The following is a 144,179-nucleotide window of genomic DNA, read 5'->3' on the forward strand; positions in this document are numbered from 1 at the left end:
ACAAAGCAATCCATACTTCATATTTGAACATTAAAAATCATCCTACTAGTGCTTTACAGCTGTTTTTTCCAGATCTAGGACCGAAATGAAGTTTGTGTGCACTCTTTAGTTGTCACATTTTTCTAGTCTCCTTTAATTTGGATTGATTTTCAACTTTCCTTTCTTTTATGACCTTAAAATTTTGAAGCATAAAATCCATTTATTTTGTAGGATGTCTCTCAGTTTGGGATTTTTCTGATGTTTCCTCATAATTAGATTTATGGTTAGGTAATTTTGGTAAGAATACTGCAGATGTGATGTTGTCTCCTTCCCATTACATCATATCCAGAGACACATGCCATGGGTTTGTTTGAATATTGATAAGGCTCTACTAACAAAGTTAAGTAATTTCTCTCTCCAGTGAACATTTTTTGTAGACCCATATCTAGTTTGAGTAACATGCATATCTATGCATGTTCCTGTTTTCAAAATTTCACCTAATCAGATTTCAGTTGAGATTACAAATAATCGGAAAAAAGAAAAGACTTTTAAGGAGTTTCATGTATCAGTACAAAGAGAAACACTTAAAGCAAAAAAAAATTTGAATAGAATTCAATAATTATTTTAAGCCTATATTCTTAAAGGTTTCCTAATGGCTCTTTCAGAAGAATTTTCTTCCTATTCTGCCCATCCATAGCAGCATAATGTCAAAGAGAGACTGCATGATTTGATGTCTGAAGTTCTGAATTCTAATCTATGCCCTCTAATCTGTAAGCAATGATGGCTTAAATACAATGCATTCACTCCTGTCATATCTGTTAAATGAGGATGATAATTGTATCCTTACTAAATAGGTCCTTATTTATAGAGAACATATTTGTGAAAACACTTGGAAATCTGTAAATACTACACTGACATAAGATGGTATTATATATTTTGGTAAATATAATGCAGAAGTTTCAGTGGTCAAACAATACAGACAGTGGTACTAAATTCTCTGTAGGATGGTGATAAATATCAACTATATATTTGTGAAAGTGTGCTTAAATTGATAACTTACACATATAGACATCTTTATGATAATTTCATTGCCTTGTCAGTATTGTTAGTTTTGAGAAGAAACTGTCATTTTTTTGTATGTCCTTCAGAGTGCCTTTCAGTGTATTATACTGAGTGATTTTGTTCATATTATTGATTACATGTTCAGAAAACTATGAGCTACAATAGCTGCATGCATGAAATCTCATGTTAGCAAAATACATTTTAAATGTTTCTAGACTTCAACTTATGATATACTTCAATATTCCTCTTACTGTATTTGGACACAAAATGCATGTAGGTAGAGGATCAGTGAGTGGGTGGAGGACCTGCCTTCCTACCCACTGTGTGGTCTTATAGAAGTCACTTCTCCTCTTTGGACTTAAGTTTTCCATGGGTATCTTTCCAAGTGGCACAGTGGTAAAGAATCTGCCTGCCAATGCAAGAGATGCAAATGAAGTGGGTTCAGTCCCTGGGTCAGGAAAATCCTCTGGAGGAGGAAATGGCTCCAGTAGTCCTGCCTGAATAATGTTATGGAGGGAGAAGTCTGGTAGGCTACTGTCTACAGGGTTGCAAAACATGGCTGAGCATGTACACATGGTTTCTCTCTGTACATCATGTTATATGTTCTTTTAAAATATCTCAAATGCTTACTCTTGTCTCAGTGTTTGCCTCTGACTTAAATGAATTCAAGGAAAACAGTATCTTGAAAATATGTTTAAAATATATGTTATTAACTTAAAAACTTAATAAGAAAACAAATGAAAGCAAGTACTCTGGCACGTAACTGTTTCCGTTGTTTTACAAATTCATAAGCACAAATAAGGATGAAAAAGTTACATTCTCTAGGATGTTTGCCTTAGTCATCTTTTCATCTTTTCCCACTTATTCCTTTTAGGTCTCTCAAAACAATAGTTACCCATGTGTCACTGAAAAGATCTGAAATGTTCATAAATGATAGTAAATAGTCTTTACTAACTGCGACCACATCCAATTTAGCTTTGAGTAAGAGCATTTTAACCTTGGCAAACACTGAACACTATTTCCTGTTAGCTTCAAAAACCATATTTAAACCCAGTTCCTTAGATGGTTTCCTCAGCTTTCTTGGCTTCTGAAGAGAGTACAATTTATTGATGACTCTACCCATGACTACACATCCAGTGTCTGTGTTCTCAAAGACAACATTTTAGCTGCCCGAGTCTTTGGTAATCACACATAACAAGCTTTTTTGAGTAATTTCTCAACAGCATGAGAGCACAGTCTATCTGATCTGTAGCATTTTATTAAGACCAATTTCTCCAGTCAGTCCTCTCTAGACCAGTAGTACATGGTAAGTATTATTAAATCAACATTATCATGACAATAAGACAATTTAAGAAAGTGGTCAACAGGATAAAAAGCCAAATATCTCACGCCCGGGGAGTACTGAAGGGTCCTGAGTGATATCTTATCCAGCTCTAAAGGAATGTATAACTCAAGATCAATTTGCCTTATTGAGTAAAAACTATCCTTAACACTAAAGAACATGCAAGCATATAGTTATTTTTTATATTTGATTGGACAGGAAGATAGCCATTGTGCTATGTATTAAATATACCAAGAGGTCCGTCCATGGGATTTTCCAGGCAAGAATACTGGGTGGCCATTTCCTTCTCCACTTAAATGAGTTCAGTTCAGTTCAGTCGCTCAGTCGTGTCTGACTCTTTGTGACCCCATGAATCACAGCATCCCAGGCCCCCCTGTCCATCACCAACTCCTGGAGTTCACTCAGATTCACATCCATCGAGTCAGTGATGCCATCCAGCCATCTCATCCTTGGTCGTCCCCTTCTCTTCCTGCCCCCAATCCCTCCCAGCATCAAAGTCTTTTCCAATGAGCCAACTCTTCACATGAGGTGGCCAAAGTACTGGAGTTTCAGCTTTAGCATCATTCCATCCAAAGAAATCCCAGGACTAATCTCCTTCAGAATGGACTGGTTGGATCTCCTTGCAGTCCAAGGGACTCTCAAGAGTCTTCTCCAACACCACAGTTCAAAAGCATCAATTCTTCTGCACTCAGCCTTCTTCACAGTCCAACTCTCACATCCATACATGACTACTGGAAAAACCATAGCCTTGACTAGATGGACCTTAGTCGGCAAGGTAATGTCTCTGCTTTTGAATATACTGTCTAGGTTGGTCATAACTTTTCTTCCAAGGAGTAAGAGTCTTTTAATTTCATGGCTGCAATCACCATCTGCAGTGATTTTGGAGCCCCCAAAAATAAAGTCTGGCACTGTTTCCACTGTTTCCCCATCTATTTCCCATGGAGTGATGGGACCACATGCCATGATCTTTGTTTTCTGAATGTTGAGCTTCAAGCCAACTTTTTCACTCTCCTGTTTCACTTTCATCAAGAGGTTTTTAAGTTCCTCTTCACTTTCTGCCATAAGGGTGGTGTCATCTGCATATCTGAGGTTATTGATATTTCTCTCAGCAATCTTGATTCCAGCTTGTGTTTCTTCCAGCCCAGTGTTTCTCATGATGTACTCTGCATAGAAGCTAAATAAGCAGGGTGACAATATACAGCCTTGACGTACTCCTTTTCCTATTTGGAACCAGTCTGTTGTTCCATGTCCAGTTCTAACTGAGTAATACCCTCTAAAGTCAAGAAGTATCTAATTCTGAAGAGGTAATTAGCCAATCACACACACACACAAACATACACAGCCGGTAATAAAGCTTATAATCAGAATTGGGATTATTTAGTTGAAATAAGTGTAGAGAGGTGATGCCTACATAAAAGGGTAAAAATGGCTTTATGGATTGGGTGGCAAATGAGATGTGTCTGAAAGGACAGTGTTATTGAGTCTATTTATTGAGGAACACTCAATACATTTAACATATACTAGGTCTATGGCGTCGCACAGAGTCAGACACAACTGAAGTGACTTAGCAGCAGCAGCAGGTCATGCATATATTTTCTATCTAATAATTGTAATTCTATTGATAAGAAGTGTTATTATTTCTACTTTATAGGTGTGTATGTATGCTTAGTCATGTCTAACTCTTTTCATTCCCATGGACTGTAGCCCACCAGGTTCCTCTGTCTGTGGGATTTCCCAGGCAAAAATACCGGAATGAGTTGTCATTTCCTTCTCCAGAGGATTTTCCCAACTCAGGGATGAAACCCATGTCTCTTGTGTCTTTGACACTGGCAGGCAGATTCTTTACCACTAGTGCCACCTCGGAAGCCCTATTTTATAAGTGAAAAAACCTATTCAAATAGTACAGTTTAGTGCTTCTCAAACGTGAGCATGCATCAGACTTACATCCATCATGTGATTGTTGAAGCACAGATTTCTGGGCTCCACACCCAAAGACTGTTTACTTGATAGGTCTGAGGTGCCTCTGGAGACTTTGCATTTCTACCATGTTCTCTGGCGATGCTGATGTTGGTAGTCTGGGACTACACTTTGGGAATCACTGGTTTAATCACTGGTTTGACCCAGGTCTCACATGGCTTATATGCCGCAGAGTTAGGACTTGAATCACAGATCTGTCTGCCTGCATCAAAAGGCTGCACTTATTCTTGTCATTGAACCTATGCATCCTCTTAGTGAATGAATGAATTTATTTGGTTAGTTCACTTTGTTCATTACTCTTCTTCTTTTGCCTCTTGATCCACATTTTTTTTTCTGTGACTTAGGCAAATCATTTACTTGCTTGCAGTTATATATGTTATACAACAGATCAAGAAAGAAACACCAGAGGAATGCACCATATTAGAGTGACATCTAAGATATTACTTCCAATGAGAATGAATGATTACCATCTAAACTATAAATTAATCTTTGGAAATATCTGCATTCAGTATCAATAAGAACATCCATTTTAATTCTACTGTTTACCCTACATTTGTCCAGTGCTTTTTTAAAGTTTGAAAGCTCCTTATATACACTAATGTACAATTAGTGTATATTAGCACTAATTTCTGTGATCCTCATAGAAACTCTGTTAGGGCAAGTTTATATCATTGTAACATAGGGAGGTCAGGATCAGAGAGCTTCTTCCAGTCCATGGGCTGGTCAGCCCTCTGAATCTCCACATAGTACTTAACTCTGACAAGCATAAAAGGACTCAAATGCATTTAAAAGACAAATTTAAAGAAATAAGATTTTGTGATAGCAGATTGGTGTCTGTTTAAAGTATCAGTTCAGTTCAGTTCAGTCTCTCAGTCGTGTCTGACTCTTTGTAACCCCGTGAATCACAGGACGCCAGGCCTCCCTATCCATCACCAACTCCTGGAGTTCACTCAGACTCACGTCCATCGAGTCAGTGATGCCATCCAGCCATCTCATCCTCAGTCGTCCCCTTCTCCTGCCCCCAATCCCTCCCCAGCATCAGGGTCTTTCCCAGTGAGTCAACTCTTCGCATGAGGTGTCCAAATTACTGGAGTTTCAGCTTCAGCATCATTCCCTCCAAAGAAATCCCAGGGCTGATCTCTTTCAGAATGGACTAGTTGGATCTCCTTAAAGTATGCTAAGTCACTTCAGTCATGTCCGACTCTGTGAGACCCCATAGACGGCAGCTCACCAGGCTCCCCCGTCCCTGGGATTCTCCAGGCAAGAACACTGGAGTGGGTTGCCATTTCCTTCTCCAATGCACGAAAGTGAAAAGTGAAAGTGAAGTTGTTCAGTCGTGTCCGAATCTTTGCGACCCCATGGACTGTAGCCCACCAGGCTCCTCTTTCCATGGAATTTTGCAGGCAAGAATAGTGGAGTGGTTTGCCATTTCCTTCTCTAGGGAATCTTTCCAACCCAGGGATCAAACCCACCTCTCTTGTGTCTCCTGCATTTGCGAATCCTGCATTTGCAGGCAGATTCTTTACCAATGTGCCACTGAAATAATGATTTTCTACTCAAGGATAGAGAAGGAGAGTTTTCAGTGGTGGAAGAAGAGGAAATACAATTTTCAGTCCTAATTGTATTGCTAACATTAATAGAGAGTGTTAAATATGATTATACACTACATAAAGGTAAAGAAAGACAAAGGAAATCCAGTACTAATCCACTTTCTCAGTATACATATATCTCTGATAATTACACCTATATAACTAGAGATTCACTAGGTCTTTTGCCCAGAATGATAACGATTATTACCCTTTCATAAAAGGTTTAAAACACAAGTATTCTGAAAGATGGTTCTTTTCACTTATATTTGGCGGGGAAAAAAATTACTACGTGCAGAGCTTCAGCAGTATGAGGAATTGAGTTGGTAAAGTGATACTCCATCTATCTTATAGTAATTGAAGAAATCTCTGATGTAGAGACTTCCTAGACTTGACTAAATTACCCTAGAGCACTTAGGGAAAGAAGTCCCTAATGGAGCAGAGATCTTAAAAGTAGAACAAAAATTTCACAGTCTTTTACATCAAGAGGGACCTCTGTTTTGTGCCCGAGGTCCATTCAAATTGAAATCCACACGGCCTTCCTTTTACACTTATAAAAGCCAAGCTTTTTGAATATACTTTACTTTTCATATTTGCCTCTGAGGAACTATCACAAAATGAACCAAATGTTTAACATGGCAAATTATGTTACTTATATAATAGGATTCCTGAAAACCTGCAGCACTGCCTATTGAAGGAAATCACAGAGAAGGGGAACACTGTGGTCGAGTGTGTCCCTGAAGGTTTTCTAGCCAGAGCTTTAGGGAAGCAACAACAGTGGCATATCAAGTTCTTACTGCTTTGCAGCAAAGGCAGGTTAACTCAGTGTAGGAAAAGAGGTCAAACTTTTTTATGACAAACAAAGTTGAAAGCAATAAAGGCCTTGTAAGTGGTGGTCGCAAGCACTAGCCAAAGAACAAGCTTCTGTGTACTCTGTGGAGAGGTCTGGGGTCACACGTTGGCTCTTTCAGCAACCTCCTGCATAGAGGAAAGAGCATGGGCACAGACTTCATCTTCAAATGCGGGGCTGATGACATACGTCTCCCAGGTCCTGCTTCTCACACTTGAACAGATGACAGGATTTGCCTTTCTTTTTTCACCACGTTGTTGATCTCTATGAGTGGTGCAGTGAGAGGCATCCTTTTTTGTTCTATACTAGGGGAAAATACATGACAATTGCTGAGCTTAGAGCATCCTAAAGATAAAAGTACATCCCAAAGCTAAATTGAAACTCACCTTGTATCTGAAATTTAGGTGTTTAAATAACAGACACACAACATACAAAAATTCATTTTTCTGAAGTTCAATGAGACACTAATGACAACAGTTGCACATCTTAATAACTGCAGTTGCACAACACAGAAGCTTAGTATTTCATTTACCCTTATTAGCCTTCCCAAAAGATGCTGAATATTCAGCATAATTATTTTAGGGCCAAAAAATTTGCCTTTAGTGCTAATGGTAATGGCACCCTCTGACTAATCACTTTTGATGATAAGTCCTGAAAAAGTCTGGTGTTATTGTTCTGAATTTTTCTTTTACTGTACACTTAGGAACCTAGCATTAATAAACTGCATATAACATAGTTTAAGGAAAGTGTCAGAAGTTCAAGTTTCTGTAGTTTTTATTTTAAAAATGCAATTGTCCTAATGAAGCAATGGTTTACTTTGGCTTTATTCTTAAAAATGTTTGCTGCATATTGCCTATCCTAGACTCTGTTGGAAAACTAAAACTCTGTGATCCCTGATGTGAAGGAGCTTACCATCTAGTTAAAAATACTAATAGTAAACTTCCTGGTACAGAGACTTTGCCCAGATAATTGCGTGACACACTGTAAGGTATCAACAAATCTGTGATGAGTGAATGGATTAATGAATAAGTAGATATTTTAAATAAACTTAAAGACACAAAGGGGTAGATAGAACCACTGGCAAATAAAATGGTTGTGCCAATAAACATTAAGGACATAATGCCATCAATGTTAGAGAGATAGAGAGCAACCTGAATTCAAGTGGTTAAGGCAGACGTCTTGAGCCTCAAATTCCCTATCTGAAAAATGCCTGTTTATATCAGCTCAATTAAAATGAATTAGTTGAGATTGTGCATATTTGTTCCGAATAAAATAATATTGTATTTATAAGGAAAAGTAGAATTTAGCCTCAACTGATGGCTATGGTTTGCCTGGTCAGGAACGCAGCAAGTATACATTATTTCTATGACTGTAGAAAAGAGGAAGGAACATCAATGAGACAGCAAAAAACCAGGATAGCTAACTAGATTTATATATGGAATATAAATTGGAGTTGGAGGGGCAGAATTTGGGGACTTCTGTCTTATTGATGATGGAGACTTGGTGAAGAGTTTCAAATTAGCAGCTAGCATGATGAACATTTGGAAAAGACCCTGATGTTGGGAAAGACTGAGGACAGGAGAAGAGGGAAACAGAGAATAAGATGGCTGAATGGCATCACTGACTGAATGGACATGAGTTTGAAAAACTTCTAGGAGATAGTGAAGGAAAGGAAATTCTGGAATGCTGCAGTCCTTGGTCTCAGAGTAGACATGACTTAGCAACTGAAAAATGAACAAAAGAAAAAAAAATGTTGAACATGGTGTTTTAACAGGGTAATTTGAAGGATGGTAAATAGGCAGAAAAAACTGTGGAAAATTCTGAAAGAGATGGGAATACCAGACCACCTAACCTGCCTCTTGAGAAATCTGTATGCAGGTCAGGAAGCCACAGTTAGAACTGGACATGGAACAACAGACTGGTTCCAAATAGGAAAAGGAGTACGTCAAGGCTGTATACTGTCTCCCTGCTTATTTAATTTATATGCAGAGTACATCATGAGAAATGCTGGACTGGAAGAAGCACAAGCTGGAATCAAGATTGCTCGGAGAAATATCAATAACCTCAGATATGCAGATGACACCACCCTTATGACAGAAAGTGAAGAGGAACTAAAAGCCTCTGGATGAAAGTGAAAGAGGAGAGTGAAAAAGTTGGCTTAAAGCTCAACATTCAGAAAACAAAGATCATGCATCCAGTCCTATCACTTCATGGGAAATAGATGGAGAAACAGTGGAAACAGTGTCAGACTTTATTTTGGGGGGCTCCAAAATCACTGCAGATGGTGACTGCAGCCATGAAACTAAAAGACGCTTACTCCTTGGAAGAAAAGTTATGACCAACCTAGATAGTATATTCAAAAGCAGAGACATTACTTTGCTGACTAAGGTCCATCTAGTCAAGGCTATGGTTTTTCCTGTGGTCATGTACAGATGTGAGTGTTGGACTGTGAAGAAGGCTGAGCACAGAAGAATTGATGCTTTTGAACTGTGGTGTTGGAGAAGACTCTTGGGAGTCCCTTGGACTGCAAGGAGATCCAACCAGTCCATTCTGAAGGAGATCGACCCTGGAATTTCTTTGGAAGGAATGATGCTAAAGCTGAAGCTCCAGTACTTTGGCCACCTCATGCGAAGAGTTGACTCATTGGAAAAGAGTCTGATGCTGGGAGGGATTGGGGGCAGGAGGAGAAGGGGACGACCTAGGATGAGATGGCTGGATGGCATCACGGACTCGGTGGACATGAGTCTGGGTGAACTCCAGGAGATGGTGATGGGCAGGAGGGCCTGGCATGCTGCGATTCATGGGGTCACAAAGAGTCGGACACGACTGAGTGACTGAACTGAACTGAAATAGGCAGAATTACAAATAAGAAGTGCTTAAAATCTCGGAAGCCAGTGATAGTATATAACTTTCAGTTCAGTTCAGTCACTCAGTTGTGTCTGACTCTTTGTGATGCCATGGACTGCAGCACACCAGGCTTCCCTGTCCATCGCCAACACCTGGAGCCTGCTCAAACTCATGTATGTCGACTTGGTGATGCCATCCAACCATATCATCCTCTGTTGTTCCCTTCTTCTCCTGCCTTCAGTCTTCCCCAGCATCAGGGTCTTTTCCAAGGAGTCAGTTGTTCACATAAGTGAAGAAAGTATTGGAGTTTCAGCTTCAGCATCACTCCTTCCAATGAATATTCAAGACTGATTTCCTTTATGATGGACTGGTTGGATGTCCTTGCTGTCCAAGAGACTCTCAAGAGTCTTCTCCAACACCACAGTTCAAAAGCATCAATTCTTTAGTGCTCAGCTTTCTTTATGGTCCAACTCTCACATCCATACATGACTACTGGAAAAAACTATAGCTTTGGCTATACAAACGTTTGTCAGCAAAGTAATGTCTCTACTTTTTAATATGCTGGCTAGGTTAGTCATAGATTATCTTCCAAGGAGAAAGTTTCTTTTAATTTCATGGCTGCAGTGATTTTGAGCCAAAGAAAATAAAGTTTGTCACTGTTTCCATTGTTTCTCCATCTATTTGTCATGAAGTGATGGGACTGGATGCCATGATCTTCATTTTTTGAATGTTGAGTTTTAAGCCAGTTTTTTCACTCTCCTCCTTTACTTTCATCAAGAAGCTGTTTAGTTCCTCTTTGCTTTCTGCCCTAAGGGCAGTGTCATCTGCATATCTGAGGTTATTTATATTTCTCCTGTCAATATTGATTGCAGCTTGTGCTTCATCCAGCCTGACATTTCAAATGATGTACTCTGCATATAAGTTAAATAAGCAAGGTGACAATATAAAACTTTGACAAACTCCTTTCCCAATTTGGAACCAGTCTGTTTTTCCATGTCCTGTTCTAACTATTGTTCTTGAACTGCATACAGATTTTAAAGGAAGCAGGTAGGTGGTCTGATATTTCCATCTCTTTTAGAATTTTCTACAGTTTGTTGTGATCCACACAGTCAAAGTCTTTAGTGTAGTCAATGAAGCAGAAATAGATGTTTTTCTGGAATTCTTTTGCTTTTTCAGTAATCCAACAGATGCTGGCAATTTGATCCCTGGTTCTTCTGCCTTTTCTAAATCCAATTGAGCATTTGGAATGTCTTAGTTCATGTACTGTTGAAGCCTTGCTTGGATAATTTTGAGCATTATTTTGCTAGCGTGTGAGATGAGTGCAATCGTGCAGTAGTTTGAACATTCTTTGGCATTGTCTTTCTTTGGGATTGGAATGAAAACTGAACTTTTCCAGCCCTGTGGCCACTGCTGACTTTTCCAAATTTGCTAGCATATTGAGTGCAGCACTTTCACAGCATCATCTTTTAGAATTTGAAATAGCTCAACTGGAATTCTGTCACCTCTACTAGCTTTCTTTGCAGTGTTGCTTCCTAAGGCCCACTTGACTTCGCATTCCAGGATGTCTGGTTTTAGGTGAGTGATCACACCATTGTGGTTATCTGGGTCATTTGGATCTTTTTTGTATAGTTCTTCTGTGTATTCTTGCCACCTTCTTTTAATTACTTCTGCTTCTGTTAGGTCCATACCATTTCTGTCCTTTATTGTGCCTATCTTTGCATGGAATTTCCCTTGGTATCTCTAACACCAAAAAAAGATGTTCTTTTCATCATAGGGGACTGGAATGCAAAAGTCAGAAGTCAAGAGATACATGGAGTAACAGGCAATTTTGGCCTTTGAGTACAAAATGAATCAGGACAAACGCTGATAGAGTTTTGCCAAGAGAATGCACTAGTCATAGCAAACACCTTCTTCCCATGAGATGACTCTATACATGACATCATCAGATGGTCAGTTCCTTAATCAGATTGATCATATTCTTTGCAGCCGAAGATGGAGGAGCTCTATTAAGTCAGCAAAAACAAGACTGGCAGCTTACTGTGGCTCAGATCATTAATTCCTTATTGCAAAATTCAGACTGAAATTGAAGAAAATAGGGAAAACCACTAGACCATTTATGTATGACCTAAATCAAATCCCTTACGATCATACAGTGGAAGTGAGAAATAGATTCAAAGGATTAGATCTGATATACAGAGTGCCTGAAGAATTATGGATGGAGGTTCTTAATATTGTATAGGAGGCAGTGATCAAAACCATCCCCAAGAAAAAAAAATGCAAAAAGGCAAAATGGTTGTCTGAGGAGGCCTTACAAATAGCTGAGAAAAGAAGAGAAGCAAAAGGAGAAAGAGAAAAGGGAAGAGATATCCATCTGAATGAGGAGTTTCAAAGAATAGCAAGGAGAGAGAACACAGCTTTCCTCAGGGATCAGTGCAAAGAACTAGAAGAAAACAATAGAATGGGAAAGACTAGATATCTCTTCAAGAAAATTAGAGATACCAAGGATACATTTCATGCAAAGATGGGCACAATACAGGACAGAAATGGTATGGACCTGACAGATATTACTTTAGTCTAGATGATATTAACCTGGACCATGGTGGATGGACCATGAAACAATGAAGAGATTAACGCCTGATGGTGATCAGTAACTTCATTGTGATAAGATGTAATATGGAGAAGGTATAGAAGCTCATCTGTCAATATTACTTAATATTTCAATTATATTTTTTGGTAAATATTATTTCAAGACTCCATTCTACTCCATACAGATAGGCACTCCTGGTGGACTATTTATTTATTCTCTCCCCATTGCAGCCAGTTGAATCATTGTAGTGTTGGAGAAGGCTCTTGAGAGTCCCTTGGACTGCAAGGAGATTCAACCAGTCCATCCTAAAGGAGATCAGTCCTGGGTATTCATTGGAAGGACTGATGCTAAAGCTGAAACTCCAATACTTTGGCCACCTCATGCGAAGAGTTGACTCACTGGAAAAGACCCTGATGCTGGGAGGGATTGGGAAAAGGAGGAGAAGGGGACGACAGAGGATGAGATGGCTGGATGGCATCATCGACTTGATGGACATGAGTTTGAGTGAACTCCGGGAGTTGGTGATGGACAAGGAGGCCTGGCGTGCTGTGATTCATGGGGTCGCAAAGAGTCGGACACAACTGAGCGACTTAACTGAACTGAACTGAATTCAACATTATTATCAAATACTTGCAGGAGATGTTTAATATTGATTGATTCAAAACTTTCAGATCAGCTTGTGTTCAGGCATAATTTTAAAAAGTAGTGGACAAAAGTCCTCACCAGGTTGTCTCTGATAATAGTCTGACGTTCTCTATAAAATGTAAGATATGGAAAATAAAATGAATTTACCTTGTTTCTTAGCATGCAAATGTCACTAGGCGATAGATGAAATATCTGTAATTAGCAATAGGAAGCAATTTTTTGTAGTAATTTAAGACTATTTTTTCTATTTTTTATTCAGGAAGATTAATCACATGCAAATCCAGTTATCAACACTTTTTATGTGAGAAAAAAAATCCTTGAGAATGTGACCTTTATCAGACCTTTGTCATATTTTTGTTTCTGAAAACCTAGAGGAATAATGTAGAATGATATATATGTATATGAAAATTTTATCAAGTTGATTGGCTGAACTTGATTAAGAAAAGTGTGTGATTTGAAATACATTTTGTATCTTTGAGCTAATGTGCTATAGGGCTTCCTTAAAAAATAAGATAAAGTGCAGTTTCTTAAAAGTGACTCTCTAAAATGAATCCACAAACCAGAGTGTAAATACATTTGAAAAAAAAAAACACTAAAATAATAGCATAGAGAAACTGCTAGTAATATTATGAGTTTATAGTACAGATCATCTCTAATATGAATATGGATGACTCTCTTCTAATAGTGATTATAAAACTGGAAACGTATAAATACATAAAAATTATGAGGAACAAGGGAAGAGTAGAATTTAAATTTAGACATCTATTTGGAAGTCTTTTTAAAGTTCTCTTATAAAGAGAAGAGGCAGTATTCAGCAATTGTCTTCTGACATTTTTCTTTTTCAGAATTTTAGTCAGCAAATATGGAGAACCTATACTTATTTCAAAAGAAGAGATTTTATTAATACATAAAACTATTAGAAATATTAAAAGAAATTGAACATCATTTTAGAGTTTAGTGAGCCAAGGAAGGAATATTGGGTAGGTGTAATTGTTTAGTTGTCTGCTACTAACTACTGGAAAGTGCTATTTGTTTGACAGCAAATTTTCTACTTAGCTGGTGGACACAACCTAAGAGATGTTATCTTACCTATGGAGATGATAATAGTAGTCACCGTATAAAATCTGCCCTGGATCTGAGCCCCTGTATGTTGGAGTGTCTTCCGTGAAGTTTTCTAGTTCTCCTTTGGTGCCTGGGACCAGCCAGCAGCGCCACACAAAGAAATGGCCTGACTCAATCACCTGTGTGTCGAGGTCACTGGAAGTGTCATCTTCAACATTTTTGAGTTATTCTTTGGTACCTGGGATTAGCCAGGGTGGGTAATACCTTTATGACAGGGTGTCCTGGACCTGCTTTAGTCCCTCTCTCACCCCTCTTCTCTTTTACCACCCACCTGCCTCAACAAAATACCACACACGGTGTGGCCTTTAAACAGCAGATATTTACTGCCGCCAGTTCTGCTGACTGGAAATTTGAGGTCAGGATGCTTCCAAGCTGCAGACTTCTCATTGTATCTTCACATGACAGAGAAGGCTAGAACACACTCTGGAACCTCTTTTATAAAATAACCAGTCTCATTTATGAGGGCTGTAACCTCATGACCTAATCGTCTCCCAAAGTCCCCATCTACTAATGCTCCCATACTAGGGAGTTAGGATTTCAACATATGCATTATTGGGGAAAGCGGGCATTCCATACACCACCAGATATCCTAAGAATTTCCAGGACTCACAGCTCTGGGGTCATTTTGAGCCCTATACTTGGGCCCTAGTTCTCAGACATCATCCTTGGAAACAGATTGCTTTTTCATAGTATTATTGAAACTGGGTTGTTAGAATGCTGCATACACACCAATTTGGGTTACTCAAATTATTTATACAGGCATACCTCATCTTATTTGTGACTTGTATTACTGCACTTTCCAGATCCTGCACTTTTTTACAAACTGAAGGTTTGTGGCAACCCTCTGTTGAGCAAGTCTGTCAGCGCCATTTTTCCAGCAGCAGTTGCTCACTTCATGTCTCTGTTACATTTTGATCACTTTCACAGTATTTCAAATTTTTTTCATCGTTATTATATTTGTTGTGGTGATCTGTATCAGTGATCTTTGATGTTACTATGTTAATTGTTTTAGAGGCACAACAAACTGTGCCCTGCTAACAGGGCTATCTCTCTGCCTTTCCTTTGTCGTGCCTGTTCCCTGAGACAGAAGAATATTGAAATTAGATGTATTAATAATCTTACACAATGGCTTCTAAGTGTTCGACAGGAAGAGTCACATGTCTCTCATTTTAAATCAAAACAAGTCACATGTCTCTCACTTTAAATCAAAACAAGAAATGATTAAGCTTGGTGAGGAAAGCATGTCAAAAGTGAAAGGCTGAAAGCAAGTCCTCTTCATTAGTCAAGTTGTGAATGCAAAGGAAGAGCTCTTCAAAGACATTAAAAGTGCTACTCAAGTGAACACAGAAATGATAGAATAATAAGAAAGTGAAACAGTCTTATTGCTGTTATGGAGAATTTTGGTGGTCTGGATTGAATAGATCAGCCACATCATTCCCTTAAGCCAAAGCCTACTTCAGAGCAAGACTCCAACTCTCTCCCATTCTATAAATGTTAAGAGAGATGAGGAAGCTGCCAAAGGAAAGTCTGAAGCTAGCAGAGGTTGATGCATGAGGTCTATGGAGAGAAGCCATCTCCGTAATATAGAAGTGCAAGGTATAGCAGCAAGTGCTGATGTCTAGGCCATAGCAAGTTTAGTAGAGTATCCAGCTAAGATAATTAATAAAGGTGGCTACATTAAACAACAGATTTTCAATGTAGATGAAATAGCCTCATACTAGAAGAAGATGCCATCTAGTACTTTTGTAGCTAGAGAGGAGAAGTCAATGCTTGACTCCAAACATCAAAACATGGTCTGACTTTCTGTTTAGGAGCTGGTGACTCCAGTTGAAATCAGTACTCATTACCATTTTGGAAATCTTAGGGCCCATTAGAATTATAATCAGTCTATTCTGCCTGTGCTCTATAAATGGAACAACAAAGCCTGGATGACAGCACATCTGTTTATATCATGGTTTACTGAATATTTCAAACCCACCATTAAGACCCACTCTTCAGAAAAAAAAAAAAAGAGGAGACTTATTTCAAAATATTGCTTCTCCTTGACAATGCACCTGGTCACCCAAGAGTTCTAATGGAGATGTAGAACAATATTAATATGCTTTCATGCCTACTAACACAACATCTGTTTTACAGCTCCTGAATCAAAGAATAATTTTGACTTTCAGGTCTAATTATTTAAGAAAAACATTTTGTAAGGCTATAGCCTCATAGTGACTCTTCTGATGGATCAGGGCAAACTATTAGTCACCTGGTCGTCTGACTCTTTGCGACCTATGAACTATAGCCTTCCTCCTGCCCCCAGGCTCCTCTGTGCATGGGATTTCCCAGACAAGAATACTGCAGTCTGTTGCCATATCAAGGCAAAGTCAATTACAGATCTCCTGGACAGGATTTTCCATTCTAGGTGTTAAGAACATTTGTGATTTGGGAAAGAGGTCAAAATACCAACATTAACAAGAATTTAAAAGAAGTTGGTTTCAGCCCTCATGGATAACATCCGTGCATATGTGGTAAAATAGCAAGAGAAATAGAAGTGGAGCCTGAAGGTATAACTGAATTGATGCAATCTCATGATAAACTTGAACAAATGAGGAGTTGCTTCATATGGCTAAGCAAAGAAAGTGGTTTTTTGATATGAAAACTATTCCTGGTGAAGATGCTATGAAGATTGTTGAAATGATAACAAAAGTTTTAAAATAGTACAAAAAATTAGTTGATAAAGCAACATGAGGGTTTAAGAGTATTGACTCCAATTTTGAAAGAAGGTCTACTGTGGGTAAAAAGCTATCAAGCAACAGTGCACACCACAGAGAAATCATTCATGAAAGGAAGAGTCAATTGATGCAGCACTATGCAATGTTGTTTTATTTTAGGAAATTGCCACAGCCACCTCAACCTTCAGCAATTACCACCACCCTGATCCACCAGCAGCCTTCACAGATGAAGATAAGACCCTTCACCAGCAAAAAAAAAGCACAAAAAACCTGACTCACTGAAGGCCCTTATGATGGTTAGCATATTGTTAACAATGAAATATTAAAAAATGAGATATAAACATTGTATATGCTTCTGAACACTTAATAAATATAGTTTAAATGTAATTTTGATACACATTAGAAAACCAAAAGATTCACATGACTTCATTTACTACAGTATTCACTTATCGCAGTAGTCTAGAACCAAACTCAAAATATGCACCAGGTATGATTATATAGCCAGAAGTTCTGTTTGAAATATTTACATAAAATTGTCACAAAGCTGTTATCCACTTTATTATTATTATTCAGTGATAGAATATTAGGATCATCTAGAATAATGGTTGAATAAGTTTTGGTAATGATTTTGTTGTTGTTCACTCGCTAAGTAATGTCCTACTTTTTGCAACTGCAGCACACCAGGCTTCCCTGTCTTTCACTATCTCTGAGTTTGCTCAAACTCATGTCTGTTGAGTTGGTAATGCCGTCCAACCATCTCATCCTCTGTCACCCCCTTCTCCTCCTGCCTCAGTGTTTTCCAGCCTCTGGGTCTTTTCCAGTGAATCCGCTCTGTGCATCAGGTGGTCAAACTATTGGAGATTCAACTTCAGCATCGTTTCTTCCAATGAATATTCAGGATTTATTTTCTTTAGAATTGACTGGTTTGCTCTCCTTGTAGTCTAAGGGACTCTCAAGAGTCTGCTCCAGTACCACAATTTGAAAGCATCAATTCTTCAGCCTTCAGCCTTCTTTATAGCCCAACTCTCACATCCATACATGAGTACTGGAGAAACCATAGCTTTGACTATACAGACCTTTGTGGGCAAAGTGATGTCTTTGCTTTTTAATACACAGTCTTTATTTGTTATAATAGTCATCCGTGAAATTTAATACTCTTGGGATTGACATTAGGCAACCAACTATAATTTCTTTGAAAGATATTTGAAAGTGACATTTTAGTGCAATTAGGAGGTAAAGGTGATGTCTCAAATCACCTTCCTTTCAATTAAATATAGTTTGCTTCATGAAAAATTTACTATTTTGCTTCTTTTTTTTCCCATGATTTGCCATCAACCAGCAAAATCTGTCATGGCTTAATTATACCTGTTCTTGGTAAAGCCCGATCTAAAGAATGTGTCTAGATTCATAGGGAAAATTCATGCTCAAAGAGGACAGAAACACAGAGCTTGCATCTGTAGAGAAGCCACAGCGCCCACATACCTTAGCCCTTGAATATGAGGTAGAATTTGCACTTTTTACTCTGCACCAAGCCACCCCAGTACACCTGCCCCTCTTTTGCTTCCTTCCCACTTGCTACCCTCTTTGAGCAACAAGGAAGCATATTTACACTTTCAGAAGTCATAAGAAGAGAACACAGCTTTGTGTAATTGTGAGAACCTGGGGATTCCAGGTGCATATATAGCGTGCTCAGTCACTTCAGTCGTGTCTGACTCTGCAACCCTATGGACTGAACCCCGCCAGGCTCCTCTGTCCATGGGATTCTCCAGGCAAGAATACTGGAGTAAGTTGCCATGGCCTCCTCCAGGGAGTCTTTCCGACTCAGGGATCAAACCTGTGTCTCCTGCGTCTCCAGAATTGCAGGCAGATTCTTTACCGCTGAGCCTCCCAGGAAGCCCTTGTCCATACAATATATCAGGGCTATTCTGTTTGGTGACTGGGGTCAAAAAATAAGAACTGATTTTAGTAGAGGAGATAATTTCCTCCCCTGAATAACAAATATACTGAAAATGAGTTATATTTGAAAAGGAAAGAATGATTGGAAATGATTATACCAATTCATTATTAACTTAAATTAGTTATAAAACAGGAAGGAGAATTTGTTTTCCTGAAAAAATAAAACATGAATCAAAGCTAGGTTATATTATTACTAAATCTAAAATGACTCAATTTTCTATCTTATTATATGGGCCTGGTTAATGGGTTTTTAGAAACATGTTTCATTTTTTTTGTTTTTCACATGAGATATCAATCTTGAAGTATGTTGAAAGGAAAAACTACTTAAAGACATATGAAATCGGCAGATTGGAGTTAGCAGATGTTGATCAGCTTCTCCAGTGCTATCAATGAAGAGAAAATTGCATACAAGATTAACGAAACTATGAATATCTTTATATTCACTAGAAAGTTTAGAGAAAAGGGATGGAAGATCTGTATTTAAAATAGCATCAGTTTAGAACTCTGGCGACTACAAAAAAATGACCAGAAATGTGATATTGAATAACATGAGTCCATCTGTGCACCAATCTCATCATTTATAGGATAAAGTGATTAAAGTAAATTATCTCTTGGATCTTTTCCAGTTGTAACACTTTACGCTTTAAGATCTCAATTTATGTCACTCTATCAGGTAAGATATGACGTTTTGGAAAGAAGTAATAAATTAGGGAGATAAATTGTATCATTACATTAATGTGCCAAGTATAGCAACATTTTTCCACTGTATTTTTAAACTAAACTTATAATAATAACTAAGAGAGTACATTTTCAAAGAAAGAATATAGAAATCAGTTTTGAGATATAAGGGTTTCCTTCCACACAGATTTTAATTTCTTTGTTAAAAGCCTGCATATATGTATGTGTCTCATTCAGTTTGTTAGAATTTGGAATAGTGTGTCTACTGTTGCTTTAAAATTACAAAATACAGGGAAGACTCATCAGTTCAAATAATATGCATTGTTCTTAAAATAACAGTATACCTAGCAGAACTGAATAAACCTTGGAAAGAATAATGTTATGGGAATTAAATAAAAATTGAGTGAAAAATCAATGAAATAGATACTCGGCTTACTGATGCTATATCAAAAGGAGCTAAGTTAGGGACAATGTAATTTAAAATTTGACAGAGTTTTTTGGATGCTTTCCAAATTGCACAGGTGTGATCTTTTGGACTCAGAGAGATAGTATGTTGGCAATGCAGAGAAACAGGTGGAAAAAATAACCCATCTTATGATAATGTGTGAAGACTAGAAAATATTGATGGCACATTGATATGATTAATAGGATGTAGGATTATTAGAAAAGAAACAAAACTGGCAGCGTTAGTACTTGAAATGGGAACAGCTGAAAGAAGTATTGAAGGAGCAGTTGGTGAGAAGAGAGAATAGACACTGTCTTAGAAACCTGAGTTGGAAAGAATCTGTCAGAAAATTTGGAAATTTACTATTTCAGTGGCTTCTAAGAAAAAAATTAAATTTACATTCCTGTAGCCAACAAGTTATGTTTTCCAATCATTAATCTTTTATTTCTCAAGTATTAATTTTAAGGTGAGGAAAAAGTATAAAAAATAGCTAAGTGGCTTTCTGAATTGCTACATGCTAAGTCACTTCAGTTGTGTCCAACTCTGTGTGACCCCATAGACGGCAGCCCACCAGGCTCCCCCGTCCCTGGGGTTCTCCAGGCAAGAACACTGGAGTGGGTTGCCATTTCCTTCTCCAATGCATGAAAGTGAAAAGTGAAAGTGAAGTCGCTCAGTTGTGTCCGACTCAGCGACCCCATGGACTGCAGCCCACCAGGCTCCTCCGCCCATGAGATTTTCCAGGCAAGAGTACTGGAGTGGGGTGCCATTGCCTTCTCCGTCTAAATTGCTATAGGTTATTGTAAAACTGAGATGCGGAAGCATCTATTCTTGTTTCATAGTGGGTTCACTGTACTGCTATATTTAGAAGTCAGTCATTGGAAATCTTTGTAACTATAAAGATGTAAGATGGACTTAGGAAGTTATTTTTATTTAATAGTTTTAAAACTCCCAGGAGTACACTCTTTGGCATCTGAGCCCTTTGTGATCTGTCTTTATTGTATTCAGTAGCCTTTCTCCTGATGTTTTTCAGAAACCTAAATTACCTTCTAATTCTGGATTCAAAATGTTTTGTGAAACCTGGATTCTTCTTCTGAAAACAATATCACAGACAAATCTCATTTATTTATTCTGTTATCACTTCTTGTATACCATCTCCTAGAAGTAATTTCTTCATTCTCTGATCTTCTGTAACATGTGTTTAGATCTTCAACAAACCATCCATTTTAATTTACTGAAATTTAGTGCATAGTGAATTTTACATTGCTTTTCTAACCCAGAAGCAGTGAGAGACTCCTTTTATTTTTAATTTTGTGTTTTAGTGTCTACATCAAGCAGTGTATTATGATTAGTACGGAATATGTATTGTGGAATAAATAAATAACTTCTTGGTTCTTGAATGAATCACACTATTCCTTGTGTTACAACATGTTTTACATTAAAGCACTTATTTTACAACATATTTGAAACACTTGAAGAAAGAAAAAAATCTTTATGATTAAATTCTAAAAAAGAAAAAGATATTAAGGAAAAAAAAAGACAGTTGTTTGTATGAGTGTCCTCTCTCTTTTTTACACAGTTTTCCTTGTCAAACTAAACAACAGGACTGGTGGTGAAAGGTAAAGTAAACAAAAGAGTTCTCCATCAGTTCAGTTCAGTTCAGTTCAGTTCAGTCACACAGTGATGTCCAACTCTGCGAACTCATGAATCGCAGCACGCCAGGCCTCCCTGTCCATCACCAACTCCTAGAGTTCACTCAAACTCACATCCGTCAAGTAAATGATGACATCCAGCCATCTCATCCTCGGTCGTCCCCTTCTCCTCCTGCCCCTAATCCCGCCCAGCATCAGAGTCTTTTCCCATAAGTCAACTCTTCATGAGGTGGCCACAGTATTGGAGTTTCTGCTTTGGCATCATTCCTTCCAAAGAATACCCCGGACTGATCTCCTATAGAATGGACTGCTTGGATCTCCTTGCAGTCCAAGGGGCTCTCAAGAGTCTTCTCCAACACCACAGTTCAAAAACATCAATTCTTCGGCACTCAGCTTTCTTCACAGTCCAACTCTCACATCCATACATGACCACTGGAAAAACCATAGCCTTGACTAGATGGACCTCTGTTGAAAAGTAATGTCTCTGCTTTTGAATATGGTATATCGGTTGGTCATGACTTAGATGTTGGATAAAGAAAAGGTGATGGATTTTATTCTGCTAGATACTATGTAAGAGATGGTATAAGTAGCTTAGTGAATAGGCATACTTGTTATTGAGTTTTAATATAAAATAAAAGCATTCACACGCTAGGAAAGTAATGCTCAAAATTCTCCAAGCCAGGCTTCAGCAATACGTGAACGGTGAACTTCCTGATGTTCAATCTGGTTTTAGAAAAGGCAGAGGAACCAGAGATCAAATTGCCAACATCTGCTGGATCATGGAAAAAGCAAGAGAGTTCCAGAAAAACATCTATTTTTGCTTTATTGACTATGCCAAAGCCTTTGACTGTGTGGATCACAATCAACTGTGGAAAATTCTGAAAGAGATGGGAATACCAGACCATCTGACCTGCCTCTTGAGAAATCTGTATGCAGGCCAGAAGCAACAGTTAGAACTGGACGTGGAACAACAGACTGGTTCCAAATAGGAAAAGGAGTACGTCAAGGCTGTATATTGTCACCCTGCTTATTTAACCTATATGCAGAGTACATCATGAGAAATGCTGGACTGGAAGAAATACAAGCTAGAATCAAGATTGCTGGGAGAAACATCAATAACCTCAGATATGCAGATGACACCACCCTTATGGCAGAAAGTGAAGAGGAACTAAAAAGCCTCTTGAGGAAAGTAAAAGTGGAGAGTGAAAAAGTTGACCTAAAGCTCAACATTCAGAAAACAAAGATCATGCATCTGGTCCCATCACTTCATGGGAAATAGATGGGGAAACAGTGGAAACAGTGCCAGACTTTATTTTTGGGGGCTCCCAAATCACTGCAGATGGTGACTGCAGCCATGAAATTAAAAGATGCTTACTCCTTGGAAGAAAAGTTATGACCAACCTAGATAGTATATTCAAAAGCAGAGACATTACTTTGCCGACTAAGGTCCGTCTAGTCAAGGCTATGGTTTTTCCAGTAGTCATGTATGGATGTTGAGAGTTGGACTGTGAAGAAGGCTGAGCGCCGAAGAACTGATGCTTTTGCACTGTGGTGTTGAAGACTCTTGAGAGTCCCTTGGACTGCAACGAGATCCAACCAGTCCATTCTGAAGGAGATCAACCCTGGAATTTCTTTGGAAGGAATGATGCTAAAGCTGAAGCTCCAGTACTTTGGCCACCTCATGCGAAGAGTTGACTCACTGGAAAAGAGTCTGATGCTGGGAGGGATTGGGGGCAGGAGGAGAAGGAGACGACAGAGGATGAGATGGCTGAATGTCATCATTTACTCGATGGACATGAGTCTGAGTGAACTCCGGGAGATAGTGATGGACAGGGAGGCCTGGCGTGCTGCGATTTGTGGGGTGGCAAAGAGTCGGATACAACTGAGCGACTGAACTGAACTGCACTGAAAAGCATGTGGGTTACATTATAACTCCTGATAATGAAGTTGGGAATGCAAAGAAAATAAAAAGGATTCTTTGATGTATCCAAGAAATAAGAATTAGATGAAGAGGAAATAAGTATAAACTTACATAGTGATTAAATATAAGATGAGAAAAATAAAAACAAGTATATAAGACATCAGAGTAATTGCCAAAGAATTGAATTCCTCTGCAGAAAAACAGGACAATGTTAGTAAGTATAAAAAATAGAAATCCAGCTATGATTTATTTACAAGAAGAATATCTAAAATAAAAGGACAATGGAAACTTTAAAGGGGAAGAAAAGCTGTCTGGTGTATATCAAAGGAAGAGAAGTGACAATATTAATATTAAGTATAGCTCAATAACAGAGAATTAAGGGGAGTAAAAGTAAATTTATTTCAATAAGAAGCTATCTGAAGATACACTTAATACCAAAAGTATATAGAGATCAAGTTAAAGGTGGTATATATTAACAACTTCAAAAAAATATATTTTGAGCACTACCAATATGCAGAGCACTACCATTATACGTTTCTTGTGGGAAATAGCAGTATATAACAAAAATAACAACAAAAAAAACAGACAGAAAATTGAAACTCTCCAAGAGAAAATATATATTACTCTCATGGCTAATAAATTCAAAACAAAAATTGATCTTGTAATGAGTCAAAATTAGCAGGGTGACAATATACAGCCATGACATACTCCTTTTCCTGTTTGGAACCAGTCTGTATTCCATGTCTAGTTCTAACTGTTGCTTCTGGCCTGCATACAGATTTCTCAAGAGGCAGGTCAAGTGGTCTGGTATGCCCATCTCTTTCAGAATTTTCCACAGTTTGTTGTGATCCACACAGTCAAAGGCTTTGGCATAGTCAATAAAGCAAAATAGATGTTTTTCTGGAATTCTCTTGCTTTTCAATGATCCAGTGGATGTTGGCAATTTGATTTCTGGTTCCTCTGCCTTTTCTAAAACCAGCTTGAACATCTGGAAGTTCACTGTTCACGTATTGCTGAAGCCTGGCTTGGAGAATTTTGAGCATTACTTTACTTGCCTGGAGTGAGTGAGATTGTGTGGTAGTTTGAGCCTTCTTTGGCACTTCCTTTCTTTGGGATTGGAATGAAAACTGACCTTTTCCAGTCCTGTGGCCACTGCTGAGTTTTCCAAATTTGCTGGCATATTGAGTGCAGCACTTTCACAGCGTCATCTTTCAGGATTTGAAATAGCTCCACTGGAATTCCATCACCTCCACTAGCTTTGTTCATAGTGATGCTTCCTAAGGCCCACTTGACTTCACATTCCTGGATGTCTGGCTCTAGGTGAGTGATCACAGCATCGTGATTATCTTGGCTGGAATTATGCTGGGCTAGAGGAAGCACAAGCTGGAATCAAGATTGCCGCCAGAAATATCAATAACCTCAGATATGCAGATGACACCACCCTACGGCAAAAAGTGAAGAGGAACTAAAATGCCTCTTGATGAAAATGAAAGAGGAGAGTGAAAAAGTTGGCTTAAAGCTCAACATTCAGAAAACTAAGATCATGGCACCTGGTCCCATCACTTCATGGGAAATAGATGGGGAAACAGTGGAAAGTGTCAGACTTTATTTTTTTGGGCTCCAAAATCACTGCAGATGCTGATTGCAGCCGTGAAATTAAAATACGCTTAATCCTTGGAAGAAAAGTTATGAAAAACCTAGACAGCATATTAAAAAGCAGAGACATTACTTTGCCAACAAAGGTCTGTCTAGTCAAGGCTATGGTTTTTCCAGTGGTCATGTATGGATGTGAGAGTTGGACTGTAAGAAAGCTGAGCACCAAAGAATTGATGCTTTTGCACTGTGGTGTTGGAGAAGACTCTTGAGAATCCCTTGGACTGCAAGGAGATCCAACCAGTCCATCCTAAAGGAGATCAGCCCTGGGTGTTCATTGGAAGGACTGATGTTGAACCTGAAACTCCAGTACTTTGGCTACCTGATGCTAAGTGCTGACTCATTTGAAAAGACTCTGATGCTGAGAAAAATTGAGTGCAGGAGGAAAAGGGGACGACAGAGGATGAGATGGTTGAATGGCATCTCTGACTCTACGGACTTGGGTTTGGGTGGACTCCAGGAGTTGGTAATGGACAGGGCTGTCTGGTGTGCTGTGGTTCATGGGGTCGCAAAGAGTTGGAACGACCTAGTGACTGAACTCAACTGAACTGAATGAGTCAAAAGGAAAAGGTTGCTAACATGTAATTAGTAGCATTGCATAATTGTTACTGTTAATTTCTATTGTTGATAGTATTATTGAATAAAGTATTAGCGAAAGTGTTAGTTGCTTAGTCCTGTACGACTCTTTGCAACTCCATGTAGTGTAGCCTACCAGGCTCCTATGTCCATGGAATTCTTCAGGCAAGAATACTGGATTGGGTAGCCATTCCCTTCTCTAGGGGATCATCCCTAACTAGGGATAAAACCCAGAGCTCTTGATTACACACAGATTGTTTATCATCTGAGCCATCAAGGAAGACGCTATTACTGAATGTATGAACAAATAATTCAATGATCATTTGGTTCTTCATGACAAAGAACAGAAAAACTAGTGCTTATAAAAAATAAAGCATAAATAAACTCTGGCCAAAAAAAATAAGTTTATAAATTGTGAAAATTAGTTAGATTTAATGAAGAGAAATTCAGTTCAGTACTGTTCAGTCACTTAGTCATGTCTGACTCTGTGACACCATGGACTGCAACAAGCCAGGCCTCCCAGTCCATCACCAACTCCAGGAGATTAGTCAAACTCATGTCTATTGAGTTGGTGATAAAATCCAACCATCTCATCCTTTGTTGTCCCCTTCTCCTCATGCCTTCAATCTTTTCCAGCATCAGGGTCTTTTCCAGCGAGTCGGTTCTTTGTGTCAAGTGCCCAAAGTATTGGAATGTCAGCATCAGTCCTTCCAATGAATCTTCAGGACTGATTTCCTTTAGGATGGACTGGTTGAATTTCCTTGCAGTCCAAGGGACTCTCAAGAGTCTTCTCCAACAACACAGTTCAAAAGCATCAATTCTTAGGTGCTCCACTTTCTTTATAGTCCAACTCTCACATCCATACATGACTACTGGAAAAACCACAGCTTTGACTAGATGGACTTTTGATGGCAAAGTAATGTCTCTGCTTTTTAATATGCTGTCTAGGTTGGTCATAACTTCTGAAGAGCAAGCATCCTTTAATTTCATGGCTGCTATCATCATCTGCAGTGATTTTGGAGGCCCCCCAAATAAAGTTTCCATTTTTTCCACATCTATTTGCCATGAAGTGATAAGACCAGATGCTATGATCTTAGTTTTCTGAATATTGAGCTTTAAGCTAACTTTTTCACTCTCCTCTTTCACTTTCATCAAGAGGTTCTTTAGCTCTCTTTGCTTTCTGCCATAATGGTCGTGTCATCTGCATATCTGAGGTTATTGATATTTCTCCTGGCAATCTTGATTCCAGCTTGTGCTTCCTCCAGCCCAGCATTTCTCATTATGTACCCTGCATATAAGTTAAATAAGCAGGATGACAATATACAGCCTTGATGTACTCCTTTCCTGATTTGGGACCAATCTGTTGTTCCATGTCCAGTTCAAACTGTTATTCCTTAACCTGCATACAGATTTCCCAGGAGGCACATCAGGTGTCTTGATGTTCCTATCTCTTTAAGAATTTTCCACAGTTTGTGGTGATCCACACAGTCAAAGGCTTTGGAATAGTCAATAAAGTAGAAATAGATGTTTTTCTGAACCCTCTTGCTTTTTTGATGATTCAGTGGATGTTGGCAATTGGATCTCTGGTTTCTCTGGCTTTTCTAAAACCACCTTGAACACCTGGAAATTCATGGTTCATGTACGCTGAAGCCTGGCTTGGAGAATTTTGAGCATTACTTTGCTAGTGAGTGAGAGGAGTGCAATTGTGCAGTAGCTTGAAAATTCTTTGGCATTGTCAAAGGTTGACAATTAGGTATTGTCTTTCTTTGGGATTGGAATGAAAACTAACATTTTCTGGTCCTGTGGCCACTATTGAATTTTCCAAATTTGCTGGCATAGTGAGTGCAGCACTTTCACAGCATCATATTTTAGGATTTGAAATAGCTCCACTGGAATTCCATCACCTCCATTAGCTTTGTTTGTGTGATGCTTCCTAAGGCCCACTTGACTTTGCACTCTAGGATGCCTGTCTCTAGGTGAGTGATCACACTATCGTGATTACCTGGGTTGTGAAGATCTTTTCTGTATAGTTCTTCTGTGTATTCTTGCTACCTCTTAATATCTTCTGCTTCTGTTAGGTCCATACCATTTCTGTCCTTTATTGTGCCCATTTGCATGAAATGTTCCCTTGGTATCTCTAATTTTCTTGAAGAGATCTCTAGTCTTTCCCATTCTATTGTTTTCCTCTATTTCTTTGTATTGATCACTGAGGAAGGCTTTGCTATCTCTCCTTGTTATTCTTTGGGACTCTGCATTCAAATGGGTACATATTTCCTTTTCTCTTTTGCCCTTCACTTTTTTCAAAGCTATTAGTAAGGCTTCCTCAGACAACCATTTTGCATTTCAAAATTTCTTTTTCTTGGGCTTAGTCTTGATCGCTGCCTCCTGTACAATGTCACAAACCTCCATCCATAGTTTTTCAGGCACTCTTTACATACTGTCATGGGGTTCTCAAGGCAAGAATACTGAAGTGGCTTGCCATTCCCTTCTCCAGTGGGCCACATTTTGTCAGAACTCTCCACCCGTCTGTCTTGGGTGGCCCTACATGGCATGGCTCATAGTTTCATTGAATTAGACTGGACTTGGTCCATGTGATCAGATTGGTTAATTTTCTGTTATTGTAGTTTTCAGTCTGTCTGCCCTCTGATGGATAAGGATAAGAGGCTTATGGAAACTTCTTGATGGGAGAGACTGAAGGGGAGACTGGGTCTTGTTCTGATGGGGGAGGCCATGCTTAGTAAATCTTTAATCCAATTTCTGTTGATGGGTGGGGCTGTGTTCCCTTCCTGTTATTATTACTTGGAACCAAACTATGTGGAGATAATGAAGATAATGACAAGCTCATTCAAAGGGTCCCATGCATGTAATGCTACACTCAGTGTCCACAGCCCTGCAGCAGGCCACTGCTGACCTACCCCTCTGCCAGAGACTCCTGGACACACATGGGCAAGTCTGGGTCACTCTCTGTGGGGTCATTGATCCTTTCTCCTGGGTCCTGGTGTGCACAAGGTTCTGTTTGTGCCCTCCAAGAATCTGTTTACTGGAACACAATTATAGCTGTAATTTTGAGGACAATACTAGGACTTCAGTACTCTTAAAACTTACAGGGAAGAATAATACTATATAAAATTATAATTAAAATCTAGAAGAAAATGTAAAAATAGAATAAAACAAATAAGGCAGAGGAAGAAATTCATTAAGATAAAACTGAAAATGTAAAACAAAATAATAGGCAAGAAGTATAAATTAAAAGTTGATTCTATGGATAGATTTCTAAAATGGAAAATTTTTGGTAAGTCTGATTTGAAATAAATGAGATGAATATAATAAAAAATGTTAGAACTCTTACAGATGACAGAAAGCATGTAAGCATTATTGTTATTTTTCAGTTGCTGTCATGTCCCACTCTTTGCAACTCTGTGGACTGCAGCATGCCAGGCCTCCCTGTCCTCCAGTATTTCCTGGAGTTTGTTCAAGTTCATGTCCATTGAGAAGGTGATGCCATTTATAGCAACCATAAATAAACATTTGATTAAAATTTATATGCATTTTTCCAATATTAATTTTAATACCTAATATGAATAAATAGTTTTTGGAAATATATAAACTAATAAAATTGACTCAAAGAGCCAAATAACTATAGAGAATTTGGAAAACTAAAGACCTACAATTAAAAATCTGTCATGTTTAAATGGTTTTATTATAATATTTTATTTAACTTCTAAAGTGCAGATAATCTCTTTACATAAGCTATCCCAGATAATATGAAATTTTAAAAGATGCATCAGTTTGTTTTATGAAGCTGTCATGCTCTGACATGAAAATCTGGGAAAATAATAAGAAAAGGCATTATATAATTAAGTAATGTTAGTAATATATGACTGAATTTTAATTAGACTAATAAAATGAATATAGCAATATGCTGAAAAAGTAACATGCCAACACTAAGTAGAATTTTCTTGAAAATGGAATGACATTGAAAATCATAAAATCCATCAATATAATTCATAATACTAATGATAAAAGCTTTAAAAATTTAATAATACTTGGCAAAAAAATTCAAGTAAAGCTTCTGAAAATTCCAAGTAAAATAGGCAAGATGGACACTAATGTTTTAAAGAGTGTTTCAGCTAGGAAACTGCATTAAAGGGTGAAATAATAAGTCTAATTGTAGTATATTTAAAAGTATGTTATAACTGGTATCATTGAACACCATTTTCGAAGCACTAACTAATGAGACAAGACAGGAAAATGAAGTAATACATATAGATATTGAAAATAAAGAAGTAAAAATTTGTGCGTTTTGAAGGATAGGCTTGCTTAGCTATGAAGCATGCAAGAGGAGTGAAAACAAGATAGTATTGGCCGCTCAGTCATATCCGACTGCCAGGCTCTCCAGTCCATGGGATTTCCCAGGCAAGAATATTGGAGTGGGTTGCCATTTCTTTCTCCAGGGGATCTTCATGACCCAGGGATTGATCCCCGGTCTCCTGCATTGTAGGCAGATTCTTTAGGGATTGAGCCACCAGAGAGCCCCAAAACAAGAGAGGATTACTTAAATAATTGATCAGTTGATAATGTATAAGGTAAAAGTTAGAAGTCAACATTCAGAAAACTAAGATCATGGCATCTAGTTCCATCACTTCATGCAAATAGATGGGGAAACAATGGAAACAGTGACAGACTTTATTTTTTGGGGCTCCAGAATCACTGCAGATGCTGACTGCAGCCATGAAATTGAAAGACGATTGCTCCTTGGAAGAAAAGTTATGACCAACCTAGACAGCATATTAAAAAGCAGAGACATTACTTTGCCATCAAAAGTCCATCTAGTCAAAGCTGTGGTTTTCCCAGCAGTCAGGTAAAGATGTGAGAGTTGTACTGCAAAGATAGTTGAACACCAAAGAATTGATGCTTTTGAACTGTGTTGTTGGAGAAGACTCTTGAGAGTCCCTTGGATTGCAAGGAGACCCAACCAGTCCATTCTATAGGAAATTAGTCCTGAATATTCATTGGAAATACTGATGCTGAAGCTGAAACTCCAATACTTTTGCCACCTGCTGCAAAGAACTGACTCTTTGGAAAAGAACCTGATGCTGGGAAGACTGAAGGTGGGAGCAGAAGGAGAGGACAGAGGCTGAGATGTTTGGATGGCATCACTGACTCAATGAATTTGTGTAAACTCCGGGAGTTGATGTTGGACAGGGAAACCTGGCGTCCTGCAGTCCATGGTGTCACAGAGTCAGACACGATTGAGTGACTGAACTGAACTGAACTGAAAAGTTACAAACAACTTGTTCAAAATAAACAAAAATATTAGTATAAAAGTAAAATCATTGCAAAGTGGCAAGAAATAATTTAAAAATAGATATTCATAAGAAAATCTCTAAAGTTTTACTGAAGCACAAAAAAGGTAGAAAATGGGAGAGCCCATGACAAAATTCAAAGTTGTATCTAAAATATAAAAACTATACATTTACTATTTTCATTAAAATCAAAATGGAAAGAATTAAAATTATTCTACACATTGGGAAGAAAAATATTTCAGAAGAAAAATATTTCAGAAGAAAGTCTGAAAATGGCAACGTGTTAGGAGTGGTTGCATTATTATTATATATGAAGTTTTAAATATCATAGTTACTAAAAAGGAATTGACATTATATTATTTTAGAAAGATTACTTTTAATAAAGTACTTTTTAAAGTGGCTGTTTATTCATAAGAAAATACCTATTGAGTTCTAATTTCAGGCAGATTCTTTACTGACTGAGCTATGAGGGAAGCCTTACATAATGAATGAAAATAAATTCTATATGGATAAATATCTAGAGGGAAAAATATAATGAAACCATAACATATAAAGACAAATAAAACTAGTAATACCAATTATGTGAGAAACTTTATAAATTATATTTTAAATAGAAAGACAGCCCCAATATTCAGTTTCTTATAGATAAATGAGCACACTCAAGTAATTCAAGTAAATCAAAATGGTCAGTTAACAAAGATTATAGTTTATGGAAAAGGAACCAAAATAGTAATACAAGAAAATAATGATGTCGCTTTCACCTGCTCATTAAACTGGCAGTATTTAAATAAATATATATATATATATATATATATATATAGCGACCTAAAAGGTATTGTCACTAATGTTCTTTTAATACATTACATTTGCTTAAAAGAACTGTTATGTAACTACTTTGATTTTTTTGATATCTTTATTTTACAATTCTCAAATAATGCCCTAAAAATTTAATGTGTATTTATATGTTGATACCTTTGAGATATAATTCTCTTGTGTCTACTAATAATTTGTACAAGCAGATATGTCCTTCCTACATGACTCACTACTTTCAAATAAATGAAACAGAATGGAAGAAATTACTAATTTTTATGGCAAACTTGAGAGCTATTTTCATGAAACAGGTGTTTGGTCTGTAGATGGTTTATGAGGAAAACATTATTGAAGATAAACTGCTCATTCTTTCCCTTCAATAATGACTATGATCTGAAATAGAAATGAACAATTTTGTTGCACTTAAAAATTTATTTATGAACACAACATGATTTCTTACTTTTCTCTGGTCATATTGTGCTTTTCCCCATTTTAAATACCAATTACATTCTGATTATTGTATTGTCTGTATTGCCAGTCTGGGCCTTGCATGGCATCTCCAGGCTAATATCCAGCTGCACACAGCACATCTCTAACATCTCGCAGCCTCTCGATTTCCACATAGTAACTAAAGCTGAACTTATGGGAGAGGGAGTCCTGTGAAGGATTTAACAATGGGCTTATAACTTCTTATTTGATATTTGTCTGCTATGTGATCTTGGGCAGTTTTTTAAATGTCTTTATTTGTTAGTTTTTCTTAACTTATGAAATGTGTTATTTATGCATAAGGAAATCTCTAAATAAACTTGCCTCAAGAAGAGGAGAAATTCTTGGCCCTTTGCCATATAATAATGCTTCCTTCTGTGACTAGGTAGGCTTGAGAAGCTTTACTGGGAAATATTTTTCTGTATAATATATTTATTCCATTTCCATAAGACAATGCACATATTAATCAAAAGTACAGATAATAAAGGCAATAGATCTCATATGGCCTTTATAGGGTTTATGATATTATGAGAATTTTTGTGTGCTTGATACCTTATATTACTTCTCTAAGGGAAGACAGAATGATCGAACTAAAGCACTATAATTGAATAAGTACAAATTATAATTGGATATGAGCAGTTGTTAGTCTTCTCAGGCCTTATCAAAGAAGGTGGCACACCATCAGGGAACAGGATCAACATGAGCGAATGAACTTCTTCCCTCTCCCCTAAGATGTGTGAATGGTGGAGCTGGGGACTGTGGGCATGGTGGTCCTCATTCTGTCTGAGCCTTTAAAACAATTAAAAAATTTATCATTATTTAACATTATCTTACTTAAAAGTAAAGGAATTTTGTTGAAAGGCATTTCTGATATCTCTTTTCTGGCATTTTAATTATTAATTTTGCAGGGCCTCCTAGGGAAAAGAGACTCTCCACTCTGATCTGTGCTTAAATTTTGCCCTAACATAAATCATTTTTATGGTGCTAAGTGCAAACTAAATTCTCAGCAAACAATTGCTATCATTGTATTCAGGGATTCTTTTGCCTCTCCTGACACATATACCATTGTTTGTACCTCAGTGGAAAATAATTACCGTGTATTCCTTCCCATGTAGGAAACCTGAAAAATGATGTTACATTATAGTTTTCTCTTTTACGATCATCATCTCATCGTGTTCTGTCAATTTTACCTCCAGGTTGACACTTACTTTGTCTCCTCCTCTACTTTTTCATCATTAATGCCATAATTGGCATCTTCACTACTTTCCTCCTAAACTTTACAATAAGCCACCTACTTCCAGTTTTGTACCATTCTATTCTCTATACTATTAGCAAAATTCATCTTCAGTTCAGTTCAGTCGCTCAGTCGTGTCCAACTCTTTGCAACCCCATGAATCACAGCATGCCAGGCCTCCCTGTCCATCACCAACTCCCGGAGTTCACTCAGACTCACATCCATTGAGTCCGTGATGCCATCCAGCCATCTCATCCTCTGTCGTCTCCTTCTCCACCTGCCCCCAATCCCTCCTAGCATCAGAGTCTTTTCCAATGAGTCAACTCTTTGCATGAGGTGGCCAAAGTACTGGAGTTTCAGCTTTAGCATCATTACTTCCAAAGAAATCCCAGGGCTGATCTCCTTCAGAATGGACTGGTTGGATCTCCTTGCAGTCCAAGGGACTCTCAAGACTCTTCTCCAACATCACAGTTCAAAAACATCAATTCTTCTGCGCTCAGCCTTCTTCTCAGTCCAACTCTCACATCCATACATGACCACAGGAAAAACCATAGCCTTAAAGAGACTTAAATCTGGTAAAATGCCAGTCTTGCAAGCATCTTTCCCAGATTGAAGTTATTCATTGAATCTCAAATGTTTTCAAAGATATTATTTCTCCAGTAACATTTTCAGGATTCACTGTGCTCAGAATTTAATTTACCTCACCAGCTCTTCTATTATTACTCAGCAATATTGGCTACTTATGCTTTAAATAAATATTATTTCATGTTTCTGTACTTTCTTATATATGGTTCATACTGCCTGAAACAACAGTAAACATTATTCCTATCTTGCTTAGTTTAGCATGAATTCATTCGGAGTTGAGTACCTTTTGTCCTGAGAGGCGAGATGAAGGAGGACCAGATATTATCCTCATGTAAATCATGGTTTATTCAGACTGATAGGGTAAAAAGACTTGGATAATTAATTCAGCTCTGATATAGTGATTGGAATATCAGGTTTTGGTTTTATGGTCTTCCCTTAAGTCATGATTTTTAAAGTACCAAAACACAGGCATTTCTGTGGTTATGACAGTGTTATTAAAGACACTCTTCATCACCTTGCCCATATGCAGTACCATTCTTGGATCTCTGATGGCCTCAAGCCTCCAAACCCCTTTTTTTAATTCTTAGAACTCATCCTATCTCCTGTTAACTTTCTGTTCATGTAGCCTGACTCACACTTACCACAACAGAGGCAAGAAGAATCCTCTGATACCTACTTTTGTCTTTAGTGGGGAAGAGGATTCATTTCATCATGGGCAGGACCATTCCTCCTGGATCAGTAAGGAGGAAAAATTCAAAATTGCAGTTTTCAGATGTGGTATCTTAGAAGCTTCATTTAAGAACACTGAACAGAACAGAAAGTTACCAAAACAAGGGAGATCAAAGAAGCACCAGGATCAGGACCAAAAAGTAGTTTATTTTATACTTGTAAAGAATTTTTATCTATTCTTATGAACTTTTATTTTTCTTGATTTTTACATGTATAGTTTTATCTAAAATATAATATTTAACAGGACTACTTAATATGTATTCTAAATAATAAAAAAATAAAGCCCAAGTATTATTACCAGAAAGAAATCCTGAAAGAAGAACGCTGTAATTTTGCACTGAATTTACAACCATTAATTTGATCTGCAAAGTAATAGGATATCAGGCTTGAAAGTCAGATCATCAGGGCTAAATCAGGACAATGGAAATGAATGTATTGGTAGTACTCAGAAGATTTGGTATGTCAAGCTCAATAGAAGATAGGTTGGTTTTGTTTTTGTTTTTTTTTTCTCATTCAGAGATACATTGCCAAGGATTCAACCAAGAAATTTAGTAGTGAGAAAGAAAATAAGCCTCTCTGAATAATTTTATGTTGGAAAGGATGATGTGACTAAGGAAGCAAACAAATCAGAACTTGACCTTGGGTTTTGTTTTAGGGAAAAGAGGAGATCTTAGTATTGCTTCTGATAAAAATAATATCTGGCAGCTGTAGAGATTTTTTGGAACAAGACCTAGATTTTTGTGTTTGTCCTACTGAATTTCTTGTGTATTTAGAACCTACAAATACTTAAGTTGGTGAGAAAGTGCAAAATTTTAGAGGCAAGAAAAAGAGTAATAACATTAAGCAGGATCTGAAATCATTCTATACTAGATAATAAGAGAAATGATGAAAGAGACAAAAGTAGCTGCCAGTCTTATGTAAATGGAAGTACATCAGGATTATATTTCTTTTTCTTTTTTTTTTTTCTTTTTGGAGGAGGGGAGTATCAATCACATAAAGCCCACATAAGGAAGAGACCCAGAGGTACTCATTTGAAATATAAGCTCTTTGTTATTAAATGTCAGCCCACCCAAAGTAGGACCTTGTGGGCCCTGAAGGGTTAACACTCCTCCCAGAGCATCTTACATCCAGAGCCTGGTACAAGAGGGAATAGATTCAATTTCTAATATGATTCAGTCTAAAAATAATTAGCAGGCTTAGTTCAGTCCCTAAAACCCTTCCAGAGTTCACATGAGTTTGCTGGAGTGCTAATGGACTTGCCTCATCATGAATTCCAGCATGAACTTGCTTATTCTGAATTATTTCAGTATTCACCAAAGAGAAGTTACTGTAAAATGTTACTGCTTGGATTTCTTCTGTCTCCGGAACAGAGTGAATGATTGATCTCGTTAGTGATTCCACCCCCAGTTAGCCACATTGGGGTCAGCCCCATAGATTTCCCTGAAGAGCAGCAAAATACTAATGAAAATAAGGTTTGAAAATAGGGCAAGAGAGAACAGAAAAAGAAACCCACTCAAATATTGATAGTTTAATTACTTTTTTAGAGAAACCTGAGGGACAAATAACCAACAGTCAAAAAGTTATTCTTAGTGTTACAAATGTTGGCATAAGAGAAACTCTTAATTTAACTGACTCCCCTCTCTCCTTTTATAGAAAAGGGGAGATTATACAAAGTTCAGTGCCAACCACAGAAACAGCAAAAGGTATACACTGTATTTTCTTTTTGTCCAGAACATATTGTTGAGGGCAATATTCAGCTCCATTTAGCCATCTCAATTTAACTAGATGCATAGATGCATTGTTCTTCGGGCAGCTGTTTTTCCTCACAGAGCCTCAGTTTTCTTATAACTAAAACTCTGACATAAGAACATTGCCTGCTTTACTTTTTGGCCAAGATTATTATGAAATTTAAACACAAATATATGTATATATTTGTGCATGTGTATATGTACTTCCCAGTTGGTGCTAGTGATAAAGAACCCACCTGCCAATGCAGGAGATACAGGAGACATGGGTTCTATCCCTGGGTCAGGAAGTGACCCTGGAGGAGGGCACGGCAGCCCCCTCCAATATTCTTACCTGGAGAATCCCATGGACAATATATCTGAAACTGGCCTATATTAGAATTGTAATCTTCAAGTTTTTACAAGATCATTTTTAAGATTGAGGGTACAGATAAAATGTTATGATTTAATTTATTTTCCCATCATTGTGATGTACTTGCACTGAAGAGAAAGGGAGATGGGTTATGTTCTTTCATGTTGGAAATGTGGACTGGCTTGGGAGCAGCAGTGACTTTGGGCAGAGATTCTCAGTGTGGCTTTGTAAGACACTTTCAGAAGTTCATGAGATCAAAATAATTTCATAATAATGGTAAGACATTATTTGTTTTTAAGTTTTATTTTTTCGTGCACATATAGTGTAGCTTTCTAGAGACTACATGTCATGTGATATTACAACAATCAGTACAGAAGGAGATTTGAAAACCCAGCTGTCTTCCAGTAAGCCAGGCATTAGACATTAAACATGTAAAGTGATGCCATTCTTCTCAAATTGTTATTGGTTATTGGAAGATACTTATTCTTTATAAAAATATGACATTTAAGTTAACATGTAACATGTTTATTTAATAAACTAACTCAATACATAATTTAGATTTTTCTATTTTAAATTAAAATATAGAAAATTTTGATATATATAGCCAATGCAGACAAAAACTCCTAGGGGTTTTCACTAACTCTGAGTGTAAAATATTCCTGAAGTCCAAAACTTTTAAGAACCACTGACTTAGAAGTTAGCAGAGGATGGTCAATGGATTGTTAAATGCACTGATAATGAATTATGTTAATAAATAAAATGTTTATAATATTTTAGTAATAACAGCACTTTTCACCTCTTTGGATGACTTGAATCCATGCTGTTTTACATTATAGAATAGTAACCTTTTCTATCATTTCTCTAATCCTTCCATGCCCCCAGTTCTCAACTGTGTGTCGTATTGAAGTCATTGGTAAGGACCCTTTCCTCTGCCAAGTTCTTAGTATTAAATTGGTGTAATAGTGAAGTCCAGGTCTAAGAACGACAGTCAAGAGAAATGCAAAGAGTAGGTCTTTACTTCAGGCTCAGTTCCCTTTTGTGAGCCAAAGCAGCCTTCTTTAGGTGAAATCTGGATGCTTTCACTCTTCCAGTCAGCTTAGAGTCAGCTTCTGCACTTGCTTCCTCAGAGGCACTGAAGGTTTTACTTTCCTGACTTTATTCATGGAGTTCTTCTGCCAGACCCTCCAAGATTAAATAACTCTGATGAGTCAATTTCTTTTCTTTTATTCCATTATGTCTAGCTTTATTAAATCAGTTGTTTCAAGCTGTATCCTCATTTCCTGTCTATCCTGTTGAGTTGTCAATATTTCTGTTTAATCCCCTGGGCTTCCCCAGTGGCTCAGCAATAAAGAATCTGCTTGCAATGCAGGAAAGGCAGATGTGGGTTGGATCCCTGGGTCAGGAAGATCCTCTGGATGAGGGCATGGCAATCCACTCCATTAATCTTACTTGGAGAATCCCATGGACAGAGGAGCCTGGTGGGCTCCAGTCCATAGGATCACAAAGAGGCGGACAACTGAAGCAGCTGAGCAAACACACACACTGTTTACTCCCCTATTCTAAATTCTATTATATTTCATTTTGTTTCCTTTTTTTTTTCTTATTTAACACCTGGAGAATTTTACATTTATGTGAAGGAAGGACAGAATATGACGGGAAGAAGAAAATTTCTTGTGCTGTTGTATGTATGTACATATGTATATGTACATGTATGTACATACTCAGACCATATAGGAGAGAAATGAATCTGTGTCGGGTGTAAGGGGAAAGAAAAAAATGCCACCCAGAGAAAACAAGTTCAGATGGAAAGACCTGGTGGAAATTTAGATATGCTTTTTCTCTGTTACCCAGCTAAACTAAAAATCTAAACTCAGATGAAAAGTTACTATATTTGAATTGACATCTCTTAGAATGCTCAAAAGTTTGTGGAAATCATTATATGAAAGGTTTTGGCTGATATGTTGACAGGATGGCTTATTGCTTACACAGGACTTAACTCTAGGACATTCTAAGTGATGGTAGATAGAGAAGGATACTGAAGACTGAAAAGATTGAGAAAGAAAGAAAAAATATGGAAAAGGAGGAGGGAGGGAGAATTAAGGAGTATGGGATTAACAGATATGAGCTACTATATGTAAAATAGATAACCAACAAGGATATTCTTTATAGCTCAGGGCATTATATTCAATATCTTGAATGGAGCATGATCTGTAAAAAAATCACTTTGCTGTACAATATTATAAATCTACTATATTTCAATGATAATATTTTTTAAAAAGATGTAAAGTAAAACAAAACTAAAGCGAAGCAGACATTTGTGAGGATCATTGTAAGTTGTTGAAAATAGGGAATAAATTAAAAAATCCAAATACTTTTGCATGGGGAAAAGGCTCTAGAGAAATAGAGGGAAATAATTTTTCTAGTAACTTGGTAAAATATTATTTACTCTTTTCTTCTTTCAACATTCCCATTGACTTTTAGTTGTTACATTGTCTCTTAAATAGCATTTTGCAATCAAGTCCTAGAGAACTAATGATTTAATAAATGATTAATTTGCCGGCTCTTAAACATGGTTTAAAAAATACTATCAACCTTGAGGAAAAAAATAACTAGCAGTTAAATAAACAATTATGTTGCAAATTGATGTGTCAACATAGACACTAATTAGTCTGCTGAGGTCACTTTTCATGAACTTTTGAAACAGATGTCATTTAGAGTGTTCATTTATATTCTAAAGAAAAATGTATAATTTCTTTTTCATCAGCTCAAAAACATTTCTCCTGAGGATTTGCCAGTCCAGCCAACCTAACCCGTCAGAGTCTTTGGGAAATATTATCAATTACTTTTAGGTTTGTGATCAAACAAAACAAATCAGAATAAACAACTTTTCTGAGATTACTTGAAAAATCCTCAGTTCCGACAGAGACAAATGGTTTCAAGTTTTATTTTGTGTTTACAAAAATTTTGGTTCTATTGAATTGTTATTCTGAACACTTTAAGATGAAGGAAGAATAATATGGGCTTCAGAAAAATAATGGACTTTGATAAGAAAATATGTAGTTTTCAATTTGAAGAGGTGGGGGACAGGATAGCCATATATTCTGAGAATTTCTGGAAGAATCTGGAACAGAAGTGGTAAACCCCTGTAATGAGTCACCTACCGGTGATGCCTGGAAAGAAATAAACTAAAATAAATGAAGCCTTCCTTAATTTTGGCCTATTCATTTCTTTGGTCTTCTAACATTCAGAAAACAATGTCACCTTTTTAGGTTTTCAAAATTTAGGATTAATATTTAGATTTTGGATTAGAATGTGATACAGTCAGAAGAATCTTCCTGAAGTCTCATTGATCTGTGTCTGCATTTCTTTTAAGATACTGAGGCACACTGTATGTGACTATTTGTTCATACACATGCGTTGTCTTCATCAGCACATAATAAATTATTTGAAGTAGTTTCAGGATCTATCCACCATGTTTCCTTTGTGATTATAGATGTATATTTCTAAAAGCAGGTAGTTAAGTTTTCTTGGGGAATGAATTAAAGGTACTGTCACTGGTTCTCATTTGTACTTGTATTTTCATTATTGTTAAACAAAAAATTATTTGATAAATGTTTTCAGTCACCTCTTTTTATTGAGTATCTGTTGTATGCCAAAGCAAACATTGTCTCAAGCCCTGAAGATATGCAAATGAACAAAAGATATTTCCTATTAAATACATTTATACTCTTATTGCATGTTCCCTATAAAAGCACCAAAATCCATACAGCCTCTGGGTGATGACATAGATTTGTGTTTATGAAGCACAAAGGCTTTAAGGTGACACTTAAGTGTTTGATTTTGTAAGTTAATGTGTCAGAATATATTTTGTTAAATAGAGGATGAGAATTAGCATTCACTTAAAGCAAAATATTTATGTTCTATCATTTATAATTTTATAGTGCCTAGCAGAGTGACTGCCACATAGTAGGGACTTGGTAAATATAAGTTGACTTGCTTGAGTAAGTAATAAAAAGTTGTTTTAAAAGAAAACTTAGAAGTAAAGTTAGAGGTCACTGTATCTTTATTTTACTCAGAAAGAAGTTTAAGCCCAGAAATCTGAGCACTCCTGAACATACACATAACTAATTTGTGATGAATGGAATCTAGAAGTCTGTTACTTTGACTTCTAGGGCAATGTTGAGTCCTTAGAACATGCTGCAGTGCCACTTCTTAAGTCATCTGAGTAAATTGAAAGTTAGACGGGATAATGGTACTTTTTAATGTTTATGATCAGATTCAATGCTTCCCCTAAATAATAGGGTAAGGATTAGGAAAGAACAACATGGAGGAGAAGCAGGTGGATGTGAAGTACATCTCTCTCCATGGATACATCAGGAATATACCTTCAGACAAAGAAGTGCATGCAGAACAGCACCTGAGAGCAGACAGGAGTACCTGGCAAGCAGAAAATAATATATAAACCCACACAAAACTTGGTAGGATGAAGGAACTAGGAGGAACAACGGGAGTGTTAGTGGGACTGAACCTGCCCTCAGTGGGTGGGGGAACTGAAGCAGGGGTTTGATCCCCATATCAGGGCAGCTGTCTGAGTCAGAGGAGAAACATTTAAGGCTGGGAGTGAAACAGCTGATCTTTGGCAGCCTAAACGGAATGAGAATCAGACAGTCCTGGCTGTAGCCATACATGCCCTGGACAGGGATGTAGATCCCCAGGAAGGTGCAGCAGCTGGGAGTTTGAGTTTAGGGATTGTGGAGCAATCCCAGGACACGGGCTACTGTTGACTGCAGATGACAGATTGAGGGGGTATGAGGGAGGAGACTTTGGTGGGAAATGCCTGTGGAGGAAAGCTGGACAGCCATGGAAGCAAGGCATACTGCTGAGTCACACATAGCGGGTGTATGCGTGACTCTGCCACACACACACGCCATAATTGGCAGCTGAACAATAGAGAGGCGGGCCCATCAATCGCCTGATGCACTGAACTACAGAGTAGGACCCCACCCAGGGTAACCCTTTAAGTGCCTGACACACCGATCTACAGAGTAGGACACCCTCTACGTGCCTGAACTGGCAGAGGTACGGAGAAAGACTGGCCAAAGAGGCCTGCTGATTGCCAGCTACAAGAGGCTTGAGAAAAGACTCTGATAGAGCCATAACTCCTGCAGCCAAGGCAGTCCGTGGCCCTGCACACTTGGCACCGCCAGGGTCCCCACAAGCCAAGCAGCTGCACCACCTTCACTCTCAACTCTCACTGGGGCAGAGCTGCCAAAGGCAAAAAAGGTCTTGTGTCTATGCACAGAGGGTCACATCAGTTGTGTCCGAAACTTTGCAACCCTGTAGACTATGGGTTCACTTCCACTTTTCACTTTCATGCGTTGGAGAAGGAAATGGCAACCCACTCCAGTGTTCTTGCCTGGAGAATCCCAGGGACAGCAGAGCCTGGTGGGCTGCCGTCTATGGGATCGCACAGAGTCGGAAACGACTGAAGCGACTTAGCAGCAGCAGCAGCAGCAGCAGCAGGCTGTGCCAGGCTTCTCTGTCAGGGAGGGGAGTTATCCAAACAAGAATATTGGAGTGTATTGCCCAGTACTGGTTGCCATACCCTTCTAGAGCACTAAATTTCCTGCTGCCCTAGCCGCAACTTCCCTGAGTACCTGGTGCTGTCAGAACCCCTGTGACCCAAGCACCTGCACCACCTCCACACCTGGCCTTCACAGGGACAAATCCAAGTCCTCCAGGGTAGCCTCAGGAGCAAACCGCAGTGGACAACCCCCATGCTTAGGTGGAAATAAAACCACAATTGAAACCCAGGTGCAGTGTGACTAAGGAAGAAGACCCCAAACCTTCCCACCAGCTGTACAAGCTGCAGATTAAATCCACATGATCAACTAGGCAGACTCTGTCTTTATGGAATATATAAAAGGTCATTGAATGCTCCCACAAAAGAAAATGCACTAGTTCCAACAGCTGTGGACATTGGAGGCAAGAACACAGAGGACCAGGGCCAGATTAGGATCTGAACTGCCTCCATAGCAGGTCCAGAGATCAGCAGAGTGTTGGAGAGCATCCTAAAGAGGTGAGTTGGACTGTGACTCCCAGCGAGGGAAAGAACTCTGACAGCTGTGACTCAAGAAAAATATTTATTATTCTTATGTTTTGACTTGTTCTGTAGATTCTTTTGAATTGTTTTTCTTTTTCCTTTTTATCCGCCTCTGTGGTAGTTGTCAATTTTATTGGTCATGGCATCTGGTCCCATCAGTTCATGGGAAATAGATGGGGAAACAGTGGAAACAGTGTCAGACTCTATTTTTCTGGGCTCCAAAATCACTGCAGATGGTGATTGCAGCCATGAAATTAAAAGATGCTTACTCCTTGGAAGAAAAGTTATGACCAACCCAGATAGCATATTCAGAAGCAGAGACATTACTTTGCCGACTAAGGTCGGTCTAGCCAAGGCTATGGTTTCTCCTGTGGTCATGTATGGATGTGAGAGTTGGACTGTGAAGAAGGCTGAACGCCGAAGAATTGATGCTTTTGAACTGTGGTGTTGGAGAAGACTCTTGAGAGTCCCTTGGACTGCAAGGAGATCCAACCAGTCCATTCTGAAGGAGATCAGCCCTGGGATTTCTTTTGGAAGGAATGATGCTAAAGCTGAAGCTCCAGTACTTTGGCCACCTCATGAGAAGAGTTGACTCATTGGAAAAGACTCTGATGCTGGGAGGAATTGGGGGCAGGAGGAGAAGGGGACAACGGAGGATGAGATGGCTGGATGGCATCACCGACTCGATGGACATGAGTCTGAGTGAACTCCGGAGCTGGTGATGGACAGGGAGGCCTGGCGTGCTGCGATTCATGGGGTCGCAAAGAGTTGGACATGACTGAGCGACTGAACTGAACTGAACTGAAGAAATCCAATTAAGCTTTTGACCTTTTTTTTTTTTTTTTGCCTCAGTTACATTTTATATTGTTGTTATAAATGTCTGCCTCTACGTTGGTGTTTTGCATTTCTATGGAGTTTTCCTCTTTTTTTTTCCATTTTTAATTTTTTAAACCTATTATTATTTTTTCTACATATATTCCTTTGCTTGCTTTTCCTACTGCTCTTTTCCCCTTGCAGTTAATCTTTAATGTATATAAATCTTCTTCACGTACCTCTATTTAACTTTGCATATCTATTCTTTCTTTCTTTTCTTTCTCTCCTTTCCTCTCAACATATTTGTTAGTTTTGTTTGCATGGCTTTATTCCCCAATTGGCACCTTGCTTTAGTTTTGTTTTCCAGTTTGTCCTTTAGTTGGTTTTGTTCTGGTAGACATAATTTTTGGTTTCCTTTGTTTGCCAGGTCAGTCTATTGTACTCTATTTTTGTTGAACTGTTTTGATTTTGCTTATGGGTGTATATGTATATGTGTATGACTTATCCGGTGGCTGAGATGGTAAAGCATCTGCCTATAATGCATGAGACCCAGGTTTGATCCCTGGGTTGGGAAGATCTCCTGGAGAAGGAAATAGCAACCCACTCCAGTATCCTTGCCTGGAAAATCCCATGGACAGAGAAACCTGGTAGGCTATAGTCCATGGGGTCGCAAAGAGTCAGACGTGACTGAGCGACTTCACTTTTCACATGTTCAGTCACACTTTTTATGGTTGTTTATAAGCCTCCGTCTCTGTGGTGGGCTTTTGCATTTCTGTGGAGTTTTCCACCTTTTTACTTTCTTCTTCTTTACTTTCTTACTTTTTTCTCTCTTTTTTATAATTTTAACTTTTTAAACCTATTGTATTTTTTCTACATTTATTCCTTTGTTTATCTTTCCTACTGTTCTTTTCCCCCTGTGGTTAAATCTCTAATGTATATAAATCTTCTTCATCTATCTCTATTTAACCTTGCATCTGTATTTTTTCTTTCTTTTCTTTCTTTCCTTTCCTCTCAACATATTTGTTAGTTTTGTTTTCACTGCCTTATTCCCTACTTGGCACCTTCCTTTAGTTTTGCTTTTCACTTTGTGCTTTAGTTAGTTTTGTTCTTAACTGGTAAATATAATTTTTTATTTCCTTTGTTCGCCAGGTCAATCTACTGTACTTTATTTTTGTTGAACTGTCCTGCCTTTGCATGGGTGTATATGTATGTGTGTACATTCCATTATTTTAATTTTTATTTGTCTGATTTTGTAACTGCCATTTGTCAGGGGTTCATCTTTAGTTTATCATTTTGGGATATTTGTTTTAATCTCACTTAATGCCATAACAAACCACTTGTGGAATCTTCATTCCTGACCAGAGATCAAACCCTGAGCCTTTGGAGTGGGAGCACTAACTCCAAGACCCTAGATTACCAGATAACTAATCCTAGGGTGTATCAAATAGTGACAACTCACAAAAAGGAAACCACTTGAATACAAGACCTGGCATCACCCAATCACCAGTATCACCCTGTGTGGAACGCCTCATCTAAACAACAAACAAAACAAAAACACAACTCAGTCATCAGCAGACAGGATTACCACTTCCTTAAGCCTTGCCCATAAAAGGAAAAACAAACAAAAACGAAGCACAAATCTCACCCTATAGGAAGCTTACACAAACCCCTGGACCAACCATAGGAAGGCAGAAACCAGAAGGAAGAAAGAATTCAACCTTGATGTCTGGGAAAAGGAAACCTCAAAAACAGTATGTTAAAAAAAAAAAAAAAGAAAAAGAAAGGTAGAGGAAATACTGCACAAATGAAGCAACATACTAGAAAACAGAAGTCCAAATAGATGAAGAAGAAAAAGCAAGCTGCCTGAAAAAGAATTCAGAATAATGCTAGGAAACATGATCCAGAATCTTGAAAACAAAATGGAGAAAATGCAAGAATCAATTAACAAAGACCTAGAAGAATTAAAAAGAACAAACATACAGAGACAAACAACACAATTAATGAAATTAAAAATACTCTTGAAGAAATCAGTAGCAGAATATCTGAAGCAGAAGAACGAATCAGTGAGCTGGAAGATAAAATGGTGGAAATAACTCCTGAAAAGCAGAAGAAAGTAAAAAAAATGAAAAGAACTGAGCACAGTCTAAGAGACCTCTGGGGTAATATCAAACACACCAACATTTGAAATATAGGGGTCCCAGAAGAGGAAAAAAAGAAAGGACATGAGAAAGTTTTTGAAGAGATTATAGTTGAAAATTTCCCCAACATGGAAAAGGAAACAGTCAATCAAGTCCAAGACTCAAGTCCAAAGAGTCCTATACAGGATAAAACCAAGAAGAAACACACCAAGAAACATACTAATCAAACTAACAAAGACTAAGCACAAAGAAAGCATCAAGGGAGAAGCAACAAGTAACATACAAGGGAAACCCCATATGCTTAACATATGATCTTTCAGCAGAAACTCTGCAGGCCAGAAGGGAATGGCAGGATATAGTTAAAGTAATGAAAGGCAAAAATCTACAGCCAAGATTACTGGACCTGGCAAGGATCTCATTCATAATTGAAGGAGGAATAAAAAGCTTTTCAGACAAGCAAAAGTAAGAGACTTCAGTACCACCAAATCAGCTTTAACAAAAGTTAAAGGGGCTTATACAGTTAAGAAATAATACAGAAGAAAAAAGATCTACAAAATAATGCCAAACAATTAAGAAAATGGCCATAGGAGCACATATATCAATAATTGCTTTACATTTACATGTAAATGCATTAAATGCTCCAACCAAAAGACACAGACTAGCTGAATGGATACAAAAACAAGACCCATATATATGTTGTCTACAAGAAACCCACTTCAGACCTAAAGACACATATAGACTGAAAGCAAGAGGATGGAAAAATATATTCCATGGAAATGGGAAGCCAAAGAAAGCTGGAGTAGCAATCCTTATTTCAGACAAAAAAGACCTTACAATAAAGAAGATTACAAGAGATAAGGAAGGACAATACATAATGATCTAGTGATCAGTCCATGAGGAAGACATAACAATTGTAAATATCTGTGCACGCAACATAGGAGCACCTCAATACATAAGACAAACACTAGCAGACATAAAAGGAGAAATTTACAGTAACACAATAATAGCAGGAGACTTTAACACCCCACTAACACCAATGGACAGATCATCAAGACAGAAAATTAATAAGAAACATAAGCCTTAAATGATACATTAGGTAAGATGTATTTCATTGATATCTTCAGGACATTCCATCTGAATACAGAAGAATACACATTCTCAAGTGCAAATGGAACATTCTCCAAGATAGACCATATCTTGGGTCACAAATCAAACCTCAGTAAATTTAAGAAAATTGAAATTGTATTAAGCATCTTCTCTGACCACAACGCTGTGAGACTAAATATTAATTACAAGAAAAATACTGTAAGACACAAACACATGGAGATTAAACAACATGTTTCTAAATAACCAACAGATTGCTGAAGAAATGAAAAGGGAAATAAAAAAAAATTTCTAGAAACAAATGACAATGAAAGCATGACAACTCAAAAACTATGGGATGCAACAAAAGCAGTCCTGAGAGGGAAGTTTATAGCAATACAATCCTACCTCAAGAAACAAGAAAAACATCAAATAGACAACCTAACTTTACACCTAGAACAACTGGAAAAAGAAGAACAAAATAACCCCAAAAATCACAGCAGGAAAGAAATCATACAGATCTGAGCAGAAATAAATGAAACGAAATGAGAGAAGCAGTAGTAAAGATTAATAAAATCAAAAGCTGGTTCTAGAAGGAGATGAACAAAATTAAGAAACATTTAGCCAGACTCATCAAGAAAAAAAGAGAGAAGAATCAAATCAACAACATTAGAAATGAAAAAGGAGAAGTTACAACAGACAATGCAGAAATATCCGCTGTCCCTGGAATTCTCCAGGCAAGAACACTGGAGTGGGTTGCCATTTCCTTCTCCAATACATGAAAGTGAAAAGTGAAAGTGAAATCGCTCAGTTCAGTTCAGTCACTCAGTAGTGTTCGACTCTTTGTGACCCCATGAATCACAGCACGCCAGGCCTCCCTGTCCATCACCAACTCCCGGAGTTCACTCAGACTCACGTCCATCGAGTCAGTAATGCCATCCAGCCATCTCATCCTCTATCATCCCCTTCTCCTACTGCCCCCAATCCCAGCATCAGAGTCTTTTCCAATGAGTCAACTCTTCGCCTGAGGTGGCCAAAGTACTGGAGTTTCAGCTTTAGCATCATTCCTTCCAAAGAAATCCCAGGGCTGATCTCCTTCAGAGTGGACTGGTTGGATCTCCTTGCAGTCCAAGGGACTCTCAAGAGTTTTCTCCAACACCACAGTTCAAAAGCATCAATTCTTCAGGGCTCAGCCCTCTTCAAAGTCCAACTCTCACATGCATACATGACCACAGGAAAAACCACAGCCTTGACTAGACGGACCTTTGTTGGCAAAGTAATGTCTCTGCTTTTTAATATGCTATCTAAGTTGGTCGTAACTTTTCTTCCAAGGAGTAAGCATCTTTTAATTTCATGGCTGCAGTCACCATCTGCAGTGATTCTGGAGCCCAAAAAGATAAAGTCTGACACTGTTTCCACTGTTTCCCCATCTATCTGCCATGAAGTGATAGGACCGGATGCCATGATCTTCGTTTTCGAATGTTGAGCTTTAGGTCAACTTTTTCACTCTCCTCTTTCACTTTCCTCAAGAGGCTTTTAAGTTCCTCTTCACTTTCTGCCATAAGGGTGGTGTCATCTGCATATCTGAGGTTATTGATATTTCTGGCGGCAATCTTGATTCCAGCTTGTGTTTCTTCCAGTCCAGCATTTCTCATGATGTACACTGCATATAGGTTAAATAAGCAGGGTGACAATATACAGCCTTGACGTACTCCTTTTCCTATTTGGAACCAGTCTGTTGTTCCATGTCCAGTTCTAACTGTTGCTTCCTGATCTGCATACCGATTTCTCAAGAGGCAGGTCAGGTGGTCTGGTATTCCCATCTCTTTCAGAATTTTCCACAGTTTCTTGTGATCCACACAGTCAAAGGCTTTGGCATAGTCAATAAAGCAGAAATAGATGTTTTTCTGGAGCTCTCTTGCTTTTCCATGATCCAGCGGATGTTGGCAATTTTATCTCTGGTTCCTCTGCCTTTTCTAAAATCAGCTTGAACATCAGGGAGTACACGGTTCACATATTGCTGAAGCCTGGCTTGGAGAATTTTGAGCATTACTTTACTAGCACATGAGATGAGTGCAATTGTGCAGTAGTTTGAGCATTCTTTGGCATTGCCTTTCTTTATTGGAATGAAAACTGACCTTTTCCAGTCCTGTGGCTACCGCTGAGTTTTCCAAATGTGCTGGCATATTGAGTGCAGCACTTTCACAGCATCATCTTTCAGGATTTGAAACAGCTCCACTGGAATTCCATCACCTCCACTAGCTTTGTTCGTAGCGATGTTTTCCAAGGCCCATTTGACTTCACATTCCAAGATGTCTGGCTCTAGATTAGTGATCACACCATCATGATTACCTCAGTCGTGAAGATCTTTTTTGTACAGTTCTTCCGTGTATTCTTGCCACCTCTTCTTAATATCTTCTGCTTCTGTTAGGTCCATACCATTTCTGTCCTTTATCGAGCCCATCTTTGCATGAAATGTTCCCTTGGTATCTCTAATTTTCTTGAAGAGATCTCTAGTCTTTCCCATTCTGTTCTTTTCCTCTATTTCTTTGCATTGATTGCTAAAGTCGCTCAGTCGTGTCCAACTCTTAGCGACCCCATGGACTGCAGCACACCAACCTCCTCTGTCCATGAGATTTTCCAGGCAGGAGTACTGGAGTGGGCATAAAAGATTATAAGAGACTATTATAAACAAGTATCTGACAATAAAATGGATAACCTGGAAGAAATGGACAGATTCTTATAAATGTTCTATCTTCCAAGACTGAACCAGGAAGAAATAGAAATTATGAACAACCCAATTACAAGCACTGAAATTGAAGCTGTGAGCAAAAATCTCCCAAAAAACAAAAGTGCAGGACCAGATGGCTTCACAGGAGAATTCTATCAAACATTTAGAGAGAGCTAATGCCTATCCTTCTAAAATTCTTTCAAAAATTGCAGAGGGAGGAACAGTTTCAAACTTATTCTATGAGGCCACCATTACCCTGATATCAAAACCAGACAAACACAACCCAAAGAAAGAAAACTACAGGCCAATTTCACTGATGAACATAGATGCAAAAATCCTCAACAAAATTTTAGCAAGTGGAATTCAGCAACACATAAAAAGCTCATATACCATGATCAAATTGGGTTTTTCCCGGGAAAAGCAAAGATTCTTCAATATACCCAAATCAACCAACGTGATGCACCATATTAACAAATTGAAAGGTAATCTCAATAGAAGCAGAAAAAGCCTTTGACAAAATTCAGCAGCCATCTGTGATTAAAACTCTTTAAGAAATGGGCATTGAAGGAAACTACCTCAACATAGTAAAGGCCATATATGATGTTTACAGCAAACATCATTCTCAATGGTGAAAAACTGAAAGCATTTCCCCCAAGATTAGGAACAAGATAAAGGTGTTCACTTTCACCACTTCTATTCAACATAGCTTTGGAAGTCCTAGCTGCAGAAATAAGAGAAGAAAAAGAAATAAAAGGAATCTAGATTGGAAAAGAACTAAAGCTCTCACTGTTTGAGGATGTCATGATCCTGTACATAGAAAGCCCTAAAGATAGTATCAGAAAATTACTAAAGCTAATCAGTGAATTTAGCAAAGTTGCAGGATACAAAATCGATACATAGAAATCAGTTGCATTTCTATATACTAACAATGAAAAATCAGAAAAAGAAATTAAGGAATCAATCCCATTCACCATTGTAACAAAAAGAATTAAATATCTAGGAATAATCTTAACTAAGCAGAAAAGAAGTATACACAGAAAATTATAAGACAATGATGAGAGAAATCAAAGATGATATAAACAGATGGAAAAATATTCTATTTTCCTGGGTAGGAAGAATCAAATTTATGAAAATGACTATATTACCAAATGCAATCTACAGATTCAGTGTGATCCCTATCAAATTACCAATGGCATTTTTCACAGAACTAAAAAAATAAAAAAATTTCACAATTCATGTGGAAATACAAAAGACCCTGAATAGCCAAAGCAGTCTTGAGAAAGAAAAATGGAGCTGGAGGAATCAACCTTCCTGACTTCAGATTATACTACAAAAAGCTACAGTCATCATGACAGTGTGATCCTGGCACAAAAACAGAAATATACACCAGTGGAACAAGATAGCAAGCCCAGAAATAAGCCCATGCACCTATGGGTACCTTATTTTTGACAAAGGAGGCAAGAATATACAATGAGGTAAAGATAGCCTGTTCAATAAATGATACTGGGAAAATTGGACAGCTACATGTAAAGAATGAAATTAGAACACTTCCTAACACCATACAGAAAAATAAACTCAAAATGGATTAAAGACCTAAACTTAAGACCAGAATCTGTAAAACTTAGGTGAAAAAATAGGCAGAACACTCGATGACATAAATCAAAGCAAGATCCTCTATGACCTGCCTCCTAGAGTAATAGAAATTATAAACAAAAAGTAAACACGTGGGACCTGATTAAACCTAAAAGCTTTTGCACAGTAAAGGAAACAGTAAGGTGAAAAGACAAATGTTAGAATGGAAGAAAATAATAGCAAATGAAACAACTGGCAAAGGATTAATTTCCAAAATATACAAGCAGCTCATACAACTCAATGCCAGAAAAACAAACAACTCAATCAAAAAGAGGGAAAAAGACCTAAACAGACATTTTTCCAAAGAAGACATACAGATGGCTAACAAATACATGAAAAGATGTACAACATCGCTCATTATTAGAGAAATACTAGTCAAAACCACAATGAGATATTACCCTACACCTGTCAGAATGATTATCATAAAAAAATCTATCAACAATAAATGCTTGAGAGGGTGTGGAGAAAAGGAAACACTCTTGCACTGTTGATGTGAATGTAAATTGATACAGCCACTATGGAAGATGGTATGAAGATTCCTTAAAAACCTAGGAATAAAGCCACCATATGACCCAGCAATCTCACTCCTAGGCAAATACCCTGAGGAGACCAAAATTGAAAAAGACACTTGTGTCCCATTGTTCATTGCAGCACTGTTTACAATAACTAGAACATGGAAGCAACCTAGATGTCCATTGACAGATGAAAGAATACAGAAGTTGTGGTACACATACAAAATAAATATTACTCAGCCATGAAATGGAACATATTTGAGTCAGTTCTGATGAGGTGATGAACCTAGAACCTATTATACAGAGTGAAGTGAGTCAGAAAGAGAAAGATAAGGCACATAGATCATATTCTAATGCACATATACAGAATCTAGAAAAATGGTACTGAAGGATTTATTTAGAGGGCAGGAATGGACAAACAGGCAAAAAAATAGACTTAGGGACATGGGGAGAGGGGAGGAGAGGGTGTGATGTATGGAAAGAGTAATGTGGAAACTTACATTACCATATGTAAAATAAATAGCCAACAGGAATTTGCTCTATGGCTCAGGAAACTCAAACAGGGGCTCTGTATCAATCTAGAGGGGTGGGGTGGGGAGGGAGATGGGGGCAGGTTCAAAAGGGAGGGAATATATGTATACCAATGGCTGATTCATGCTGAGATTTGACAGAAAACAACAAAATTCTTAAAGTAATTATCCTTCAATAAAAAAATAAAAGAAAAAAATAAGGTAAGGATTAGCTAAGACTTATTAAGTCTTTTTATGGAACTGTATATTCTATAAAATGATTATTTCCTTCACAAAATTAAATTGTTTAGCTTAATCAAAATCAGCTAGTACTCTATTATTTAATTAGCAACCAGCTTTGAAACTAAATAGGTACTCCTATGAAGTTTTAATGGAGAAGGCAATGGCACCCCACTCCAGTACTCTTGCCTGGAAAATTCCATGGATGGAGGAGGCTGGTGGGCTGCAGTCCATGGGGTTGCTAAGAATCGGACATGACTGAAGCTACTTAGTTAGCAGCAGCAGCAACAGCATGAAGTTTTAAATGTAATCTGAGGTCATCATGTTTGTTTAGTATTAACATATGTTAAGAACTCACACTTCTATTTATGATCTAGTTTCTACTTTAATCATTTATTAATATACAACATTTTGTTCTTGTCTTGAAGTAAATGTCTTTTATGGTAGAGAGTATTAATATAATTGTAATAATCAGGGTGTACTAATGATTGTTGGCTATATAATTTGTATTATAGAAAATTGTTCAATATTAGGACATTATTACTTTATTTATATACCTCTTTCCATAACCAATGTCCATTAATAATTTGTACTTGATTGAGTTACACATTGTTTATGAAAACATCTGAAGTAATTGCTTTTCATGATTAGAGTGAGGATAATGTTGATTGATAAAGTTCCAGAAAAGATCAGAATCCTTTCCTTGAGATGATCTACTACAAAATAATTGGTTCTGAATTATTTTAAGACTGTCATCTGGTTTCTCTCAAATCTGAAGGTCAATTGAAACCCTTTTCAAAAAGTCCTCGAAATATTTATTGGTTATGAGTCTCCTGTCCCTGTTGAAAATTCATATTTTAATAAGATAAAGCTTCAAGTACAAGGATTTTTACTGTAGCATCAATTGTAAAAGAGGAAACTTGGAGATAGCTTAAATATTTCAATAGGAGAATGGGAAAATGTAGCAGTTAAAAAACTTTAATAAAGTGAGGCAAGTCTCACTTTAGATCTAATGTAAAAAGAAAAATTATCAAATTACAGAAATAATTAGTTACAATATACAGATGGTAGAAAATATGCAAAGTAATAGTGAATATTTATGGAATTTTTGATCATATACATTAAAAAAAATTTAAGAGCAGTTTTAAGATCACAGGGAAATTGAGAGGAAAATGCAGAGATTTTCTATATACACACATGTATCCTTGCCCTAATCAACATCACTCATCAGAGTGGTGCATTTTTTACAGCTGGTCACAGTGGACATTAATGAACCTATATTGACACGTAATCCCCCAAAGTACATGGTTTATATTTTCATTCACGCTTGGTTTGTTCATATTGTGGCTTAGGTGAATATATTAATATAATGACATATGTTAATCATTATGATATCTTGCAGGTTATTTCTGCTGCCCTAAAAATCCTCTGTGCTTTGCCTATTCACCACTTCCAACCACCTGACAACCAGTGATCCTTCCATTGTCTCCATGTTATTGTTAGTTGCTAAATTGTGTCCAGCTCTTTTGTGATTGCATGGACCCCTCTGTCCAGGGGATTTTCCAGGCAAGAATACTGGAGTGGGTTGCCGTCTCCTTCTCCAAAGTATCTTCCCAACCCAGGGACGGAACCCACAGCTCCTGCATTGGCAGGTGGATTCTTTACAGCTGAGCCTCTAGGGAAGCCCTTATTGTCTCCATTAGAAAGTGTTAGCCATTCAGTCATGTCAGACTCTTTTGCAACCCCATGGACTATAGCCCACCAGGCTCCTCTGTCCATGGAATTCTCCAGGCAAGAATATTGGAGTGGGCAACCATTCCCTTCTCCAGATCTTCCTGTCCCAGGGGTCAAACCTGTGTCTTCTACATTGCAGGCAGATTCTTCACCTTCTGAGCCACCAAGGAAGCCTATAATTTTGCTTTTTGCAGAATGTAGTATAGTTGTAATTATACAGTATGTAACTTTTTCAGATTAGCTTATTTCATTTAGTACTATGTATTTGAGGTTCCTTTGTGTCTGGGGCATTTTTCCATATATTTTGTGTGCTTAATCAATCATGTCCAAGTCTTGCAACCCCATGACTTTAGCCCCCACAGGCTCCTCTGTCCATTGGGATTGTCCCAGAAAGAATACTGGATTGGCTTGCCATTTCCTCTTCCAGGGGATCTTCTTGACCCAGATACCGAACCCATGTCTCCTGTATTGGCAGATGAAGTCTTTACTGCTGAGCTACCAGGGAAGTCTCTTTACATATTTAAATGTATGGAAAAAGTGTCTAAAGAGACTTACATCAAATTAGTCATAGTGGTACTTTCTGGGAAGAGAGTAGAGCAATATACTTGGTAATTTTTCTTATTGGTAATATTTTATTTACTTATAATGAGAGTGTATCCCTGTGCTGCATGTGTATATATCAGTTCAGTTCAATCACTCTGTGTGTGTGTGTATAATTTCAAAGTATTTTAAATGTAAATAAAGCGAAGTATTCTAATTTCTGCTTTGATATGTAAATGGGTTGGAAGTAATCACTCCAGTCATCACAAGGAAAAGCTGAAAAATTGCAAATCAAAAATTCTTCTCAGACCCATCAGAGAAATGAGATAAAAAGCTGCAAAAATGGTAAATACTAATTCAACTATACCAATAATCTCTGTAAATGTGAATAATTTTAATACACCAATAAAAATACAGTGGCTGTCAGAATGGATAAAAAAGCAAGACCCAGTGATAATTTGTCTACAAGAAATTTGCTTTAAAGTTAAGACTCAGATAGGTTACAATCAAAAGACTGGAGAAAGATACATTAACACTAAACAAAAGAAAGCTGAAGAACCTATATTAATTTCAAGCAATGTGCAGTTCAGAACAAAAGAAAATTAAAAGATAAAGAACACATTACATAACTCCACAGTGTTTATCCCCTTCTCTAAGATATCAGAGAAACCTTAAATTTAGCATGTATTTACTGTATTTAGCACTGGAGTATAAAAGTACATGAGGTACAATGTATAGAACCACAAGGACAAATAAATCTATCATTATAGTTGGATATGCCAACATCCTTCTTTCAGTAATTGATACAGTCGGAAGATCTGTGTGGATATAGATGACCTGAATAGCACTGTCAATCAGCTCGATCTAATTGACATTTATAGACTACTCCATCCAGTGACAACAGAATACACATTCCTCTCAAATTCATGTGGGACAGTAATGAAAGTAAACCACATTTGGAGCCATAAAACACACCTAAACAAATTTAAAATAATAGGCATCATACAAAGTATGCTTTTATATCCCAGTGAGATTAAACTAGAAATTAATAACATAATGAGAGCTGGAAAATTCCCAAATATTTGGAAATTACATGAAACACTTCCAAATAACATACTGATTAAAGAAGTCTTGAGACAAATTTCAAAATATTTGAACTAAATGAAAAAGAAAATACAATTTAGCAAGTTTGGGGGTGGAAATAATGTTTAAAGGAAAATTTATAGCATTAAAAGCCTACATTAGAAAGTCAGAAAGCCTAAAATCAATAGCCTAAGCTTTCACCTTAATAGGAACAATAAATTGTCAAAATGGAAACTGTAAACAGTAGAGAAAATCAGCCAAATCTAAAGCTATTTCTTTGTGAAGATCGGTAAAACTGATAGATCTCTGGTCATTTTAACCAAAAATAAAAATAAAAAGAAGAGTCACATTACAAATATCAGAACTAGAGAAACAGTAATTACTACTGATCTTCTGTGCATGAAAAAGAAAATAAGGAAATATTATGAATTATTTTATGCCTACAGATTTGATAACTTAGATAAAATGGACCGATTATTTGAGGAACAAACCCCCCAAAACTCATACAAGGAGGAAGAAATGGCTTGAATAGTTCTAATACTATTAAAAACTTGAATTAATAATAAATAGCTTTTTTATAAAGCACCAGATTAAAATGTTTTTATTTATGAAATTTGCCAAACATTTAATTAAGAAATGATACCAATTTTCCACAAACTAGTCCAAAAATAAAAGTAGAGAAAACATTTCCTAATTAATTCTATAAGGTTAGGATTATTTTAATCCTAAAATAAGATTAAGAGATTACAGGAAAGAAAATCTATAGACTGATCTCATTAATGAACAGGCATGCAAAATTTCTCAACAAAATACAAGCAAATCAAACCTAATGTGTAAAAAGAAAAGTGCACCTTAGGCAAGGATAATATATTCTAGCTATAATAGGCTATTTCAAAAATGAAAATGATGTAATCTGAGAAAGAAAAATACCTAAATAGCATTTACAGAAATAAATCTGTATTAGTGGTTACTTTCTCGTTGGTGGAAGAAATACAAATTATTTTCTTCATAATTTAAAAAAAATCAGTTTAACTGGGATAACTATTAATTGCTGCTCTAAAAAAATTGAAAACACAAGTTAAACTTGTTGCTATTCAAGTTATTTGTATTGTCTTATTCAATAATGATGGTCTTCCTATGACTAGATATAGTATTATTATATATATATATTTATTATATATATATATTGTTAACAAAGTGTTTCTGAATGATTTCCAGTTCTGTCCAACATGTCCATAAGATATTTGGTCCATAGGAGATTTGGTTCACTCCCAAAGGTCCTTGAAATTTGGTCCTATCGAAAAATGTCTGTGAGCATGTTTGTTCCATGCCAAATGGTTGGACAGTACCAAATATCAAGGACCTTTTGGTGTGGACTAACTGTCTAATGGACATTTGGACAGGATAAATGTCCTACAAGGAAAGCTATAAATAAGTATATATGGCTCTGATTTTATCTAAAATGAAGTCGCTTAGTTGTGTCTGACTCTTTGTGACCCCATGGACTGCAGCCTCCCAGGCTCCTCCGTCCATGGGATTTTCCAGGCAAGAGTACTGAAGTGGGTTGCTATTTCCTTTTCCAGGGTATCTTCCCAACTCAGAGATTGAACCTGGGTCTCCCGCATTGCAGGAGGACGCTTTACCCTCTAAGCCACCAGGGAAGCCCTGATTTTTATCTAAGGACTCTTACTTTAATTTTCTTTAATTTAGTAATCTACCTCACATAGATTTGGACATAATATAAATCTTGAATAAAAAAATTTATGAGCAAATAAGTGCTCAAAATTGGGCAGTCTTTTGTATTACTTATTTATCATAACGTCTCTTTTGTTTATAAATTGAAATGAGAACTGTAATTCTGTTTATTGAAAATCTGTCAATTATAATTATGTCTTAATTAAATGTCTGTGTGAAAGTTTCAAAGTTTCAGCACTATTTGATTTATTCATGTTTGAAAACTAAGAGATTGCATATTCTAACCTTTGAAAAAGATGCCTGAAAAACTATAATTTTGAAAGCAACAAATATACAAAAAGTATGATGGAAATTATGAAAAACAAAATAACTTCCATCATACTTTTTGGGCAAGGAGGCCTGGTGTGCTGTGATTTATGGGGTTGCAAAGAGTCGGACACGACTGAGCGACTGAACTGAACTGATGAAAAACAAAAAGTATTTTGTTAATCTGCAGCAAGAAAAAATATTTGGCAAATATGCACAGGGATTCCTATGTTAGAATTTCTTGGATATGTAATTGCATGAACAAGAATTTAAAAAAAAACAAAACTATTTTTGGAATGACCTGATGTCCAAATGTTCATTTTGGAATTCAAGAGTAAAAAAGTAAACAGCTCATTGACATCCTTTTTACTCCTAAAGTCTTCAGTTTTATCTTTGTTTCATATTTCTTGTTTCCTTTCTCTTCAAACTTTTTGGTTCTTTTTTGCCTACTATTTGTTTTTAATCCCTTAGTTTTCTATCATTTTGTATGTTTTCTGTTTTATATTGCTCATAGTCTGTTTTCACATTTAATTTGTTTTTTAAATTTCAAACTGAGAGTCAAGTAAGCATTTTTAACCAGTTCATTTAACCTGTTTATATTTATTGTACTTTATAATATTTTTGTTTTTTATTTCTAACAGTTTATTTTTATTTTCCATGATCTTTACTTTTCTTTCAGATTATTGTTTTCACTAGATTTTTTAACATTTTTATTTCATAAGATTGTATTTTATTCTTTCAGTTCTATGTTTTAAATATAATTGGTATCTACTGTTATAAAGTTCATTGATTTAGTCGATTTCCTAGATAACCATTTTTTCTGATGTTTTTAAGATGATCTTTCTTTAGTACAGATAATATAACAAAGTACTGCAGTGCATCTATAATGCATTTACTTCATTTATCCATTTCAAGAATTGCATCAGTTTACTACAAATATTCAGTCTTTCATCGGTTTTGATTTTTAGTTTCTTTTCATTTCTGACACTGGGGATATTTTTTAATGTGCTCAACAATGTATGTAAAAGAGTTTTGTTATATTTTTGCTGTCATTTCTAGGTGTTTATATGCCTTTGGAAGTTTGTCATTAACAGCTTATGTCATTCAATGGAATAAATTGGAAGACTCTGTAACTAAGCTCTTGCCTTATTCATTTGTATGTGAATAATCCCAATTTGTACTCATTCAGTCATCACAGGAAGGCACAGAATTTCCATATGGCATAGTGAGCTGCTTTCTGTCCTTGTCACGAGGAGATGTATTTGTTCTATATCTATATAATAGATAATCTCCGGGATATGTCAGAATTCACTAAATTTGCCTTCAATGTCTGGCTTTTTCATCTCCACACCATGCCCAATGCCCCAGTTTCATTTGTTGTTAACTTGCTTCCTTTGTTGTCTTATTCTGCTCCACAGGTTTTTTTTCTGACTTCAAAATGGGCCTCAATCCTGCATACCTTTTTCTGATACATGTTATAACACAAGTGAACCTCAAAACATTAGGATCAGTGAATGAAATGAAACAGAATAAATGCAGTATTGTATAATTTCATGTATTTAAAATGTTCAGAAAAGGCAAATGTATAGATATAGAAAATATCACATTAGTGGGTGCTTGGGGTCTGGGAATGACAAGGAGGATTGTTTGAAAAAGCATAAAGGATCTTTCTGGAATTAAGTAAATGTTTTAAATGATTGTAGTGATGATTGAACAGTATTCCTTAGAGATACTGAATTCTACAATTACAGTGGTTAAGTTTTAAGGCATGTGTTATAAATTATAATTCAAAATATCTATCTAAGAAAAAAAAGGAAAGAGTTCCCAAATATTCTCTTTTCTCTGACCTGAAATGTGGAGTTGAAACTTGGAACTGCAGCATCTAAGGGCTTCCCTGATGGCTTAGTGATAAAGAATCTGCCTGCAATGTGGAAGTGCAGCATTTTTATAGCATCTATGAAAAGAAAAACTGCATGCTAACTGGGATCAAAGAGAAGAGAAGGACTCTTGTTAATATTGGCATCGTTCCCATCAGGACTTTATGTGTAAAAACAAGTGTATATTTTTCATTTCATTTTCAAATATATATTGTTTGTGTATCCCTATTTCTTTTTAAATATCTGAGTAGTATTCCATTGCTTGCGTATCTCACAGTGTATCATTCACCAGTTGAAGAACAAGCTGTTTCCTCTTTTGGCAATTATGAACAAAGCCACTAGAAACATTTGCAAACAGATTTTCTGTGAATATAAATTTTAATTTCTCTTGAAGTGGGATTCCTACTAAATGTATTTTTAACTTTGCAAGAAACTGCTATTTTTTTTTTTTTTGGAAGTACTTGTTCAGTTTACCATTTCCCCAGCAGTGTATGAACATTCCAATTATCCTATATCTTTTCCATAACTTGGTATTTTTTCCAAGGCCATTTTATTAAATATGTGGTGGTATTTTAATAGAGTTTATTTCTAATTTTCTAGTAATAAACGATGTTGAGTGTCATTTCCAGTCTTTTGCAACTCTAAATGATGCTACAGTGCTGAGATAATATTCAAAATAGTTAACAAATACCAAAATACCAATATGACTTGAGCACCAACCAATAAGGACAGACACAAGGCAGACCAATCATTTTAGTTATCTGTAAACAATAGTTTGGGGATAATTGGCTCTAGTAGTCAGCACCAGCCCAGCATATATCATTTCATAGGGTTGTGAACATAATTATGGAATAATTTCTAGATATAGAATTGAGAGGGAAATGACAATTGCATTTATTATTTGGCTACTCTGTTTTGCTAAATTTCATTTTATGGTTAAATTAAATTAAATTAAATTATCAGTTAAACTCAGATTTCACAGAAGAGACTGTCTGTTCCCTCACATGCATGGCATCACAGTGAGATCAAACTTTTGATTCTTTTACAATCTGTCAGGTGAAGACTAATCAGAGAAATTTTAATTTGTATTTTTCTTATTATGATTAAGATTTCCTTCACATACAATTAGGATCAATTAAATTATCTTTTTTGCAAGTTATCAGTTCATTTTTTGTCTGTTTTTTGTCTAATGAATTCATAGTAATTATGTTAGGGATTGTAACAAGTCTATAATACATGTATAAAAATGTCATAGTGATGTGATTTATAAGCTGTCGTTTATTGTGAATTTTCCATGAAAACTTTAAAAAATGCAGTCAAATTAGTCACTTTTTTTCTTTTGTATCTTCTGGAGTTATATTAATTAGAAAAATTTTCCACAATCTGAGATTAAAATTTTAATCACCCTAAATTTTCATTAAATGCTGTTATGGTTTCTTTTATTATCCTTTTTGATATTTAAATACCTAATTCATATAAAATTTATCCTTATGTAAGTGTGAAGTGTGGATTAAACTATTTTGCCCATAGAGATATTATGAAACACTCTTCTCTCACTACATTGAGGTATCATCTTTATCATAATAAGAAACATAATCATCATATGTATTTAAGTCAGTTGGACTATTGATTTTGTTTCATTACTCTTTTATCTACAAATGTGTTGATAATGCATAATTAACTATTGTAGCTTTAAATATATATTTGACTGATAGGAACATTTCCTCTCATTTCTTTCTGTCTCTTTCTCTCTCTCTCAAACACACACACACACACACACACACACACACACACACACACATTTTTCTGGCTATTCTTATATGCCTTCATAATCAGCTTTTCCAGTTCTGAAACCAATCATCATTGATTTTCATTAGGATACCATTAAATTTGTTGTTTAAATTATGGTGAATTGGCATCTTTATAAGATTGAGGTTTTCTGCCGAGAAAATGATGTAACTTTCAATTTGTTCAAAGCTTCTTTTGTCTCTTAGACACTGTCTATTTTTTATTTATGTGAATTTCTACCAGTTTGTTCCTAAGAATTTTATGTTTTTCTATATTATAAATTAGCTCATTGCTTATTGTATTACTTCTTCAGGGTTGATGGTTTTTCTGTTCATGAAGTTTATTATTTTCTGTGTTCTGGCATTATATTGTCACCTCATTGAATAAATTTTTATTTATGATGCTTTTGAAGTTGGTTTTATTGGGTATCCAAAGTAGCTGGAATTTTATCTGTAAGTAATTGATTTTCCTCTTCCTTTTCAACTAATTTTCTGTGTTGTTTCTTTTACTAATTTAATTGTATTAGTTAGATCACTCACAGCAACTTTAAACAGTGGCCATTTTAATGGAGGTTCTTGTACAAATGAGTATACAGCTTAGTCAGTTCAGTCACTCAGTTGTGTCTGACTCTTTGCGACCCCATGAATCGCAGCACACCAGGCCTCCCTGTCCATCACATCTCCCAGTGTTCACTCAGACTCATGTCCATTGAGTCGGTGATGCCATCCAGCCATCTCATCCTCTGTCGTCCCCTTCTCCTCCTGCCCCCGATCCCTCCCAGCATCAGAGTCTTTTCCAATGAATCACCTCTTCGCATGAGGTGGCCAAAGTACTGGAGTTTCAGCTTTAGCATCATTCCTTCCAAAGAAATCCCAGGGTTGATCTCCTTCAGAATGGACTGGTTGGATCTCCTTGCAGTCCAAGGGACTCTCAAGACTCTTCTCCAACACCACAGTTCAAAGCATCAATTCTTTGGCACTCAGCCTTCTTCACAGTCCAACTCTCACATCCATACATGACCCACTGGAAAAACCATAGCCTTGACTAGATGGACCTTAGTTGGCAAAGTAATGTCTCTGCTTTTGAATATGCTATCTAGGTTGGTCATAACTTTTCTTCCAAGGAGTAAGCGTCTTTTAATTTCATGGCTGCAATCACCATCTGCAGTGATTTTGAAGTATACAGCTAGTGTTTTCCTGTTTAAGAATGATGATGTCTTTGGAATTTTATTCACTGTTAAATAATATGTATATTTCTATTTATTAATAAATTATTATTTGTAAAAATGTGGACTTTTATCAAGTGGTTATTTAACATTAATGGACATGAATAAACAGTTATTTTTTTCTTTAGATGTAGTCATATTGTAATTTATATTAATAGGTATTCTATTATAATATTGAATCATGTTTGATTTATGGAATAAGTTTCTATTGATCATAGCAGATTACTATTATTTTAATGTGCTCTGTGTTTCTTTGTCAATGTTTATTTAGTTTACATTTTCATTGATATTCATGTGCGGCATCAGTTTTGCATTTTCATGTTTTTTGCCAGGCTTTGGTAACAATATTATATTTTACTTATAATAATCCTTTAGAAAAAATTATTGTCTGTGGTATTAAGCATTTAAAATGAGGTTAACTCTTATTTTATGATTTAGTAGAATTCTGTTGTGAATCTTCTTTGACCTGATGTTTTCTATGATTTGTTTTCTGAAAACCTTATTTGTTTCTGTTCACCCCTACTCCCATGCTCAATGTTAATTGGATTGTTTAGATCTTCCATTACTCTAGAGTCTGTTTTGATGCATTTTGAATTATTTTTCATATTAATTTTCATCCAAGTTTTTTAATTAATTTGCATAGATTAATCATTTATTCTATGGCTCTTTTAATTTCCTCAGTTTCTTTAGTTATTTTCTGTTTGGTGTTTTTTATTCTTTCACTTGCCTCTATATTCTCTAATAATTTGCATATTAAAATTCAACTATAATTTAAATAATTTTTACCTTTAAAATAACTAGCTTTATGATTTAAGGTTTTTAACTTTTTATGCTTTTTGCTGAGTAGTTTTGTTTTTATTACATTTTGTATGTTTTGTTTCATTTTTATGTTAAATAGCTGCATAACTTACTTTCGTTATTTAATAACATGAATATTTAGCACTATGAATTTTCCTCTGAGCATAGCTTCATGTATAGTAGTGACAGGTTTCTTTTTTTTTTTTTTACAATACTTGTTTAAAGACATATGTGGACAATTTGCAAGTGACAGAGATTTAAGCTTCTAGTGTCTAAATTTTCTATCTTGTAATTGTCAGCACATAATGTCATTTGTACTCTTTTATATTTATTTCATGACCCAATGTAAGTCAGTTTTATGAATGTTTCATGAGTCCTTGTATAATATATCTACAACATATCTATATCTCAATAAAATACACTTCACTGATTATATTGTAGTTTTAATGCCATTTACAAAATTTTCTGAGTTGCCCTGTGTCTGGACACATTGTAGAATTGCATTTCTCTGCCCCCACCTTGTGGTTGACTGGGTGATGAAATGAATTGTAAGCAAAAGTGACATGTGTCATGAAATTGCTGCCAAGATATTCCAGATTGTTCTTTTCTCTTCAAACACAGTAATTGGCAATGTTAGAGACCATTGCTAATCTGCTGTCCTGTGTCCCTTAGGGAGTACTCTGAGCGGAGACCTATTCTAATCCTTGAACACATGTGATGAAAGCAAAAAATAACTTTATTGTTTTAAGATATTGAGACTGGGGTACTGCTTGCTAAATCAAGCCAATATTGGTTGATTCATCTTGCATAATGGTACTTGTTTTTTAAAAAAATTATTGCATATAGATGGCATCTAGAAAATGGTATTTCATAATAAACCTATTTGCAGAGAAAGAATAGAAACTCATATATATATAGAGAATGGGCTTGTGGTCACCGTGGGGGAAGGATAAGTAGCATTGACATATATATACTATCATGGATGGCACTTACTTTTTTTCACTTGTTTGATCATTGTTAGAATTGCAGTCTTTGTCTACTGATGTGTTTCTGTCAGTTTTCACTTGAATCTTGAATCGCCTATAGTTTTTGTTTTATTAAGATTGATGCCAAAGTAACTAGCATCTAAGTCTTAATAATTGCTATATTGTCATAATTAATTGCACTATTTAGCATTATGAAATCACCTCTTTTGTTTCACTTAATGTCTCTTTGCATGATTTTAAACTTCATTAAGATAGAAACACATAATTTATATTTGTTTTTATTTGTTAGATTTTTGGCCCTCTTTGTTTTCATCATTACTAGGTCACAAATACCTTAGGTATTTTTTTGTGTGTGTGTAATGCAAAGGATATTGGGAATTTAGAGCATTTTTTTGTATACACATCCAAAAGAGCAATATTACTTTTAGTTCAGTCTTATGATATTTTGAGATTTCCATGTTTTAAACTGATTTTAAAGTATTGTTCAATGTACGGCCATTCTGTTTTTTTTCTGATCGTTAAGAAAGTTTTTTAAGAAAGTTTTTATATTCTTTTAGTTGCTAACTTTATATTATATTCTTAAGAATATACACACACATACACAAAATACAAGATGTGTGTGTATATATATATATAGTTTTTGTTTTACTTTTCCATGAGAAGGTTATTGAATTTGCATTTTTTCCTTCTCACCTTCTTTTTCTCCTCCACCATCTATTTCTTGTTTGTTATATTTTCTTTCACAGTAATTTAGTGTTTAACTTTATAATTACATAAAAACATAATTCTATTAATTACTTTGTAGGTTTGCAAATTTTGTTTTGACTTTTAGTAGCATACTATCACTATGTCCATACCTTGACTCCCAGTTTTTCTCAGTGTACTATTTCTTAGCATAACTTCTCTTTTTATTAGTGTTAAACTTAAACAGATGTTCACTAACATTGACTTGAAAATGTTTTGAGTTCTTTCATAGTGGGCTCTATTCTGTCCCTTAAGAAGAGTTCATGAGAACATTGCTCCCTCAGTTCTTGCATGTGTGTATTTAAGACTGTTGATTTGTGTTAGAATGAAAATTAGCCAAGAGGAAATTCTCCTTTTTTTTAAAATTGTAGATATTGCCTCAGTGACTTCTGGCTTTTAATGTTGCTGTCTTTAATTCATAGGACAGACTGATATTTGTCTTATGAATGCCTTTATTGTTATTATATTTAGAATCCTTAAAATATAAAATATTGCTTCATTGAATGTGACAAATTTATTAGGCTAGGGGAAAAATCCATTAATTTTGATCATTCTGGATTAATTTTCTCAGTGTCATGGTGACCTCTGCAATATATAATCAGTTCTTCTTTTGAAGATTATTTTCTTTTCCATTTTGTGTGTTTGTTTGTTTGTTTCCGGCCAAGCTACATAGCTTGCTGAAGCATAGTTACCTGACTAGGGATTGAACCTGGGCCCATGGTAGTGAAGTGCTAAATCCTAACCACTAGTGCTGTGCTTAGTCACTCAGTCATATCCAACTCTTTGGGACCCCATGGATTGTAGCGCCAGGCTCCTCTGTCCATGGGATTCTCCAGGCAAGAATATTGGAGTGGGTTGCCATTTCCTTCTCCAGGGGATCTTCCAGACCTGGGATAGAACCTACATTGCAGGCAGAGTCTTTGTCATCAGAGCCATCAGGGAAGCCCCCTAACCACTGGACCACCAAGGAATTCACAGATCATTTTCTTGAATTACATCTTTAAACATTTGGTTATTATTCCCATTTTTTGTGTGTGTGAATTCTAATTATCCACTTGAAGATTCTACTTTGGTATCTTTCATGCCTATCATTTTATCTCATTTTTAGATTCTTTATTTTTGTTTCATTTTCAAAACCCATTTTCTTTGTTATGCATCATTATACTGTTAAAACTATTCTTTTGCTTTTACTAATTTAATCTTAAAATCTGACATTTCATTTTTCCATTATTTCTCAAAGTCTACTAGTTATAATTTTATCATTATGTTGTATTCTATATCTTCCTTGAGTTCTTTTAACTCTGATTTCTGCTTTCTGTTCTTGTTCCATAGTGACTATCATTATTACAAATTATTTGTTTTCTCCGTTAATGGCAAAAGCCTTCTCTGAAAATTCTTCACTAGGTGAAGAATTTGATTTTACTCTTTTCTTTTTTTACGAAGAAAATCTTTTCTGAAGGCATTAAGTTGTTTCACACCAGCCATTTTTAAAGGTATTTGTGTAGAAAGAGACTAGGGGCAAATGAAATTTTCTTTGAGATCTGGATTGCTGTGTTGGTTCTTTCAGTCTTTCCTTTCCCGCTAATTCTGAGGGTGAGTAGCTAGTGGATTTTATGCACTTAAAAAAAAATCAATAAGCTATTTTTAAGTTAACAGCAAAATGGAACAGAAACTACAAGGAGTTCCCAGATATTCCCTGTCTCCACACCTGCACAGCCTCTCCCACCATTATCAGCAACCTCACTAGAACATTTGTTACCACTGATGAACCCACATTCAGTTCATTATCATCAAAAGTCTATAGTTTATAATAGGGTTCACTCTTGGTGTTGTACATTTTGTGAGTTTTGAATGGATAATGACATATATCTATCATCTTAGTATGATACAGAATAGTTTCAGCACCCTAAAATCCTCTGTGCTCCGTCTGTCTCTCCCTCTCTCAAACCGCTCGGAACCACCCATCTTTTTACCAATCTATTTACTGTCTCCATAGTTTTGCTTTTCCAGATTGGCTTCTTTCATTTAGTAATACACATTTAAGTTTCCTCCATGTTTTTTCCATAGCTTTGTAGTTCATTTCTTTGGGGCAGTGAATAATATTCCATTTTCTGAATGTACACAGTTTATTCTTTCGCCTAATGAAGGACATCTTGGTTGCTTCTAAGTTTTGCCAATTTTGAATAAAATTCCTATATACATTTATATCCAGATTTTCATATGAACATAAGTTCTTAACTCCTGGGACTGAACACCAAGGAATGCAAGTGCAGAATTGGTAATAAGAGTATGTACAGCTTTCTAACAAACTGTCAAACTGACTTCCAAAGTGGCTGAAAAATAATGAATTCAATTAAAAAAAGACTCTCAAAATGTATTTGCAAGCTATAGAAAAATATCCATTATTCAAAGAAGAATAGTATTTATTCATATTTCATCCTATTTTTTGAAACACTCAGAAAGATAAATTATTTATCCTTCATACTCAGTCTGTGGGAGAAATTAATTTGAAAATTGAAGAACAGAGAGACACAAACATTTAGTTCCATTTTAAGGGTAATTTATTTGTAGAGATTTAGCTTTTCCAAACATTAGTATTAATTAATCTTTTTATATTTTAAAAGTACTTCATCACTTTTTATAACTTATTTCTCATCCAAAACATATGGACCACCCAAAAACAACTGGAAAAAAAAAAAAACCCTCCTTTTATTTTAGGCTTTATCTGTGCCAGTTCTGCAAATAATTTTGTAAGGCTAACAAGACTCCCATAATTCTGTTAGGCATGTACTATTGTATTAAACCTCTCCACATTTAATAATGTCAAAATTCCATTGAAATGTTTAACTCTTACTTAATCTCATGGCACCAAGCTGATGGAAAACTTGCAAACCTATATGGAGAGGAATGAATGTAAGCTTTCTAAACACCTTTTATATGCCAGGAATTATTCTTGTTTGTAAATACTGTATATCCTTCTTCCAACAATTCTACAAGGATGGGACACTATTTTGTACGTGAGAAAGTAGAAGTTCGAGGTATTTGGTAAAATATAATTTTCTGACTTCAATGGGTGGTCTTGCCAACTTCAGTATACTGTACTTCCAACAGCAGCGAGACACATTCCAAGTTCCTTCTCTAACTAGGAACATCAGACAAAATGGCCATGAAATATGTGTCTAAAATACTTTGTGCTCACTGATCAGTGGTAGTGTTGAGCAATAGGTAAAACATGGTCTTTCATTCAAGGTGAACACTTGTTACGATATAGGATCTGCCTCTTACAAGATGTATGTATGACCTTAGGCAAATTACATAATATCTTTGTGCCTCAATTTCCTATTTTACAAAATGCAGGTAGTAGTAACTACCATGCACTGTTCTTATGAAAGTTGTCGACAATTTACTTTAATCATGTAGCACTTTTATTGACACACTATGGTTTCACTAAATACTATCTTTTAATATATTAGAAATTATACCAGTTTCAACTGTACAAATATATATTTGTTCTGTGCTACTAATTTAATTTGTCTGGCTGTTAAAACACAAAGGTGTTGTAAAATATACAGTTAGATTTTATTAATTCTATATTTATTGAAGCAGTAAATGCCAAAGAATGCTCAAACTACTACACAATTGCACTCATTTCACATGCTAGCAAGGTAATGTTCAAAATCCTTCAAGTGAGGCTTCAACAGTACATGAATCGAGAAATTCCAGATGTACAAGGTGGATTTAGAAAAGAGAGAGGAAGCAGAGATCACATTTCCAACATCCATTGGATCACAGAAAAAGCAAGAGAATTCCAGAAAAACATCTACTTCTGCTTCATTACTATTCTAAAGCCTTTGACTGTGTGGATCACAACAAATTGTAGAAAATTCTTAAAGAGATGGGAATACCAGACCACCTTATCGGCCTCTTGAGAGACATGTACGCAGGCCAAGAAGCAACAGTTCGAACTGGACATGGAACAATGGACTGGTTCCAAATTGGAAAGTAGTACATCAAGGCTGTATATTGTCACCCTGTTTATTTAACTTATATACAAGAGTACATCATGCAAAATGCCAGGCTGGATGAAACACAAACTAGAATCAGTATTGCCAGGAGAAATATCAACAACCTCAGCTATTCAGATGACACCATCCTTATGACATAAAGAGAAGAGGAACTAAAGAGTCTTTTGATTAAGGTGAAAGATGAGAGTGAAAAAGCTGGCTTAAAACTTTACCTTCAAAAAATGAATATCATGGCATCTGGTCCCATCACTTCATGGCAAATAGAAGGGGAAAAAGTGTAAGCAGTAACAGAATTTATTTTCCTGGGCACCAAAATCACTGTGGATGTTGACTGCAGCCATGAAATTAAAAGACACTTGCTCTTTGGAAGGACAGCTATGATAAATCTAGACAGAGTGTTAAAAGGCAGAGACTTCACTTTGCCAACAAAGGTCCATATAGTCAAAACTATTTTTCCAGTAGTCATTCATGGATATGAGAGTTGGAACATAAAGAAGACTGAGCACCAAAGAATTTATGCTTTTGAACTGTGATGTTGGAGAAGACTTGAGAGTCCCTTGGGCAACAAGGAGATTAAACCAGTCAATCCTAAAGGAAATCAACCCCAAATATTCATTGGAAAAACTGATGCTGAAGCTGAAGCTCCAATACTTTGGCCACATGAATCAAAGAACTGACTCCTTAGAAAAGACCCTGATACTGGGAAAGAATGAAGGCAGAAGGAAGGGGATGGCATAGGATGAGATGGTTGGAGGGCATCACCGACTCAGTGTATATGAGAAGCTCCAGGAGATGGTGAAGGGCAGGAAAGCCTGGCATGCTGAAGTCCACAGAGTTGGACCTGACTGAGTGACTGAACAACAACGATTCAAGGGGCCATTTTTCACTCCCAAGAACAGTTCCTTTTTACTTTCTTTACCCCTAGCATATTTTTTTGAAGTCAAAAGATGAGAGAACCAGTGAATTAGCTGTGCTCTGTGTCCCTCATATTGAATTTATAAATTTTTCTTTTAGCTATTTTATTAAATGGGATTTCATGGTATTTTGTTTGAGTAAAGAGCTCTTTAACCAAGACACAAACAACAAACATACTCTTTGTCAAACTTTCTTTTTTTTATGGATACATAAAATGAGGACCAGTGAAAATGGCACCCAAATGTAGAAACTATGGCCCAGGGTAATACAGAATCAGGTCTGAGGTGTCTTTATGTCTAAGAAATTTCAGTTGTATTTTAATCCAAATTTTTGATATAGAGTTGGATCAGTTATAATAATAGGCTTGAATGGTAAATAAGTTGTTTTTCCTGCTTACCAACTAAATGTCTTCCCTACAATAACTGAAATTGCTGAAATTTGAGATTTATATTTATGAACTACCTCTCTTTGAAAATTCAAATCCTCTGTAAGAATAATCAAAGTTGTGAATGAAATCATAAAATTAATACCAGATTGTTTTCCCCTTATAACCACTCTGGAGGAAATGGATCTTCAATTGAATAAGGTCAGAAGTGGTAAAGGTAAAGTTGAAGTACATAGAACTAGTATAGGAGACAATTTTAGATGGATCCTTACATTGAGACTCTCTAAAACATTAGAGAGCAGCCAATGACACTAGGGCCTTTGTCTAGGTTTGAGGAAAGATGCTGAGTAGCAAACAGAAAGTCAAAGATGAAATTCTTTCACTGAAGTTTGAGCACCAAAAAATTGATGTTTTCAAACTGTGTGCTAGAGAAGAGTCTTGAGAGTCTCTTGGACAGCAAGAAGATCCAACCAGTCAATCCTAAAGAGACTCAACCCTGAATATTCATTAGAAGGACTGATGCTGAAGCTGAGGCTCCAATTCTTTGGCCACCTGATACAAAGAGCTGACCTATTGGAAAATAGCCTGAAGCTGGGAAAGATTGAGGGTAGGAGGAGAAGGGGACAAAAGAGGATGAGATGGATGGATGGCATCACCAACTGTATAGACATGAGTTTGGGCAGACTTCAGGAGATAGTGGAAGATGGGGAAGTCTGGAGTGCTGTAGTCCATGGGGTCTGAAAGAGTTGGACACAACTGAGTGACTGAACAACAACAATGATGAATTAGAGAAGTACTTTCCTGGAAAGTGTGTTAGACTCAGTTCTTGGGCCCAACCTATGGAGATGTAGATGTGATTGTAGGTGATGTGAATGACCACCCCCTGAGTACCAGTGAGTTAGAACATAAGCAGAAAACTCTAGAAGTGTACTTCTCAAAACTGGGTATGTATTAGAATCACCCAGGGGGCTTAGAAAACATCTGACCCCTTAATCAGAGATTCTGATTTAACTATTCATGATGGATGATGGAAATTCATACTTTGAAAAGTTCCACAAGATGATTAGCATGTGCACCAAGTTTGAAAACTACTGAAAGGACAATACCAGAATGGCACATAGTGTTTCAGTATAAAAGACTGAAGTTGGCCCTTTAGAGTGAAACTAACTGTAGAGTGCTAACACACACTATCTTATTCCAGCTGATGATTTCTGTAAGAGTAGGTAGACCCTGTGCTGATCTTTATATTGTTTTGAAAAGAGATTAAAATCAATTATTTTGAGAAATCTTTAAGTATTCGTGTATTGACAGTCATTTCAAATAAACTGTAAACTACCATATGGGTAAAAGATAAAATATTTATGGCCAAATATAGCCCACAGGACACAAGTTGTAAACTTGTGATTCAGAAAATTTTCAAGAAAATGATCTGATGGTTCTAACTAGTGTACAGTGTGGGGTTTTTTTTCATGTTAGAGTGACTTCTAGTTCTTAAAAACAAATTATAGTTACAACTGAGAGAATGTTCGCTTCTATATTTGATTGAAGGAGGTAACCTAGATTAAAATGGTTTGAAAATATTAAATGTCTATCCAATTGTGATGAATTATTTTGAAATAGTTCATTCCAATATTTGAAAAATATTTGAAAATAAAACATTTTCCTAATGATTTAGGCTCTAACATTATATCTCACCAGTATAGTTAAAGCTTTATTAAATCAGATCATTCAATAACTTATTTTGCCTTTAAATCTATCCAAAATTTTAGATTGTACTCTAACTGTAGGATATATTCTGTACCACAACTGATCAATTCATGGATAACTGTGCCCTGAAATACTATACACTTCATAATTATAAAAATTTCATGCTGTGTGTGTTTAAGTTTGTAGTGCTATAAATGATGATAACTCAACAAAAATATTATTAAAATTAAATATGTAAAGTTAAAAAGAACTCTAAACAAAACGTTTTGTTTATACTGTTAGAGCATCTGTTAGTCTAACAGACCCTTCTGTGTAATTATTGATGAGGTCTATATAACAGCTCTCTTACTACTAAATTAACTGAATTTTAAAAAAATACAGCAAATCTGTAATTGAAATATGTTTCAGAATTATCACACACATGTAATGCAAAATGAATGTATCATTCAAACATAAGCATAAAATGAAGATGAGTCAGAAGTTACTCCATATCATAATGAATACATCAAAAATATCTTCTTCCTTTTTACCTAGAATCACATGATGATTCTAATACAGTAGGTGAAATGGAGACTCAAGTATTTCCGAGGTTGATGGATTATAAAATGAGTTTACATAGCATTAAAACACATTTTATACTATTTTTATACATTGTACATATCCTCTAGAACCCTTGGTTTAAATAGGGATATTATAACAGAGACTCCATTTCTTTAATCAGCAGACATATGATCCCGACAGTTATCATACTTTTATCTACATTCTCAAAATGCAAATCAAAACAAAAAGGAAGCTACAACTACCAACAGTGACTTAATAGCAGAGGTCAAAAAGTCAAATGCCTACAGGGCACAAGCCGGTGACATAAGTGAGGGGAGCAGGCAGGAAACAAATGCCCAGTCTCTAGGTAGAGCAGCTTTTCAGGTATAACTAATGACTGTCATGATAAATTGTAGGTCCTGTGTTGTAATATCAGATTATTCAACAGAAGCCAGAAATATGGACTTCAGAGAAATATCTTGTTTTTTGAATGTTTCCAGTCTATAGAAATGCCTTTATGACCTTGTGTAAACCAAGCAAAATATGTGTGTGCAACATCAAACTCTGGTATAAACGGGCAGAGGTGAACAACTAAGAAAACTGAGATAAAATTCTTACCATGGTTGTATTACAGAAAACACATGTTGGAAAAGTAGTATACACACAAGTGCCTGTGTGCACAGACATAGGTTCCTTGCTAAAAATTTGTCAGCAAAAGGTTGCTTAAATGAAAATGAGTATTGGGGACTGAGGGCATCAGAGGGCAGACACACTGAAACCATACTCACAGAAAACTAGTCAATCTAATCACACTAGGACCACAGCCTTGTCTAACTCAATGAAACCAAGCCATGCCTGCAGGGCAACTCAAGATGGGTGGGTCATGGTGGAGAGATCTGACAGAATGTGGTCCACTGGAGAAGGGAATGGCAAACCACTTCAGTATTCTTCCCTTGAGAACCACATGAACAGTATGAAAAGGCAAAATGATAGGATACCGAAAGAGAAACTCCCCAGGTCATTAGGTGCCCAATACGCTACTGGAGATCAGTGTAGAAATAACTCCAGAAAGAATGAAGGGATGGAGCCAAAGCAAACACAATACCCAGCTGTGGATGCGACTGGTGATAGAAGCAAGATCCGATGCTATAAAGAGCAATATTGCATAGGAACCTAGAATGTCAGGTCCATGAATCAAGGCAAATTGGAAGTGGTCAAACAAGAGATGGCAAGGGTGAACGTCGACATTCTAGGAATCAGCGAACTAAAATGGACTGGAATGGGTGAATTTAACTCAGATGACCATTATTATATCTACTACTGCAGGCAGGAATCCCTCAGAAGAAATGGAGTAACCATCATGGTCAACAAGAGAGTCCAAAATGCAGTACTTGGATGCAATCTCAAAAATGACAGAGTGATCTCTGTTCATTTCCAAGGCAAACCATTCAATATCACAGTTATCCAAGTCTATGCCCCAACCAGTAACGCTGAAGAAACTGAAGTTGAACGGTTTTATGAAGACTTACAAGACCTTTTAGAACTAACACCGAAAAAAGATATCCTTTTCATTATAGGGGAGAGGAATGCAAAAGTAGGAAGTCAAGAAACACCTGGAGTAACAGGCAAATTTGGCATTGGAATATGGAATGAAGCAGGGTAAAGACTAATAGAGTTTTGCCAAGAAAATGCACTGGTCATAGCAAACACGCTCTTATAACAACACAAAAGAAGATTCTACACATGGACATCACCAGATGGTCAACACCAAAATCAGATTGATTATATTCTTTGCAGCCAAAGATGGAGAAGCTCTATACAGTCAACAAAAACAAGACCAGGAGCTGACTGTGGCTCAGATCATGAAGTCCTTATTACCAAATTCAGACTTAAATTGAAGAAAATAGGGAAAACCGCTTGACCATTCAGGTATGACCTAAATCAAATCCCTTATGATTATACAGTGGAAGTGAGGAATAGATTTAAGGGCCTAGATCTGATAGATAGAGTGCCCGATGAACTATGGTATGAGGTTCGTGACATTATACAGGAGACAGGGATCAAGACCATCCCCATGGAAAAGAAATGCAAAAAAGCAAAATGGCTGTCTGGGGAGGCCTTACAAATAGCTGTGAAAAGAAGAGAGGTGAAAAGCAAAGGAGAAAAGGAAAGATATATCATCTGAATGCAGAGTTCCAAAGAATAGCAAGAAGAGATAAGAAAGCCTTCCTCAGCGATCAAGGCAAAGAAATAGAGGAAAAGAACAGAATGGGAAAGACTAGAGATCTCTTCAAGAAAATTAGAGATACCAAAGGAACATTTCATGCAAAGATGGGCTCGATAGAAGACAGAAATGGTATGCACCTGACAGAAGCAGAAGATATTAAGAAGAGGTGGCAAGAATACGTGGAAGAACTGCACAAAAAAGATCGTCACAACCCAGATAGTCATGATGATGTGATCACTAATCTAGAGCCAGACATCTTGGAATGTGAAGTCAAGTGGGCCTTAGAAAGCATCACTACAAACAAAGCTAGTGGAGGTGATGGAATTCCAGTTGAGCTGTTTCAAATCCTGGAAGATGATGCTGTGAAAGTGCTGCATTCAATATGCCAGCAAATTTGGAAAACTCAGCAGTGGACAAAGGACTGGAAAAGGTCAGTTTTCATTCCAATCCCAAAGAAAGGCAATGCAAAAGAATGCTCAAACTACTGCACAATTGCACTCATCTCACATGCTAGTAAAGTAATGCTCAAAATTCTCCAAGCCAGGCTTCAGCAATATGTGAACAGTGAACTTCCAGATGTTCAAGCTGGTTTTAGAAAAGGCAGAGGGACCAAAGATCAAATTGCCAACATCTGCTGGATCATGGGAAAAGCAAGAGAGTTCCAGAAAAACATCTACTTCTGCTTTATTGACTATGCCAAAGCCTTTGACTGTGTGGGTCACAATAAACTGTGGAAAATTCTGAAAGAGATGGGAATACCAGACCACCTGACCTGCCTCTTGAGAAACCTATATGCAGGTCAGGAAGCAACAGTTAGAACTGGACATGGAACAACAGACTGGTTCCAAATAGGAAAAGAGTACATCAAGGCTGTCTATTGTCACCCTGCTTATTTAACTTCTATGCAGAGTACATCATGAGAAACGCTGGACTGGAAGAAACACAAGCTGGAATCAAGATTTCCGGGAGAAATATCAATAACCTCAGATATGCAGATGACACCACCCTTAGAGCAGAAAGTGAAGAGGAGCTAAAAAGCCTCTTGATGAAAGTGAAAGAGGAGAGCGACAAATTTGGCTTAAAGCTCAACATTCAGAAAACGAAGATCATGGCATCTGGTCCCATCACTTCATGGGAAATAGATGGGGAAACAGTGGAAACAGTGTCAGATTTTATTTTTTTGGGCTCCAGAATCACTGCAGATGGTGACTGCAGCCATGAAATTAAAAGACGCTTACTCCTTGGAAGAAAAGTTATGACCAACCTAGATAGCATATTGAAAAGCAGAGACATTACTTTGCCAACTAAGGTCCGTCTAGTCAAGGCTATAGTTTTCCAGTGGTCATGTATGGATGTGAGAGTTGGACTGTGAAGAAGGCAGAGTGCCAAAGAATTGATGCGTTTGAACTGTGGTGTTGGAGAAGACTCTTGAGAGTCCCTTGGACTGCAAGGAGATCCAACCAGTCCATTCTGTAGGAGATCAACCCTGGGATTTCTTTGAAAGGAATGATGGTAAAGCTGCAATTCCAGTACTTTGGCCACCTCATGTGAAGAGCTAACTCATTGGAAAAGAGTCTGATGCTGGGAGGGATTGGGGGCAGGAGGGGAAGGAGACGACAGAGGATGAGATGGCTGGATGGCATCACGGATTCAATGGATGTGAGTCTGAGTGAACTCTGGGAGATGGTGATGGACAGGGAGGCCTGGCGTGCTGTGATTCATGGGGTTGCAAAGAGTTGGACACGACTTAGTGACTGAGCTGAATTGAACTGAACTGATTGGGGACTGGGGGCTGTGACAATAAGGAACTTTTCTTTCATTCATTCTGCTAATATTTACCTGGTTCTTTGTTGTGCTGGAAATATGGTGTTAAAAACATGGTCTTTTTTCCTTGAAGTTTATACCCCAGAGAGGATATAGCCAAACAAATAAATATATGATAAATATTAAAACTAAACCATGATGCAGTAAGTGCTAAAAACACTATTTAGCTATGTAAGTTATAGGATTTTCATTTGTATGATTTATGAAAAAGAATGTTTAGTTCTTCTTCCCCTAGTTTAGTGAAAAAAAAAAGACAAAAAGAATTCTTAATTATTTTAGCATATTTCATAAGTAAAAAATAGACATTTAATCATACAGACAAAGTAGAATGGGGAATTATTATTTAATGTCTAGTATTTCAGTTTTCTAAGATGAAAAAAGTTCTTGAGATGGATGATGGTAATGGTTATACAACATCATAAATGTGCTTAAACTCACTAAACTATAAATTTAAAAATAGTTAACATGGTAAGCTTTATATGTATTTTACCACAGTTGAAAAAAAAAGAAAGAAAGGAGAACAAATCAAGAAACAGGGGAGGTCTAGAATTTGACCTTCAGGCTGTAGTTACTAAGCTCTGACTTACTGAATGCCCTTCTGAGTTATCTGATTCTGATCTGGCATAGCTTTTGAGCTATTTTACAGTCCGTAAGTTGTAAATAATTGATAGCAGTGCAAAAGAATTATTTTCCAAACACACAAAATAAATTATGTCCAATGGAGATTCAGTTGATTTTCTGCCCTGCCCCGCCCCGACATGGATACATTCATTTTCATATCCATTCGCAAATATCAATATTCTTTTACTTCTATATGCTTGCATTTCTTTAACTTTTCATTTGATTTGCTTATAATGTCTAAACCAGCTCCTTCACCTAATCAGTTAAAAATCTTTAATACATGCTATTTTTTAAAAAAATAGCTGTATGAGTCTTATGCCTGGTGGCTCAGACTGTGAAGCATCTACCTACAATGCAGGAGACCTGGGTTCAATCCCTGGTTCGGCAAGATCTACTGGCAAAGGAAATGGCAACCCACTTCAGTACTCTTGCCTGGAAAATCCCATGGAGGGAGGAGCCTGGTAGCTACAGTCCATGGAGCTGCAGAGAGTTGGACATGGCTGAGTGACTTCACTCTCACTTTTCACTTGCATGCGTCTTATGATTATACCTTTTTTGGAAAATTACCCACTAATACTGTGCATATTGTTAATACCTGTTTCTTTGAAATGGAAGGAGTTGTATTGCTATGAAGTTATATAATTATGCTGTTCTCAATTCTGTTTGTGTTGTCTACAGGTGCTGTGATTGGTATAATCTCAATGACAAACCTCAGTTCAGTTCAGTCACTCAGTCATGTCCGACTCTTGTGACCCCATGAATCGCAGCACACCAGGCCTCCCTGTCCATCACCAACTCCCCGAGTTCACTCAGATTCACGTCCATAGAGTCAGTGATGCCATCCAGCCATCTCATCCTCTGTCATCCCCTTTTACTCCTGCCCTCATCCCTCCCAGCATCAGAGTCTTTTCCAATGAGTCAACTCTTCACATGAGGTGGCCAAAGTACTGGAGTTTCAGCTTTAGCATCATTCCTTCCAAAGAACACCCAGAGCTGATTTCCTTTAGAATAGACTGGTTGGATCTCCTTGCAGTTCAAGGCACTCTCAAGAGTCTTCTCCAACACCACAGTTCAAAAGCATCAATTCTTCGGAACTCAGCCATCTTCACAGTCCAACTCTCACATCCATACATGACCACAGGAAAAACCATAGCCTTGACCAGACAGACCTTTCTTGGCAAAGTAATGTCTCTGCTTTTCAGTGTGCTATCTAGGTTGGTCATAACTTTTCTTCCAAGGAGTAAGCGTCTTTTAATTTCATGGCTGCAGTCACCATCTGCAGTGATTTTAGAGCCCCCAAAAATGAAGTCTGGCACTGTTTCCAATTTCCCCATCTATTTCCCATGAAGTGATGGGACCAGATGCCATGATCTTCGTTTTCTGAATGTTGAGCTTTAAGCCAACCTTTTCACTCTCCGCTTTCACTTTCATCAAGAGGCTTTTAGCTCCTCTTCACTTTCTGCCATAAGGGTGGTGTAATCTGCATATCTGAGGTTATTGATATTTCTCCCGGAAATCTTGATTCCAGCCCAGCGTTTCTCATGATGTGCTCTGCATACAAGTTAAATAAGCAGGGTGACAATATACAGCCTTGACATATTCCTTTTCCTATTTGGAACCAGTCTGTTCCATGTCCAGTTCAAACTGTTGCTTCCTGACCTGCATATAGGTTTCTCAAGAGGCAGGTCAGGTGGTCTGTATTCCCATCTCTTTCAGAATTTTCCACAGTTTATTGTGACCCGCACAGTCAAAGGCTTTGGCATAGTCAATAAAGCAGAAGTAGATGTTTTTCTGGAACTCTCTTGCTTTTCCCATGATCCAGCAGATGTTGGCAATTTGATCTTTGGTCCCTCTGCCTTTTCTAAAACCAGCTTGAACATCTGGAAGTTCACGGTTCAAGTATTTTCTGAAGCCTGACTTGGAGAATTTTGAGCACTACTTTGCCAGCGTGTGAGATGAGTGCAATTGTGCAGTACTTTGAGCATTCTTTGTCATTGCCTTTCTTTGGGATTGGAATGAAAACTGACCTTTTCCAGTCCTTTGTCCACTGCTGAGTTTTCCAAATTTGCTGGCATATTGAGTGCAGCAGTTTCACACCATCATCTTTCAGGATTTGAAATAGCTCAACTGGAATTCCATCACCTCCACTAGCTTTGTTTGTAGTGATGCTTTCTAAGGCCCACTTGACTTCACATTCCAGGATGTCTGGCTCTAGGTGAGTGATCCTGCCATCTTGATTATCTTAGTCATGAAGGTCTTTTTTGTGTAGTTCTTCTGTGTTTTCTTGCCACCTCTTCTTAATATCTTCTGCTTCTGTTAGGTCCATACCATTTCTGTCCTTTATCGAGCCCATCTTTGCATGAAATGTTCCCTTGGTATCTCTAATTTTCTTGAAGTGATCTCTAGTCTTTCCCATTCTGTTCTTTTCCTCTATTTCTTTGCATTGGTTGCTGAGGAAGGCTTTTTTATCTCTTCTTGCTATTCTTTGTAACTCTGCATTCAGATGCTTATAATCTTTCCTTTTCTCCTTTGCTTTTCACTTCTCTTCTTTTCACAGCTATTGTAAGGCCTCCCCAGACAGCCATTTTGCTTCCTTATTGCCAAATTCAGAATTACATTGAAGAAAGTTGGGAAAACTAGACCATTCAGGTATGACCTAAATAAAATCCCTTATGATTATACCGTGGAAATAGATTTAAGGGACTAGATCTGATAGATAGAGTGCCTGACGAACTATGGACTGAGGTTCGTGACATTGTGCAGGAGACAGAGATCCCCATGGGAAAGAAATGCAAAAAACGACAAACCTAGGTCTAAAGAAATCTGGGAAATGTATCTTGTGACTCTCTGCCTCTGTGACACAGGAAATCACCGGGATGACTCCAGAATATGTACTGAGTGAGTTAACATGTCTAATTTTCCCCGCAAATTATTGGCTCAGAATGGTGCTCATTCCAAAGATTCCCATTTTCTGCTGCTGCTGCTGCTGCTGCTGCTGCTGCTGCTGCTGCTGCTGCTGCTGCTAAGTCACTTCAGTCATGTCTGACTCTGTGCGACCCTATAGACAGCAGCCCACGAGGCTCCTCTGTCCCTGGGATTCTCCAGGCAAGAACACTGAAGTGGTTTGCCATTTCCTTCCCAGTGCATGCATACGTACTAAGTTGCTTCAGTTGTCTCCGACTCTGCACGACCCCATAGACGGCAGCCCACCAGGCTCTTCTGTCCAAGGAATTCTCTAGACAGGAGTACTGGAGTGAGTTGCCATTTCCTTCTCCTATTCTCTAGCTGTTCTGTAAAGCTCTTGCAAAGAGTAACAAGAGTCTGCCCTCCTGAGCCTATGCCTCCTGGCTCTTTTAATGACACATGGTGTTTATAATTTGAAGTTGTCATGACTTATGAATAAAGCAGGTATAAACATTAAAATACAGGGTTTTGTGAGCACATGAGGTTTCATTTTGCTCAGATAAATACTTACGAATGGCATGCTGAGATGAGTGGAAAGTGTATGTTTAACTTCATTAGAAATTGCTAAACTGTTTTTTAATGTGGCTGTACTGTAATGTTGCTTCCCAATCAGTAGGTTAATGAAGAAGAATATTGCTTCATTCTTCTTAAGTTATTTTGAGAGTTATAGTAAACTCTCATCTACTATGAAAGTTTCAGATTATTCCATACCATCATCACTATTTAGTATTGCTATAATACTTTTGGTTTGGTTTAGCCTTTCTAATAAGTGTGCAGTAGTAACTCCAGTACTCTTGCCTGGAGAATCCCAGGGACAGGGGAGCCTGGTGGACTGCCATCTATGGAATGGCACAGAGTCAGACATGACTGAAGTGATTTAGCAGCAGCAGCAGCAGTAACTGATTGTGATTTTAATTTGCAGTTGCCTTTAAATGATGAATGGTGTTGGCAGGTTTTCATGTGCCTTTTTTTTTGCCATCCATACATTTGTTTTGGTAAAACTCTACAATACTTTGCACATATACTATTGAGTTGTATGTTTTTCTGTTAATGAGTTGTGGGAATCCTTGATATAGACTGAAAACAAGGAATATTTTTAAAGAAGGAAATATATTTTTAATCATTTTTAATTCAAGTATAGATGTTATACAATGTAAGTTGCAGGTTTACAGTATAGTGATTTGTAAGTTTTAACAGTTGAACTTCACTTATAGTTATTTTAAAACGTGAGTTGTATTTCCTGTGTTGTAAAATTATTTTATAGCTTATTTTATTTATAATAGCTTGTACCTCTTAATCCCCTTCACTTATATTGCTCCTCTACCTTTTCTTTTCTCTCCCCACTGGTAACCACTAATTTGTTCTCTGTATCTGTGAGTCTACTTCATTTTTTGAATACAGGTGTTTTTTAAGATATGTGCCTTGCAAAAATCCCAGTCTGTGGCTTGTCATATATATGTACATGTAGATTAAAAGAGCACAAAACTCAAAAAACAAACAAAAAAGAGCAGATATTATGATAGCATTCTGTATCATTAATGTAGTGCATTCTTTACAATTAATTAATCCATCTTGGTGCACTACTATTAACTAAATTCCATAGTTTTAAAGTTCCCTCTTTATGTCGTATAGTTTTATGAGTTTAGACAAGTGAACAATATCATATATCTATCTTTATGGTATCATACAGACTAGTTTAACTGTTCTCAAAGCCCCCCCGTGCTTCACTTATTCACACCACCTTCAAAAACCCTGAGCCCCTGTCAAGGGAGCAGGAGAAGGGCTAGGAATGGAAAAGTACAAAGTATAGAGTGAGAGTAGAGAAAATGTTTTTAAGGTTCCTCCTGTGCCCCTATAATGATGTTTTGGCTGAGGTACCTGAGGAAGGCTTTGGCCAAAGCTGCAGATAGAGAGACCTTCAGAATGAAGGCACCAGGCTCGGAATGCAAATATCCATAAGAGCATGGCTGCCCGGTAGAGTCTAAATCCTTGACTAAAACTCCCTTCCAAGTTGGTAGTGAGAGGATGGGAAAGGGAAGTTCTCTGTGCACCCTCTTAGGTAAAGCCTTTGTCATTATCTATGGTTGTACTTGAAAAATCACACTTGGGTTTTTTAGTCAAAAGCCAGTGTCTTCAATAGATTTTATTGTTGTTTCACTATGAATACCCTTATGACATATGATGTTGGGTATCTTTTCCTATACTTGTATGCCACCTGTAAATCTTCAGACACCTTTGTCAATTTTTAAACTGGGTTGTTTTCTTATTATTGAGTTTAAAGAGTCTTTGTGAATTTTAGATACAAGTTCTTTATTAGAAATGTGTTTTGCTGACATTTTCATCTAGTCTGTATCTTGTCTTCTCATTCTCTTAGCAGAGTTTTGGCAGAACAGATTTTTTAAAAAAATTTTACTGAAATTCAACTTACAGATTTTTAAAATTTATTTCATGATTTGTGCTTTGGATGTTGTAACTAGAATCTTATCTCCAAAACCAAAGTCACATAGAATTTTTCTTATATTATCCTCTAAAATTATTATAGTTTTATATTTTGTCATTGGGTATATAATCCATTTAAATTAATTTTTATAAATGACATAATAAGATATATTCTTTCTCATCTGAAATACTTTCTTTTTCTCCATTGAGTTGCCTTTGCTCTTTTGGCAAAGATTAGCTGATATGGGTGTGCTTCTGGCCCTCTATTCTTTTTCATTACTTTATTTTTCTATTCTTTAACCAGTTTCATGGGATCTTCATTATTGTAGCTTTGTGAGTACTGAAGTTGGTTAATGTTAATACTTTAATTTGTTCTTCCATACAAAGAATGTTGTGTTGGCTATTTTGGTTGGTGTTGTTGTTCTGAGATACATTTTAGAATCAGTTTGTTGGTATTCATAAAACATATGGGATTTCTTTGAATCTATAGACCAAGATAAGGAGAACTAACATTATAACAATGTTGAGTCTTCTATTCATGAACATGAAATATTGCTCCGTTTACTTAGATCTTCTTTGATCTCTTTTAGCAGAAATTTTTTGTTGTTGTTATTAAGTCGCTCACTTGTGTCTAACTCTTTATGACCTCATGGACTGCAGCAAGCCAAGCTTCCCTGTCATTTACCATCTCCCAGAGTTTTCTCAAACTCATGTCCATTAAGTCAGTGATGCCATTCAACCATCTCATTCTCTTTGGTCTCCTTCTCCTCTTACCTTCAGCCTTTCCCAGCTTCAGGGTCTTTTCCAATGAGTCTGCTCTTCTCATCAGGTAGCCAAAATATTGGAGCTTTTGCTTCAGCATCAGCCCTTCCAATGAATATTCAGGCTTGATTTCCTTTAGGATTGACTAGTTTGATCACCTTGCTGTCCAAGGGACTCTCAAGGGTGTTCTAAAAGAAATTTATAGTTTTTCTTGTATTGATCTGTACATATTTTCTTAGATTTATGCATAACTATTTGATGTTTGCCTTTTTAACAAGAGATGCATTTGTTATAACACCCTTTTTCAACAACACGAGAGATGACTTTACACATGGACATCACAAAATGGTCAATAGTGAAATAAAATTGATTGCATTCTTTGCAGCTGAAGATGGAGATGCTCTGTACAGTCAGCAGAAATAAGACCTGGAGCTGCCTGTGGCTCAGATCATCAACTTCGCATAGCAAAATTCAGGCTTAAACTGAAGAGAGCAGGGAAAACCACTTTGCCAGCCAGGTATGACTTAAACCAAATCCTCTATGAATGTTCAATAGAGGCGATGAATAGATTCAAGGGATTAGATCTAGTAAAGCAGTGTGCCTAAAGAACTATGGACAGAGTCCATAATATTGTACAGGAGGCAGCAAAAAAAAAAAAAAAAAAAATCCAAAAGAAGAAGAAAAGCAAGAAGGCAAAGTGGTTATCTGAGGAGGTGTTACAAATAGCTGAAGAAAGCAGAGAAGTGAAAAGCAAGGGAGAAAGGTAAAGGTAAATCCAACTATCCAACTAAACACAGAGCTCCAAAGAACAGCAAGGAGAGACAAGAAGGCCTTCTTCAATGAATGGTGTATAAAAATAGAGGAAAACAACAGAAAGGGGAAAGACTAGGGAATCTCTTCAGGAAAATTGAAAATATCAAGGGAATATTTTACCTAAAGATGGACACAATAAAGGACAGAAAGTGTAGCAATCTAGTAGATAATGATAAGTTCAAGAAGAGACGGAAAGGATACACAGAACTGTACAAAAAAGACCTTAATGCATCAGATAACTGTGATGGTGTGCTCAGTCATGCAGAGCCAGATATTCTGCAATGTGAAGTCAACTGGGCCTCTAGGAAGCACTGTTGTTAATAAAGCTAGTGAGTGCGATGGAATTCCAGTACAGCTGTTCAAAACCCTAAGGATGATGCTATCAAAGTATTGCCCTAAATATGTTAGCAAATCTGGAAGACCCAGCAGTGGCCACAGGACTGGAAAAGATGAACCCTTATCCTAGTTCCCAGGAAAGGTAGTACTAAAGAATGTTCTAACCGACAGACAATTACACTCCCCTCCCATGCTAGGAAGGTCATGCTTAAAATATTGCAAGCTAAGCTTCAGCATTATGTGAAACAAGAACTTCCAGATGTCCAAGTTGGATTCAGAAAAGGCAGCCAACATTTGCTGGATCATAGAGAAAGCAAAGGAATTTCAGAAAAACAACTACTTCTGTTTCATTAACTACACTAAAGCCTTTGACTGTGTGGATCATAATAAACTGTGGAAAGCTCTTAAAGAGATGGGAATACCATACCATTTTACCTGTCTCCTGAGAAACCTGTATGGGTCAAGAAACAACAGTTAGAACCCTGTATGGAACAACTGACTGCTTCAGGAATGACAAAGGAGTATGTCAAGGCTGTCTGCTGTTACCCTGATTGTTTAAACTATACACTGAGCACATCATAAGAAATGCTGGGCTGGATGGGTTACAAGCTGGAATCAAGGTAGGTGGGAGAGACATTAACAGCTTTACATATGTGAATGATACCATGCTAGTGGCAGAAAGCAAAGAGGAACTGAAGAGTCTCTTGATGAGGCTGAAGAAGGTCAAGTGAAAGAGCCAGCTTAAAACTAAATATTGAAAAGAAAAAAACTAAAATCATGGCATCTGGCCCCATTACTCTATGGCAAATAGAAAAGAAAAATATGGAAGTAGTGACAGATTTCCTTTTCTTTGTCTCTAAAATCACTGCGGATAGTGACTATAGCCATGAAATCAGAAGACAATCGCTTCTTGGCAGGAAAGCTATGACATCTAGACAATGTGTTGAAAAGCAGAGACGTTACTCTACCAACAAAGGTCCATATAGTCAAGGCTATGGTCTTGCCAGTGGTCATGTATGATTGTTAGAGCTGGACCTTAAAGAAAGTAGAACACCAAAGAATTGATTTCTTCAACCTGTGATGCTGGAGAAGACTCCTGAGAGTCCCTTGGCCAGCAAAGAGATCAAACTAGTCAATCTTAATGGAAATCAACCCTGAACACTCATCGGAAAGACTGATGTTGAAGCTGAAGCTCCAGTATTTTGGTCACCTGATGAGAACAGCTGACTCAGTGGAAAAGTCACCGATGCCATGGACATGAACTTTGGCAAACTCAGGAGATGGTGAAGGACAGGGAAGCCTGGTATGCTGCACTCCATGGGGTTGCAAAGAGTCAGACACAACTGGGTGACTGAACAACGACATTTGATTTTTAGAAGGTAATGGAATTGTTCCATTTTTCTAAGTTTTATTTCTGAGCAGAGTTGTTCATAACATTTCCTTATTATTCTTTTAATATCCATGGGATCAGTGGTGACAACCCCTTTTTTCATTTCTGATACTAGTAATTTGTTTCTTCTTTTTCTCTTAGTAACCCTGTCTAGAATTATATCAATTTATTGATCTTTTTAAAGATTAAGTTTTTGGTTTCATTGATTTTCTCTATTGATTTCTTATTTTCAATTTCATTGATTTTTATATTAATTTTGTTTTCTGTTTGCTTAGTCTTAAATTTAATGTATTTTTCTCTAGATTCCTAAGGTAAACACTTAGATTATTGATTTTAGGTCTCTACTTTCTTAGTATATGTATTAAATGTTATACAGCTTCTTGTATTTTAAATTCTGTATATAAATGCTATTTGGATTTTGATAGAGGTTATGGGGAATATGTAGGTCACTGAGTAGTATGGACATCCTAATAGTTTTATATTTTTCAACCCATGAACACTGGATGTTTTTCCATCTGTGTCTTCTTTAATTTCTTTCAGCAATGTTTTGTAATTTTCAGGGTACAAGTCTCTCACCTCATTAGTTAGGATTATTTTGATATGTTTTATTCTTTTTGGTGTTATATAAATTGAATTATTTTCTTAATATCATTTTTGGATTGTTTATTGTTAGTGTATGCAATTACAACTGATTTTTTTGTGTGATAATATAATTTATCAATCCTATGAAATAGTTTTTAATAGCATCACCATTTTCATGTGAAAAAAGAAAAAAAAAAAAGGAGATATTTACATGAAGGAATCAGAGTTTAGAACCATATCTCAACCGATTGAAATTGTGCCAAGACATACAAGATCCATTTAACAGAAAAGATTATGATTTTTCCCTTATAGACTCAAAATACATGCTCAGTCTTTGCATATATGTATAACTGAGGTGACAGATTAACAGCAGTTCTGGAAAAAATAGCATTTCATTTTCACTGTGTGAGATGCCTTCTAAAAGAAAATAAAGGCAATGGAGAGTGCCTTTTTAAAAGTAAGGCATACATTAATTTAGGATAAAATAGGTATGCTGTTCTACATGTTGGCAAGACCACTTTCGGAATATTTCATTCAGTTCTGAGACTTGTGTTTTAAGAAGGATCATAATAAACTGTGGGAAGTCTTCTCGGGTACATTTTTAAGAGTTGAGGGTAGAGGGGATGAAAAGAGTGGGAGGTCTACCATCTGTATCTTGCAACTGTAATATAATAGGCAAAAGTCATGCTGAACAAAACAGACGTGTATGAATTGTCCCTCAGTGTGTGAATAGTCTGTGCTTTAATGATTTTGAAGAAGAGCGTTCTGAGCTGAAGTTCATGTTGAACTAGATCAGCTCTCACTAAGAAATTCTAACCAATTTTTTGCCCTTTTAACAAATATTGTCCCTTTAATTTGTTAAGTTGGACAATATAAGATAAAACATTTCCATTATATGATTAAATAATTTATTTAAAATACTATAACAGTTTAAAATAGAATAAAATATATCCATATCTTTTATAGAGGTATGAAAAGACTTAGAAGTTCTCAAGAAAATTAAGAAAGATGACAATAGAACTTTAGAGGAAGGAAGGTAATGTGAAAACTTGGAATCACTTATGTAAAGATATAACTCGGAAAGGAAGAAAATATGTAACTCAAGAGAAAATACAGTCTATAAAATTTAGTCACAGAAACCAATTCTGAAAACATTGTCTCTCAACTTGAATGACAAAAATATGATAAAGTTATAATTTATAAAAATTTAAAATTTACATCGAACTTAAAAGTAATAACATCTATATTAGAATTCAGTTTAGTTTTGCTTAGTTCATTTTTCTAATTAAATCCTGGTACTAGTTATGTTGATATACATTTTAATTCATGTGTCTCACACATAAATGTATTAGAGTTATTATGTACGTTACATCAAAATTGGCATTTTGGATTTTTAAAAATGCAATGATTCTGTGATGACTGGACATTTATTTTCAATTATAAGAAATTTGTAGAGACCACTCTGAACTTTGTAGAATTAGATAGAAAAGAGACTCAAAATGTGTGTATGTGTCTGTGTGTGCACACTTTTTTTATTTCACCCATCAGTAGTTACCCAGCATCACTTTGATTCTTTCTTCTTTGTATTGAAACACAGCTCAAAGCACCAAACCCATTCTCCAGTGATTGGGACAAAAGTAGGTTAGTAGAGTGGGTTGCTAGGAGACCAATGTCAGCGTCATCTATGACCTTGCAGGATAGAAAAAATAAGTATAGATTTATCGAACTCAGTGGCACGTTGTTTGAGTTCTCTGCTCTGGCTGTCTTGTTTCATTTCTGTCTACCTCAGTGTTTTCCCCTTTCTCTTTTCTCTCTTTTTCTCAAACACAAATGTGAACATATAGAGCCATACAACTCCCTTTCTTGATACCTCCTAATTCCTCAAAGTTATTACTATGCTGCGTTTAACCACAGCATTGTCTCTCAGCTAACAAGGCACTCCAACAGCAGCGTCAGCAAATTCTGATCTTTTTAAAAGGCTGATTCTTCGTACTATCGCTGTAAGAAATGTAGAAATCAGTTCTATTGGGAACAGTATTATGAAAAATGTATAAACATCACAAAGTAATTTTGCTGTCACATTCAAAATGTTTTCTCAAAGTTGCATCCACAGTTTTCACAGTTGAGGTGGCTTAGGTTAAATAATCTCATGCAGGCGAGAACTCTAACATTCTTGTCATCTTCTTGGCATATCTTTTTAAAAAATATTGTTTACAATATGGATTTACAGAGAAAAGAATGCCTATAGACAAAGCTAAATTAAAAAAAAAATCTCAGATCCCAAACCATTTTTGTTTTCATATTTTTGGATCTAATTCTTTTTAAAAAAATTATAAAGTCTACTATAAATAAATGGTTGAAAGTGGGGGATCTGTGTGCATGCACACACTTGTATGTGCATGATTCTTTTCACCAGAGATGGAATCTTAGCTGAATTCTTTTGAGAAAGCAGCCCTCAAAAGTCCTGTAGTTTAGACTTCATATTATTATACATTTATATAGTTTAATCAGAAAAAAACTGAAATAAATCAGATGTACAGATATATACTACCAGTACAAATATTTAGACTTTTGTTAACTATTGACTAGAAAAAATTAGTTCAGTTAAGCTAAAGTATACTGTATTTCCAAAATCAGTTGAATAGCTGTTATTAAATAGAGCCAGGCTACTCAAATGAATTGTAAAATTTTATTTCAGAGTGTGATTACCTTGTGATCACACAAAGAATTGTATGCATATCTTAATATATGTGATGGTCTAGATAATGGAATTTGAAATAATTTTTTTTGTATTTTATTTTTTAACATTTTAATAATGATCCGAAAATAGAAAATAGTTACTTAAAGATGTTGTGTACATACTTACTGGATGTCTAAAAAACAAAACAGAATTCACCAAATTTCTGAAATATGAGAGGACAGAAAAGTGTTCATAATTACTATTATTCTATCAGTGTATAAACTAGTCCTTAGAAATGCATCAGTCTATTTTTTCTGTGTTTAAGGCTTTAATGATTTTCATAACCACTGATATATCACTTAGATAGCAAAATTTTCCTGTTCTATATAAAAATAGAGTGATTTATCCATGAGTTTGGCAAAACGTATTTAGAGATTATTGGAAGAAATTAATACATTGAGAATACTAATATATTAACTAAAAATGGTGAGGTATAAGAGCTAAAACAAAAACCATTGTATGATATGTATTAAAATTCAAATAAGAGAAGTAAGGAAGAATTTTTTGAAAAGATATTGGAAGCAGCTCATGGAATATATTTTTAAGTGTAATCATTGAGTTGTTATTTGTGAAAATCAAGCAGAAAATGGTGCTCTAAGACCACTCTAGGATTGTGGATGTAAGTTCTTGGGCAAAAAACAAATGTGTGATCAGACTGAAGAGAATAAGAATTAGGCAGATGAAGTAGGGGAAGAATGAAGAGTCAAGCATTGGGTGAAGCATCAGTGGCAGAGCCTTTTGCCAAGTAATCTTATCTCTGAGCATATGTATGGCTTCCTTACTTCCAGAAGTCACTAGTGGAGAAAATACAAATTGTATTTCAATATGATGTATTAATAAACATAATGTGGAAATCAATATCACATGCAATAAATGCAAATTTTGTTTGATGCATACACTTGATATTCCATTGATTCATTAACCAGAGAAAACACCTGAATACCTATTATGTGTTACATCTTTTTACATTTGATCTTTGAGCCTAAGTTAGACAAGTATGTAAAAACATAATTGCAACACAAAGTAATAAAAATTTTCTAACAAGTGTAGCAAAGATTGCTGTGATGGTAGGGTGAATTTGCTTGTAATTGGCATATATGTTATTATTATAGTGGTCCCAGGACATGTTTGAGATATTCTGTAGAAACTAATGTGGTACATGGGATTTTGCACATTATAAAATTCTGCAAGTGGTGATTTGGTTCTGGTGACTCATTTATTTTCCAAAACAAAAGCAGAAAATAATGTTAGAGGACCTGCCATTATATTAAAAATCATATATGCTTCAAAAATCTTTTGGTTTTTCCCTCATAATTCATTTATGGAAATTTCAACATAAATAAAATTATTATAAAATAATTGTATTTCTGACCAAGCATTGACATACAGAAAATCAGTTAGAGGTGATATTGAGAAAAAAAAATTCCAAAGATGCAAAGTTTTATCAATAAGAAACATCCATAAGCACACCATATAGCAAATCCTACAGGTTTTACCTTGAAGGTATGTACTTACTTTACAGGTTGATTAGGTCTCAAGGGGTATGCAGAACATAAAACACAACTGTTCTAGTTTAGATTTTTATCTCCAATGTACAAGTCAAGCTGAAATTTTGTAAATAATGGCTTAATATTACTTTTGTTTTCTTGAGGTTTGGAAAAAAATTTTGGAAAAAATACTGGGTTGCCATGGGTGCAAAGAGATAAGTGGAGAATTTTTCCCCTCTTAGTTTTTTTTCACTAGCAACTAATCATTCAAATATATTTTTCTGACACAAGATATGAGCATGCAGTGTCATGGAGAATGCTCTATCGATAGTGTTTTCTCGGTAGAAAATTATTTATAAAAGCAAAATCTAAGAGTAATAATTTCCTCCTCCATCTCTTCTGACTCACAGGTGCTGCTTCTTAGAATCAGAGCAAATAAAGTACATTAGGAAGAAATGTATGCTATTAATGCATTCTTTGATTATTCTCTGCTTCAGGACTGACAATGCTTTGCAGATAACAAGAGTTTTTCGTATTTCTCTGGAAAGCCATAAAGAAATACAGAATCAAGAAGATACGCATCTAAAATTAAGTTTGAGAAAATTTCTGACAAAGTAGCATGATCTTTAGTAAATGCATTAGTTGTAAAAAATAAAAGTGTTTTTGATCCATAAAGATTACTAACTCATAAGTTAATGCTTAGAAAACTGACATAGAACACTAAGCTAAGAATGTTTAGGTAAGTAGATAGGTTTAATTTAAGGCAGTGAAAGGAAGTGGCCATCATATAAAGAAAATATCTCCCAATTTTGTACAATTGTTTCTTGCTGAATTAGCAGACCCACAACTATCATCTCCTGTGACTTCCTGATTGGTCTCTAGGTATGTCAACTCTTGGAAAGGCTGATGGTCTGCAATCTCAGAGCTAAAGTGGGTCTTGTATGTAATTGAAACATTTAAGGATGTCTTAAATAGCTGCCTTTGAGCCTACAGGGAAAGCATACCAAATATAAGAATGGTGTGGGATAGCCCCAGTGGTCTGGTTAATAAAACAAAGGCCACTGCAGAAAGTTAGTTATCAGAGACCTCGAAAGCTTTGCACAAATTTGCATTACATACAGCAGCCATTTTAACTTTAAAACTGCAGGATTAATAACCCTGGGAGTTTTAAGAAACTAAAAACACCCCAAGGTAACAAACAGAAATTCACAGGGGCCTCTTTTGGTGCCCTATTGATTCTGTTAATTCAACAAGGGATAATTGCAGAAAGTTACTGGAGACATTTAAAACTCCCTGAAGCACAGGTTTCTAATACTGGCCTATGGGCAAAGGGTCTACAAAAGGCTCTTACAACTGGCACAGCAAAGTGAGCACTGTAGTTTTAACCCTCAAAGTGTTATGCGCAGCACCTTCAATTACCCCAAAGGGAAAAAAAAATAATTGTACTTTTATACCAAAGAATATTTACCTATCACAAATCTGTAAAGGAGTGATCTTGGTTTACCTATACTAATCCAATTAAAGGACAATCCTGCCACTCAATGATTCTTTTAAACATAAGTAGCCATAATTTTAATAGTATTTCCTGAAAATTAAAATTGAATAGAGATATTTGCCTATTTTTGATGATATGGGTTTGCAGTTAAAATGCATTTTTAATGTAGAAGAGTTCTGAATTTTTTCCTTTCTGAGTTTGCAAAGGATCTTTGTCAACACTGATTTATTATTTTTTTCGTACTGATTGTTTGGGATTGGTGAGATGCTAACATTATTTATCCTCACTTCTGCCTTCTGAGTTCTAATCAAATTGAGAACAATTGCCAAAAACGAGATGAGAATTAAAGTATAATACCCCTCAGGCAAAATGCTCGGCTGGATGAGTCACAAGCTGGAATCAAGATTGTCAGGAGAAATTTCAACAACCTCAGATATGCAGATGATACCATCCTAAAGGCAGAAATTGTAGAGGAACTAAAGAGCCTCTTGAGGAGGGTGAAACAGGCGAGAGAAAAAGCTGACTTGAATCTCAACATTCAAACATTCTTGGGCTCCAAAATGACTGCAGATGGAGACTGCAGCAGGAAATTAAAAGACTCTTGCTCCTTGGAAGAAAAGCTATGACAAACTTCGACAACAACAGCATATTACAAAGCAGAGACATCGCTGCTGACAAAGGTCCATACAGTCTAAGCTGTGGTTTTTCCAGTAGCCCTGTATGGATCTGCGAGTTGGACCACAGAGAAGGTTGAGTGCTGAAGAATTGATACTCTTGAATTGTGTTGCTGGAGAAGACTCTTGAGAGTCCCTTGGACAGCAAGAAGGTCAAACCAGTCAATCCTAAAGGAAATCAACTCTGAATATTCATTGGAAAGAGTGTCGCTAAAGCTGAACCTCCAATACTTTGGCCATCTGATGCGGAGAGCTGACTCACTGGAAAAGACTCTAGTGCTGGAAAAGATTAAAGGCAAAAGGAGAAGTAGTATTAGAGAATGAGATGGTGGATAACATCACTGACTTAATGGATCTGAATTTGAGCAAACTCCAGGAGATAGTGAAGGACAGAGAAGCCTGGCCTGCTGTAGTCCATGGAGTCACAAAGAGTTGGACATGACTTAGTGACTGAACAGCAACAACAGTGATCCCTCTTAATATTGTTAATATAGTAGTAGAAAAAGTGTGGACTTTGGAAACAAAGTGAGACTTCTTAATTCATCCTGCTTTTTCAACTAGTCCTTGGGTTCTGTTTGTTAGGAATGTTGGATGTTTTGAAAGGTAAGCCACCTTTTCAACTGCATGGAGAATAATAACCTTTAATATACCCCAGCACACAGCAAACTAGGGCTGAAAGAGTCTTGACCTTATTTGTTTTTCTTTTTAATTAATTTCATTGAAATATATTTGCTTTATAATATTCTGTTAGTTTCCACTGTACAGAAATGAATCAGCTTCATGTATACAATACCCCCTCTTTCTTTGTTTCCTTCCCATTTGGGTCACAACAGAGCACTGAGTAGAGTTCCTTCGAGCTATATAGTTCTTGTTTAATCGCTGTCATGTTTGCGTCTTTTGCAACCCCGTGGACTGTAGCCTGCCAGGCCCCTCTGTTCATGAGACTTCCCATGCAAGAATATGGGACTGGGTTGCCATTTCCTTCTCCAGAGATTGTCTTGACCCAAAGATCAAAGCCCACATCTCCTGCAATGGTAGGCAAATTCTTTACCACCTGAGTCACCAGGGAAGCCCTGAGCTATATAGTAAGAAACCTACATATCTATCAACAGAGGAATGGACAAAGAAGATGTGGTACACATTTGCAATGGAATGTGACTCGACATTATTTGAATTAATGTGGGCCTCAGGCAATAGAGCAGGAATGGTGGGAGAGAATGCACATCTCTGGTGGAAACACCAGTGACAGAAGGGGTGAGAAAAAAGAAAGAAAGCTGAGACTCAGAATGTGGGCCATCTGTGAGCTGTAACTTTGACCCCAGTATCCCAGTTAGTAAAGTCACTGCTCTTCTCATGGGGAGGAGAGAGTAAAAATGGAGAAAATAGTGGACATTTCCCCGCCATTGCTTCCCTGACAGGATGGAAAAGTTGGGAAAGATTCCTATTTCGTGGGACAAGGCAGGAATGTGGAAAAACATTTCTCCCAGTTCTTCTAAATCAAATAATGAATGGGCTATAATGAATGAATGAATAATGAATGCCTATAATGAATGGGCTGTTTTAAATCAGGTAGAGCTGAGGACTGTGTCTTTGGCTTAGTATGAAACTGGGCTCCTAGTTTCCATTACATATGATTCATATAGTGAAACGGAAAAAGATGTCTTTAGGAAAAATCAGCCTTTGTTTACACTGCAGTTTAAATTATGGGGTATTGCCTGTCTTTATTGTCACAATAACCATTTTTTTTTTCCCAGATATCTTGACAAGTGTATTTTAGGGCAAGCCTCTTAGTATTAGGTATGACTCTATAAGAACAAAAGAAAAAATGAATAAAACTTAGCTTAAGGTATATAATATAGGAACAATACATAAATGTGAAAATTACCTCAGAATAGGTACCTTAGTGTAAGTTAAAGCTAACTTTATCTAACTATGTGTAAGTACATTCATCTATTTAAGTCACCTGAGAAGAACTGTGAGAAAATCTTGGGGATATCTTTGAGTCTTATTCTATGGCTTAATGGGAGACATTAGCTAAAAAAAAAAAAAAAAAAAAAAGGCTTATAGTTTGAACATCTAATGTATTTTCTGTATTTTCAAAGACATAGGGTCCATGGAATTATGTTATCTTCTAGGAGAGCTTTCAATCCCCTGGTTGAGAAGGGAAGGCATTGTCTCACTTCAGTTTCTAACTTGCTGTCAATTAGTATAATAAAACAGCTTTTGTGACTAATTTACTCTACAGAATGCTCAGAAACCAGTGACACCAAAAGAATGGATGAAAATTGTTGTGCAACATTGCCTAGATCAACAGCAACTCCTGGTGTTTTCTTATTTTTGCATGAACCTAACCTTTATGTGCACACAATTCTGTACACCCATGTATAATACTTGAATTTCTAGACAGGAAGAACTTAATTGGCCTCTTTCCTATCATAGTTTATATTTTTATAAATTTTATATGGCATATTTCTACCATAATTTATATTTTTGAATTTTTTTTCTAAATAGGGAAAACAAACTAAAAAATGTTGGTCTTTTTTGGGATTGAATTTAATGCATATGGAATAACATGATCCTTCCAGAGCTTTGTTTATTTCTCTTCTTTCCCTATTAAATTTTGCTTAATGTTCTAGGGTTACCCAGGATATCTCCATTAAAAATAAATGTTTATTTTTATTTTTACTTTATTTTACTTTACAATACTGTACTGGTTTTGCCACACATTGACATGAATCCACCACAGGTGTACATGAGTTCCCAAACATGAACCTGCCTCCCACCTCCCACCCCATATCATCTCTCTGGATCATCCCCATGCACCAGCCCCAAGCATCCTGTATCCTGCATCAAACATAGACTGGCGATTCGTTTCTTACATGATAGTATACATGTTTCAATGCCATTCTCCCAAATTATCCAACCCTCTCCCTCTCCCTCAGAGTCCAAAAGTCCGCTCTACACATCTGTGTCTCTTTTGCTGTCTCACATACAGGGTCACCATTACCATCTTTCTAAATTCCGTATATATGTGTTAGTAGGGGCTTCCCTGGTGGCTCAGAGGTTAAAGCATCTGCCTCCAATGCGGGAGACCCGGGTTCAATCCCTGGGTTGGGAAGATCCCCTGGAGAAGGAAATGGCAATCCACTCCAATATTCTTGCCTGGAGAATCCCATGGACGGAGAAGTCTAGTAGGTTACAGTCCACAGGGTCGCAAAGAGTCAGACACGACTGAGTGACTTCACCTTACCTCACCTTATACTGTATTGGTGTTTTTCTTTCTGGCTTGCTTCACTCTGTATAATCGGCTCCAGTTTCATCCATCCCATTAGAACTGATTCAAATGAATTCTTTTTAATGGCTGAGTAATACTCCATTGTGTACATGTACCACAGCTTTCTTATCCATTCATCTGCTGATGGACATCTAGGTTGTTTCCATGTGCTGGCTATTATAAACAGTGCTGCAGTGAACATTGGGGTACATGTGTCTCTTTCAATTCTGGTTTCCTCGGTGTGTATGCCCAGAAGTGGGATTGTTGGGTCATAAGGCAGTTCTATTTGCAGTTTTTTAAGGAATCTCCACACTGTTCTCCATAGTAGCTGTACTAATTTGCATCCCCACCAACAGTGTAAGAGGGTTCCCTTTTCTCCACACCCTCTCCAGCATTTATTGCTTGCAGACTTTTGGATCACAGCCATTCTGACTGGTGTGAAGTGGTACCTCATTGTGGTCTTGATTTGCATTTCTCTAATAACGAGTGACTTTGAGCATCTTTTCGTGTGTTTGTTAGCCATCCATATGTCTTCTTTGGAGGAATGTCTATTTAGTTCTTTGACCCATTTTTTGATTGGGTCGTTTATTTTCTGGAATTGAGCTGCATAAGTTGCTTGTATATTTTTGAGATTAGTTGTTTGTCAGTTGCTTCATTTGCTATTGTTTTCTCCCATTCAGAAGGCTGTCTTTTCACCTTGCTTTGTTTTGACAAACCATTAGCCAGACTCATCAAGAAACAAAGAGAGAAAAATCAAATCAATAAAATTAGAAATGAAAATGGAGAGACCACAACAGACAACACAGAAATACAAAGGATCATAAGAGACTACTATCAGCAATTATATGCCAATAAAATGGACAATGTGGAAGAAATGGACAAATTCTTAGAAAAGCACAACTTTCCAAAACTGAACCAGGAAGAAATAGAGAATCTTAACAGACCCATCATAAGCACGGAAATTGAAACTGTCATCAGAAATCTTCCAGCAAACAAAAGCCCAGGTCCAGACGGCTTCACAGCTGAATTCTATCAAAAAATTTGAGAAGAGCTAACACCTATCCTACTCAAACTCTTCCAGAAAATTGCAGAGGAAGGTAAACTGAGAAACTCATTCTATGAGGCCACCATCACCCTAATTCCAAAACCTGACAAAGATGCCACACAAAAAGAAAACCATAGGCCAATATCACTGATGAATATAGATGCAAAAATCCTCAACAAAATTCTAGCAATCAGAATCCAATAACACATTAAAATGATCATACACCATGACCAAGTGGGCTTTATCCCAGGGATGCAAGGATTCTTCAATATCCGCAAATAAATCAATGTAATTCACCACATTAACAAATTGAAAAATAAAAACCATATGATTATCTCAATAGATGCAGAGAAGGCCTTTGACAAAATTCAACATCCATTTATGATAAAAACTCTCCAGAAAGCAGGAATAGAAGGAACATACCTCGACATAATAAAAGCTATCTATAACAAACCCACAGCAAACATTATCCTCAATGGTGAAAAATTGAAAGCATTTCCCCTAAAGTCAGGAACAAGACAAGGGTGCCCACTTTCACCACTACTATTCAACATAGTTCTGGAAGTTTTGGCCACAGCAATCAGAGCAGAAAAAGAAATAAACGGAATCCAAATTGGAAAAGAAGAAGTAAACTCTCACTGTTTGCAGATGACATGATCCTCTACATGGAAAACCCTAAAGACTCCACCAGAAAATTACTAGAGCTAATCAGTGAATATAGTAAAGTTGCAGGATATAAAATCAACACACAGAAATCCCTTGCATTCCTATACACTAATAATGAGAAAATAGAAAGAGAAATTAAGGAAACAATTCCATTCACCATTGCAAAGAAAAGAATAAAATACTTAGGAATATATCTACCTAAAGAAACTAAAGACCTATATATAGAAAACTATAAAACACTGATGAAAGAAATCAAAGAGGGCACTAATAGATGGAGAAATATACCATGTTCATGGATCGGAAGAATCAATATAGTGAACATGAGTATTCTACCCAAAGCAATCTACAGATTCAATGCAATCCCTATCAAGCTACCAGCGGTATTTTTAGCAGAACTAGAACAAATAATTTCAAGATTTGTATGGAAATACAAAAAACCTCGAATAGCCAAAGCAATCTTGAGAAAGAAGAATGGAACTGGAGGAATCAACTTGCCTGACTTCAGGCTCTACTACAAAGCCACAGTCATCAAGACAGTATGGTACTGGCACAAAGACAGAAATATAGATCAGTGGAACAAAATAGAAAGCCTAGAGATAAATCCACACACATATGGACACCTTATCTTTGACAAAGGAGGCAAGAATATACAATGGAGTAAAGTGGTGCTGAGAATCTCTTTAACAATCTCTTTAACAAGTGGTGCTGGGAAAACTGGTCAACCACTTGTAAAAGAATGAAACTAGATCACTTTCTAACACCACACACAAAAATAAACTCAAAATGGATTAAAGATCTAAACGTAAGACCAGAAACTATAAAACTCCTAGAGGAGAACATAGGCAAAACACTCTCCGACATAAATCACAGCAGGATCCTCTATGATCCACCTCCCAGAATTCTGGAAATAAAAGCAAAAATAAACAAATAGGATCTAATTAAAATTAAAAGCTTCTGCACAACAAAAAAATAAATAAATTTTTTTATACTATCTTCTCCCTTGTTTTTTATTTTGTCTTTGCTTTGATCTGATCACCTTGATTTACATACTTCCTTGTTTAAAGTGATATGTAAAGTAAGATAATGATTAATACAATTGAAAATTCTTTCCCTAATGCAATTATCCAATATGAATAAGATTATCTGTTTCAATCCAATACTATCACTATTCAAGGAAAATTCACTTAGTACCACAAATTATTTCAAATCTTCTATAATATATATGCATATGTACATGTATGTGTATTTATATTATATATATATGTATATATATATATATATATATATATATATATATATATACACAGATCAACCTATTTAGAACCCTTACCCATTTACAGTTTTTCTTACCATGCCAATGATGTGATTGGAAGGTTTTTTTTTTTTTTTTCCAAGAAACAATTCATGTCAGCTCTGAAAACCATCCAACAGTTACTAGCTGTAGATGACATATTTTGAAAAATGTTTGAAAGGCAGAAAAGATAAGGCTGTATTGGTGGCTATAGGAAAGCAAAGATTAAACACCTAAGTAAGAAGGCTACAAGCAGAGGTAAGCCCTTGGTTCTGAAAATGCACCAAGTTCAGAGTGAGCAAGTGCTACCAGAGCCATAGGGGGTTGTGTGGAAGGCAACGATTAGAAGAGGCAATTGGAGGACTGCCCAAGGTATAAGGGAACCTCGGAAGGTAAATCCCTCTGCATTATCTGAGGCTACAGAGCCCTGGGTGTAGTACTTGTTCTGACCTGAATAAGACAGCAGAAAGATGCTTTCTAAAGAGAGTGGTGGACAAGTGATATGGATGTTGGGCCTGGAGAAAGAAGTGTAGCAGTGTTCACATAGAAAGATAAATCAATAAAGGCAGCTTCATAGCTCCACTGAGAGTAAAGCACAGCAAAGCTAATTCCCTTGGAATGAAGTCTTCTTAACTTTGGGAATTACAGGAGCCCCAGGCCAAGAGCCTGCCTTCTCTTAGCCCATGCTCCCTCCATAAAGGGATACCCAAGTCACAGTAGAAATGGCTCTTATATGATAGTCTTCTTTTACACCTTCTATTGGGTAGAAATGCATTTTGAGTAAAGAGTTGAAAGAGATAAATCTAAGAAAATAAAATAATTGACTAGAAGAAATACAGGAAATAAACAAAAATAATATATTACAAATTGCAATGAATATTCTTTGACACAGTTAAGAGACTATTATATCTATAATTCAAGACCATGCTACCATCAATAAGGAGCAAGCATAGAACAAGAAGAAACAATTCTGATAATTAAAAATATGATTGCAAAAGCAAGTAAGCAATAAATTCAAAGTCTGGTTAATAGATACCAAGGTCTATTGTAGAATAAATGAAGAAAAGAATCAGTGAATACATGAAGAAAAATCCACAATTGGATACATTATCCTGAAATTTCTGAACTTCAAGTGGAAACAGATATTTCAAAATCTTCTAGAGAACAAAAACAGGTACCTAGAAAGACAAAATTTTTCTCATTGAGGGATTCGAATAATGATGCTAAATGCTAGAACTTAATGAAGCAAAACAAGTACTAGAGTTTGAATCTGAGAACTATGAATCATTTATGAGGCCAAATATATAATATATATTTAGTTAGTATTAGTTAGGCAAAGACAGAACATTTAGTCCTATTTTTAGCATTAATCTTAAAATTATCTAAGATTTTGGTTCAGCAAAACAAGAGAAACCTAACAAAAGGGCAGTATCAGATCCAAAGCAGTAGAAGCAACCCAAAATTTTGTTTGGGAAAAAAAAAAAAATCCAGAAAGGCAGATGTGCATCTAACATCTGCACATCTATCTGCCCATTTAGACAAGGAAGTTGAAAGCATTTTTGGACCCAGGTTTGGGGGCAGTGTTATGGAATGGCAGTCAAGAGATTTAGAAGCCCTCAATAAGAAGATGAAGCTGTGGTTCTTTTCTGTTCAGAGAGAATGAACGAGTAATTCTATCTTCCAGGAAAAGAAAAACAAGAACACCATGATTCAAATACAAAGCAAACTAAAATGTGGTATAAGGAAATTTAAGAAAAAGGGATTTATTTGTACCTGATGCTTGAATAATTCTATGTTGTCATCAATCTATAAACCTAGATTATGTGTGTTCTTGAACCCATTCATTCTACTTGACTCTTTAGTGACCAAAATTTGTGTCATCAAATGTAAATAATTCATAGTTTTCAACAGTTTCAAGTTCAGTTCAGTTCAGTTCAGTCACTCAGTCATGTCCGACTCTTTGCAACCCCAAAAATTGCAGCACGCCAGGCCTCCCTGTCCATCACCAGCTCCCAGAGTTCACTCAAACTCATGTCCATCCAGTCGGTGATGCCATCCAGCCATCTCATCCTCTGTCATCCCCTTCTTCTCCTGCCCTCAATCCCTCCCAGCATCAGAGTCTTTTCCAATGAGTCAACACTTCGCATGAGGTGGCCAAAGTACTGGAGTACAAAGTTCCTTCCAAAGAACACCTAGGACTGATCTCCTTTAGAATGGACTGGTTGGATCTCCTTTTACCTTAGAAAAATTCCAGAAGATTTAATATACCTGTTTCGAACTTTGGCAAGATAAAAAGAGATTATAGAAATTGAGTGAGAGACGTGAAAGCTGAAAAACTATAAAAACCTGGAGTTAGATAAGTGAAAGGGAAATTGAAGGTGTTTAAGGGGGATAACAATTTCATGTTGCAGCTAGAAATCAAAAGATATTATCTAAAATTTATCAATCAATAATGTTAAGAAATTTGCTTAGAATTTTAATAATGACTGTCAAAACAATTAAAACACAAAGAGTAAAAAGTAGTTGCCACTCAAGAATAGTAAATGAATTAGGGGGTAGGATGAAAGTAAATATTTTACTCTTATAAAAACATATTTATATCTGCTATGATGTATAATTATAGGTTGTAAACAGATATGAAGGAGTCCCAATAAGTCAGTGTTAAAAGTCCTGTATCAAGGATGTTTTCAAATGTCAGTAATAAGAACACTGATTCATAATGGCATAAACCATAAAAAACACTGTCACTAATAACTTAAAGTCCATAGGGAGAATGGCTGTCAGGAAAGGCACCCTATTTACTTGATTGGCTGTTTCAGGTTGTTTTAGCATCGGTGATACCATAGGTGTTATGCTTTTACATTAATATTTTTTAGTAACATTATCAGTAGTTTGGATTTGGCCTCAGGAAAATACAGTTATAAAATGGCTATAGGAGTTCTAGTTGTCCTATGCAAAATGTCAGTGATATAAGAAAAAGAGGCAGTTCTTAGTCTCATAATTCCTTTTCAGGAGTGAGAAAATCTTTCTCAGATTTAACTCTTTGACCAGACTTTGGTTACATAAACTTCTCTATACCAATAAATAACAAAGACAATATTTCCATGATATATTTGGCAGTTATTATCTGTCACAAGAGCCAAGAAAAAAATTAATTTCCTCTTGATCCATATAAAGAGAGTGGATCCTTTCATTGAACCATTTTTCTGATTGGAATAAAGACACGTAAATGGATGCTGGGTAGGCAAACAACTCTGTCCACATGAGGGCTCCAGGCAGAATTACTGAAGCAGTGGAGACTGGTGGTGAGCAAACCTTAGTTTTAACTCATACTCCCAAATCACCTAATCTGCATCTGAATTTCCTCACCTGAGAGGTTAGAATGATGACCTCAGTCACTAGTTTTAATGAATCAAAATCACCAAGGAGGCCTATTATAATGCAGATTTCTAGGTATGACCCTCAGACTTTCTGATTCACTAAATCTAGGTGTTGCTTAAAAATTTGCATTTCTGACCCTTTCCCAAGTGATTCTGAAGCTGCTGGTCTGAGAACTGTACCCTGAGAACCACTGACCTTAGGTGATGATCTTCCTGGAGGCTCATATTGGTATCCCTTGACACACTGCCTGACAGAAGTGACTGAAAATAATTAAGTGTAAAATGTTTTAAGTTTTAAATACATTTCCTCTAACATTTAATAAGTCTTAGCTTTTCTCTAGGTCTAGATCCCAAAGAAAGGCAATGCCGAAGAATGCTCAAACTACGGCACAATTGCACTCATCTCACATGCTAGTAAAGTAATGCTCAAAATTCTCCAAGCCAAGCTTCAGCAATATGTGAACCTTGAACTTCCAGATGTTCAAGCTGGTTTTAGAAAAGGCAAAGGAACCAGAAATCAAATTGCCAACATCCGCTGGATCGTGGAAAAAGCAAGAGAGTTCCAGAAAAACATCTATTTCTGCTTTATTGACTATGCCAAAGCCTTTGACTGTGTGGGTCACAATAAACTGTGGAAAATTCTGAAAGAGATGGGAATTCTAGACCACCTGACCTGCCTCTTGAGAAACCTATATGCAGGTCAGGAAGCAACAGTTAGAACTGGACATGGAACAACAGACTGGTTCCAAATAAGAAAAGAAGTATGTCAAGGCTGTATATTGTCACTCTGCTTATTTAAGTTATATGCAGAGTACATCATGAGAAATGCTGGGCTGGAATCAAGATTGCCGGGAGAAATATCAATAACCTCAGCTATGCAGATGACACCACCCTTATGGCAGAAAGTGAAGAGGAACTAAAAAGCCTCTTGATGAAAGTGAAAGAGGAGAGTGAAAAAGTTGGCTTAAAGCTCAACATTCAGAAAACAAAGATCATGGAATCCGGTCCCACCACTTCATGGGAAATAGATGGGAAAACAGTGGAAATAGCGTCGGACTTTGTTTTTGTTTTTGGGGGCTCCAAAAATCACTGCAGATGGTGACTGCAGCCATGAAACTAAAAGATGCTTACTCCTTGGAAGGAAGGTTATGACCAACCTAGATAGCATGTTGAAAAGCAGAGACATTACTTTGCCAACAAAGGTCCGTCTACTCAAGGCTATGGTTTTTGCAGTGGTCATGTATGGATGTGAAAGTTGGATTGTGAAGAAAGCTGAGCACCGAAGAATTGATGCTTTATTTTATTTTTTTATTTTACTTTATAATACTGTATTGGTTTTGCACTGTGGTGTTGGAGAAGAGTCTAGAGAGTCCCTTGGACTGCAAGGAGATCCAACCAGTCCATTCTAAAGGAGATCAGTCCTGGGTGTTCTTTGGAAGGAATGATGCTAAAGCTGAAACTCCAGTACTTTGGCCACCTCATGTGAAGAGTTGACTCTTTGGAAAAGACTCTGATGCTGGGAGGGATTGGGGGCAGAAGGGGAAGTGGACGACAGAGGATGAGATGGCTGGATGTCATCACTTACTCAATGGACATGAGCCTGAGTGATGGACAGGGAGGCCTGGCATGCTGCAATTCATGGGGTCGCAAAAAGTCAGACACGACTGAGTGACTGAACTGAACTGAACTGAGGTCTAGATTTATCACAATTACAAAATCTACCCTTCATTCCAGAATGTACTGTTGCCAATACTCCCTGAATGGACATATATTAGAAAATAATTTAATGTTAATTAATTCTTTGGTTTGATATCTCTGTTCATCTACCTGTATGCATTATGCAAATGTATTTCAACAATATGCTTGAAATGTTTTTTAATGCTTTGGAAATAAAATACTTAATACTAACAAACTTCCATACCTGAGTTATTCCAGTGCTCCTGTGTGGTGACCAATATGTAGCCAAATCTCATAATTATGCCCCAGCCTTCATACTGTGGGAAATCATTTTCTAAGCCTATTCGACCACAGAACACATTTAAACATTGGCAGACTATCAAGCAAAGCTCATGAGATGTAATGTCCATTTGGATTAAAATGGACAGCAAAAATGATCTCACAGCTGAATTATCTGCTATAAGAAATAACTGAACCCTGATTTATATGCTTTCTAAGAAACATTATAAACAACAAATTAGAACAATTAAGTCATTGTCATTATGAATAAAAATGATAAAATAAAGTGAAATAATTTACTGTGTATATTGATATGAAACATAACAGAAAACATTTTAATGAAGCCAGTGTTTTTGAGTCACTGCTTCATTTTATATTAACTATTATGAATAATTTTATTGCATTAAGCTTTTATGGAATTTTGGTATGATTTCTTTCAATTTTAATGTTGTTTGACAATTTTGTTTGCACAATAACTACGTATGTTTAATACCGGCAGCATTGGACAAAAGTACAAATATCAAACATTTCCATCGTCACAAAATCATCAATTGTAGAGCACTTATAGTCTATAATGTGTAATTTAGTATCTGTCTTCTAGCTTGTTACAGTTCCTATGATAGTCTATGATGTGTAATTTAGTATCTCTCTTCTACTTTATTACAGTTCTTAGTATTTTTTCTTTTACATACTTAGGAATTCATAACAGTGTTCGTCCCCTCATAGGTGCTCAATATTTGGAATCTCACTATATTTTCTCAACTGCAATTGAATATGATCTATCCTTCAGATTATAATTACTCAGTAAATACTCAGATTTTTTTGTTTGTTTTCTCTTCTTGGAGAAAAAATTAAAGAAGATCTAATTTCCATATGTCAAGAAATATTTCCATTTCATATAGAAGACAAATATGCTCAATTAATTAAATTGCAATCTTACTCTTGTCTAATTAATGCAATATTGAATAAAGTTGATCTTCTTTTGCTCCAACAAGATTAGGTATATCCTATTGATTTTGAAAAGTTATTGCCTCCTTAAATGCTCCTGGACAATGTTACCATGGTGGATTGTCTTAGGCACTTAGGGAGAGAGTGGTAATATGCTGCTGCTCTTGTTGCTGCTGCTGCTGCAGCTGCTGATAAGTCACTTCAGTTGTGTCCGACTCTGTGAGACCCCATAGACAGCAGCACACCAGGCTCCCCCATCCCTGGGATTCTCCAAGCAAGAACACTGGAGTGGGTTGCCATTTCCTTCTCCAAAGCATAAAAGTAAAAAGTGAAAGTGAAGTCGCTCAGTCGTGTCCAACTCTTAGAGACCCCATGGATTGCAGCCTACCAGGCTAAAGAGGAGAGCGAAAAAGTTGGCTTAAAGCTCAACATTCAGAAAACGAAGATCATCGCATCTGGTCCCATCACTTCATGGGAAATAGATGGAGAAACAGTGGAAACAGTGTCAGACTTTATTTTTTGGGGCTCCAAAATCACTGCAGGTGGTGACTGCAAGCCATGAAATTAAAAGACGCTTACTCCTTGGAAGAAAACTTATGACCAACTTAGATAGCATATTCCAAAGCAGAGACATTACTTTGCCAACTAAGGTCTGTCTAATCAAGGCTATGGTTTTTCCTGTGGTCATGTATGGATGCGATAGTTGGACTGTGAAGAAGGCTGAGTGCTGAAGAATTGACGCTTTTGAACTGTGGTGTTGGAGAAGACTCTTGAGAGTCCCTTGGACTGCAAGGAGATCCAACCAGTCCATTGTGAAGGAGATCAGCCCTGGGATTTCTTTTGGAAGGAATGATGCTGAAGCTGAAGCTCCAGTACTTTGGCCACTTCATGCAAAGAGTTGACTCATTGGAAAAGACTCTGATGCTGGGAGGGATTGGGGGCAGGAGGAGAAGGAGACGACAGAGGATGAGATGGCTGGATGGCATCACGGACTCGATGGATGTGAGTCTGAGTGAACTCCGGGAGATGGTGATGGACAGGGAGGCCTGGTGTGCTGCGATTCATGGGGTCACAAAGAGTCGGACACGACTGAGTGACTGAACTGAACTGAACTGAGGCTTCTCTGTCCATGGGATTTTCCAGGCAAGAGTACTGGAGTAGGGTGCCATTGTCTTCTCCGGTAATATACTAAATTTCATAAAATGCCAGATAAGACAGTGAAGCTTGCTTTTGAATATATGCTACTCTGCTATGACCTCAAGAGAAATAATGAACCCCAAGTGATACTGATAGTCTGAAAGCTACTTTCATTCTACTGCTTCTTCTGTCTTATGCTCACCTTCCAAGACATTGCAAAATTTAGGAAAAAAATTGGTTTGGGTGGCATGTTAAGGGAAAAATGGAGATTTCATATTATAGTGAGACATAATGAGTATCTAATGAGTATAATAGTGTATTTTTGGGGGTAAATATCCATTCTAGAAAAGTAATTCATTTTAATTTGGGCAACACTGTTAAAGCAGAATATTCTGAGTATTATAAGGAAAACTTGCTAATGAAAAATATTCAAAATGACAAATTGAGGTGAGAAAGTGACATGTTCACCTCTAGCATGATTTAATGTTTGGCTAAGAGGTTTTCAACATAAGGAAAAGATATTTATAATTCAAGCAGGTAACTATACACAGTGATGTGAAGTTTTGAAAAGATCAAGTGCTTACTCTGTTCTCACTTATAGTACAAGGTTTATCTATGTAAATAATTTTTCCCTTTCCTTGTTAATCTTCCCAGTAGCTTGCATTCTAGAAATATCTGCCTTAAATAGCCCTCCTTTAAGGGTTAATAGCTGAGTTTTAGTCAATTTTATAGAGAATTTTCAACCAAATTGCAAAAACTGACTATATAGCACCATATCACATAAAAAAGGGCCTTAGATAAAGGTCTTGAGATTTTATATTAGCTGTTACGTGGAAGCACAAAAGGTACAGGGAAACTTTGCTATCACTGGTGATTTTTTCCTGTGAATGACAGAGAAGTATCCACATACTTATTGCTTATATCTGCTCATTAAGACACTGCTAGTTTAACCACATATGATATTCTTCATAATTTATCATAATATGTAGAAATGTTACCTTCAGGCAACTGATATCATGAGAAACAATTAAATAAAATGCTATGGTGCTATCTGTGTCTGTAGGAAACCACCCAGGAATTAAAATATCTGTCCTACCCAGAGGGGCAGCCAGAATCTGCCTCTCCATCTTTATGTCTGAATTTATAGGATTTTTTTTTCTTTAAATTGTAAATATCACTTGCAATGGGATAGATGTGAATGCAATGACCTAGCCCTCTACTCATCAATAAAGATTTTTCGGCATCTTTCTCTTACTGAAACATTATTCCTGTGGTTTGTATTTCCATACGAATCAATCCTGTAAGATTCTGGAACCAAGACAGACACAGCAGGAACTTTTCTATCCTTCTGTGCTTCCATTTTTGAAACTGACATTAAGTAACACTACTTGGAATAATGAGGGAAAGGGGCATTGGCTTTTGAAGCCCAGCAAAGTGGCAATGATAGAGGAAAAGTCAAAACATAATGATCACAAAGTGAATTAAAAGAATTAAAATAAACAACATTAATTATGAATAGTGACCAGTGACTTGAAGATTCTGTGTGATGTTTGTTGGAGGCTGCTGTTTTAATCAAAAAGTGGAAGATTTTTACCAGTCACTTTGGATTTCAACTTCATAGTATTTACTGGATGAAATTTGCCAGTCATCATTCTCATGTGAATGTTCTAATATTATTTTTTTCTGGGACTTTTCTCCTGAAACAACCTGTGCAGAATCCTCTGACCTGTGCATATTGGAAGAATTTAAGTTAAATTCTTCCTGCACCTCAAATCATTTTCTATTTTGATGGTCATTTGGGAGCTATTACTTTAAGTCCACCATAGTTGAAGTTTCTTTTAGCCTGTTATCCTGCATAACAATAAGCATCACAGGAATATTGAAGCATGAGAACTATGATTTGAGAAATTCAGCTCAGGCTTGAAATCTGGGCCAGTGCATTTAATTGAGACCACATTTAAATTTCTTTGATATTTCTTTATAGAAAAGTATAATGCCTCAAAGGGGAAACAAATTTTCATCTTAGTTACATTAGCTTTGTTAAATAAGCAAATAACCACTTACCTGTAAGCAAAAGAAATGGACATCAAATTTAAGTCACTGCCTTCCAGAATATGCAATTGCTTTTCTATAGAATTATTTTCAATCAGCAATTAGTCATGCTGAATAAATATTTCATAAAGAAGTTACAAGAAACAATTCAGCTTTCTTAAAAAAGTATTTGACTATTGTCTGTTTGTAGCTCTTCCAAACATTTTCCTTGGCTTCCTTTAATTGGTCAGGATGGGTCAAGACAAGATCAGCACAAATCCCACCATTTCCCTGTTTTCTGAATTGTGGACATGCATGGCTTATAATGGGCTTCCTTGTTGGCTCAGATGGTAAAGAATCTGCCTGTAATGCAGGAGACCCAGGTTCAGTCCCTGAGTCAGGAAGATCCCTTGGAGAAGGGAATGGCTACCCACTCCAGTATTCTTGCCTGGAGAATTCCATGGACAGAGGAGCCTGGCAGGCTATAGCCCATGGGGTCACAAAAGAGTTGGACATGGTTGAGCGATGAACACACACACATGACCTATAATAGAATTATAATAGTCATAAAGTTCAATGTGAATTCTGTATCTGAATTTGCTGAGCCTAGTGTTTTCAACATGTAGGGAATTAATTTAAAGTGTCTTTTTCTTCTCTCTTTGAAAATGCAGTTTGCATAGTAATATGTGCAGACACACATGTAAACTACACCATAGGAGAAACAGATCCACATAGTCTTAGTCTGACAGAAACATCTTTGTTTTAATAGTCTGAAATACACCATCACTGAAGGAGGGGAAAGGTGGGTCATGATACCATGTGACTATAATGAGACAGATGAATATAAAGTAGGTGCACAGTACTCATCTGGTTGTTTTTAAAAAAATACTGATTTTTACACTTTCGTATAGATTTTATGACAGGCTTGTGCAGTTTCCATAGTATGCATTGGAGAGTTAAGAATGACATATCCATTCATTTGACAAATCATTTATTTCTTTAATGTCCAACTTGTTCAAAAAGCATTTGTGATAAGAAAACTAAATTCAATGAAAAAATATTTGAAAAGATTAATAAATGGAAAGGTAAGGATCAATGAGTTAACATAAAAATAGACTGAGACTAGTTGCCTTATTAGCAATTCTTTTCTCCCATTCTGAAAGTTGTCTTTTCATCTTTTTTATAGTTTCCTTTGCTGTGCAAAAGATTTTAAGTTTAATTATATCCTGTTGGTTTATTTTTGTTTTTATTTCCATTACTCTGGGAAGTGAGTCAAAGAGGATCTTGCTGTGACTTATGTCAAAGAGTGTTCTGCCTATGTTTTCCTCTAAGAGTTTATAGTGTCTGACCTTACAGTTAGATCTTTAATCCATTTTGAGTTTATTTTTGTGTATGGTGTTAGGAAGTGTCCTAATTTCATTCTTTTACATGTATCTGTGCAGTTTTCCCAGCACCACTTATTGAAGAGTTTGCTTTTTATTCTTTGTATATTCTTGCCTCCTTTGTCAAAGGTAAGGTCCCATGTAGGTGTTTTGATTTATTTCTGAGCTTTCTGTTTTGTTCCATTGATTTATTTGTTCCATTGATTTCTGTTTTTGTGCCAGTACCATACTGTCTCAATGACTATAGCTTTTTAGTATAGTCTGAAGTCAGGAAGGTTGATTCTAGCAACTCATGCAGTTCAATGTCAACAAAACAATCAACCCAATTTAAAAAAAAAATGGGTGGAAGACCTAAACAGACATTTCTCCAAAGAAGACATAAGATGTCCAATAAACACATGAATAAAAATGTTCAACATCACTCATTATTAGGAAATGCAAATCAAAACTACAATGGGATATCACCTTATACTGGTCAGAATTGCCATTATCAAAAAAATCTACAAACAATTAATGCTGGAGAACATGTGGAGAAAAGGGAACCCTCTTGAACTGGTGTGAATATAAATTGATACAACCACAATGGAGAGCAATGTGGAGATTCCTTAAAATACTAGGACTAAAACAACTATATGACCCAGCAGTATTACTATTGGGCATGTACTCTGATCAAACTATAATTCAAAAAGACACATATACCCCCAGTGTTCATTGCAGCACTATTTACAATAGCCAGGGCATGGAAGCAACCTAGATGTCCATTAACAGATGAACAGATAAAGATATGGTACATATATACATTGGGATATTACTCAGCCATAAAAAGGAATGAATGAGACTTAGTTACACTGAGCTGGATGAACCTAGAGCCTGTCATACAGAGGAAGTCAGAAAAGGAAAAACAAACATTGTATGTTAGTGCATATATAGGAAATCTAGAAAAATGGTACTCATGAACCTATTTGAGGGCAAGAATAGAGACACAGCTGTAGAAAATGGGCTTGTGGGCACTAAGGATGAAAGAGAGGGTGAGATGAATTGAGAGAGTTGCACTGACACATATAAACTGCCATGTATAAAACAGGTCGCTACTGGGAAGCTGCTATTTAACACAGGGATCCCAGCCTGACACTCTGTGATGACCTAGAGGGGTGGGATGATGGGGTGTTGGGGGAAGGCTCAAGAGGGAATGGATATGTATGTACACTTATTGCTGATTCACGTTGTTGTATGGCAGAAGCAAACACAACATTGTAAAGCAACTATCCTCCAATAAAAATAAATAATAATTAATTTTAAAAAAGAGAGATCCAGTATTAAATGTTAGAGCTTCCCAGGTGGCTCAGTGGTAGAGAATCTGCCTGCCAATGAAGGGGATGCAAGAGACACACGTTGAACCCCTGGGTTGGGGAGATCCCCAAGAATAGAAAATGGCAAACCACTCCAGTATTCTTGCCTGGAAAATTCCAGGGATGGAGGAGCCTGGTGGGTCGCAAAGAGTAGGACATGACTGAACAATGATCACACATACACACATTAAATGTTATCAAATTCTATCTTCAAAGTACAAACTGACTGACCCTGGAGTGTGCAAAAGAATTTTCTACACACTGTAACACAACAGGATTTACCACAACAGTTGTTGTGTGGTATCATACTGGAGTAGGATTCTGCCCAGTAAATCCAAGTGAATTTTGAAACAAAGGAAAAAATAGAGGAAGATACAATAAAGGCTCTAAGAATTAGAAAAAAAGAGATAGACTAAGGTAATATCTAAAATGGTCATTATGACTAATGGGTCACTAATTTGTCTCTGAGATTTTTGGTAGTCAATGAAAAAGGAGAGATATAAATCAAACATTCTTATCACCTATACATTAAAAAAAAATCGCAGCATTACCAAAGATGAAGTATAACCATCTTGTAAACATTGAGATCTGAGAAAAATTTATCCCATGGATCATAATAAAAATAGTCCCTATGAAATAATAATTGATGCTTTTGTTGGGCGTCCTTCCTTACAACAAATATAATGAATTACATCAGGCTATAACCCACTAGGGTCCTAGGCTGAGGTTGTCATGCCTAAAACACAACTTATTGAAATAAGTTCTCTTTTAGCAAAAAAGAAAAGGAGAAGAAATTGTTCACAAATTGCCATCTGCATATCTTCTTCTATACACTTTGAAAGGATTCAAGCATGCACATGCATGCTCCACACATATAATTCATTGTGAAATTAAAATGCATAATCATACAGGAAATCTGCTTAGGAAAAAAATATATGTAAAGATCCCTATCTATAGTAACAGTATTCTGCCCATTTTTATCTTACAACATAATAGAGCATGACCAAGAATAACATATAATAATTATAGGAGATGCAATTATCCAGATGTTATTGCCAGAAGAGCAGAGAAATTTAACACCCAATGGAGCCTATAAAGGCTACCCTCCATTGTTTTCTAGTACTCTATCTAGTCTTAACCTGTACAATGAGGATTTTAGAATTTTTGTGGTTAGTTGACAGGTGCTTTGGGAAAGTTACCGAATCTTCCAAGTCAATGTAGGCATTCTTTCTACAATTTTCAACAATGTCTTCTTGAGCACATTCCTGTCCCTGTTTTTTTTTTTTTTTTCCCCAGTGCCACAATTCACTATATTTTTCCTGGAACAGTGATGGGGAGGGAAAAGGAGCAACACGTGTGTTACAAAATGATGGCAAATGGTAAAAGGAGTCCCCATCACAGCAAAATCAACCATCACATAAACTCCCCAGTGATAGGCTCACCAAAGCACATGGGGACTCAGTCTCCTGCACTCAGGAAAGAGGGGAGGGGATAAGACAAAGAACAGAGAGGTACACATTTTTCCTACCCTTGTTCCTCATAAATTGAAGATTTCACACAAAGTTTTGATTTCTAGCAATAAATATGGAGCTGTATTCATCTGTCTTCTGTTAAACTATCTTGTGATATTTTGACATAAATATATTAACCTACATAAAAGTTCCTGAGTGACATGTATATATACTTCTTTTCCTTCTTTGATCTTCTGACCCCAGTGTCTGTAAGAAAGCCCTGCTCATTGCTTCTCTCTACCCTAGGATTTGAGATTTAAGGAGGTATGGTCTACCCAGTGTATTTGGCATGAATCATCCAGAAATACACATGATCCAGAAGGTTGAGAACAAGGAATGGAGTGTTTCTAGATTTTTCAGAGTTGTTACTCAAATTGCTTAAATGTTGTGGAGACATCCTGCAGGTTAAATGTGTATTGCATAGGTGTGTGGGCTTTTGGGGAGGTATGATAGAAGGAGTGTGATATAAGTCAGTTTTGTAGAATCTAGATTTGGTCCAAAATAGAAAATAGAAGAAGGGAAAGGCAAAAGATAGGATGGCTTAAGGTCCTCACTTAGAGCTGAAGGGTACCCAAACTTATATTTCAATTTCTTTTTCCTGGTGCAGAACTTTTCGTCAAAGATGTTTTGGCTATTTTTCTCTTGGTTACAGAAAGAAGTTTGTAAACAATAAATCCACAAAAGAACATGGAGAAAAACCAACAGATTATATTTATACAAGCTAGGTCACTTGGCAATAAACAAATCAGTGACTTGTGGAGTCCTTACACTCCCCAGCAAGCACAACTAGATGGGTGTAGCAATTAGGGGAGGCAAGAATCCTGGATCAGACACACAGCACCCAATGTGTCCTTTACACTCACCCCATCTTGAAACAGTGAGATAGATCTGTGATGATCTCACAGCACATAAACAAAACCCCTTTTCTCCTTTGGCTACCATAACACTATCAATCTCTGATTCTTGGTAAGGCACTAGCTTCAGGCACCGCAAAAAAGCTCTCATGTACAAGTTGGTTTGGAAACAAAGGAGGAAAAGCTTAGAATTTGTAAAGGCTAATTTTCAGTCATTGCTTTATATATACATCCCTGGGCAGCACAAGATGGGTACAGAGATATTGTTCTTAAAACCCATCCATGCAAATTCACATTTTTTACCAAAATACATTCAGCCTGTTGTACATGGTATGTCCAGCAGCTCAATCCAGTGAAGGGTGGATTTGGTATGTAGAATGAGTCCAGTGCTCTGGGATTAGATGTCTGGAACAGTGTTCAGATTATTTTAATCAGCCTAAGCCCTCAGATACCTGTGTAAAGTGAAGTAGAAGCAGGTATTCATATATTCAAAACAAAAAATATTCAGAATAATTTTTGACTCACTGTTTGAATGGTCCATCCAAACTTATTTTGACATCAAGCATTTTGGTAATTACTTGGTTTCCCATCTCATTTTATGTAGAAATAGCTTTGAGAAATATTATTTTTTGAAACTTTATATCATTCTTGTGGCAAAATTAGACCCTATACAAGGTTTGTGAGATTAGAATGGAACTCTGTAACTGATTTTCTGAGAAAGGATCTTCTTGAAGGTTCTTGCATGTTAACAGAACATCCCAACAGAACCTTGGGCTAAATTGTGAGGGGAGAGAAAATGATGGCAATTGCATAGAGAAGAGTTACAGTAACCACCCCCATGCAGCCTCCTTATACTTTAGCGGAAGTGAAGTATCATTAAACTTTAATAAAAGAGAGAAAATGCAAAGTTGGGTGGGGGGAGGATAGCAAGTGGATTGATGAAAGAAGTAAAAAATTTGGTATTTACCAGGAAACTGAGGTGAGACAATGTTTTAATTTCTGATCTCAAGTAAAAAACATACCTGGTGTTTTTTTCTCTACAAGGCCAGTATATTTTAAAATGTCACTTTCAGAAGTTATTCTCTTACTCAATGCCTTGAATTGACTGAATTTTTATTTACTACTTTTGAAATATACGATAATAAAATGAAATTTCCTCTTTACTCCTCAAAGTAAATATCTGCAAGCTTGACGTCACTTTTAGGAAAGAAATATTGGGTTAAGCAAATTAAGATGCTCACTGAACTGATGCATTGCAAGGGGAAGAGTTAGGAAAGGTAAAGCAGCAGGAAGGAAATACTAGGCAATAGGATCCCTTTGATTTTAATGTGAATGAACTGATCCCTCATTCTAATAGTTTAAATTAAAGCATTAAGAGCTGAAAAACTCTTCTTCTATTCCTTAGGCATCTGTGCCTTCAAAAAATGTTAAAATTAAATAAGTTTTCCAAGCAGCATATGTGAACTATCTTTGCAAATATGTCTGTACTTAGAGATTTTGATCATGTAACCTGAAAGAACAGATTACCTCCTGAAAGAACAGATTACTTCCAACAACACAAAAGAAGACTCTACACATGGTCATCACCAGATGGTCAATAGTGAAATTAAATTGATTACATTCTTTGCAGCCAAAGATGGAGAAGCTCTATACAGTCAGCAAACACAGGACAGGGAGCTGACTGTGGCTCTGATCATGAACTCCTTAATGACAAATTCAGACTGAAACTGAAGAAAGTAGGGAAAAGCACTAGACCATTCAGGTATGACCTAAATCAAATCCCTTATGATTATACAGTATAAGTGACAAATATATTCAAAGGATTAGAACTGACAGACAGAGTGCCTGAAGAACTATGGACGGAGGTTCATGATATTGTATAGGAGGCAATGATCAAGACCATCCCCAAGAAAAAAGAAATGCAAAAAGGCAAAATGGTTGTCTGAGGAGGCCTTACAAATAGCTGAGATAAGAAGAGAAGCAAAGGCAAAGGAGAAAAGGAAAGATCTACCCATTTGAATGTAGAGTTTCAAAGAATAGCAAGGACAGATAAGAAAGCCTTCCTCAGTGATCAGGGTAAAGAAATAGGGGAAAACAATAGAATGGGAAAGACTGGAGATCTCTTCAAGGAAATTAGAGATACCAAGGGGAAATTTCATGCAAAGATGGGCACAATAAAGGACAGAAATGATATGGGTCTAACAGCAGCAGAAGATATTAAGAAGAGGTGGCAAGAATACACAGAACTGTACAAAAAAGACCTACATGACCCAGGTAACCATGATCACTTACCTAGAGCCAGATATCCTGGAATGCGAAATCAAGTGGGCCTTAGGAAGCTTCACTATAAACAAAGCTAGCAAAGGTGATGAAATTCCAGTTGAGCTATTTCAAATGCTAAAAGATGATGCTGTGAAAGTGCTGCACTCAATATGCCAGCAAATTTGGAAAACTCAGCAGTATCCACAGGACTGGAAAAGGTAATTTTCCATTCCAGTCTTAAAGAAAGGTGATGCCAAAGAATGTTCAAACTACCACACTATTGCACTTATCACACACACCGGCAAAGTGATGCTCAAAATTCTCCAGACAGAATTCAAAAGTACACGAACCGTGAAATTCCAGATTTAGAAAATACAGAGGAACCAGAGATCAAATTGCCAACATCTGTTGGATCATCAAAAAAGCATGAGAATTCCAGAAGAACATCTACTTCTGCTTTATTGACTACTCCAAAGCCTTTGACTGTGTACATCACGACAAACTGTGGAATATTCTTAAAGAGGTGAGAATACCAGACCACCTGGCCTGCCTCCTAAGAAATCTGTATGCAGGTCAGGAAGCAACAGTTAGAACTGGACATGGAAAGACAGCCTGGTTCCAAATCTGGAAAGGAGTACGTCAAGGTTGTTATATTGTCACCCTCCTTAATTAACTTATATGCAGAGTACATCATGTGAAATGCCAGGCTGGATGAAGCACAAGCTGGAATCAAGATTTCCGGGAAAAATATCAATAACCTCAGATATGCAGATTACACCACCCTTCTGACAGAAAGCGAAGAAGAACTAAAGAGCCTCTTGATGAAAGTAAAAGAGGAGAGTGAAAATTTGGCTTAAAGCTCAACATTCATAAAACTAAGATCATGGCATCTGGTCCCATCACTTCATGGTAAATAGATGGGGAAACAAGGGAAAGAGTAAGAGACTTTATTTTGGGGGCTCCAAAATCACTGCCAATGGAGACTGCAGCCATGAAATTAAAAGATGCTTACTCCTTGGAAGAAACATTATGACCAACCTAGACAGCATATTAAAAAGCACAGACATTACCTTGCCAACATAGGTCTGTGTAGTCAAAGCTATGGTTTTTCCAGTAGTCATGTATGGATGTGAGAGTTGGACTATGAAGACAGCTGAGCATCAAAGAATTGATGCTTTTGAACTCTGATGTGGAGAGGACTCTTGAGAGCCCCTTGGACAGCATTGAGATCCAACCAGTCCATCCTAAAGGAAATCAGTCCTGAATATTCATTGGAAGGACTGATATTGAAGCTGAAACTCCAATACTTTGGCCACTTGATGTGAAGAACTGACTCCTTGGAAAAGACCCTGATGTTGTTAAAGACTGAAGGCAGGAGGAGAAGGGGATGACAAGGGATGAGATAGTTGTATGACATCACCGAACTGATGGACATGTTTGAGCAAGCTCTAGGTGTTGGTGATGGACAGGGAAACTTGGCATGCTGCAGTCCGTGGGGTTGCAAAGAGTCAGACACGACTGAGTGACTGAACTGAACTGAACTGAACCTGGAAGAGTCAAAGCAACTTCTTCACATGTTTAACCAACTTCGGGAAAATTTCTTGAATGGTAGGATGTTTCATCTTAGAATATTTTAGCTGAAAACTCATTTTGACCCTACCCAGGTAAGACCAAGTAGAAATATTTCACAAGATATATTATTTGGCTAAGATTGCAATTGCCAAAAGATAAAACTTGAAATTTACTAAATTGTGCAATATGTTGTTTGAATAAACTTCTGACATTGTAGGACTTTCTCTGGAAGATCAGAGTTGCACAGTGAAAGGTTTGTAAAGGAAGAACCAGAAGCGTTTTTCACTAATTCATGCAGAGTCTCAAACAATGGTTTTATTAATAACTTAATACATCTTAAAAGCAACTGTTTGTAGACCAAACAAATAGAGAAATGTAAAATAATAATCCATGCCCAGATTTCAAAATTTTTGAATTTTACTCGTTCAAGAGGATATGGTCCGCCTGAAAGTTCTTTTGAAGTAAATGGAAAAAAGAAAGATATCTACACATAGAGAAACTTCAGCCATTTGGAGTTTATAACATCACAGTTGGCAGCATGGGTGATACTGATTTCAGAAGACGAAATTGATAAAATGAACATTTTTAAAAATAAGATTTTAATTCAAATTGTCATCATAAGTGGGTTTCACAGAACTGGCAGGTTAGAAAAAAATGACATGTATTCCTTGGTTTGCACCCTCATGGTAAAGTTTTGCTCATTTTTTGTATTTATGCTGCTGCTGCTGCTGCTGTTGCTAAGTCACTTCAGTCCTGTCCGATTCTGTGCGACCCCATAGACGGCAGCCCACCAGGCTCCCCCATCCCTGGGATTCTCCAGGCAAGAACACTGGAGTGGGTTGCCATCTCCTTCTCCATTGTATTTATATTTAATATATGTTAATTTTTATGCTTTTAATTATAGCTTAAAGATTAAATCACTTTAATAGTTATAACTCTGAGCAATCAAGATCTTAGTTTTACAACCAATCTTTGTATTACAAAAGGATGAGTGATATGCAGGTAAATACACGTTTAGATTACATTAAACCCAAGTTTTATTTTTAAGGAGTAAAACAGTTCTTGAACAGCTGCACATCTCTCAGTTGGCATTGAATTTTGTTATTGATTTTCCCAAGGCACATGGTCTCCCTCAGCCTTCCTCTTTCACCAGCTTGTGCTCTGGAAACATGGCTACTCAAGCTCCAGGGTGAGTGCATGGAAGTCTGAGGACACAGGTGGCATCTAGGCACCCCAGACAGCACACACACAAGTGGCACCTGGGTCCTTCAGTTGCCGAGCTCTCTTTTTCCTTTCCCCTATTTGAGTGACCAGAGGACTTGGCAGCCCTTGCCCTCTGTAGCCCTTTTGGATTGTTCTTTGGCAGGAAACATCTGTGACTAGGTCTGGCTCCTGCTGGCTCTGATACTGGATATCCTATAACCAGAGCTATTCTAAAGTTATCAGATTGAACTAATGCTAAGTTATCAAAGGAAAAGAAATATAATTGATGTTTAAATTTAACTTTAAATCGGTCCCACTCATTTTAGATATGACTTCACTAAAAGGCACAGAAGTCATCCTTCTTCAACTGTCATCTTTCCCGTTACTATTCATTATGTATCTTCCAAACCATTCTACTACAGTCCACGCACAGTGCTAGGCACTTAGGGATATTATTCCCGAGCCTTGTAGAAAACATTCAAGTTAGGCAAATGTCTTCCCATTTTGCAGAAATGGAAGTAGTTGAGTTCTTATTCAAGGAGACAATGAACAGAGTTGGGTCTGAAACACAGGACTCTCTAACTTCATTAGCCCATGCTACTTATGACTATTCATGCAGAGCCATATGGCTACGACAGCATGGCCCTGTCTACCAACTCTCAGCCAAAGAAGTACTTGGTGTTCCCAGTAGCAAAAACACTGAAACCCACCGCTAACCGGGTCCTAGCATTTTAATAAGTGTGATTTTCTCATTTCTTTCCTATATGGTTCTGCTGCCATACCCAGGAAAGCATACATTTTTCATTTTCCCATTTCTGTGTTATATATTCCATTTACCTCCTTCCTGTCCTTTTTTGCCACTGTTACCATACATTTTACATCTCCATATTTTGGAAGCACCACAAAATATTATCCTCTTTCAGCAAATAGCTTTTTAAAATAATCATTAAAATGGTCACTGTAAATTAATATAAAATATGAATACCAGTTTAATATATTTATGTAATATAATTAGCAAATTTGATAGTTATATATATAATACTCAGGACTATTGAGTCTTCCTGAACAGTCTAGAGTCTATTGTTTTTTTATCACTTTCTTTTAGTCTAGAGAAATTTTTGTTAGTATTTGCTTTTGTGAAGTCATTCAGTCGTATACAACTCTTTGCAACTCCATGGTATGTAGTCTGCCAGGCTCCTTCATCCATGGGATTTTCCAGGCAATAATATTGGAGTGGGTTGCCATTTCCTTCTCCAGGAGATCTTTCGATCAAGGGGTCAAACCCAGGTCTCCTGTATTGCAGGTATTCTTTACCATCTGAGCCACCATGGAATCCCATTGTTTTTGTGTGGGTTATGCCAATTAAAAACCAAATCTCTTAAATTTTACTGAGCTGAATATCATCATTTTGCCTTTATCTCTGATAAAAGAAATTTCTGGTTGTGGAATTTCAGGTGGATATGTTTGTCTTTTAGCATTTTCCGTTCAGTTCATTTCAGTCACTTAGTCGTGTCCGACTCTTTGCGACCCCATGAATCGCAGCACGCCAGGCCTCCCTGTCCATCACCAACTCCCGGAGTTCACTCAAACTCACATCCTTCGAGTCCGTGATGCCATCCAGCCATCTCATCCTCTGTCGTCCCTTTCTCCTCCTGCCCCCAATCCCTCCCAGCAGGAGGGTCTTTTCCAAAGTGTCAACTCTTTGCATGAGGTGGCCAAAGAATTAGAGTGTCAGCTTCAGCATCAGTCCTTCCAATGAACACCCAGGACTGATCTCCTTTAGGATGGACTGGTTGGATCTCCTTGATTGCTAAACTTTTGCTTTCTGACATCCATTGTGTCTGATGACAAATTATCCATTGTTCACATATTGTCCTGCATATAGTGTTATTACTTTTCCTAAGATTTCATGATGTCCTATCTTTGTTTCTCAAAAAGTATGACTATGGTATGATTAGGTGTAGTTATTTCATGTTATTTTTATTGTTACTTTTTACTTATATTTTGAAAAAACAAATTACCAAGTGGCTCATGACTTTTAATCTCTCTACCTGCTGTGTTTCCCAATGTCGTTCATTCTGTCTTTCTTGTTCTTTCTGCCTCGTGTCACATTTCTTGGCATCATTTACCTTTACATGGTTTCCTCTCACTCACCATATATCTTGGCCTTGCATTCCTTGCCTTTGATACCTCTCAGTCATGCTTCCTGTTTGGCAGATTATACCCCCATACCATTATGTTATCTGAGCACCCTCTGATTATAAATATTAGATAGAGTTGTTGTCCTAATTGTGAAGATTAGTGATAGATGCGGCCACATGTGTTTCTGAGAGCAAGTGGTTTTCCTCTCAGACACTTTGAAGACCCACAGATAATTGCTTCATTAACTTGGCTTTTGTTGAACGTTTTTATTTTTTCTTTGTTTACTTACTGTCTTTTTTTTTTTTTTTTAATCAGATAGAAGTACCCTGGAACACAGGGATGAGTATCTCAGTCTCTTGAGAACCTTACATTCTATTTGGAAAGAAAGACCAGGAGACAACATGTTATAAACTTCCAGGAGAGTTTAAACAAAGCATTATGATAAGGAACAACTTGCTTGTGACTGAGAATTCCATGTGGGAGTATATCATTTTACAAAGAGATGCCATTTGTGCTGTCTTGAAAAACTGAGTTGGAGTTCAACAGATGGAGAAGTGGGGGAGGATTTCAGAGGCAAAAGAAACAGAATGTTAAAAGATATAAAGACCTGAAAAATAATGTTATTTGACAAAGTTCATTTGCTGAAAGGATCCTGGCATGACTTCATGGGGTTTGAGAAGAGGCAGGAGATAGGCTAGGAAACAGGAAATAGTGCAGTGGTTTGTCTGGCATGCTAAAGCAATTGTAGTTACTTCTTGTAGTAGAAAGATAATGTACACTTTCAATGATGTCCATGTCTTAATCACGTAAACCTGTGAATATATCACCTAACATGGCAAACAAGACTATTTAGATGTGATTAATTTAAGAACCTTGAGATAGAAATATCCTGGATTAACCAGGTGACAAGGAACACATTCTCCCTTAAAACCCAATATATAACAATAAATTTGTGGTTTTTTTTTTAAGTAACTAAACTTGTGATAATTTACCAATGTGCTCCTCTATGTAGTATGCAGCAGTTTAATGGAGGTTTTAAGTGACATCGCATTGGTCAGTGGAAATATGAGTGATAGCTTGACTTGGAATTAGAGGCAAAGAACAGTAGTGGAGAGACTCATTAGAGGGTAATTTTCATAGCCCTGTTGAGAAATGAAATGGGATAAACACAATATTGGAGGTAATTGGAAGGGGGTCACAGTTCGCATCTTTCCAGAGGGAAATGTTTATGTCAGCAATGATACAATTGTCAAATAAGCACAATATTCTATGACAGTATAAAAATTACAAACACTTTTTCAAGAATACCTTGAATGCTTTAGTGTAGATCAATTAAGATGTTAGAAGCATAAAAGAAGAAAAAATGATAGAAAAAAGAAAAACTATGTATATGCACGCACATATGTATTTGATACACAACTGTAGCTTAACTCTTGATGCCAGTACTTTCTTAGTCCCATATCTCCTGATTCATAGACTTCATCTTCTTCTTCAGTATTCTTCTTGACTTAATCATAGTGTCCTGTTGGAAAAATACACTTCTCTTGCATCCTCTAATCCTCTTTTTTTATTTAAAATTCTGGACCAGGGATCATTAGTTGGTGGTAAAATCAATTTTTATAATGAAATAGAACATAATAGAAAATATCAAAATATGTCACATGTAGAAAATACATGTTGTTTCATGAAACTTACCATTTAATACCTATACATAAGTATGTATATGTATATGTGTATTAGTGCTTGATCACATGGAAAATGGTTTCTATACAATTATACACATAAAATCCCTGGAACATACTGCTGACATGTCTGTATTCATTAGAATTTAACCATACTACACCTATAATTTAGGGTCCACCTAAGGCTCTAGTCCTAGAGCCAGGGAAAAAGTAAGTATTTGAGAAAATTTTGTCAGCAGAGTGAAAATGAGTCTAGTTAACAATACTTTGATGGAAGTAAAAGAATCAACACTAAGAAATTATATCATGCAGAGGAGCATTTGGTACCATGAATTTGTTACATGCATTTTAAGAGCTGCAGATATTTTTGTTTGTTTTATTGGTGTTTTCAAAGTGAGACCTTTAATATTTGGGACCCACATAATACAAATTGAGTACTGAAATATTTGTGCCAGGAAACAAGGAAGTGCTTCAAAGCAAATGCCACTATGTTGAATGGAACTGCTGTGAAGGGGTTCCGCAGGCCGATTTGCAACAATTTTAGCATCAGAAATGCAATAATTAATTATAATATACTACATATTTAAATCTTTACAATCCATAATGGCCTTTAAAGAGAGAGAGAGGACATATGGGGTCTGGGTGAAGAGGAAAACTTCTTTAAGATGAATTACAGCTAATAAATGTAGAAATAAATATAAAGAGCATATGTCATTTTTAAATACCCAGTGTAAAAAATTGGATCAGATACAGCCCATTAACCAGTGATCAGACTGTTGGCTGAGATATTGTTGAGGAATAATATTTTTTAATTGATGTATAATTGACAGGATATTATTTTAGTTTCAGATGTATAGCATAGTGATTTGATATTGGTATAGATTATATACTATCTACAGTAACTGCAAAATAATGGCTATAGTCCCCTGTGCTGTACAATATATTATATTATTGTTGCTTATTTGTTTTATACATAGCAGTTTATATCTCCTAATCCCAAACTACTGTCCTGCCCTTTCCCTCTTCTCTCTCCTTACTGGATACTACTTGTTTGTTTTCTTTTTTTTAATTAAATTTTTATTGGAGTATAGTTGCTTTAAAATGTTGTGTTTGTTTCTGCTGTACAGCAAAGTGAATCAGCTATATGTGAACATATATATCCTCTCTATTTTGGATTTCCTTCCCATTTAGCTCACCACAGAGTATTGAATAGAGTTCCCTGTGCTATATGATAGGTTTTTATTAGTTATCCATTTTATGCCATGGTAGTGTGTAATTTGTTTTCTATGTCTGTGAGTCTGTTTTTGTTTTATTATATACATTCATTTGTATTGTTTCTATATTCCATATATAAGTGCTAAAATAGGGTGTTTGTCTTTCTTTGTCTAACATGTCACTAAGCAAAATACCTTTTAGGTCCACACACATTGTTGCAAATGGCAGATTTTCATCCTTTTTTTTTTTTTTTTTGGCTGAGAAATTCCAATTTTATACACCACATTTCCTTTATCCATTGATCTGTCAATGGGCACTTTGATTGCTCTCATATCATGGCATTGTAAATAATGCTGCTATGGACACTGGTTTGCATACATCTTTTCCAGTTAGTATTTTTGCTTTTTTTTTGGATATATATCCAGGACTGGAATTGCCAGATCATATGATAGCTTTCTTCTTCTTTTTTTTTTTTTTTTAAGAACCTATATATTGTTTTCCATCACGGCTGCACTGATTTACATTCACAACCACAGTGTACAAGGATTTCCTTTTCTCTACATCTTCTCCAACATTTGCTATTTTTAAGCTTTTTTTTTTTGACCATGCAGTGCAGCATGTGGGGTCTTAGTTCCCTGACCAGGGATCAACCCCACGCATCTTACAATGGAAGCATGCAGTCAACCTCTAAACCACCAGGGGAGTCCCTATTTGTAGACTCTTTGATGTTCATCATTCTGGCAGATGTGAGGTGATATCTCATGGTTGTTCTGATTTTCATTTCTCTAATATTAGTGATAGGTAATTTTCGATGTTCCCCTTTGCTATCTGTACATCTTCTTTGGAAAAATGTCTATTCAGACCTTTGACTCATTTTTTAAAATCAGTTTTTTATTTTATTTTTTATATTAAGTAGTATGAGCTATTTATATCTTTTGAGTATTAACCACTTATTCAGTAGCCTGTATTTTCATTTTGTCAATGATTTTTTTTTCTGTGCAAAATATTTCAAGTCTAATTAGGACCTATTTGTTTATTTTTACTTTGATTTCTTTTGTTTTAGGAGAAAAACCCCCCCAAATTTGCTATGATTTATATCAAAGTGTGTTATGTCTATGTTCTCTTCTAGAAGTTATGGTTTCAGGCCTTCCATTTAGATATTTAATCCATTTTGAGATTGTTTTTGTGGGAATACCAGACCACCTGGCCTGCCTCTTGAGAAACCTGTATGCAGGTCAGGAAGCAACAGTTAGAACTGGACATGGAAAAAAAGACTGGTTCCAAATAGGAAAAGGAGTACATCAAGGCTGTATATTGTCACCCTGCTTATTTAACTTATATGCAGAGTACATCATGAGAAATGCTGGACTGGAAGAAACACAAGCTGGAATCAAGATTGCTGGGAGAAATATCAATAACCTCAGATATGCAGATGACACCACCCTTATGGCAGAAAGTGAAGAGGAGCTCAAAAGCCTCTTGATGAAAGTGAAAGAGGAGAGTGAAAATGTTGGCTTAAAGCTCAACATTCAGAAAACAAAATTCATGGCATCTGGTCCCTTCACTTCATGGGAAATAGATGGAGAAACAGTGGAAACAGTGTCAGACTTCATTTTTTGGGGCTCCAAAATCACTGCAGATGGTGACTGCAGCCATGAAATTAAAAGACGCTTACTCCTTGGAAGAAAAGTTATGACCAACCTAGATAGCATATTGAAAAGCAGAGACATTACTTTGTCTCTGCCAAGGTCTAAGGTCCATCTAGTCAAGGCTATGGTTTTTCCAGTGGTCATGTATGGATGTGAGAGTTGGACTGTGAAGAAGGCAGAGTGCCAAAGAATTGATGCTTTTGCACTGTGGTGTTGGAGAAGACTCTTGAGAATCCCTTGGACTGCAAGGAGATCCAACCAGTCCATTCTGAAGGAGATCAGCCCTGGGATTTCTTTGGAAGGAATGATGCTGAAGCTGAACCTCCTGTACTTTGGCCACCTCATGCGAAGAGTTGACTCATTGGAAAAGACTCTGATGTTGGGAGGGATTGGGGGCAGGAGGAGAAGGGGACAACCGAGGATGAGATGGCTGGATGGCATCACTGACTCTATGGACGTGAGTCTGAGTGAACTCCAGGAGTTGGTGATGGACAGGGAGGCCTGGCGTGCTGCGATTCATGGGGTCGCAAAGAATCGGACATGATTGAGCGACTGAAATGAACTGAACTGAATATCGTAATCTTATTCTTTAAATGTGGCTGTCCAGCTTTCCCAACACCTCTTACTGAGAGATTTGTCTTTTTTCGCGGTGTCTTCTTGCCCTCTTTGTTGTAGATGAAATGACAATAGGTGCATGAGTTTACTTATGAGTGAGCTCCCTATTATTCTGTTCTGTTGATCTATTTTTGTGTCTGTCTTTGTGTTAGTACCAAGTTGTTTTGGTTACTGTAACTTTGTAATATAGTACGAAGTCAGGGATACCTCCAGTTTTGTTCTTTTTTTTTTTTCAAGAATGCTTTAGCAATTTGAAGTCTTTTGTGGTTCCATATAAATATTGAATTATGTTTCCTAGTTCTGTGAAAAATGTCATGGGTATTTGATAAGGATTGCATTAAATTTGTAAATTTCTTTGAGTAGTAAGGCCATTTAACCAATATTATTTCTTCCAATGCCAGAATATCTTTCCATTTCTTTGTATATATCATTTTCCATTGAGAAATGATATATTTACCCTATGCCAAAGTATCAGCCCACATCTAACAGATTACAAATGTGTACTTGACTCTTGCAATAGAGATCTGGTGCTTAACAGCTTAACCAAATAAAAAGTCTTGTCATCACTTGCATGTAGCACTTATGAAATACGTGATATGATTAGAAATTATTCTAGCCAAAAATGTTTAATGTGAACCAAATATTTTTAAATCTAATTTTCAGTTTATAGAAAATTTAGGAGAGAGGAATGTATTGAGAGGAAACAATAAGCCAAATTCAAAGTGCAGAACATTCCACAAGAAAACTAGCTTGGATTCTTTAAAGTCAATATCACTAAAAATATTCTAGATTTAAAGAAACTAAATGAGCATGATGATTTAAGCCATTCATTATGTGAATCTTGATTTGGATTCTAGATTTTAAAACCAAAATATTTAGCTCTCCCTGCACTTTGCTATGGGGGGATACAAGAAGGAGTTGATATTTGCAACCCAGAAGAAGCTTCTCACCAGAACTCAACCACGTTGCCACCCTGATCTCAGAATTCTAGCCTGTAGAAGTATGAGAAATAAAGTTCCGTTGTTTACGGGCCAAAAAAGACAAACAAAGTCCCACACAAAATATTTATAAAAGGCATTTTGGAGACTATTTAGGAAGATAGAATATGGAATTGATGGTAGATATTATGGAGTTATTGCTGATTTCCTAGGTATGAAAATAACACATTATGTAAGAGAATACACTCAAAAGCTAATACTTTAATCTTTGCCAGTGAGATTTTCTATCTGGATCTCACTTCCAAATAGTTCAGCCTAAATAAAAAAGATTAATTGTTGAATTATAGTGAAGGGTATGTGGCTTTCCTTTTTAAACTAGCTTTAAAATTTTTTTTATAGATTTGACTATTTTGTAATTAAAAGGTATTAAGCCTAAGTTTTCACCTTAAATATGTATCTTTCAACTCTGAAGTGCTTACTAAAGCTTTTTTTTTTTAAATACCTTTCATGATTTATTCTGTTGATGATATTCAACTGCCATTGTTTTCTTTTTCAATTTTTATTGATATATGCTTCACATATCACAATGCCATCTTTTCAAAGTGTACACTTAGTGGATCTTAGTGTATTTCCAAGTTTGTGTGACAATCACAACTATAGTAAATCTCCTGCATGCAAGTCTTCAAGTTGTGAACTTTCAAAGATGCACACGTTGATTTCACATGTCCAGTTACTTAAGTTAGTTCATGTGTCTCAGTACATTGTCAAGTGTGCACATCCTGTATAAGTGGTTATGCCTTAGTGTACTTTACCGTACAATACTGCATACTGTACAGTAGTACAGTATCTTTATTTCAAGTCCAGGATGTCCAGAAGCAAGTGTAAAAGCAGCAGTGATACAGCTGGAGCTGCTAAGAAGAGATTCATACGTCAGTGGATCATTTCTTCAAGAGGGTGGATAGAGTTGAATCCATCAAAGAATCATAATCTCTGCCATCCATGACAGACGTGAGCGAAATTGCAGGTCACCTGTCATTTCCTTTGCTGACGATCCTTCATCCCTACCATCTCCCACCTCCCTGCCCTCCTACAGTCAGTAACTCTTCCTGTCTGTTTACTCGATGCCAGCCCCTGTGTGCCAGCTGTTGTACTGTACTACGGTACTTTTCAAGGTACTGAGTTTTTAAATGTTTTCTTGATTTTTTCATAGTTTTTCTATGCATCATTTGTGTGAGAAGTATTTTAAGCTTATTACAGTACAGCACTAGATACCTGATTGTGTTAATTGGGTATCTAGACTAACCTTGAGGGACTTATGAACAAATTGGACTTAGGAACATTCTCTTAGAACAGAACTCATTTGAATGTGGGGAGCTTACCATATCTAATTCTAGAATACTAAAGAAACTCCATGCTTTTTAGCATTTACTCACTATTTGTATCTCCACATAGAAACCTATAATCTACTTTATGGTTCTATAGATTAAATTTCAAATCATTGGAATAATACACGTAGGTGGCCTCTTTTGTCTAACTTTATAAACTTAGTGTTATGCTTTCAAGGGTAATTGTATTATAGTGTTTCAGTACTTTATTCCTTTTTATGGCTGAATAACATGCCATTGTAGGATTTATCACATTTTATTTATTTACTCATCAGTTATTGGACATTTGAGTTGTTTACACATTTTGGCTGTTATTAATAATGATCCCAGAGTAATTGTATAAGGTTTAATGTTTTCAGTTTTCTTGGGTGTATATCTAAGAGTGGAATTGTTGGGTTATATGGTAATTGTTTAACATTTTTAGGTTTAAATGCCTAAAATGTGTTAGGCAAATTTTAAATCATTGTTTAACTGCTCAAACTTTTTTCCAAAAGAACTACATCATTTTACACTCCCACCAGCAATATATTAGGATTCTAATTTCTTTACTTCTTCACCAAAACTTGTTATGGTTCATCTTTTACTCTTTAAAATTTTTGTTGAAGTATACTATTATGTGATTTTATTTTCTGAAAATACTGTTAGTGCATGGGTGATGATACTTCAAGGTTTGTCAGAAAGTATTTTACTTTTTCCCAACACAGGTGGATCTTTTTTTTTTAATTTTAAATTAATTTATTTATTTTAATTGGAGGCTAATTACTTTACAATATAGTAGTAATTTTTGCCATACATTGACATGAATCAGCCATGGGTGTACATGTGTTCCCCATCCTGAACCTGCCTCCCAAATCCCTCCCCATCCCATCCCTCAGGGTCATCGCATTGCACCAACCCTGAGCACCCTGTTTCATGCATAGAACCTGGACTGGCCGCTCTATTCACCTATGATAATATACGTGTTTCATCGCTATTCTCTCAAGTCATCCCACCCTCGCTTTCTCCCACAGAGTGCAAAAGTCTGTTCTTTACATCTGTGTCTCTTTTGCTGTCTCACATATAGGGTCATTGTTACCATCTTTCTAAATTCCATATATATGCATTAATATACTGTATTGGTGTTTTCCTTTCTGACTTACTTCACTCTGTATAATAGGCTCCAGTTTCATCCACCTCATTAGAACTGATTCAAATGCATTCTTTTTAATTGCTGAGTATATTCCACTGTGTATCCATTCATGTGCTAATGGACATCTATGTTGCCAAATGGATCTATATATGATTGTTCAAAATAATTTTTGATTAGAATTTTTAAAGCACCATCTTCTAATCTTCACCAGGGATATAAAATTAGGATGAGTCTCATCACTTTTCTGATAGTGCTGTGTATATGTGAGTTTGTGTGCATATGCTCATGCATGTGTGTGTGTGCACACACATATTTGTTTCTCTTTAGAAGCTTTCAGAATATTCTCTTTATACTTGCAATTTTCAAATTATACAAGGTTGTGTCTTACTATGAGTCATCTTCATTTATCTTTTTTGACCTTCAATAGGCTTTTTGCATTTTACAACTTTCCATTTAAAACTTAAAAACTCAGGAGAATATTTTTCTATCAATTTTATCTGTTTCTTCCATCCCATTGTGACTCCTCTATGAACTCCTATTAGGTAAAACCTGGAGTTCAAAATCTAATGTATGTGTGTCTATTTTTTCCTGATCTTTTCTTTATATTTGTTTTTTTAAATACAATTTAGGAGTAAATTTTTCAGTTTTTCTTTCTGATTATAGGTTAATTCCTAGACTAACAATTTATTTTTCTAACTTTCAGATGACTCTGTTATTCAACATCTATATTTTTGAGATCGGATGTTATTTCTTCTTGTTTTCATAACAACTTTTATGTACTTGATGAAGATAAAAGTGTCTTATTAGAAATATATTCTAAATTTCTACTCAATGAATTATATATTTTTCCTCTAGGCTAATTTTTGTTTGTTTGTTCATCTTTTGCATCCTTGCTATGAGATTCCTGAAATATTTGGTCCTCTGAAGTTCTTATTTCATAGGTTGATAATTATGCTCAGCTGAAATGGAATTCCTGTGTAGCAGTGTGATTCTATGAGCAGGGCGTTCACAGACAGGTCTCTTTTTGAATTTCATGAACATGGAGCTGACAGGCAAAGGAATCAAAGTAAAGAGAAATATAAATTGACTCCTGGGTATAACTTCCTTTTTTCTCAAGTTTTTAAACAAAGTTCTAAACTAAGGTGGGAGTTGGATGGTCTAGCATGGCCCCAGTGAGAATGACTCCTCTCCTCTCTATGGGATCTCCCATCCTTCAGAAGGACTTTCTCAGATTATTCTCATGGAGAAGCAGTATTCTCAGATGAAAGCAGAGGCATATAAGACTCTTTGAGACCTAGGCTTGAGACGAGCACTCTGCCTTTTCTAGCATATTCTTTTCGTCAAAGTAAATCTCAAGACCAGACACTATTAAAGAGTAAAGATTTAAACTTCATATCTTGGTAAGAGCAGTGCAATGTGTGAAAATGTTAATTGCTCAGTCACGTCTGATTCTTTGTGACCCTGTGGACTGGAGCCCACCAGGCTACCCATTCATGGGATTCTCTATGCAAGAATACTGCAGTGGGTAGCTGTTCCCTTCTTGAGGGCATCTTCCCAAGCTAGGGATTGAAGCCAGGCTTCCTGCATTACAGACAGATTCTTTACTGTTTGAGCCACCAGGGAATGAGGTCAAATTGCAAGGGATATGAATAAAAGGAAGAATGAAAACTTGGGCCATTTTAATCAATCTACCACAGCATCTTCCCAAAGTTCCTCAAATTTCTCTTCCTTCTCCTGTCACTGTGCTAATTCTTTACCTATTTCCCCTCACCTGCAAGCCCACTCTTTAAATTTTTTTTCTTGTGTTGGAGATGAGATTCTGCAACTAAATGTTTTATGCATGTTATAGTCAGCTGGCTTCCAGAGGTTGTGCAAATGGGGAGCAAAGGAAAGAGAGAGTGGAAGGCAGAGGAAAGAGAGAAAAGCTTGCCTTTTGTTTTCAGCTCTGGGCATTTTCCCTCCACCAGGGACAATGAACAGCTGTAGGCTCTAACTTTTTTATTTCTTTGCCACTCCCAGCCATAGTCATTCTCTGTTCCCTCAGAAGTGTCAGTAGTGAGCAGCAAGTCATATACCCCTTAGTGAAATGGAGTTTTAGCAGAACGGTACTCATCTTCATGTAACAATCATGGAGGGACTAGGGGATATTTCTTCTCCAATCTCCTAGGTTTTAATAACTTATAATTTCTTCTCCTTTATATTTCTGCCCTAGGAATTTTAACTCCTTCCTGGAGTTACTGATATCTATTTTAACTCAGAAATGGTTTAGCTGTTTCTGCTTTCCAACACCTGTATAACAAATGTTATTTTTTCTATTAAAATATCTCATATGGTTCCCATTTCTTGACATAACTCTAAAATATAAAGTCACTCTCTTGTTTTCCAGAATTTTGGTTTCATTTTTAATATTTTTTCAGTAATTTTTATAAGATTTTCAAAGGAGAAATAGATGAAAATGCTCAGAGCCCTGTATTAGTATTATTTCAGCAACAGTATTCAACCTGAGAACTACTTTCTTAACAAATGTTTAAGTGTACAATCCAGCAATCCCACTTCTGGGTATATGTACAAAATTATTAAAATCAGGCTCTTGAAGAGATAGATCTTTGTACTCTCATGTTGATCACAGGATTATCCACAGAAACTAAAACATGTAAGCAACCTAAGTGTCCACTGGCAGATGGATGCATGTTGGAAGCAATATTGGTGTACACAACCAATGGAATATTATTCAGCCTTAAAAAGGAAGGGAATTAAGACCTATGCTGCAAAATGGATGATATTTGAGGACATTATGCTAAGTGAAATAAGCCAGTCACACAAAGACAAATACTGTTTGATTCTGCTTATAAGAGATAATTAGAATAGCCAAAAGTTATAGAGACAAAAATTTGAATGGTGGTTGTTAAGATCTGAGGAGGCTTTTGTGCAACCCCCCGTCACAGACCTCAAGAGAGCCTAAGGCACACTGGAACTCAAAGAATACATTTTTATAAATGCGGATTCAAATGGAAAATAGAATATTTTGAAATTTTGCAATATTTTGTAATTTCTTGCATAATCCTTACGTGAGGCCAAGAAAAGAAGAGGAACTTTGAGGTATTGGATGAAAATGAGAGGTTGACATTGACCTCAGAAAGTATAAAATTATAAAAGTCTGTGAAAATCCAAGAAATAGGTGATTATAAACACAGCATGGTGAGTACTAAAATTATGGTAAATACATCTTTCTGACTATTTTAGAATAAAGAAGACCAGAGAGATTGCTTTTTTGTTTGTTTGTTTTGTATACCAAGGTCATTTAGCACTGGCAGTAGTGAGCATGTACCTGCAATGACCCAAACTCTCACATTCACTTGCCTCCTCTCTATTAGCTCAGTTCAGTTCAGTCGCTCAGTCATGTCCGACTCTTTGCGACCCCGTGAATCGCAGCACACCAGGCCTCCCTGTCCATCACCAACTCCCAGAGTTCACTCAATAAGTCAACTCAAATAAAAAAAAATTTCCACCTAAATGTAAAAATGCCCAGAAGGAAACCATTGATTAGCCAATGGATAAATGTAGTCAAACCATTCGCTACTTAAACTTATAAAAGCCCCAAGGTCATACTGGACTCAGTCTCTTAGAACGGTAAATTCATATTGCTAATCCCATTCTGACATCTGCACAATCCTAGTCTCACCATCTTAATGGCAAATGATACATGCTGCTAATAACCTAAAGACTGATGTCATGCATGAATGCCCTGGAGAGCAATGTATCGTCTCATTTTCAACTGTTATAGAACAGAAAGCAGTTTTAAAAGCTATTTTTTCCTTGCAATAATATACATTTTTAAAATTATTATCATGTTACTGTTTCCTACCATGACTAGTCATCCCTATATAGTTAGTGATTTACTATATGGAAAGGCGAAAGGAAACAATAATTATTCATTTCTTTAAGTCCTAGATTAAGACCTCCAATGCAAGTGCCTATTGAGTTATAGCTTAATACTGTGATAATTCTCCAATGGCTAAAGTAAGTCATATGCAGAAATTAAAGATGCCATTTGAAAACATGCCTATTACTGCTCCCAACCTGCTTTGATACATCCCTTATTAACACTGCTTTGAAGCAAGAAAAGGGTCTACTTTGAAGTGACTGGTTTAAAAAGACTCAGTGTTCTAAATTGAAACATTATTTTGTAGTCTGATCTGCCTCAATAAATATCTCAGTATGAAAAATTATTAGATGGAATTCCTCCTCCTCTTTTGAAAAAGTTTCCAATGAAGTAGCAAGTGAGATATGTTATGATTATTGACTGGATAAACTATTGTTTAATTCCTGTCGCCACTGCTAAGTTTTCAAGTACAAAATTGATGGTTTGATAATGAATAGAAGTAATACAAAGTTAGGAATGGAGACTTTTGTTAAATATATACCATAAGGTATGTATTATTGCAAAAAATGATATAAAAAGATGTATGTCCCAACATACATTTCTAAGCTATTTTGTTGCAAGTAGGAATGATTGACACTTTCCTATTTTGGCAAACAGGCTAGACATATTGTTTTAAAAGCTGAATAAAACAGTAAAACTTATTCACATGGATTTCTTGTTACAATATGCTCTTGCATTATTGAGATACAACTTAAATTCAACAGAATGCATATATTTTACATATACCACTTTATGAATTTTGACAAATATATATTCATGGTTAACATACACCCTTATCAAGATATAGAAGATTTCTTCATTTCACAATGTTCCCTCATGCCATATGCAGTTAGTTCCTGCCCCTCCTTCTCATTTCAGAAGTGTTTTATTTAAGTTTATTTGCTTGAAAGGGGCAGAAGTCCAGTTGAGGCAGATCAAATGAAAAGAAGATTTTGGAAAATAATACCTGTTGAAGGATAGGGAATATGGAATCTTGGGAACATCTAAATGGCTGGGAAGTTCCTTTGCTTTGAATTCACTCATGCATATTACTCTCAAAATACTTCTTACCTATATGAAATTATTTACAACTAAATGTATCATAGGATCATTAGCAGTACTTATTATATCTTGTTAGTATTTAGCAGAGTACAGAACTTGCTGTCTGGCAAACACTAAATTTGTTAAAGTGAATCGATATGTTTGTTTTTTCTGTTTTTTTTTTTTTTTTTTTTTGGTCTGTTAAAATTCAGTTGATTCTTGATTCATCTCAAAATTACCTTTCTCATGGAAAATTAGTTGACTGAATATTTAGTTACGTTTTTCTTATTTTTTACCATATACAGTATATTACTCTTATTACCCTTAAAACTATTTGTGACTGTTTACATGCCTGTGTCTTCTAATAGACCGTGAGCTCCTTGAAGAAAGTGTTTTTCTTTATTCTCTTTTCCTCATCTAAGACAAAGTGAGTTGATGCTGATTAAACATATTATTCAGTTCATCACTCAGTATTCGATAAATATTTCTTGACCATTTACTGTATTTGCTGTACTGTTTTAGGTATTGTGAATTCAGTGATGAACAAAGCAAGCCACTTGACCTCATGTACCTTGCATTCCTGTGTAGGAGTCAAATAATAAACGGAGAGTGTGATATCATGTGAAAATAAGAAGACAATAGAGGTAGATAAAAGGTTGAAAGCATTTAGGCAGAGTGATCATGGAGGCCTTTCTAATTGGTGACAGTTGATTATATCTGAGTATAGTTAGAAGTCAAGTTTTTAGATCATTTGTTAATAGAACATTCCATTTGGAGAAAACAGCAAGCAGAGGCCAGAGAAAGAAGTGTGTTTGGTGTTTTGAAAATGGACAGAGTATCTGGAATAGAAGAAGAGCACAGAGATCAGAGAAGGAAACTAAATCCAGATCTTTTAGACTACAGTAATTAATTTAGATTTTACAATGCTCAGAGTAAATGGAAAAAGGGATGGACATTATATTCTCATGAGTTTCTAACTATTGCATAATGTGACTATCTTTCAAATGTAACAGATTTAAGATTTTCTAATAAACATTCTCTCATTAGAGCAGTCCATTTGGAATGAAGGGAAATATTTCAATAATGGTGTTCTGACTGTTCAAGACATTTTGGAGAATATCTCATGTTAATGCCTTCAAGATTCCATGGTAAATTTTTTTTAATATCTCAGATTGATGATAGAATCATGATTTGAAGTTGGATTTGGCTTTGGAAGCAGACATTAGCCATTGAGGGCCAAGGTTACTGAATAAAATGAGTAAAAATCCAAGCAGCGTGACTGACTCCAAAGAAAGTTCTTTAATGTAATGAGGCTAAATGTGCGGTTTTGCAAACTGGCTCAGAAACAAATTTCAAAAGAAAATGGCCCCTCTTTAAAAAAAAAAAAAAAGACTATTTTCTTGCTTTAAAGGCGAGAACATTCACTGAAATCTGTGGTACCTTGGGTAAAGCAAAATTTGATGTTATTATATCAAAAGTCACAACTTCTACTGCCAGTAACTCCTTTAAAAATTGGATTACTAGGTAGGTGTGTAAGATTCAGTGAGAGAGCATGAGATTGTTATTATACTTACTTTAAGTAGAGAAAAAAAAAAAAAAACTGTTTAAATCAACCAGTATCACAAAAGGAAAATTATTTTTTCCCAGCACCTTGACCTACCCTTAGGTGTGAAAAGTGCAATTTTATTTTGGATTTAGTGTGTAGTGATCTTAGGACTTAAATTATTAGTGGTCAAATTGCTATATTTTGCATTGGAAAAGACTCTGATGCTGGGAGGGATTGGGGGCAGGAGGAGAAGGGGACGACAGAGGATGAAGTGGCTGGATGGCATCACTGACTCGATGGATGTGAGTTTGAGTGAACTCCGGGAGTTGGTGATGGACAGGGAGGCCTGACGTGCTGCGATTCATGAGGTCGCAAAGAGTGGACACAACTGAGCGACTGAACTGAACTGAAGTGTTTATATTAGATCAGAGAAAAATTGGGTTGGATTATGAACACATTAGGAGAAGGCAATGGCACCCCACTCCAGTACTCTTGCCTGGAAAATCCCATGGACGGAGGAGCCTGGTGTGCTGCAGTCCGTGGGGTCGCTGAGAGTTGGACACGCCTCAGTGACTTCACTTTCACTTTTCACTTTCATGCACTGGAGAAGGAAATAGCAACCCACTCCAGTGTTCTTGCCTGGAGAATCCCAGGGACGGCGGAGCCTGGTGGGCTGCTGTCTATGGGGTCGCACAAAGTCGGACACGACTGAAGCGACTTAGCAGCAGCATGAACACATTAAATGATCAAATTGCCTTTAAGAATTTTTTCTTTTTTTTTCTCTTTGGAGAAGTCATAGGTCCGTGCTTTCTGAGTAAGAGTTGATTTTTTTCTTGTAAGTCATTTGTCTCTTTATAAACTTAGTTTAAAAAACAGGAGTAAAGTTCCACATCCAGCATTAACTTTGCTGACAATGTGAACTACTGGAAACAGCAAGCAGCAAAGAAAGAATACTAAAATAGCTTCCACTTTGTGAAAACAGTCTTAATTATCACTCTAAACAGCAATTCCTGTGTTGATGATACTTTTATATTATGAATGAATGGTTTTTAAAATTCCTTCTTTTACTTAATGTAAGTGACTCTGAAAACAGAGAAAATGTTTATATTTTTTTTCCATTATAAAACACTCAAAACACAAACAAAAATATATCCTTCCTTCAAGTAACCAAATTGGTCCTCAGCCTCTAAATCCACCAGTAAGTTCTTGATCATCGGGAATATGGATATACTAGATTATCTAACAATCTAAGGCTGTGTCAAAGCAAGACTATTCTATGGGACTAGTAGAGATATTTTTTTTATAAATGGAGTATTTTTCCTACCATCTCTCTGTGATTCCCTGTTGTTGTTCAGTAGCTAAGTCATGTCCAACTCTTTGTGACCCCATGAACTGCAGCACACCAGGCTTCCCTCTCCTTCAGTACCACCCAGAGTTTGCTCAAACTCATGTTCATTGAGTCACTGATGCCATCTAACCATCTCATTCTCTGTTGTCACCTTCTTCTCTTGCCAGTGATCTTTCCCAGCATCAGGATCTTTTCCAATGAATCTGCCTTTCACATCAGGTGGCCAAATTATTGGAGCTTCAGCATCAGTCCTTCCAATGAATATGCAGGGTTGATTTCCTTTAGGATTGACTGATTCATTCCCTTTTTTGTCCAAGGGGCTCTCAAGAGTCTTCTTCAGCACTGCATTTTGAAAACATCAATTCTTCGGTGCTCAGCCTTCTTTATGGTCCAACTCTCACATCCATACATGACTACTGGAAAAACCATAGCTTTGACTACATGGAACTTTATTGGCAAAGTTATGTCTCTGCGTTTTAGTATGCTGTCTAGGTTTGTCACAGCTTTTCTTCCAAGGAGCAAGCATGTTTTAATTTTGTGGCTTCTGGTCACTGTCCACTGTAATTTTGGAACCGAAGAAAATGAAATTTGACATTTTTCCATATTTTCCCCATCTATTTGCCATGAAGTGATGGGCCCAGATACCATGATCTTAGTTTTTTTTTTTTTTTTTTTGAGTGTGGCTATGTGCCAATAAAGCTTTATTTACACAAACAGTGGCCCAGGGACCATAGTGCAGTCTCTTTCTGATTTAGATCAAATAACTGCTCCTTTATGTTAATTTCACTCATTTTCGATTCCAAGTTTTCTTGTACATGTACATAAAGTAAAGCAACAGTTGTTAATGTGTTGACTCCATTAGCAGGAGAACTTTTACAAACACTTAAACAACGTTGGTTTTATTTATTATTTTTTTTTTTATAAATTTTTTTTTTATAGATCTTAGTTTTTTGAATGTTGAGTTTTTATCCAGCTTTTTCACTCTTCTCTTTCACCCTCATCTTTAGTTTCTCTTCAGTTTCTGCCATTAGATTGGTATCATCTGCATATCTTAGGATATTTCTCCTGGAAATCTGCAATCTTGATTCCAGCTTGTGGTTCATCCAGCCTGGCATTTTTCATGATTTACTCTGCATAGAAGTTAAATAAGCAGGTTGACAATATACAGCCTTGACATTCTCCTGTTCCAATTTTGAGCCAATCCTTTGTTCCATGTCAAGTTCTAACTGTTGCTTCTTGACCTGTATATAGGTTTCTCAGGAGACAGGTAAGATGGTCTGATATTCCCATCTCTATAAGAATTTTTCACAGTGTGTTGTGATCCATAAAGTCAAAGGCTTTACCATAGTCAATGAAGCAGGTTTTTTCTTTCCTTTTTCCTGTGATCCCATGAATTTTGGCAATTTGATCTCTGGTTCCTCAGAGATTTCCTGTAGACACTTCTAAATTTTTCTGTACTTTGTTAATTGAAAGGGGTATAAGTGACCGGATATAAATATGCTGATCACTTTTAATAGGTTGTTTGCTTTTTCAAGTCTCAGTTTCTTTTAGCTCTACATTCTCATACAGTAAAGGTCAATACTTTCAAATTTTTCATATATATGAGATCTTAGCTAGAATGTATTTATACATCCTTGATAGGAATGTGAAGTAATTAGCATTGCCCTTATGCCATTCTCTTCTTTGATGCACACATGGAATTTAACTTTGCACTGCCATTCTTGTTGGCTCCAGTAGAATGAATGTTATAAGAGTTCTTAATCCTTACTATAGGGCGTGCTACTAAGTGTGATCTTGGCAATCACTGAATAATTTGACATATTTGGAAGAAGAAGCTAATTGCACATATGAAACCAAGCCAACTCAATCATATTTTAAAAATATTTCACATATAACCTGCTACATTAAAAATCTGCATTTTATATTAAAACCCTGCCTTTGAAAATCAATATTAATTTCTGCTCTTAGTGTATCTTAACCTATGAGGCCCAGGAAAAGAAGAGCATGATGCATCTATCAGTCATCTAGTAATCATATATTTATCATCCATTTTTTTCATCTCTTTATTTAGCAGACATTTGTTGTGGAGGCACTATGTCTGGTGCTAAGGATGTAAAATTGAACATCATTTTGTTCTTGTCTTGGAAAATCTTATATTCTGGTCAAGGAGACTTCTGTTAAAGTGTTTTTCAACATTGAGGATAAAATTTATATCCTATTTATGGGCTAGCATAAGAAGAAGTGATCAACTATCTGGAAGAATAAGGAAGCATTTCACAAAAGACATGACATTTGAGCTGCCTTCAGACGGTAAAGCATCTGTCTACAATGCAGGAGACCCAGGTTCAATCCTGGGTTGAGAAGATCTCCTGGACAAGGAAATGGCAACCCACTCCAGTATTCTTGCCTGGAAAATCCCATGGACGAAGGAGCCTGGTAGGCTACAGTCCAGAGGTTGCAAAGACATGACTGAGCAACTTCACTTTCACTTTTAAATATGAGTAAGAGATTTCTAGGGTATTCAGGGATATAGGCAAGAGCTGGTAGAAAGAATATGGCCAAGTTACAGAGAAAAGATTAGGGTAGTATATAGAAAAATGGAGTAGAATCTAGACATAGAAGTGGAGTAGTGTTATGGAATGCCTTGTGTGATGATCTAATCCTACCTATAGTAATAAAAATCAGTTATCATTTAATGAGCTCCCCAAAGTAAAACAAATTAAGCATATTATTTCTCATATTCAAAATAATCCTATAATTATAAATATGCCCAATATACAAATGAGGAAAATAAGACTCAGTCCATGCCAAATATTCTAAAGCTTGTGTGGATCAAAATCAAGATTCAATTCTAGTTCTGTTTGTTTCCAGAGTCCTTATTTTCAGAATATTCTGGTTCTCATGGATCTTGTAGAAGACGGAAAGTTGTAGGGGAAAAAAGAGTGAATTATGTCATGGAAATGATAACGATATATTAAAGAAATCACTGAGCAAGCTTCTGCAATAATTCAAAGATCTGATAATCTCTTCTGGTGAGCTAATGAAGAGATTAAATATATGAGTGAGGGAGATTGGAAATATGTTAGAGCATTAATGAAAAGTGAAAAGGCTTCCCTTGTGACCAGCTGGTAAAGAATCCACTTGCAATGCAGGAGACCAGGGTTTGATCCCTGGGTAGGGAATATTTCCTGGAGAAGGGAAAGATACCCACACCAGTATTCTGGCCTGGAGAATTCCATGGCTGTATAGAAAAATGTAGCAGAATCTACACATAGAAGTGGAACAGGGGGTGAGGGAGATTGGAAATATTTTAGAGCATAATGAAAGTGAAAGTGTAGTCGTTCAGTCATGTTGGACTCTTTGCGACCCATGGACTATTGCCCTCCAAGCTTCTCTGTCCATGGAATTCTCTAGGCAAGAATACTGGAGTGTATTACTATTCTCTTCTCCAGGGGATCTTTCCAACCCAGTGATCCAACCTGGGTTTATCCCATTGCAGGCAGATTCTTTACTGTCTGAGACCAAGGGACTTTAATAGGGCATTAATGGGATTTCATGATTGTCTGGCTGTAGAAACAGAGAAGGAAAGCCAGGAATAACTCCAAGGTTTTTAGATTAGTCTGTGCCATAGGTGCCATATTATTGCTATTAGAGACCCATCTAGATCCTTTTGGCATTCACCTCTTCACTCTAAAGTTGCCTTCTGGGATACCAGCAACTCTGTACTCTTTTGTCTGAATATAAGAAAAACATCTTTATCTCACTTTGAGGGAAAGGAGGAAGTGCCAGAGCCTCAAGAAACAGCTCTCAACCAGTATCAATAAAGGAATTGGCAGGTTAGTATCCCAGTTTCTTTTGCTTCATTTTCAACAGCACCCTGGTGTTTGATACACTGGATCCCAGAGTCCCCTGGTGGGACTGAATTCCAGTTACTGGCAGTGGTAACTGGCTTGACAGCAAACCCTTTATTGGTTATTTCTCCTTCTTACCCATTTTTTTCCCACTTTTTCTGATATTTCTTGGCATCACTTCCCAAGTAAACTGCTTGCACTTGAATCTTTGTTTCAGTGGTGGTGGTGATTTAGTTACTAAGTCCTGTCTGACTCTTGTGACCCCATGGACTGTAGCCTGCCAGGCTCCTCTGTCCATGGAATTTTCCAGGCAATAATACTAGAGTGGGTTGCCATTTCCTTCTCCAGGGGATCTTCCTAACCCAGGGATCTAACCCTGATTTTCTGCATTGCAGTCAGATTCTTTACTGACTGAGCTCCTGGTGGGTAACCAAATTTAAGACAGGTGTCAGTATCTTCAAAGGGAGAAGAAGACAACTAAGAAGAAGAATCTGAAGTACAGGAAAAGGACATAAATCTGGATTTGGTTGACATCTTATTCTCAAATGGAATGCTTAGAATTAGAGAGGAGCAATGCCCATTCCTCTGGCACAGAAAAAAGAAGGGGAGTGAAGGGAAGTGGTTTTAAATGGAACTGTAAATAAAGAGAAAGCGCATTTGTGGATTTTCCTTTCTGTGAAAAAGAAATACTTATGTGCCAAGTTTGAGATGATAAGAAATTAGATGGGAATTTTTGGGGAAACATGAGTGTACTCTTTCCCTATGTAGAGAGAATAATTATGTGTGATGAGGGAGGGAAGCCAAACTGATATCAGGAGGATTTTTTAAAATATTAAGTGAATCTAGTCTTTTTGTTTTACTTTCAATTAGATTGCTTTTGTATTCCAATTTAGCAAAATTTAATATAATTTAATTTCACAATATTAAATTAAACATTTCTAATGTAAATTACCTCATTCTCAAGGACTTCATTGACTTTCTTTTTAATACAGTAAGAATTTATTATTATATTATTATTTAAAATTTTTATAAAAGTATTTTATGTAAGTAACATTGAGTTAAACATTTAAGACTTGAAAATGAATATATCTGCACTTCCCAGTGGCAATCAGTTACAAACGTTGTAATCATTACTTCTGGATTTTAGCTACATATTTCTAAATGATGAGTATATTTCTGCCTATAGTTTCCTTAGTTATAGACATTACCTATGTACTTTATATTGTAAATGATTTTTATGTACTTTACACCTTACCTGCCATTATCACTATGTACTGATTTTTTTTGTTGTTAAATCGCTATTGGCTCCTTTCAGTTTTACAATTCTGATAGTGTTGATTACTGTTGAAGTATAATTCTATACTGTATTTATTTTCTTTCATAACTTTCATTTTTTGAGGTTAATAATTGCTTCAATATTTTATCTGCAAAAACATTTGATACTTGATTAAATCCTCTAACTTGGCACAGTATCTCTTAATAGCTTTGTTTTTAATTGGTCAAACCTTAACCCCAGAGCTATCCTTATTGGATACTCTAGTGATTCTTCTAAGGTCCAGTTGATCTATATATCAGTTGTACAGTTGTCATCCTGGATCTTTATGTGGTTTTTATCAGTAATTCCTCCTCCTTTCTCCAGTGGTAAGTCCTCTGCTTTCTAGGTCCTATGTCTTATTCTTTCTTGGTTTTTGCTCTTATTGAAGCATGTTTTTTTTCCCAAAAAAACTATCCAAGAATGCATAAATGGGAAGTCTTTTTTTGAGACTATGTGTAAATCAAAATGCCTTAGTTTTTGCCTCATATTTGATTAACTACCTAGACAGAAAATTCTCTATTGGTATGGTTTCAACTCAGCAGTCAAAATATATTGCTTATTACCTTCTATATAACTTTACTATTGAAAGACTCATTTTTTATTTAAATTTTTATTGAAAAACAGTTGATTTACAATATATTATATTAATTTGAGAAATTAAATATCACTGATTGTTATAATTTATTTATAACAAGTTGTTTCTCTTTATCAGTGGCATTTTAGTACTTTGATATTTTGTTTTCTTGTGGATTCTTTTTTCTCAATAGCTCTTCGTTTTTCTCTGATGTGCCTGTTTGCATGATGTCCTATTCTTGTTTTATAGATGCAGTGTTCAATATCTACGCTAGCTTCATGAGTATACTACTGAAAAGTTTTAGACCTATTTTCTGCTTCCTGGATTGTTTTTTTACTGACCTACTTTTTCTTTTTTTTTTTTTTCCCATGAGTGAAGTAGGCCTTTCTTGTCGATCTCTACCTGCATATTAAAAGCTGTTCTCAGTGTCTTGTGTAGTACTTCACTGACATTTCAGAGGAATATAACAAATTCTCTGTGTGTTTTGACAGAGTTTTGGCAATGATTTTCTGGTTGACTGTCCTAAGAGTTTGAAATCTGACTATATGGCCAGCTATCCATTTAGGGAATACACAGATGTCAGGATTTTAGGTCTTTTTTTTGAGGTGATTTCTTTTTTCCTATAGAATCCCCCTGCCTCTTGCCTAAGGAAGTGTTTTGGTGC

This window comes from Ovis aries, chromosome 2, assembly GCF_016772045.2.
Source record: "Ovis aries strain OAR_USU_Benz2616 breed Rambouillet chromosome 2, ARS-UI_Ramb_v3.0, whole genome shotgun sequence".
NCBI lineage: Eukaryota > Metazoa > Chordata > Mammalia > Artiodactyla > Bovidae > Ovis > Ovis aries.